This window comes from Gymnodraco acuticeps, unplaced genomic scaffold (assembly GCF_902827175.1).
Source record: "Gymnodraco acuticeps unplaced genomic scaffold, fGymAcu1.1, whole genome shotgun sequence".
NCBI lineage: Eukaryota > Metazoa > Chordata > Actinopteri > Perciformes > Bathydraconidae > Gymnodraco > Gymnodraco acuticeps.
The window spans coordinates 411,667-530,748 of record NW_022991632.1 but is presented as its reverse complement, the minus strand read 5'-3'; the positions used below and the strand labels follow the sequence as shown (position 1 = coordinate 530,748).

Here is a 119,082-nt window from a genome sequence, read left to right as displayed (position 1 = left end):
TACACACACATATATATTACATATAAATATATATATTACATATAATATATATATATATATATATATATATATATATTACAAGTAACCTTGTAATGGATTTAAACATTTCGACCATTTTTTAATTCTCTTCTTCTTTATACAATATGTTTCTATGTAGCTTTTCCCAAAGGCAACCATTCTGAATTAGAGGCTTATCATGGTTTTAATACTTCTATGGATCTTTATTCAACACCTAAACTCACAGTTAATAATGTATGATGCAACTCGTGCACAATACTACAAGCTTATCTTCCATCACACTTAAGCTTTGATTCACTGATAAGCTCACTTTAGCATTTGAGAGTCACTGGCATCCTGATTATTTAGGCACTAAAAGAGGGAGGGGTGACGGTCATATGAAACTTTGCTTGAATGGAGTCTGTTAAAAAGAGATACTTCACACACAACATGACTTTTCTATATCATAACTCATAATTGAAGTAAAGTTGGCCGGATATAATAACAGCAAAACTATTTTAAAAAACATTAGCTCACCAACTGTCACATAACTCGGCGCAGGCTTTTAATCCTGTCGTATGCTCACTACTTCCCAAACACATTGATTAACATGCATTTTCAGTAAATTCATACTTTTAAAAAAACCTCCACATAACAGATGTTTATAATTTTGCTGTTGTTAAATGCGGCCCCCATTCACTACAATTCATCAAACACTTTCTCAGTTTTTCTGAAGTATTAAAGTTAACACAGGGTGTGAAATTGATTTACAAATGATTATTTTGTGGATAAAGTTTTTCTTTTACATCAAAGGGGGTTAACACAACAGTTTTCAATATGCAGCACTACAGCAGGTTTTTAAATGACTCTTCTTTAGACTTTGTCAGACAATAACGGTCCTCCATTTAAGCCATTCAAATTGGATTTTACAATGCAAGGCTAATTTTTAGATTTGAAAAAAATCCCCATTGACAGGCTTGGTTGTACAATCTTTCAACTCTGGACTTTACAGAACCAAGAATCAACTAGGACGTAACAAATGAAGAGTATGGTAATACATGATGCTAAAACTGTGACACGTTAGACAGGAATCAGCTCACACAATTTGAAGGCTAACGGCTGATTAAGAGGCCGTTATCAGTGGTTATCGCTACCGTTCTCATGCGTGCAAATTTAAAACAACGACAACAACACAAACAAAATAGTTGTTTAGGTTTATCCAACCAAACTGCTTTGTTATAGCTAGGAGAAAAAATGTGTTTGTGTTAAAGTGACTATGCTTGTGAAGCGAAAACTGACATAATAAGATGTAAACAAAAAGACAAAACAAATTGTGAACTTAGATGGGGCGCCAACACCAGTTCCCTGTTCACATCCCCCACCCCTAATGGAGTTTCTCGTGACATCGCCTGCCTTTGATTTTGTCATATTTGCTAAAGTCACTAGAGGTAGGTGTCATCTTCTTGTTTTCCTTCTTCTGGTGATCAAACGTGTGATAAAACCTATAGTGGGTGTAGCAGGCCCCGTCCGACACACTATGGGGCTGATAACCACTGAAATTAACCCATTTAAAATCAGCTGATAATAATCAAATTGGGTACATTTAGGGCTGGATATCATTTGGTGATTTTTGGTACATATAGTTGCTTTAACATAACTTTTTTGAGAACTATTTGACAATTGTTATTAAATAGTTAGATGCAAAAATCCAAAGAATCAAACAGCTACAGAGACGGTTCAGAGGAATGAGACAATGGAGGATGTTGAGGTAGACGGAGTGAAAATAATAACACTACACTAGGAGGTAATCAAGGTAAACAGAGATCAGAGTGCGGGATGCAGCTAGCATTTGTACATGTCTTAGAGAACAAGCCAAATAATCAGGCAAAAAAAGGATGTAACTGTTATAGGTATACAGTTAGGTCTGTTAATACTTATTGGAAACAATGGTAAGAAACAACAAATCTTTCAACAAATCGGTTGCATATCTTTCTGCTTCTCACATGCAGGAAAATATAACATTTACAAAATACTAATAATAATAGTCTAAAATCATCCTGTCTAAATCCTTTAACCTTCACTGATCTCCATCATCCTCCTTATGACGTCCAAAGTTATGTGAAGCACAGAGACTGTGGGAAATGTCTTCATAAAGATGGGGTGAAAATACAAACTGAGGTGCTTGTTTTTCAAAAGTCTGATCAAATGTTATAAAAAGCTGGTGCACTTTCTGTAGATCTCCACTTGGAGTCAGGGACATTTGTTAATAACGTTTCTGTTCATATTATTCGTTAGGTCTGTGAACAGAAAAGTTATTACAAAAATATCCCTGACAAAAGTGAAGAAGACAGTGTGGAGTGTTTCTTTTGAGATTTCATTTTACAAAAAATTGGGTTTAACGTCAATGGAGAATTTATGTTATGAACCATTTCTGTCAAAGTATGTCGCTTACAAGCAGAGGTGATCATAGTTGTTGCCTTTAAGGATTGTAACAATTATTAATTTGCCAAATGATGCCGATATATTTCCTTATCAAGCATTAAACACTGCCCTTAATTGTGCTGGTGCATTATAAATTGAGTTTGTTGAGTACCTAAGTAGCACCACATTCCGATACCCAGCCCTACACAAAATCAACATGCTACATGATCTACACAAGTCTTGGTTGTGTACAGGGCTCAGTGTTTCCAAGAGGAATGCTGGTGGTTATTGTCCTGTTCGGCACTACGAGTCGTATTCAGAGTGCTCCTCTATCAACATGGCAGGTGGATTGCTTACCCTGCTGCCAAAGTCCAGGCAGGAAACCCCCAGGGCAACCAAGCAGTGCCAGGCCTGCAGACAAAACACAGGGGGGGGGAGAAGTCAAGACACAACAGGGTGTGCGAGAAATATGTTGTTTCACTTAAACATTCCTAAAACAGAACATTTAAATACATTAGACAGTTTTCAAAACAAAAATGTATTTCATCATAACCCTAACCCTGAACAATACATCACAAATAAATCAAACTGTTCTTTTTTTTTTACCATCTGTAAGTAAGTAACTATTTGTATACCTAGTAAACTAAATTGGTCATGCTACCGATTTCAGATTAGCAGCACCTTAAATGTTGGATTACTGGATCCTGGTTGAGTTTGATTGTGATTGTGATTAACCTTAATTGCTTCAGTTGTCTGCACTTCACTGTGTTTGTTCTCACAATTAGAAATGTAAGAATGAAGAGAAGACATATATTGATTGTTAGATAAGTTTAATTACTACAATGGATTTATTAATTTTGGTGATTGTAACTATTGGTTAATATGGGGAAAAGAAAACTAGGTTGGCAGCACTGTAGTATAACCACATATTTTCTGTAGCAAGATCAAGAGCAAAAGGTTTATCCTACTGTGCTCGTCACTGATTCATTGTCTGCATTAAAAAAAAAAGTTTACCAAATGTCAAAGTACTAAAACCAAATAATGAGAAGTAATCCGACTCACCAGGTAGCCCACAAAGCACAGATAGGCCAAGGAGAGCAGAGCAGCGAGGACATAGAGCAGCACACTGTGCAGCGCCGTGACGTACACCACCACAAAGTACATGTTGATGGCACAAACCACCAGGATGACGACGCCTCCTGAAATCTTCCACACCCTGAACAAACAGACAGTTCATTAGACCATTGAGAAATAAAGGGTTTTTAACAGCTTCCTGGAAAGTGTTCCATCTAACCACTAAGTAAATTCCTAGTTTGCATAATCCAATATTGGCCTGTCAGAATACAACATTGGATGAGTATCATCCTACAGTATATGTTGTTAAAGAGAGGAACATTCAGTTTCAAATAAAACTGTCTAGAACAGAATGACTCACATGACCTTGAGCAAAGAAGTTGCATGATTTCTCAATGAATAAGTAAACACAGACCCCCATCACAACACATTTAACAAAAAAGGCTGTCAAAGAAAGATTTCCTCCCTTCCATTTTCTGGTTTATAAGTTAAATTAACTTTGATACTAAAACATCCTGAATAGTCAGGTATTAATGATAAAAATAAATCACATTACTCACATTCCGTTTGCAAAGTCGTTCATAATGGATTTCATACTGGTGAAGGTCAGAATTGGGATCAAAGCAAAAGGAAGCTGTTGAACAGAAAGAAAGGTCAATGAATATGTTTACAGTTTCGTACGACAGAATAGGACAGAGTAGCAGTGGGTTAAAGTCACACATTTTCCCTCATAAGGGCTTTCACAAATTATTCTTCCTGACCTGCATGCTTTGAAGAACGTTCAGGAAGTCATTCATCCCCGTCAGATGCTTAACATCCTGAAAAATGGCGACCAGCAGTGTAGGAGTGATGGCGATGGAGCGGGTCAGCAGAACCCGCGCAAAACGGGACCAACGAAGGTTCAGGAATCCCTTCAAAAACACAAAAGAAAAACCTGAGCACTTATGTTTGTTTTTTTATAAACATTTCAAGGTACCAAAACACACTCCTACCTCCATGACAAACTGCCCAGAGTAAGTGCCTGTCATGGTGGAGCTCTGTCCCGCTGCCAGGATTCCTATGGCCCAGATGTAGAGGGCTGCAGGTCCAAAGATACAGCCCAGCACAATTCCCTAAGCAAACAAACAGATACGGAAATAAGTTATCAATCTATTCATCAAAATGCAGGTTCGTACACTATTGTATATTAACTGCAAAAAAACGCCACGTATATATATACATAATAAGTATGTACAGTCGTAGGGAACCCACACAGAATTGAGACACATCTCAAATATCATGAAAAGATCTGCGATGCGTTCTTATCCTCTCGAATACATCATGAAAAAATATAGATTTTGTTCTATGCACCAATACTGTAAGTATATCTGGTTTTTATTTATAGGAAGTGACGTTATATGTCAAGACACAATTATATATTACTGTTGGGAGGACGTACCCCTTTGTAGATGTCCACCTGCAGTGTCTCGTTGTTACGAGGGAAGAGATCTTTTGGCAGGAGGCCGGTTTCATTGCACTTTTGATTCTGAAACCAGGAACACAAACACATGCTAAGACACAACTCTTGGCTCTGCACAATGTTGGTCAACCGTACTTAACAGAAAATATGTTTTTGGTTTTAGTATGAAGAACAGCAGTAAAGAGGGCAGGATTCTCACCATGTCATTATTGGTTTTGCCGTAGAAGGCCTCGGCAAAGACCGCTACGACAAAGACGTTGATCAGGAAGGAGATGAACAGAGCGACGGTTGCCTCGATGAAGTAGTACTTGTTGGCTTCCTTTACTTCATTCTTATTTTTCCGATCAATATCCCGAGACTTGTATAAAAGGAATTAAACAGAATAACACAACCATCAAACAACCAACATCTGCTTTAAGAATCTTTAAAAATGGCATTTATAATGCTGAGCTTTTCAATTACTATTTTATATTGTATAGGACAAATGGGACTGCTTCACAGTTTACAAAAAATGTGTATGAATTAGGGCTGCTCGATTATGGCAAAAATCATAATCTCGATTATTTGGGTCAATAATTGCGATTCTTAAATGCGATTATTCATTGATTTGAAAACATCCATTTATTGTACTTTAAAACAAATACAAATAATAATTTTAACTGTTGAATTATATGTTCAGGGTAATCAACTGAAAAACCAATACAAAATAAAATAAAATAAATGATACATTCATATCTACATTTAAATAAATAATATCAAAATAATAAATGTTGCAGTGCACTGTCACAACCTGAAAACTCCTTAACATATAGCCAATATTTTGGTAAAACATATTCAACATATTCCACTAAGTTAAACATTAAAGGCTGGCCCACCGTCATGGTCCAGATGTAACAGGAAATAAATGTTGAACTACAATTTAAGACCAAATAAAAATGTTTTGGCCACCATGGCAAATGCTGGTAGGGCTGCTCATGTCATCTCTTAAAGATGTTTTGCAAGAAACTAGCGCTGCTCGATTATGGCAAAAATCATAATCTCGATTATTTGGGTCAATAATTGATATCACGATTATTAAAAACGATTATCCATTTACTTTGAAAACATCAATTTATTGGAGAACATTTTTTTTAACAGTATGTTTTTAACAGTTGATTACCCTGAACTTTAAGTATAACTCAACTGAAAAACCAATACAAAAAAAAATTAAGAAAACATTTATAATAATAATACAAAAATAATCGTTATATTTCGATTACGTTGTTTTCGTAATCGTTGCAAGCCATAATCGTAATTGCGATTAAAATACGATTAATTGAGCAGCCCTAGTATGAATATTACAAATTACGGTGGCCCTGAAGTGCAAGACACCACAGCATTTCACAAGACACCACAGCATTTCAGAAAACACCACAGCATTTCAGAAAACACCACAGCATTTCTCATTGGGACGGAAAGGGTATTCCTTAGGGAGAACACTTCTTGTTTTTGATTGGACAGAGCCAGCCAGAAAAGCACTGCTGTGATTGGTTATTTTTGCTGCCAGTCAAGAAATGACGCTTCGTGATTGGCCCAACACATCAGCCGTTAGCACACACTCAGAGTTCACAGCTCCTCATATCTGTTCAGAAACTGGACAAAAGTTAAACATCTACAAAACACAGACTGTCTGTGTCATGGCGAATACAGTCGCTGCTTTATTTATGTCTGTATGACGTTGTTGTGAGTGTGGACGGAGCAGCTACAGGTTAGTTTAGCATGATCGATCCGATTCCGATAGGATTTACATGGAGATACGGCCCGCCCCCTTTCCAGCGTCTTGTTTGAATGACAGGCGTAAACACAGAATTAATGCTTTATTAATTCATGGTTTTTAAGGGGCTTATCTCCATGTAAATACTATGGGAGACTACCCAATATTCGCATCGCTCTAATCGCTCGAGTTTCACAGCGGCTGTCAGCTGTGTTTGCTCCTGTCATTCAAACAAGAGGCGCTGGAGAGGGGGCAGGGGCGTATCTCCATGTAAATCCGATGGGAGATACCAACTACAACAAAATGAACATATTTGACCGTGATTTAATCATACACGTTTCAAAGTGATGCCGAAGTAACTACATACTGATAACGGTTAGTAAAAACCATGAATTAACGCTTTGACAAGTCTGCAGATAAGACGGCAGGCGAAAAGCTTTTAAAATGCGTGTTTTCTGAATGGAATCGGATCCATCAGGCTAAGCTAACCTGTAGCTGCTCCGTCCACACTCACAACAACGTCATACAGACATAAATAAAGCAGCGACTGTATTCGCCATGACACAGACAGTCTGAGGTTTGTACTTGTTTAACTTTTGTCCAGTTTCTGAACAGATATGAGGAGCTGTGAGCTCTGAGTGTGTGCTAACGGCTGATGTGTTGGGACGGTTGGGAACGGTTGGGACATATTGCGCTGTCGGGCGTTGACCAATCACGAAGCGTCATTTCTTGACTGGCAGCAAAAACAACCAATCACAGCAGTGCTTCTCTGGCTGGCTCTGTCCAATCATAAACAAGAAGTGTTCTCCCTAAAGGAATACCCTTTCCGTCCAATGTGAAATGCTGTGGTGTTTTGTGAAATGCTGTGGTGTCTTGCACTTCAGGGCCACCGTAACAAATAGCTATAGTATTAATAATAAACGTTTATTTAGAAATAAACAGCAAGTGAAGTGAAGAACAATTGACCCAGAGGTAATACAAAAATGTGTACTTTTAAATTTGTTAGCCAATACAATAAAGTTGACCTCAAACAATGATGTTCTGCATTGTCAAAATAAAAACTGTGCAAACAATTTGGTAAGAAAAACAAAACTAGTTTTTCTGAATAAAAACAAATGTGCTACTAACCTTGACCAGTGCTGAGTGCAGGTAGATGTTGTGGGGCATGATGACGGCGCCTACAATTCCCACGGCCTGCTCCAGCTGCACAGACCCACAGCCGGCGCAGTAAGGGATGAACATCCCCTTCAAAAGCTCCGTTTGGTCTGGTGCTGCCACCACATACTACGCACAGGCAAAAGAGAGTCACATCTGTCAAAATCTGACAGCTGTCAATAAACACTTGAACTATCCAGGACATTGTAAGGGTCTTTTACCTCATAACCAAAGCTCAGAGCCATTACGGTGATGAGGAATCCAAAGAAGGCTTCAAGTTTCCTCAAGCCTACAAGGAGGTACAAACTGTATCAACACCTGGAAGCACAGCTTTCATAACACATTGAATGTTAAAGGTGGGGTAGGTAAGTTTCAGAAACCGGCTCGAGTGCACTAAAATGTGAAAGTACACAGCCGAAAAGAATCCGCCCCTTCCTTCAGAGCACCTCCTCCAACACACATGAACGCGCACATGACGTCAGCAGACTGGTGAAAGTGGCCGCCTGTTGCTGGCGAGTCATTGAAGTACTGCTGCAATGCACGCCCAATGACGGCACGCCCAATGAGGGCACGAGATACATTTGTGCGTGCACGAGATGGAAGGCTGACAGACAGGGCGGCAATCCAATCTGTTTAGCCGGCTCGGCTAAACAGATTGGTTGTACTTTTTACAGTATTACGGCTTCCACAGATGACATTTTTTAATGGATTTTTTGTCAAAGCACTTAAGATATTCATTGCTATCGGGATATTAAGAGCATTCCATGGAATATAACAAAAAGTGTATCTCGAGCCGGTTTCTCAAACTTACCTACCCCACCTTAAGTAAGTGAATCCCTACCGTATTTGTCTAGAAAGAGGAACACAAATGTGTCTGTGATGGTGATGAGGACTCCTGCCCACAGTGGTATCCTGCAGGGGAAAGAGAAGAACTACAGTAACTCCTCACCATTACAGAAATATACACTTTGTAAATATTTACAGGCGCTTCTAATAGTACCTGCCCACTGAGAGAAGGTTGAGAGCGATGGCACAGCCAATGACCTCCTGCATGTCCGAGCCAATAATCGCCAGCTCCACCATCACCCAAAGCATGACCCGAGGAACCTGAAACAGAAATAAAAGAACGGATATAATCAGAGAGTGGAAGATGATGTCATTTAGCAGCGTTTAATACTCTTAAAACAGGATATTAAAAATGTAGGGCTGTTGCGGTTGATGTTTTATATTAAAAGCTTCTATTGAGTTTTACCAAAAAGGCTTTAATGACTGTCATCATATTTTTTGTTCTGACCCTACGAAAAATGTTAAATAAAGTGATTGATTGGATTAACTGATTTTTCATCAAATCAAATGTCACTTGTCCATCAGGCATCCCTTTGTATGACAAGCAGGGGAGGGCAAACTGTTCTTTGACAGCAGTGAAAACTTTGTTTTTGGAAAACTAAAAACCAACAAACATGAATTAAAGTAGAATATTTGATTAGGAAAATAAACATTTTGGATAGGCTCTGGAGGTATTGGAGATGTTTGGATCAGAGACATTGAAACACAGCGACCCTTGTAATCTAACTATTCAAATAGTAGAATACTGATTTTGATCAGTGACATGCAAAAAAATAATAATAATTAATTAATTAATTAAGGTTTAAAACTTTACTCCATTTGGTACAGCAAAAATGGAACACTCATTTTGACACTCTTAACTCACTCACACATTCAGTCTCATTCATGAAAAGTTAATGTACAACAAGAAAGGGGAAGTTAATATGCGTTATGAGTGCTGATTGCTCACTGTGGAATACTGGCGGTTGCAGACTTCAGCCAGGTGCATCCCTGTGACGACCCCGAGGCGCGCAGCCAGCCTCTGCAGCAGCAGCCCGATGATGGTGGCTCCGAGGAGGATCCACAGGAGCTGAGACACAAAGACAAATAAATCAGTACAATCACTTTCCCTAAATGTAAGTCATTGCACCTATGATGAAGTTGATGCCTTTTCTTAGAGAAATACTGTATGTTGATGCAACCTATTTTGTGTGACAATTGAGCAAGAGACAGACAACACATGACTAGAGGCCATTTTGCCTTCAAAATAAAAGAATACTGATACTAAAATGTCACCTTATAGCCGGCTTTAGCTCCGGACTGCAGGTCGGACTCGATGTTCCCTGGATCCAAGTAAGCAATGCTCATCAAAAACCCCGGTCCAGTGAAGGCCCAGAGTTTACGGAAGCTGAACATCTGAATGGGGGAAAAGTCACATTTCGGCATTACTGATAACATGTAATTTGATTGATATGGAGTTGTATACATTCCAAAATAAAGTGTGTTAAGCTTCCCAAAATCTAAAAAAATAATATAACTCCAATAAGTTTAAAACATTATACTTGACCTTTGAAACTGATGATGATACATGATTACATACGTACCCACACTTAAGCGTGTGTTTTGCTGCTTGTTTGACATGAAACAGTGGTATATAAGGATCTTACCTGGCTGACATTGTCAGGAATGGCCACCTTGTCCTCAAAGTATGTGGAGAAGGGTTCATCCTGGGCTACTGGTGAGGAAGGAGGAGAGACGGAGCTGTACTGGTTTGTCTCAGCTCCATTCTCCTGAGGGGAGTCCTCTGATAGAAACAGAGAAGAAAGGTGCCATTATGACAAATATCTTTTTAAACATGGATTTCACTTTTGTAGTTCTGAAAGTCCTTTCTAATGTTTAATGATAAACTCTCTACTGACACATTTCATTGCTACAACAGTGTTGCAGTAGGCCATGCTACATGATTTTAGTATTGACAGCTAGGTGGGAGAAAAGTACCTAGTAGTAAAAAGGGTTCAAGATTTGCCCCATAAATTATTTTTGGTTTAATGTAAATAGAAAATAATTGTTGTGATACTAGACTAATACTTTAGCAACAGCACTTGATGCTTTTCAACATAGCCAAACTCTCAAACCTCTGTTCACCTAACCGTAACCAAAATTGTACAGCAAGGTTAGCATGAGCAAAGTGAAATTGGTTCTGACTAAACCGTTTTTTTTTTACTTTCTAAAGAGCTGAAGTCTTATGAGTTAGCAGACATACAGCAGATACCCAAGGAACAACAACAGCTCTGCCATTAAAATATAAACTAAAACAGATATTTCAAGGTGAACAGAAGACAAAACACAGCTTCCGTCTTAGACTTGTCTGAACAGCAGCTTACTGCATGGACTTAAAGATTGAGCCACAGTTTTAATGACCAGAAGCGACATATTCTCAATATATTCTCATATTGTCTTTACACAATAATGTTAAGACCTGTAATTATGACCCATTATTCAACTCCTAAGCCCAATGTACCAACAAACATGTTTTATGAGAACACAATGAAAGGAAAATAATTACAGTCAATATTTACAAGAGTAAAATCGCAGAAAAAGCTCTTCTAACTCTTGTGTTTACCATTTCTGGCAAATGATATACCAGAAAACATTGTGTACTACTCACTGAGTTTGGACCTTTCATTATTTCCTTCCTTCATTTCCAACTGACGGCAGCTCCCACAGTCCGCTGCTCCTAACAATGACTCTGCTTATAAGTGAATGACTTTGCCTTGATCATCACTTTTGTTGTCATTCGTCGCTTAAAGACATTCTTACATCCTGTTTCTAAAAACGAGCCCCAAAAGACAGAGAAGTAAAGTACGCACGCCAAGGCACACATCTGCTCTTTTTTTCCATAGAGGAAAACCGAACCATATTGCAAATAGTAATAGTAATAGCAGTGTGACCTGCCCTCTCTGTTTGCCCTTTAATGATTAAACCATTTGCCAGATAAGATCAAGCAAGCCACAGCTTAGTCTGTCTATTAAAAACACACCTTTTGTAATGTGCTTTGACTTAGTCTATTACATGTTATGTATGTCTGATGTTTGTTTAATGTTTTAACAAATTATCATACACCTTATGTCTAATTTTAATAGTTTTAAAATATTATCATATACCTTATCCTCATTTATTCTTCCATGATGTTCTCATCTAATACTTTATTTTTTCATTGTATTGGATTTTTTTATGCTGCGTTGTAAAGCACTGTGATATATGTGTTTTTAAAGTGTTACACAATATACATTCAGATACTTCAATTATTCCAAGGAAGAAAGAAAACAAATATTATTTTTTATAAATATGAGTTTGAGTTTTCAAAAGTCAAGCCATGGCTCTGGGGCAACATGTATATAAAAAAGTGTTCAGTATTCTTCAGTAAAATATTGTTTTAAGCCTCTCTGTCAGACGCACGCTGACACAGAAAGAGGATTGCAGCCCTAACCCAATGGCCAGAGTGTGTAATGCTGGAGAACACACAAGGTGTGTCTGTAATGTGATGGTCGTGTTTCTGTTGTCTTAAGCTTTACCTTCCAGGAGGTCTTCGTCTTGCTCGGCCTTCATCAGGGCAGGCTGAGGGATCCCTGGGAACTGGAGGGATGAATATCAGCCTCCCTGGAATACAACAACAGATACATCATCTTGAGGAGCATGAAAGACATGACTGTTGAAGGTAAAACAGTAATTATCACATAAGTGATGATTTGCACTCAAACAACCATTGAGCTAAAATGACTGGATTCCCAAAGAGACTTACTTCAGGTTTTCTCAATAACAGTAAATGCAAATGTGAATGTATATCATGAAACATTTGCAAAATGGTCTTGCCCTTTCCCCTTTTTATTAAAACAATATTGATTCGATTTATTTAACAAATATGCCGTTTCATTGATTGGTCTATAAAATTGTGAAAAATGTCTGTCCCAGATTCAAAACCCAAGCTGATGTCTTTGAATGTCTACTACTTTCAGTCCAAAGCAAACTAAATTAAAGAGTATAAAACAAAGAAGCCAGAAATATACATATTTTCTAGGCTGAAAAAAGCGTTCCAAGCCATTTTAGCTTAATAAATGACTTTGTATTAATTGATTCATCGAATTTGCCGTTGATCAACTAACTTTTCTCAGCTGTTCAAAGCTCTGATTTCTTTTAGACAAAAGAGGCCATATCAGTAAATGATAATAAATACAACATAAGAACAACAACACAGAGATATCATAGCAGTTTGCAAGTCCACAGTGATGAAAACAAAGTAACATTTCTTTCCAAAGAACAAGAGAAATACCTTGTGACATTTATGTGTGGGCTCAGTTACGGCCATTTTGGTTGCAGAATTAAAGTCAGGAACATTTCTAGTCACACGCTTATGACTTGCAATTATCTTGGGAGCTGAATGCATCATTAAATGTCACCTAATGTACTTTTTCATTAAAATGTCTAAGTCATAAAAATGACTCTGCAACATTAAGAGCATGTGAGAGGTCACTTCCTTAATGAGAACCTTTAAGAGTAAACCTTGAGTTGACCACCGGAACCAGTTTCACTTCCACCACATGCATCCTTCCTCTCACACTTGGCTCCACAGTCAAATTAATACTTCTTTATTAACACCCCGAACATTTTATGAAAAAACCTTCAGTCCACACAGAGACAACCGTTTTATATAACGGCAAGTTATTTGAGACAGAGAGTGTAGCTCCTTTAAAAAGCATGTGACTATGGGATCATACGAGGCAGCAGACAGAGCTGCTTTAAAGGTCAACGGTTTCATCTGAGTGTCACTTTCTTTGGTTCACAACTCAACATGTGCTCTGTATTGTAGTATTTGGCTTTATAAAAAGTGATTTAAAAAGATTACATTTTGAGAAATGATATTAGTTTACAACAAATGTGTTTCTTGAAATATAAACCCCTAATACTCGACAAAACATCATGTGGACATAAATCAACCAGCTTGTTTTCAAAAAGGAAGGTCTAAGCCACAGGATGGTTCAGTTTTCTGCATCTCAAGACCCTTAACTGTTGTGTGTTCTCATGTGGCTGCAGCCAGCAGTCAGAGTGAATGAACTAGGAAGAGTACAAAATGAGGTTTGAAATGCGGTATTATTTTGAAACTAAGATTTCTTTGCTCATAAAAAACATAAACGATACCAAACCAGCTAAACTAGTAAAAATGATCCTATAATTGAATACCATTGACAATGTATGCAGACACACATGATGATGCTATTTTCTCCAATCATTTTCTCCAATGATTTTTCCCAACGTCAATCAAATCAAAACAACTCCACTAAATCTCTAAACGAATGTGTCTCTCACTCTACTAAATGACTGCCTCATCTTATTATATACTACCTGTAACGGAAACTTCTGTGTAGCTATGCAGTGGGAGTCACCGACTCAGGAAGGAGACACGGGAAGAGCAGTAGCTTTGATGTCAAACACATGATGGTTTATTTGGAGTTAACGGCCGGAGGATTCACATCACAAGTCCAAGAGTCAGAGGTTCTGACTTCACGGTAGAGTTGCCACGTCAATTCTGGAGAGCCTCTCTCTTGCCAGCCCATCTAACTGGTTTCGCAGAGAGTAAACAACATATTTGAGGAGATAGCCTAAACAGTGTGGGAACACAGAGCTACTTGCCTCGGACACTTATGACCTCGAAGATTTTACCTTGGAGTCCACAAATACAGAGAAGGAAGTGTCCCAGTGTACCCACAACACAGACCATCTGTATCCCAGTATTGACCGGTCACAGAATGGGAACAATAACATTATTGGCTAAGCCGCCTGTGTCCTTAAAGAAGGTAAACAGACATCGAGGTTTGTCCTGTATGTTACTAATTGGCGTCTTATGATAATTATTTCCACAACACTACCTATGTTTAAATAAATGTTTTTATGTCATGTTATTTTTACACATTTACTTTAATTTCTAATGGTCATTTATATATTTGTATTGTATTTTTTTTTAATATATATATATTTTGTATTATTCTAAAATGGAGAAACTGTGACAAAACCCAACTCCCCCGGGTTAAGACATTATTCTGACTGATAATGTTAATAATAAAAACATTATTTTGCAGAGGATCATGTTGATCAAGTAATGTCTCACAGTAAGTTTTCCTGATGAAGATCAAAACAGGACTGTTAACTAAGACTAGAAAAGGAGATTTTAGTGTGCAGGTATTTACTTGTTTTAAGTCAACTGCCTTTGTCTTATCACCTGGTTAAATAATATATCAGCTTAGTTCTGTTCAGCTTTTGATCAACCTACAGCAGGTGTATTAAAAATACATTTTATTGCAGAACCTTGTGACTTGGTTTTGGACTTTCACACATCGTCAGGTTATTTTTGTACACTGTGCTATCTGACATGGTTGTACTGGTCCCAGACCCAGTGTGACCCGAATTCCACTCTTGAAGTTGTACAACTGCCTTTAAAATGTGTCAGGACTTATCTTTTCAAACTCCATGGACAATCACGTGTAGGTGGTAATAAAAGAGATTAAGACTCCGACTAGGTTTCCCAGAGGCAAAGAATGTGGTAGAACTTAATCCATATATTAGACTCAACATTATTCACCAGCTTCAGGAAATACAACTTATGCCATCACCTACATGAGTCAAAAAGTTGGAATTGACTATTTTAAATTAGGAGATATTCCTTTATTGCCACACAGCTAGGCTTGTGGAAATAATTTCAGTACGGGCAAGTTTGGAAATAATATAACATTTGAAAGTGGTAAGCTTAGTAACAAATCTCATCACTTAGTCACAAACTCATCTGACTTCCCCAAAAAGCCTTGGCCTCAAAAAACATCATAGGAGCCTAATCTGCATCGAACAGCTTTTACAATCATTAAATCTACGACAACTCCCAAACTGACAAATATTCTCTAATGTTACACCCCCTAAAAGGATGGCTGTAGCAGGCGGTTATACCACAAGAAAAAACGAATCTCAACACAGTAATGCCAAAGCAAACATCTAAGAAAACTTATTTTTAATGTTAGGCAAATATTGCAGGAAAAAAAGTAAATCAAGAACCCTGCACACACATTATGTCACAAACATACAAAGACCCCCTTCCCCCAGCAACAAACGGTTGTGTCTGCTGCCGTCTGGCAGGCTGTACCCAGCATCAGGACAAAGATCACCAGACTTAGGGACAGTTTTATCCAACAGGCCAAAAGACTGCTAAACTTGCACCATTTGTATTGTTTTTTTGTATTCGTTTTATGTCTTTTTTATATTTATGTTGCTATAGAGAACCGCAGTGACGCGTCCTAAAACCCGGAAGTAAGTTAGCATTTTTACCACGTCCGGTTCCTTCGATAAAAAGCAATGCAATTTCTCCATAGGATTTTGGAAAATAGCTCCAAATAAGGTCTGTGTTTGACACAAATTGAAGAGACAGATCACGTTTTGTTCTACGACATTAAATCCATCAGCAGTGATCCCGCTGGTGATTTTTGAAAAGTTTACGTGTCTGAAAAACGATGGTTGTTAACAAGTGGCTGAATAGGACTACAGAAGTTGTCCAGGTCGTTTTACGTCATTATACCGAACACGTAAAACACTCCCGCTAAGTTTGTTTGCCCTGTTCTGCTTGAAAGCAAGTGCCTGCCTCCTGCAAACTGTTCAAACACTTCAACTTGTTCCATTTACAATCTGTGTGTTTGAATATGGATCTTAAGTTGGCGTGACGTTGAAGCCGCGACCCTGCTAGTTCCTTTATAGCATAACGTTAGCATTTTGCGACTAGATTTATGCTTCGAAAATTATAAAAGTAGGATAGACATGTGGATATTATCCGGCTGAACAAAACGTGATCCGTCTTTTAAATGTGTCTCAACCACAGACCTTATTTCGAGCTATTTTCAAAAATCCTATGGACAAATTGCATTGCGTTTTTGACGAAGGAACCGGAAGGAGTTTATATCCGGGTTTTAGGACGCGTCACTGCGGTTCTCTATGTTGGAGGAACCTGTGACCCAAGGTTTTCATTGCACAACTACACTGTAGCTGTGTATATGACATTACAACCTTTGAACCTTTTGAACATAAAGTACTACTAAATTTTAGTAGGGACTCTAAGTTATCCCTACCTCTGTTCACATAAAGCCATGAGCTTGCTGTGTTGCGATGTCCAGGGACTACAGATGAAAAATAGCCTCCTGACTAGCATTTATAAAAATGTCCATTAATGTGCACTTTACCTGTTAAAATCAACTAATACACTTTAATAATGTATCAAGGTCTAGTCAATTACGGTTAATAACAAAATACACGTTAAATGTGAGACGGTGAAACTCAGTTGTACATGTTGAATCTGAATACATGTAATGATGACGATGATATAACCATGACATATGGGTCAAAGTGTATCCTAATGACTTCATCAACTCAGTATGATGCTGATTTCCAGCGTTGTCACGTGAGTCAACCCACCGATTGTAGTGCTCACAATAACATGATGTAAAAAGTAATCTCTTTAAATTGCTGCATTTTGCCTTTAAGTACAACATATGTGTATTTTTAGAATTAAGTAAACGGGTCATTCATATACTGCTGCAATCGTTTTTAATTAATTTGACAAACCCCCAAAGTAACATTAGTAAGGAGCTAACCAGAACTTCACCGTTTGGCCCCTGGTCTTGATAACTTTAACTACATGGTGATGTGGCTGCAGTCAAACCAACTAGCTACAAAACCCTTTATATATTATGTAAACTTAAACCCTTCTAACAAACATGCTTATAAAAACTGTAAACACCAACACTGTCGCTTTACTGTAACTATATTATTGTGATCGAGCTAGTTTCCATGGTACCCGTTAGCCGTCAGGTGGGATCTGCTAACCTACCTTTATCAAAGTATGAAAACGCTCTTACCTGTGTTCACTTTATGGGAGGGTACAACAGCAGGTTGTGTTTTGACGATTAAAGCGGCTTTTAAACTGACATCATCTGTGTAAATCTCCAGGTGGCTAGCTAAGTAGCACGTTATCAAGCTAAATTCTGGCAAAGTCGTATATTTCCATGTCAAATGTAAGTTGAAGACTTAGTGCGCATGTGCAGTCATTTAACTCTTCTGATTGGTCGAGGAGTAAGCTTTGTGGGCCCTGGGTTTAGCCTGTCAGGCCGTCTATTCTTATAATCATCTCAACCAGCTTCAACAGCAGTGGAATAAGTACCCAGATACTTTATTTAAGTAAAAGTAGTAATATTACAGTATATGAATAATACAGTATTCGTATACTAGTAAGCAATACTTTGGCTTTACACATAGGTTTGAAGTCAAAGTATTGCTTTCCAAATCTTACTTGATGCAAATTATTGACATAAAAATATACTTCAAGTACCAAGGGTGAAAGTACTGATTATTCATAAAATATAATTATTGATGCATTAAATCTGTCAAGGTGGGGCTAATTAGTTTATACACTATTGTATACAATATAATCAATTTTAATTAATTTTTTTATAACGTATTATTTAAAAGAACATTTGTAAAGAAATGAAAAGTAAATTATGTTAAAAGCAAATAAGCAGTTTGTAAACCAACATTCAGCAGGTCAAAGACCAGTGTGTACAAAGGAAAATGAAATGAAATAGAAAAATAAATACATTTAAAACGTTTTAAAATGTAAGGTGAACAATATAATAATAATATAATATAATAATTAATCAGTGACCACAGAAAGTTAATACTATAAACTATAGTATATTTACTATATGCTTTTTAAATATAAATTAGTACGTACAGTTTATGTTATAAGGGTGTATGTGTCTATGTATAATTTGAATTTAACAACAAACAATGAAGTTTGTTACAAGGACAGATCATGGATGTATAATGGGAGAGATGCCTTGCATGTTCTGACCAGCTGGTTCTGACGTGCCATTAAAGTGCTTCTAGATCACGTTTCTTTAATTCTTCTCGCGATATTCCGGCTACTGTGGGGTAACTAACGTTACACATCACATATCCCAGCAGCTAACTTAGCTAAAGCTAGGCTAACTAGCTGCTACAGAGTGACATGTAGTCAACTTTACAACCAGTCTCAATGAAGGAGCTTCCACAGTGATTTGGACATGGAGATAAGAAATATCAAAGACCAGGTAGTAAATAAAGCTTAATGTTAGATAACTAACAGTGCCGTTACTTCTCACAAACAGTGCAGCTAGTCATGTTAGCAACATGTCGAGCAAAGTTTGCTACGAGGCTAGTAAATGATACAACATCTTTGCAATGCAGACCAAGACTAAGTTTTAATTTGATGTTCGAAATTACCTTTTTTTTAATGCAACCAGACCACATATTGAGGTCATTGGGCTCACTGGTACACGAAGTACAAACCCTTCCAAACAAACATTGTAATCTTTAAATGGAATCACATTTCTCACTTGTATGATACGATTGCTAAACGTTATATGTGGAAGATAAATCTAGGCAAGTCATTGCTATATATAATAGTTGCAAAAAGTTGTAGGAGTTTTGCATGATTGAAACAACTCAAGTATTTCACTTCAGTCAGTAAATCCCAATGCAATAAAAAAGCTTTGAGTTGAACGTGATGTGCTAATCTTTACAGGAAAAGCATTATTACTAATACAATATTGTTTCTCGAGACAATGACATTTCCCCAGGAAATGCACAGAGAGCAGCTTGTTACTTACTCTTTACTCCGACATGTAACAGTTTTATTACAACTCAGCAAAACCATGAATGTATCTTTGAGTGAGATTCAATAAGTGTGCTGAAGAACTGCACCTAATTTGCATGTGATGTCAAAAGTATCCTGGTGTTTTTGGTCTGTTTATCATGTCACATCTCTCTTCCAGTCTCCATTGGTCCAGGCTATTTTTAGCCGAAACACAGAAGAAGTGACATTTTTATTGGACCATAATGAAGATGTCAATTCTTTGGTAATATTGTCCCACATTTACTCTGCTATAACGTTGTTGTTGTGTGAAAGTAGAATATATCATATTTTGGGTCAATTGTTAATGGCAGGCTATATTAAATGATGACACATTGTTCTGCTGTAGTCTAGTGGCCTTTGTGGCTGCCATCATAGCTTTTCTTTAATTTAAATTCAAGCTTATATATGTTTCTGTTATTGCCGAGTTTGAAAAACAACTATTACTGAAACATTTGATGCAAAATGTAACTTTGATTAAAAATATATATGGAAAGAGTTTAATAAGAAAATAACTATGATAACCTTTTCAGAATATACCAAGAAAGACATATAATACAAGTATAACCTAAAAAACTTTTTTTTAAAAACGTTTGTTTTTCTTTTTTCTCAGGACCAAGAACAAAGCTCACCCCTTCATGCTGCCGCCTATTCGGGGGATGTCCAAACTATGGACCTACTTATTACTTCTGGTACAAAAACCTTATCTTAATTTGAAAAAGATCACAGTAAATGGAATCTACATACACTTGCGTATTTTTGTATTGCCCTTTTCTAGTAAACTACAGAGGATCTGAAATGTTGTCAAAATGTATATCTAATTTTGCTTTTGTGTCTGTTACAGGTGCAAAAGTCAACGCTAAGGACCGGGGTTTGCTGACTCCCTTACATAGAGCAGCAGCCTCTAGAAATGAAGTATGTCCCCATTTTTATTATTTCAAAATACAGAGGATAGAAGGGGCTTGACCACAAGATATTTTGGTTTGACAAAATGTTATCTTTGTGTTGCAACTCAGAAAGCTGTTGAACTGTTACTGAAGCACGGAGCAAAGGTCAACCCTCAGGACAAGTACTGGCATACACCTTTACACATGGCAGCTGCAAAGTGGGCCACAGGCTGTGCCGAAGCTCTGATACCACACATGTGCAGCATGGATGTTGCTGACAGGTCAGGGAGGACGCCACTACATCACGCAGCGCACAGCGGTCATGAAGAGGTGAAGTTGTTTGTCTTCCTCCTGACTTCTTTCCATGTCCCAAGTCACTATCTATCCTCTATTATCATAATGGCTGCAAACAAGGACTTTGGATAGATATTCTGTCAACTGATTAATTGATTGGGACTAGTTGTTGCAACTGTAGTAACCATTTTATTATGTTTCTGCAGATGGTGAACTTGCTCCTTAAAAAAGGTGCCACTGTGAGTGCCAAAGATAAGAAGGAAAGGCAGGCAATTCACTGGGCTGCACACCTCGGTAAGTGGTGACATTGGACAGAAAGACACACATTTATTTGCATGTAAGTCTCGTAAGCCAAGTCTGCAAACAGGCCAATAGGAAAGATGGTGTGTTGTGTATGTGCATTGTAGAGACTTGTGGTTAATGTTAAGCTTTTCTTTCAGGACATGTGGATGTTGTGAAGCTTCTTGTGTCAAACGGTGCGGATGTGACGTGCAAGGACAAACGCGGTTACACTCCGCTCCATGCTGCAGCTGCCAGTGGACAGTTAGACATGGTCAAATACCTGTTGAGACTGGTGGTGGAGGTAAAGTATCTCAGTCATATCAGTACTGTATGCTCTGTAAAGAACCATATCTTCAAATGTGCTTAACACTGCTGCATAGGGGAGAAGTGCATTTATATAAATGTGAATTTTTAAACAAACCAACTCTTTCAAATCAGACTTATTTTTTCCTCCTTTTACAGATTCCTCCAGGCCTTTCTTGGTCCCTTGACTTTACACTGATAATACACTTCAGTGTTTCATAGTCTCGTGCTTTCAAATCACCAGCGTTTTTTCTTCTAATCAACTAATCAATTGTTTTCCTCCTCTATCTCTCAGACTGATGAACCTAACACCTTTGGGAGCACAGCGCTGCACATGGCCTGTCACACGGGGCAGGACGCTGTGGCCTCTGAGCTGGTCAACTGTGGTGCCAACATCAATCTGCCCAACCACCATGGCAGCACGCCACTACACCTGTCTGCCGCCTCTTCCAGCGGGGTGCTGTGTCTCGAGCTGCTAATTAACAATGGTGCTGATGTCAACGTGCAGGTAGTGAGACCACTTCTATCTTCTATAGGGATTTACAAAGCATATTAAATGCTTCTTGTTTACGATAATACGATAACATTGGTCAGATCAAGTCTGAAATGTGACTTGCATCACAGCAGCTCATTTTGTAACATCAACATGGACAAATATCAAGACACAATACATGAAAAAGAAAGACCCTTTAGCGTGCATTTGATCTGGGATGTAGCTCTGTATTTACTGTGAGGATTGACTGGTGCACAAAGGAGTGCTTCAGTCTGACTTTATTGAATCGAGGGACCACTTACACTTATAAACATACTTTCTTATATACTAACAGTCATAAAACATTATAGATGAGGCTTATAATTAATTATCATTATAAGCATTACAAATAATAAAAACTGCATCATGACGTGCATCACTTAAGATGCTTAATAGATTATTTAATACAATTAATTGCATCACAATTCATTTACTACATCAATCAAAAAAATTAAGATGACACATGCATTATATCAAGATGTACTGCACTTTACTTTTCAATGACAACTTACCATAATGGATGGAATATTAAAGCACACAGAGTCCTGCTGCAGTTGATTGTTGAGGACTGTACATGTTAGTAAATGTGGGCTTCAAAGAAAGTGTTAAGTGATACTGGATTGTAGTCAATGTTTAAACTTTAGAGGATTCAAAGAACATGTACTGATTGTAAGTATATATGCCATTTTTTTAACTAAACATGTTTTCTTATTCTCTGTTGACAGAATAAAGAAGGGAAAAGCCCTCTGCATATGGCCGCAATGCACGGGCGCTTCACAGGCTCTCAGATTCTGATCCAAAATGGTAACAAAGCCCAGCATCACAGTTCTCTCTCACAATCCACTCCAACTTGAATGATCATCAACGTCTTCAAATGAAACCCATGACATACTCACATCTTCCTCTGCACACAGGTGGGGAGATCGACTGCACTGATATGTTTGGAAACACCCCTCTTCATGTTGCTGCCAGATATGGTCAGGAGCTGCTGATCAGCACTCTGCTGACCAACGGTGCTGATAAGACCAAGTAAGGCCAAACCTGAGAGTCTTCCATGTTTGTCTTTGGTTTTGTTTATGATAAACATTATTACACAACTTGATACACATGATTTTGTATTTTTGGAGAGAACTGATTAAGCTGCACATTCACTGTTAATGCTCCAAACTAACAAATACAAAATGTAATACTAAATCATCTTTGTAATGATCTTCAAAGACAGGGTATTCATGGGATGCTTCCACTGCATTTGGCAGCGCTCTACGGATATCCAGACTGCTGTCGAAAGTTATTGTCCAATGGTGAGAATCTCTTTGAGTCTATAAACTCCTTAATTTATCATCTCCTTTTAAAAAAGATGTTTACTAACACGACTCAATATGTTTCCACTTAACAAAGTCTTATTGTTGGTTGTGTATCACTCAGGCCAGTTTTACATCATGCCGTCTCAAGTGCCGTCAGCAGGGGATGATATTAACGTCTTAGACGACCATGGAAGGACCTGCCTGCATGCAGCTGCCTCTGGAGGGTGAGCCAACACACACACACACACATTAGGGGTGTATTCAAATATCAATACACTTGAGTATTGGGAGATTATATATTATTCTCAAACACTATACATTTACTAATTAACAGTTAACATGCCAGGATTTGTGGCAGACAGAGGCTTAGTTTGCACAAAGAATACCGCTATGATAAATCGAATTGTTTTGAAACTTTTACATTAGTTTAGACCAGGGGTGTCAAACTCAAGGCCCGGGGGCCAAATCCGGGCCGTGACTTCATTTTCTGTGGCCCCACAAGAGCTTGCAAAGAATATGATATGTTTATTATACGGTTACATGATGATTTACAGAAGCACGTTGCCCATAAACTACATGTCCCACACTGCATCTCAAATTAGACTATTTTCTCAGAATTTTACTTTTGTTCTTTTAAAATGTTACTTTTTTTTTTAAATGTTACTTTTTTTGTAAATGTCACTTCCTTTTTAAAAAAAGGTCACTTCTGTTTTTTGATTGTGACTTGTTTTCCAGAATGTGGATTTTCTGTTTAAATCCTTTTGTGACATGCACACTGAAGAGACTTGCAATTATTTGCCCCAGACTTCTGCTTTCAGACGTAGTTAATTATGAAGTTATTACCCTATCCAATAATAATCTAATGCAGTGGCAATAATGTAATATACTACATTATTTTACATATATTTATATATGTATTTTTATATAGTCTTAAAGTTACAACCGGCCCTTTGAGTGCAGCCATAATGCTGATGTGGCATTTGACACCCCTGGTTTAGACCTTGTGCATGTAGTGTTGTGTTCTTTATAATATGGGATAGTTTTTCTTAAAAAAAACATCAATATATTACATGCTCACATTATCACAATATAATAAAGCCTATCCCCTGTGTGGCTTGGAAAACCCTGGTAAAAAACCATGTGCCTACTAGTGCTCTGGCTCCCACCTCCACCTGTCTCCAATATATAAAATTACACCAGGTGCTCTAATCACCCAGTGCCCAAACCTGCCTTCAAAATAAAAGCATATAAACCACTTTAACTTATGACACTAACTAAGAATACATTTACAATAAACACTATAAACAGCAAGTAAATAAATGTTAAACTATTAAATAATATAAAGCGATATATAGCTCCAACATTCCGGCCCCTAATTGTGACCTGTGTAAACGCACAATTACTTAAATATATATATAAATGGAGCTATACTCTATTTTTATCCTATCCATACAACATACAAATAATCATAGTTTTCAGGCAACAGCTTCCTGGAAATGAAGTGGAGAAAAAAAAGGAAAGGCTTAAGGAAAAGAGATATATGAAACCTGTTCATTGTTTTTTGTTTTTGGAATAAAATGCACAAATGGAGGTTCTTGTTTGGACTTGGATGATCATTGCCCTGCGTAAGATCCGCTAACTAGTGCCTCAGCGGCTGTTTTAGTTCTATAGGATTTTGGCCACTACATCTGTCTTTTCCAACATTATATGTATATTTTTGGCTATTAGCTTTGCTTAAATTGACATGTATTTGCTTGAAACACTACTGACTACTCTTTCCTCTTGCAACAGAAATGTAGACTGTCTGAACTTGCTGTTGAATAGTGCCAATGCCGATCTGGATGCAAAGGATCATTTGGGGCGGTAAGAATAGCTGAATATCTGTTGTTAAAACTTTAAATCTGTTTTGGTGTTACCTGATATCACAGCTGTCTGTCTCCCTGTTGCTCCGTGCAGATCCCCTCTGCACTACACTGCAGCTAACGGGAACAGCCAGTGCACCATCTCCATGGTGAGAGCCGGCGCTGCCGTCAATGAGCTGGACCTGACGGGCTGCAGCCCCCTGCACTACGCCGCCGCTTCACACACCTTTTGTGGGTGAGGGACCTTTACTGCCATTTCAATGTTTTACTCACTTTGCTCAGAGGGGCAAGTACAACATCATGTGGAGAGTTCTTCATTGTTAATCCTCAATTCATCTAGGTGCGTTGTTAAATGATCCATCTTTTCCTTCAACAGGGGAGAGACGAGCTCTGAGTCTGAACACAGTGAGGGAAAGGAACACGAAGCCTCTCTGTAAGTCATCATTTATATCCTATCACACATATTGGTAATCATAAAGTAAAAGAACACATTATATATCATTGTTATTGCATCTAGAATTATGTTAACATTTGTGTTGACATGTTGTAACCGAGCAAACCTTAGTTTTCATTATTTCAAAACAAATTAAGAATAACATCAGAGTTAAAAATGTGTATTATGATTACTATATCGTTTTTTACATTTGTCTTTGTCTGCCTGCCTTAGCACCTTTCTTAATCTTGTGCTCTGTGTGTTTAGGTGTTTAGATTTCTTGCTTGACAGCGGGGCAAACCCAACTCTGAAGAACAGTAAGGGTTACAGCGCCGTCCACTATGCAGCAGCTTATGGGAACAAACAGCACCTGGAACTGGTCAGTGGTATCTTTGATTTAGATCATTTTTGAAATGTTTGTTAAGTGCTTGCAGGCTCAACCAACAGTAGTTTAAGTGTGAGATGTTTCTTCTTGTCCCCTTCATGCAGCTCCTGGAGATTTCATTCAACTGTCTAGAAGAGGTTGAGAGTAATATTCCAGTCAGTCCTCTGCACTTAGCTGTGAGTAGCACTCAGATCAGTTATTACTTTTAAACTTTACGTTTACAAGCCTCTAACAATACTGTTTTATGCATTCTGCTGTCACAGGCGTATTATGGTCACTGTGATGCACTGCGTTTGCTTTGTGAGACCCTTGTGAATCTGGATGTGCGGGACATTGAAGGCAGGACGGCCCTCCACCTGGCCGCTCAGAGAGGCTTTGCCCCGTGTGTGGAGGTGCTGCTGAAGCACCAAGCCTCTTTCTCCCTGAAGGAGCAGAAGCGCAAGTGGACGGCGCTCCATGCTGCAGGTGTGTGTAACGAGAGTGAAAAGTAATGTTTTATAGTTAAGAAATAATGATTTACATTTCTATGTTTTAACGTCTACCCTCTATGTGATGAATCTTTGTGAATCTGATTTGTTATGTTACTGTTTCCTCCTGTGTAGCTGCTGAAGGCCACATGGACTGTTTGCTGTTATTGGTCAATGAAGAACAAAGTGCTGAAGTCATCGACAGTCCTGATACACAGGGAAAGTGAGTCACTTCAGATGTATTGCTTTAATATGTCATCGTTGGATAGTTAGATAAACACCTGACATATACAGTGTTTATATACATTATGATTCTTTTACAAGCCTGTGTAAACACCAGATTTGGTTTGCATACAGAACAGACAGCTAGTGGTCTGTGACGAGGTATTCTCTGAATTTGACAAACTGTGTTGAATTAGAATTGCTGACTGCAACGTTAACAAAGTATTTCTAATTGAAAGCTGCACACTAATAATGCAATCTGGTTATTCCAATCAATGTTCACTTTTCTGACACAATCAAAAAAACTGTTATTATTATTATATTAACAGTTTGAAGCGCAGGCATCTCTCTTTCCATCCCCAATGTTTAAAAGCACCGCCTTAGAGTCTGTATTTCCTTGTTCATGTCCACCATACAGTTATTTAGTTTATCCTTAAATGTAATTACTTTTTCCTTGTTTATGCTATAGTTGTAATGTGTAAAATAATTGAAGAGACAACAATAATATACATTGAACCACATTCCCCTGGGATTTCCTTTTCCAACGTCCTCACAGCAGACAATAATGATTATTTTTGTCATATGCAGGACGGCTCTCATGCTTGCAGCTCTGGGATGTCACACCGACTGTGTCCACATCCTGTTGGAGAAAGGAGCAAAGGCTGACTCTGCGGACAAGAAGGGCTTCACTGCATTACACAGAGCTGTAGGTGTACTTGCTGTGCTACTGTACATGTCCTATCATTTTATTATGGCAATTAATAACAAAAACAAGTGCCATGCCCCTTTGGAGAGTCGTTTGTCTTCTTCTCCCCTCATATCTTGTGTCTTCCCGCTGCAGGCGATGCTAGGCAGTGAGGACTGTGCCTCTGCTCTGTTGGAGCACGGGGCCTCTGCGCTGTGTAGAGACTCTCAGGGAAGTACCCCGCTGCACCTCGTAGCGTCCCGCGGCCACACAGAGCTGCTCCGGACTCTGCTGAAGGCTGCTGTGAAAGCTGACCCTCTGGACTCCATACTGGACTTCAGAGGCTACACGCCCACACACTGGGCTGCTCACTACGGTGAGACATCAGAGCAAACGCTCAAACAACTCATGCAATATAATCAAAGTCTCATTTTTGCCGTTTAGTGGTCACTACAACTCATGTAAAAAAACGTTCTATCTAAAAAGACCATCGCAAAAAACATAACTATTTCTGTATTAGCGTTGTTTTTTCCGATTTGAATATGGATGATTTATATATTTGTTTCCTTTGTCTATAGGGCATGAAGGATGTTTACACATTTTACTTGAAAACAAGCTTTTTAGCAACCAGGAGGGACATTTCTTCACTGCATTGCACTGTGCTCTGTGAGTACTGTATTTCAAATAAATGCTCATACATGTTTTTTATAAATAAATAAATTGAATGTGTTTTTTTCAAAATGTAACACCTCTGTTCTTCCCACACAGAGTAAATGGACATGACGTTGCTGCTGGACTGATAGTGAAGACTGTTGGCCCTCAAATAGTTAAAGTTAGCGATGCCAAAGGAAGGTGGGTTCTGCTCTGAGTTGAGCTCTACTAATCATAATGCAGCACTGCCCTTATGGATCAGTCTACGATGATTGTCAATGTTTATTTTCAATTCAGGCATGCATTTTGCAAACAACGGTTTGCAACTAAATCGTGAGGGCTGTACTCTAATACTCTGTATGCTCTCCATTTGGTCTGTGTTTGGTTGGTTAAGAGAAACTTGTCTTGATGATTCAGATTTCGTATTTTGCCTGAATCAGAATATGTTAGAAAGTGCTTTTTTCAGCCTCTTTTATATCATATTAAACTGAAAGTCTTTTGACTGACAGCAAAACATTTGAAGACATTCTCTTGACATTGAAACTGAGATGGACACTTTTTTAGTTAATAAGTTAATTTATAAAATAATTGGAGATGTATTGATCATGTTATTTAAATGCAGGACCCCATTGCATGCGGCTGCTCATTCAGGAAACGTTGCCGGGCTCCAGCTGGTCCTGTTACAGGGAGCAGACATCAACGCTGTGGATCTCTGTGGATGCTCTGCAGTGATGGTTGCTGCTGACTGTGGACAGACTCAGGCTGTTGGTATGTGATTGAAATGAGTGTGGTCTTAATGTGCATCATAAACCTCAAAACACACCAGGGCCATTTTCAGCTCACGGAGAGGACAAAACGACACAATGTTTTCTACAAGAGATACTCAAGGTCCCTCTTTCATCCATGGTCCCTCTACTGTCATTTATTTTCAAGCACTTGATTGCACAAAGACAAAGGTATTGTTACATTTCCTTTTAGCATGTGTGAACTGTTTTGACCCTCACAGTCCTCACTGCTGGGAACCTTTTTAAAACACTATATAAATGTGTTCTCCAGTTGCACTGATTGTAAGTTGCTATATGTTTGAAAGGTCTGTGCTTGTTGTGAAAGGTTTCTTATTTTCTGCATTTCAGAGTTCTTGCTGCACAAAGCGAAGCCAGACCTGACGCTGGTGGATGTCAATAGTAACACTGCCCTTCACTTAGCCTGCAGCAAGGTCACATACACACACATAAAGATGCACTGCATGCTTGAAATGGCACAACAATTCATTTTGCATGTGTGTTTAAAATGTAATCAAATGTCTTTTCAAAAATCTCTTGATTGATATTTCTTTATTTAGTACAATTGAATGTACCCTTCAGTTGCTTATAGTGTTGTTATGCTATAACATTGAATGGTGTGAAACTTAGTAATGAATGCAAATTAAATATCGTAATTTACAGCATTGACAACCTATAACATTCCAGGCAGTTTGTTCTAAGTGATATATGCACTTTAATAATATTGTACAATGTGTTTCATTCTGCAGGGTCATGAGATGTGTGCCCTGTTGATCCTCGGAGAGATCAACGACTCTTCCCTCATAAATGCAGCAAACAACACTCTCCAAATGTGAGTCGTCCCGAAGTGCTATACGTTATTTTCAAATTGGAAAACAATTACCTTTTTTTAAATGTGTGAAAAAGGATATCATCCAGTATAAATTCAGAAGTCAAGTATAACGTACGTAATACAGTGTTTTGTGGAAAACATCATTGGAAAAATAAATGTTTGAGACTTAATTATACATTAATTCTGATAATGTACTAAAGGTTACCCTAATAAAAGCTGCAAGCAAAGGCACCCTGATATCATCAAAGGAAATGTGTCCATGATTTTAATGTTGACTCGCCTGCCATTGACCCCCGTTGCACTGCATGTGCTATTCTTTTTCAAATATGAAATACTTGTCTTTTATTCTCATGCAGGCCTCTTCACATAGCAGCAAGGAAAGGCCTGACCACTGTAGTGCAGGTGTTATTGGGCAGAGGAGCAGCGGTGATGGCTGTCGATCAGGAAGGTAAGCAGGAATATTTATATAATCCAATACCAAAGCAGTCCTTGTTTCTGAAGTACTGAATGATCATTCTTTCCCCATTGTCCCTCTTCAGGCCACACACCGGCTCTTGCTTGCGCCCCAAACAAGAACGTGGCGGACTGTCTCGCCCTGATCCTCTCCACCATGAAGCCTTTCCCCCCCAGAGAGGCCAGCGCTGGTACAGCCTCTCATTTCAGCCCCATCCTGAAGAACTGCGGCATCGCTGCCAGCTGTGGGTCCAGCGGTAACCTCTGTCACGCCTAATACAGCAGCCGCATGTCCTGTAGGCGTGTCACCATAATTACTGCTGCTTTACAAGATATCACTGATATAATTGTCATTTTAAGACCATTTCATACCACTTATATAATATCACGATATTAAAGCATAATAATGCAAGTATCCCATTTTAAAGAGCAATGGAGTAAATTGAGAATTAAGAATTCAAACATAAATTAATTAAAACCACACAACCCAAAAAAAAAATGAAATTGACTCTCGGGCTCAGCATACAAAATTGCACTTAAATTAATATAGAACATTTGACACGGGGTGTAGAGAATAATTCATTCCTTAGCTTAAACCCACTATGTTCCCACACCAGAGCTTTATAGTGCAACTTTGAAACCAAGTCTATTTGGATCTTTCGTCTTATTCTTTCAAACCTTTTTGTCTGGTCAGGAAAAACACCAACAAGCCTCGAAGTGTGTGTGTGTGTGTGTGTGTGTGTGTGTGTGTGTGTGTGTGTGTGTGTGTGTGTGTGTGTGTGTGTGTGTGTGTGTGTGTGTGTGTGTGTGTGTGTGTGTGTTGTGTGTGTGTGTGTGTGTGTGTGTGTGTGTGTGTGTGTGTGTGTGGTGTGTGTGTGTGTGTGTGTGTGTGTGTGTGTGTGTGTGTGTGTGTGTGTGTGTGTGTGTGTGTGTGTGTGTGTGTGTGTGTGTGTGTGTGTGTGTGGTGTGTGTGTGTGTGTGTGTGTGTGTGTGTGTGTGTGTGTGTGTGTGTGTGTGTGTGTGGGTGGGTGGGTGGGTGGGTGTGTCAGAATTGGGGCTGTGAACTCTGTTGGCATCATGTTAGCTAAAATGTCCATCTTGTGTTAGCAAATATGCATGTTAACACAAGCGGCAAAGTCGGCAAGAATGATCAAAGACATGTCCATATATCATACGATAAGCTTCTAATGTAATTACGCAAGAGGCCTTAGTGGGCTGTGGGCTGGGACAGGTGTACAACGGAGTGAAATTTCACTCTGGTGTAACACAAAGTCTATACACACACACACACACACATCATGCCTCGCTTCTTCTCTAGCACGTGATGACAGCTGCCTGCACATTATGTGCTTATGCACTAGCAGCATCGATTGCTTCTCTAAAATCTAGTCTTACACATTACTAATATTAGCAGACCTCTTAGATTATATATCTGCCACGTGAGTTGAGTTTAGCACACACGTATGTTATTTTAATGAAGTACTAACCATTTGAATGAGAGCGAGTTTTCACATGAGCACACGACACATCCTCTCCACTTGAACCCCGTCCGCTGTCAGTATTGGGGCAAAGTCTCGTTAACCAGCAAAGCCTGAAATCTGCATGTTTGTCTTCAGATGATACACCTGCAAGAGTACCTGGATGGTTGTGTGTTAGTGTTGCGTGTGTGTGTTTGTCAGTAAGAGCTATTTTGCATATTAGACATTGCTTCCTAATATACTTGTTTAAAAAAATAAATAGGTGCTTTAAACCTTTTATGCAATTAATAGGACTATTTTTCTATCCTATCGTGAGTGTAGCAGGCAGTAAGCTGATATGAAAAACCTTATTATTCTAATATTATCATGATTTATACAAGTTACATTTCAGTTTAGTAAAGTCACAAGCATGTCTATAGTAGTAGTTATATAGTTTACAGAGTCTAGTGTATATATAGTTCTTAAAATTACGTTTAAATGAAGTTAACCTTTCTAATTGTGTTATCCTGAAAATCCCAAATTATTGAGAATTAACCTCAGGTCTGCGTACTGTACTGTGAGTGCAATACAAAGCATATTTGAGCTATATGTTGCATAACAAATGTATGACGGGAGTATCACGTAAGCCAGATATGAAAAATGTCTATATGAACCTTTGAAAGCACAGGAAAAAAAAACATTTCAGTCTGAGCTTAACAATCTTTAGCAAATGTGTCATTTCATTTTCTTTTTCAATGTCTTTAACTAGAGATTCATTTCATTATTGATTTAGTTTTGAATAGTTTATTTTTTTCATGATTAAGTTTTAAGAACCCAAGTTGACACCTTTTGAAATCAATGTTTTCTTCGTCAGCAGTCTAAAACCCAAAGATATTTAATTTCCATGGATTTCAAAATAACAAGAGCAGCAAATCCAACATCTTTAAGAAACTGTAACCAGAACATTTTGTTTGGCAAATTACTAAAAAAATGTATAATCAAATTGCCAATTAAATATTTAGTAGGTCAACCTGTCAATTGAATGTTTCAGCAGTTTTTTGTAAATCTATTGTCATTATAATAATGTCAGTGTGCAGTTAACTTTGGGAAAATAAACCACTTGCATCTAAGGACTCTAACAATCACTGTGAAACACGAAGAAATATAAAAGTATATTATTGAATACATAACAGCATTTAACAGTTATCGTTTATTTATTAATAGTTTTTCACCTTTTAAATAAATCAGCAATAAATTGAGGTTTGCTTTCAATATTTGTTTCCTTTTATAATTTGACAGTTGTGCACACACAGACTTAGATATTTGCTAAATTGTATTTTTCCCTAGTAAAATATGCTATGTTATCTAAAGATGGCTTTAAACTATTTGCACTCCGACATTAAAGTTTACATAGTGTCCTTAGGTTTATGCAAATATACAACATTTAAAAGTGCATTTTACAACGTTACCTTTCATGAGACACTAAATCAGTTGGGGCTTTTTTTTGTTTCATTTGAATGGAATTACTGTGAGAAAATGGTTTGACATTTCTAAATGCAAGCACAGTGAAATGATTAATGTTTGTCTTGAGCAAGTGCTCTTTCCCAAACTGTGTGTCTTCTGTACTTTTTACTGAGATTTCAGGGTGTATCTCCCAGCTTGAATACTCTGTGATCTAGTTGTGGATGGCATTGATATGAGAGAACATAAATAAATCACTACCACAAGATGGGTTGTTGCAGAATTTTCTTTCCATTTTCCCTTTTAAGCTCCATGACTGTGTATACACACACAGCTGATCTACAGATACACCCAACAACAAGCTGGTTCTGCATTTGTATGATCGAAAAAGTGAAACACCTTATATGCTCGTTTTTTACATATAATATATGATAATTGAGTTTGTCTGATTGAGGCAGGTTCTAATAGTGTTTAGCATAACGTTTTGCTGCAGGCTGAACAGATTAGTGGCTTACACATGGGTCATTTTATATCAATACGATGTAAATATTTCCTAAAAACCCACATTCCTCTGAATGCACGCCCAGTTTTACATATGACTATGGCTAAGATCAAACTAATAGAGTAGATTCTAAATTCATCTGGTAAACAAAACTGGTTTAGTTCTTAACTTGCTATAAAAATGAATAATACATGAAAACATCAAATTCTTTACAGCGGAACGTAGTCCTGCAAAAATTAAGTTTGTGCTTTGGACCTTTGCAAGTTTCTTCACAATGAAGTTTGATAGTGCACACAGCTCCTGAACTTTTAATTCAACTTTTAATACTGTTCATATTAATGTATCCTTTTTTATTGTATTTTCTTTTGTTATGTTAATCTTTGGGAAATTATATTTCTTGCTTGAATCCATTATTTGTCATTGTTATTCCATTTTTAAATGATCTTACTTTGTTTATGTTATCAGAATCGGAATTCCTTCATTCGTCCCACAAAAGGGACATTTACGTTGTAACAGCAAAGTATAGAGACCAAGAAAATAAAACACTATATTAAAAAAAAAAGGCATGCACATAGTATTTTTTAAATACAAAATGATCACAATTTACAGAAGTACACATTCAGGTAGTAATGCACCAATACACTGAATCAAATTCCATGTAGGCTATGTGAGAAACTAGTTGGCAATAAACCTGATTCTGATTCTGTAGAGGGGTTTTGCTTCGTTTATATCTTGATGTAGTTGCTTCTTGTTGCCGGTAGAGGTAGATAAAGATTGCAGAAACGCTCAGCCTCGATAAATGAAACTGTCCTCTCCCGGCCGCCGTCACCGGCCCGCTGCACAGTGAACGAACGGCAGTTGGTCTTCTTTACCCTTAGCTGTCTCCTAAAGATGGCGAACGTGGTGCTGGAGTTTAAGGCTTCAGCCGGGGACTCCGAGCCCCAGAGCCGCCCGGTGCTCATCATCGGACAGCAGAGCAACCTGCAGAAGGTCTCCTGGAGCCAAATCAAAGGGAAACTGCAGCCGGTCGTTAGCAAAGAGGTATCAATGAAGATGATTGGTTTGGTGACAGCTAATGTTAGCGCTATGCTAATCTAGTTTAATGAATGTAACGTGAACAACACGCTAGGGTTAACTAGTCCCAGGAATATAACGCGAGTGAACTAGGTATTTAGACAATTAGATATAACAACAAGCAGTGGTGGAAGAAGAATTAAGACATTTTACTTTTAAAAGTACCAATTAAATTACTACATTTAAATGCATACACACTCTGCAAAAGTGGAAGGATCAAAAATGTATTTGGAGAACCGAAAGTAAGTAGGCTACTTATTATCTTGTAAATCTGGTTTCAGATTGTTATATTATTCGAGTTAAGTTTATTTCAGATTTATATTATATATAATATTACTGAATTCAAATTCGTGTTGCACATTTTTTGCACACATTTTATGTGCACAGTCTCCTACATTTTCTTCACCATAGGTACATATGGGGCCAATTTTAATTACTTTGTATACTGCTTGGTAGCCTAACATTAATGCCTAATGATGCATTTAGTTGTTTTGTAGTTTGTATAAATAATCACAATTTACCAAGAAACTTGTAAACAGGTATAAAATCATTTAAATTAATTAATATTGGCATCTAAAACATAGTGGCGTATAAGTAAAAAGTAGCATTACATGTTAAGAAATGTACTCGGGTAAAGAACAACTACATCAATAAATGTACAATGAGTGAAAGCTTGTTTTGGGTGGCACTGACAGGTCTGTGCAAAGTCCTCCAAAGGTAATTGTTCAAAGGTGACAGCCAGTCTATGACAATGATTCACCAACATTATAGTTCTGCTTTTTGGTTGTCCAGGGTGGTAAAAGTGCTATGCCATACTTAAGCTGGCCATTGTGACACAGGCTGGACTCTTTGAAGCCTGTCGGTTTTAAAACTCTCATCTTCTTTTATTATTATTATGTTTTTGATCAAATTAACCGTTGGTCACTAATATTGAAGTGATGAGTCTTCAGACCCTCCAAGCTGCACATACACACACTTCGACACACTGATTATGACCACAGCCTCACATGGTTTATAACGAATGGTACCTGACTTTCTTATCCTTAACATTAATATACAGAAAGATGGTACAACTTAACATTCAAATGGATAGAGCCAACTGGTATTATTTTTAAATATAAATCAATATGCCAGTTATTTTTAGATACACTGTTTATTACACAAAAATGGTTTAATTGCCCCAAACAATTGTCCAAAGCCAAAAGAAAGCCATGAATGACTAATACAATGTTCTACTTATCTCTTTCTTTTCTATATTAGTGGTCCATATTTGCCTTTTCAAGTTTAAGTGGACTCTGAAACAATCCTTTAGTCAACTAATGTATTTCTGCTCCACCGTCTCTTTTCTCAGATCTGGCAGGCGGCTCTCAGTGGTTTGACCCCGAACCCCACGGACAGCTGCCCTCTGTACCTGAACCATGCTGCGGTGGCTGCCCTGCCTCCACGTGTCAGCAGGCACAACAGCCAGTCCTCTGCCAACTTTGTGTCCCACCTGGTTCGCTCCAGCCTGCCTGGAGGAAACAACCGCTGTATTGTGGTCAGTATCTAAGGAATTGTATTTGTTCTTGCCTGTAACCTTATAGGATGAGGGTTTGTTTTCCTTTTCTCAGCTCACCCAAGACGTCAAGGAGGACTTTAGGCTGGATCAACTGGGTACTAGGCCTGTCACGATAATTAATTTTGTTGGACGATACATTTTCCCGGAAATTATTGCGATAAACGATAATATTGTCGGCACCGTTGTAAGACCATTTTAGACCACTGACATAATGATAATATATAATAATAATTCAAGTACATCCTTTCAAACAGAACTTTGTATTGAACATTCAACTTTGCAAATGAAATGTGATTTAATATTCAAATATATAAATTATATAAAATAAATACATTTAATTATAACAAATTAATTAAAATCACACACAACCAAAACAATCAATTAAATAGACTCAGGCTGGAAAACAGAGCTCTCTCATATATATATATATATATATATATATATATATATATATATATATATATATATATATATATAAATAAATATGAGCACACATTGTCTCATAAGCAAAAAAAAACCTCCTTAAAACAACAGTCAAGTGTACAGTCCACTGTCCATACAAAGACCCAGATGCCTCAACAGGCCATATCCAAATCTGTACAGTATTTCAAAGATTTCGAGCAAGGAATACCAACATGTTTACATTGTCGGGCAAATGCATCTTTGAAACTGTAGGGAAGGTGGGGGCTCTCGAGCTGCCGTGTTTGCTCCCAGGTGGGAACACGGAATGGGTAGGTTGTGTTTCAGGTGCAGTTTAAGGTTGGTCGTATTGCTAGCTTTTGTTGCTACCTTTTTTAAAACAAATGCAACACACCGCCCGGCTCATTCAAGTCCGTAGGTTCGCCTCGTTGATTTGGCTTAAATCCAAAATATTCCCACACCGGAGATGTGTTTATTAGGTTTTGCAACCACTTCCATTTAACTTAAAATTCCCCTCGAGTAAGTCACACGTTGTCTCCTGCTTGTCTCTATATTATTCATTTGGCTGCTACACTGCTGCACGCGGAGTGTCCTGACCTGGCTGTGTGTCAGGACAGCAGCCACAGCGCTCCTGGCTAAAATGCTGGTCACATCCTTATGTAAACAAACACGCATGTAAACGGCAATTTATCGAGCTCAGAAAAGTTATCGAGTCAATTTTTATTTATCGTACGATAAGTCAATTTAATGATTATCTCGACAGGCCTACGGGTACCATCCTTTTTTATAGCCGTTTTCTCATATGCATTCCGGAGAAACAGGTCCACATTGGCCCCACGCACACATAGTCACCATAAACAACCAGGTCTCATGAGGCTCCTTAAATGTGTCTGACAAAATGCTTAACCCTTACTGAGACAAGTTTCCGAATCTCTTTGTTTGTTAGACATTCCAGTTTCCATCCATTCTTCTTGGCTTTACGCCATCCATGATAGAAAGGTCATCAACCTGCCCACTCCCTCATGATGAATGCCCAGAGTACACGTGGCTCTATTTTCTTTTCCGTACATTACACAGACAGATTATGTTTTGATGATTGATTGCATACAGTTTTTCCCTTGTTTTGACAATTTCAGGATTGCAGTGCATTTGTGAAGGGGCCTAAAACTCCCTCACCTGAATCCGTCTCATCCAGTGTAAGGGCAGCTTGTGTGACTTGTGTCTGATATGAGTGTCACTTCCCTCTCCAGATGGTGTGTGAGCGTTCAGATGTGTTTGCGTCCTCCTGTGCAATTGCCAGGGCCTTCCCCATTTTCTCTCGCCGCACCACTTCTTCACGCAGGGCTGAGAAGAAACACGTCACCGTGGAGATTATGATGGTCGGGGAGGATAACAGTGCTCTGGATGTCGGACAACTTGAGGTACTTCTTGATGATGGTCCTTTTTTTTTTAACACAATCTTTTGAAGTCCTTAAAATGTGACTACTACTGTATACTTAGAAATAGCATGTTTTTGAACTGCAGCCTGCCATAGCTTAAGACTTATTTTTTCTCTTCAGTGTCTCGCTAACGCTGCTCATGGAGTGCGGATGGCAGCTCGTATTGTGGACACACCATGCAATGAGATGAATACAGATCACTTCTTGGATGTAAGTAAACTGCATCTCTTTTGGAAATGTTGACCCTTGAACAAGAACATGGTTATTTTTATTTTGCTTCAGCTGCCCCCGCTACAAACATTCATTTCTGTTTCAGGAGATCAAAGCTGTGGGAGCTGAGCTTGGAATAACTCCAGTGATCATTCGTGGAGAAGAGCTGAAACACAGAGGATTTGGAGGTACATTGTCTGTGATCATCTTATAACATGACATCTGACCTGTTGGAAAATCTGATTTACTGTATCTGGCCTTTTTATCTCAATGTTTTTTGTTGTAAATATACATTTTGATTTATCTGTTTTCTTTCTCTCTACCTTGTAGGTATCTATGGAGTGGGAAAGGCAGCAGAGCATCCTCCTGCACTGGCGGTCCTGAGCCACACTCCAGTAGGTGCGACCCAAACCATTGCATGGGTGGGCAAGGGCATCGTGTACGACACCGGAGGACTCAGCATCAAGGGAAAGGTAATCCTGTTTTTCATCTGGAGAAGTGATAAAAACCTCAGACACTGTGAAACGCCAATGTGTTCAGCTTTTATTCTTGTATCAGTTATCTGTTTGCACATAGTTGCTCTGGCATACACCAGTTTATGTAGTGCCTTATGCAAATAGAACACTTGAGCTTACTTAATTGGCAGGGATATGGTTTTCTGGCTCTGCTGGGTCCTTTTCTGGTCAATAAATGCTAGAAGTGCAGCCTTTTAAAATCCAAAATTAAATTCCCTTTTCCTCATAAATAAATGTTTTTCTTGTAGACCTCAATGCCAGGAATGAAGAGAGACTGTGGTGGAGCGGCTGCCATTTTGGGAGCTTACAGAGCTACTATCAAACAGGTGAGCTTTCGGATCATCTGTCCCAGCTGTTCTGTCGCTCTGCAGCTCTTGAGTTGTTTTATTCAGAATATCCTCTCTTTGATCCAGGGCTTTAAAGACAACCTCCATGCAGTGTTTTGCCTCGCAGAGAATGCAGTTGGACCTACAGCCACACGGCCTGATGATATCCATACTCTCTACTCTGGAAAGTGAGACTCTCTTTAATACTAATGTATCAAATGACATGATTTGATTTGAAAGTGCTGTCACGGTATGACTGCACCAGAGCTGATCGGTCTTGTGACTCATCAGTCTTTTACACCATGATGGATATTATTTTACAAGCTATAACAAATCATCAGGAATAAATATGGGCTCTGGTATTCAAAAATACTGTTTTTATTTTCAAGGACAGTGGAGATCAATAACACTGATGCAGAGGGCAGGCTGGTGCTGGCTGATGGAGTGGTGTATGCCAGAAAAGACCTCTCTGCTGATATTATTCTGGACATGGCCACACTGACTGGGGCACAGGTGGGTGATAGTTTTGTTCAACCTTACATGGCAAGTATGAACTGGCGATTCATCCCCTATAACAGGAGAATAGATATCAAACATGTTAACCAACACAGCTCCTGAAAAGACGAAAACCATCAAATGAACTTGACCTCCTAATAAGCTTTGTTGTTTGTTTTTACCTGCAGGGGGTCTCCACAGGGAAGTACCATGCTGCGGTGATGACTAACAGTGAGAAGTGGGAGGTTGCATGCGTGCGCGCCGGCCGCAGCAGCGGAGATTTGGCCCACCCTCTGGTCTACTGCCCCGAGCTACACTTCAGCGAGTTCACCTCTGCCATGGCTGACATGAAAAACTCTGTGGCAGTAAGTGACAACATACTTTTTCCAAGGTTTTTGAAGCTCTTTTGCCAAGTTTTGTTAACCCTCTCTACCGGCTTTCGCTGCTTGTTTAGTACAAATAAAGCCTACAACAATGTTTTTCTGTGGCCATATCAGAGCCATTCTGGAATATTTTGTGGTGGAAACTCTACTTTAAGGGCAACAAAAAAAACCTTCAAACCTAAATTCATCTTGCAGGTCTTTGGAAATGTTCCATTAGAATGGTTCAGTGTAGATTATTATAGCAGGAAAAATAGCTATTTTTGAATTATTCCATATTTAGTAGCTGAAAACAGTATTGTCCGCCATTATGGTATGAAAACTTAATGTATGGTTTAATCGATTATCAAAATGGTTTCCTAACTATAAGTGGACTAATTATTGCGTCTCTAATTTCTAGTTGCATAAATTCATTTGATGTTATCATGTATTGATGATCTTCCTTTTCTTGTTTTGTCAGGACCGGGAGAACGCCCAGAGCTCCTGTGCCGGACTCTTCATCGGCTCCCACCTGGGCTTTGATTGGCCAGGTGTCTGGGTCCATGTGGACATCGCCTCCCCCGTCCATGCTGTGAGTAACCATGCTTTGGTGTGCTGGGCTGACATTGGGCCATTAGTTAGGGATTTATTTATTTTGTACCTTGTTTGCATGCTTGTTCTCTGCTGCCTTCAACTGGCCTGACAAGATATGTCTTAAGCTGAATCATGCACCGCAGCAGAACAGGAGTGACAAACCGATTTACATGTTGCTCTGTAACTTTGGAGTCTGTAAATATTGTTCAAACGTTGTCTGACTTGAGCTGCTGGTATTCTGTGCCAGATGTTGATGTGCACATAGACCTACAGGGCAGAGTCCTGCACGGGTCTGATTTTCAAGACCCTGCGACGTCCAATATCGAACCCGCCCCGCTACCCGCACATATTGCCAATTAGTTCTGCAACCCGACCAGTCGGCACAAGATCCGCAACCCAACCCGAACCCGCATATATATATATATATATATATATATATATATATATATATATATATATATATATAGCAGTGAAAACGTGCAATTATTAACACACACAGTTGCATATTTGTCTCAAAAAGCGTGGGATGTTGGTTATTTTCTCCATCCAGGATGACACCAAAAGCCTCCCAGATGTTGGATTTCGCTCTTGAGGAAGTGTTATTGAAAATGCTGTATTCTCCGCTAGAGCTTCACCTCAGCCATTTCGAATGTGGCGCGCTCAGCAGCAGATTGATGCGCTGCAGAGGTTATGATTATGTGCGGTCCCGAGGGGGAGAGGTCTGAAAAAAGTGTTTGACAAAATACCACCCGCGAATCACTTTTTTTGCGGGTCACCGCGGGTACCCGACCCGATGCAGGACTCTGCTACAGGGTCACGTTTACCCAACTTTTGATATAAAACCTCTAGCCAATGTGCGAGGTCCTTAACAAAAGTCAGTGTAGTCTACTATATATATATATATATATATATATATATATATATATATATATATATATATATATATATATTAGGGCTGTCAAACGATTAAAAATTGTAATCAGATTAATCACAGCTTAAAAATTCGAAGTCTCCCTCCGTAGCCGGTTGGCGTAGTTTTGGCACAATTCCGTTGTACAGACCGACGTTAACAGCAGCCCTGTCTGTGCACACGGAGACCGACTCTGTCGTCCGGTGATCTAACCGCCTTCTGGAAAAGCTTCACAAGTACGTCGGTACGCAAATGCGCTTTGTGACACAAGTGACGGTACGCATTTCAGAGCGATTACGCACATAACCTGCGTACCAGTTATGTGCACGGCCTGTACTACAGCAAAAGTATTCTCCGTCGGGACTTCCTGCAACAACACCACGCCGTTATCAAAGATGTTCTATTGAGAAGACGATCACTACGTGACAAAAGTTTTCAAAACCGTGGCTACTGAAATCAATCTTACTAACTGCTGTCTGTGCAATTTACTCCGCGAGTTGGCAGACTTTATTTTGCTTCCTTTAACATCATTTTTCATGGTGGGTCTAAGCCATTTCTTGGTATGGGTGTAGCCTACCCCAGCCATACCCTGGCGCTGCCACTGGTGGCACGTAAGGGCCAGCCATTCTGCACATGCGTTAAATGCGTTAAATATTTTAACGCAATTAATTCAAAAAATTAATTACCGCCGTTAACGCGATAATTTTGACAGCACTAATATATATATACTATAATATTACTTTTTCATGGCCTTTCTAAAAGCTTCTGGGACATTTGTGACATACTATGCTGACTTTATCTGGGATATACTACTGACCTCTTCCGACCTACAATTCCATTTCTTTTTATGACCCGAGTGTAACCAAAGCAAAACATAATGCATGTAATGTAATGGGTTCTTCTTTGGACTGTGCCAGTTGTTTTACTAGCATGGGCCAAGATGTTTTACCTGTAATCCTGCTGACAGGCAAACCTCCTTGAAGGTTGTAATAGTTATAAAAAATGATCCAACGCTGTCCTGGTCTTGTGATTTAGCTTGTAAAACAATAAGACTCATAATCACATGTACTGTAGTTAAGCCTGCAGTATATGTTCTTATCAGCAGTTCATTGTTTTTGTTAAATGTAACAAGGTCGGATGTCTCAGTTACATTAACCCATTAAGAAGATAACTTCAGGGTAAGTTTACAGTAAAGACGCTGAAACCTGAACCATGATTTGTCTGTATGTTGTCTCTGCAGGGGGAGCGTGCAACAGGATTTGGCGTTGCTTTGCTGATGGCCCTGTTTGGTCAGGCTTCAGATGACTCCATGCTGAACCAAGTGTCTCCTCTGGGTGCAGCCACCAACACGTCTGAAGACAAGATGGAGCGTGACTGCAAGAGGCGAAGACTGGTGTAGAACAAACAGCGGCAAACTCCACCAACCCTGATCATGACACACCCAATATCATACAGTTAGAGTTAAATCATTTAAAACTGATTCAACTTCCTTTGTTTGACAATTCACTGAAAAGTTTGCTAAACCATCAGTACATTGGGTGTGTGTAATACATGATAAAAAGCAGGCCTTTACTGGTATTTGTCCTCATTACTTAGCACTTGCTGCACTGATCAGCTCTATAGCTTTTTGATTTTTCAACTGCTCTTGATGAAATTGCATTGATTATAAAATCTTCATGAAAGAATAAATAAGAAATCTTAACTGTTTTTCAGCAGAGTATTTTGTAAATGTCCATCTTTTACTGTAAAGTTTTACCTTGTAAAACATACACCTTGTTTTTGCTATCCACCTCATCAGTAGGCATTGGTGTTATTGATACTTTATGCAATCAAGAATTAAAGGTTTACATGTTCTTGTGAAAGATTGCTCGGTTTCTCTTTTTTGGTAACCACTGAAATTCATATCCACCCTGCTGATAATTGGGTTGTGTAATGTCGACCAATTGGAGGAGTGAGTGTTTACTGTGTTGGATGAGTTATTCACATGTGCTTTGTCAGCACAAAATGCAAAAACAAGAAGTTAACTTTAAGTAATTATTCAACAAACTCAAGCAAAAGTAGGTTTTTCCACCCTTGTGACAATCAAGCAACCTTCAATAAAGGCAGTGCCAACTGACCTCTGCTTGTGAAGTAAAACTCACCAAAATGCTGACTCATATCTTGTGCATACAAGCTTTTAGGAAAACTTATTTTGCTGAGAGATTACATTTAAAGCACTCCTCACCTCAAGTTTATTCTTCAAAATAACTTGTCAGTTTCCTTTCAGTTTTGCTGAAATCCTATTTTTATTAGGCCATCTGTCAGTCCATTTTGTTTGCAATTTGTTTTTAAATAACAAAGTTGATGCCAATTGGTTGTTTTGGAGTCACCAAAACAACCAATTGGCATCAACTTTATGTGCAAGTCTTAGTTCTGAGAGTTTTTTGCCGGTATTTTTGTGATGACTGGTTTGAAGACCTCAACATCTTACAGTTGGGGATACAAATCTTTATAATGGTGAATTTCAAAGAACGGGCATAAAAGTGGTTGACTCAAACTGCTGCATAAAGTTTGCAATCAACTGAATGTCTACAATATTTTACATAACATTAGAAGTATATTTTTGCCTTGTAAATGTAAGAATAAGGGTTTTGCCTTTCAGCAATTTCTTTGTCTTGATTTGATTTAAATAGTTGCCATAGCATGTGACCTAATGACTCCATATAACATTGCGGAATTGTTGACAACTACACTGGACAAATAGGACACACACCTTTTGTGTGTTTTATTGCTTTTATACTTTATATGAAAATGTTATATACAAAATATTTGTATTGAAATATATTATATATATATATATATATATATATTAAATTGTTTCAATGTCACGTGACCCAGTGCATCGAACTGGACCAAAATAAGGATACCAAATAAATGCAGCAAGTAGGATGCAACTCTTTTATTGGATTTAATTGATTTTATATTTTTTGATGAAAGGCAATTCTGCATTTTTTTATTGAAACAACTATTTGTGGTTAAATTACTTCCATGTCACCAAGCGACTCACACTCTTCTTCATCAACATATAATTCTGCCCTAATTTTCTAGTGCTTATTGTTTATGTACAATTGTTTTGTAGCAGTATCTTTATATGAATTCCCTGTCTTGTAACCAGCTTGTAATGTTCAAGATCCTTCTGCAACAAAAAAACCTAACTTCCTCATAAAGCATATGGGATGTGATTTATGGTCACATGAGTCATGACTGCAGTCTCGGTAGCGGTTTATCACATGGTTTATCAGCAGAGTTCCTCCACAGACTCACTCACCGGCTTCGGTCTCTACCGTCTCTACTAGCGACATCTGAAAGCCTCCTCTCCCCGGTAACGGAAGCTTAACGACCGCTGCTCGGTGTAAAGATGGCTCTGACCGGTTTAGTCCTACTGTTTTCGGTCGTTCTGTCCTGTGTGAGCGCCGGAGTGTTTTTCAACCAGAAGCAGCCGTGTTATGTCCGCTCCCCGAGGAAACACGACTTCGGGCAAAAGTGAGTTCAAACTATCTGAGACATGTTTATAACAAGTTAGTTAGGGGCTATGGAGGAGTGTTACACGGTAATGTATGTAGCTGGCTAGCTAACATTTGCAAAAAATAGCTGTTAGTTGCTTCATAAAGGTAAGGGAACTTCATGTCAACAAGCCTCTGCAGAGGGACTCTTTATACAACGTTATGTCATGCAAATACTTAGGTGTAGGGAAATAAACAAAAGTAGCTGGAGAGTTATTTCGATTCAAATGGGTAGTTGTTTACTATCATTCTTGTTTTTCAGTATCATGTTTTTCAGTATCATTACTTGCAAGTACAATTAAACAATGATTGTAAGTGACTTTCATTTTCTGCAAATCACGAGTTGTACTGAATCACAGGTTGAGGAAGTTAGCAGTTCAACCAAAGCAGTATCATTCTCAATCGTAAAGAGGACATGCAAGGTGGAATGGCACAAATATACGGAAGAGGATTAGGGTCACATGAGAAATTATTTTGGATGTGACCAAAAGTAAAACAAAATTATTTCTGTATTCAAGCTCAGAATTCTGACTGTTTTCAGAACTGACATTTTTTTAAAACAACTTTTGGTTAAATCCTAAAAATAAATCATGTGGTCCTAGTCCTCTTCCAATCAGTTCCATTATTCCAGAAATCATTTTATGTCAATATGCTCCAGGAAATAGCCAAAGTAAAAAAAAAAAAAATCCCAAAATGCCAGATTTAAAATGACATCACCTTGGACATTAAGCAACTGTTTTGGAATATCATCCACCAAATAATTAATTGTGATAATAATTTGTAGATTAATACAAATATTAATCTTATTTGCAGTCCTAAATGTGTGTTGCTGCTACAGATCTAATGTATATAACCACCTTTCCATTCACAGGACTGCTCCTCGTCCTCATGAGTATTTAAACATTTCTGAACTGCCCAAATCCTGGGACTGGAGGAACATCAATGGCACCAACTTTGTGAGCACGACCCGCAACCAGCACATCCCCCAGTACTGCGGCTCCTGCTGGGCCCATGGCAGCACCAGCGCCATGGCAGGTACGAATCAAATAGCTTTTCGGATCAGGGGCTCAATTATTTTGGGTCGTAGCACTAGCAGGTGTAAAATACCAGCTCCTCACATGACTCTTCAGACACATTTGAATATAGCATCGAAGTGCCACTTCCTCTTTGCACAGAAATGATTAACAGAAACTGCTCTGGTTTTCAGTAATTCTAATTTCTCTGTGTTTGCTGTGTCACCAGATCGTATCAACATCAAGAGGAAAGGAGCGTGGCCCTCTGCTTATCTCTCGGTCCAGAATGTGGTGGACTGTGGGGACGCCGGCAGCTGCCATGGAGGAGACCATAGCGGAGTGTGGGAGTACGCTAACTCACATGGCATCCCAGATGAGACCTGCAACAACTACCAAGCTAAAGACCAGAGTAAATAACTTTATATTTTAATAGATTAGACACTTTCTCTTAAAATGTAAGTATTCACAGTCAATATGAATATTACCAGATCATTATGTCTAAAAGCAACCGATTACATTAGTAATTCCCTATTAAGACACTTTCTGGGCCAATGAGGGTGATTCTGAATTGTCTTTTGGTGCACAGAGTAATGTTGACAACACTAACCTCCAAAGTCTGAGCTGTAACATGTTCTGTGTTTCTTTCTATAGAGTGCAAACCCTTCAATGAGTGTGGCACCTGCACCACCTTTGGAGTGTGCAACATTGTGAAGAACTACACCCTGTGGAAAGTGGACGATTTTGGAGAGGTCAGCGGGAGGGAGAAGATGATGGCCGAGATCTACGCCAGAGGACCCGTCAGGTTTGAAACGTTTTATTTTGTGTTACGCCCAGAATGTACAAGAAAAAAAGATAGCAATGCTTACCCGACACGACGAAAAGAACGGAAGGACGAGCCCCCAATTATGTTACGCCCAGGCCTAGGGGAACCTAGGCGCAGCACAAAGTTGCACTCTCCCCACTCCCAAGAACATGGACACCAAGGCAGAGAAAGTGTTTGGTCATTTAATTACCAAATCAGAATCCAAAAACACTTTCACAAAAACATGCTGAAAGTCTTTTTACAAATATAGCAAACAGGAGTAACAAAACGAACTAACCTTTAACACAAATATCTTACCTAACAAATGAGAAAAATAAACGTACAGGCTTCTTATCTACTCTAACATAAAACAAATAATCCAAAAGAAAAAGGGTTTTGCAATAAAAAAAAACAAAGACCGGTTTAGCAGCTTTTCTTCCTACAGTCTCACAGCAGAAGAGAAGGACCGGTATACGGTAACATGTAGGTGCACAGCACAACAGCACAACAGCACAACAGCACAACAGCACAACAGCACAACAGCACAACAGCACAACAGCACAACAGCACAACAGCACAACAGCACAATGATCTCAACACGGCAGAGTCAGGAGTAGGAGAAGTTGAGTCAGAGAGAGCGACAGAGGAACTGCATGGCTGCAGCTTAAATGCTCCCCTCTTCTTCAGGTGGACCAATCAGCAGGTTGAAGGTAGCTAATCAGCTAACGGGCACCACCTGCTTGCTCACTCACTCACACACACACACACACACACACACACACACACACACACACACACACACACAGGAGAAGGGAAACATATCTACACACAAATGACATAACGACCCAGAGTCGTAACATTTGGTAAACATTATGGCGTTGGCTTCATCCTTTTTTGTTGTTGCCTGGTTTCGTTGTGCAGTATTTCAACATCTTTCTGTTTTTATATTAATCTGCCCTGTTTGTTTCCCCCAGCTGTGGGATAATGGCCACAGACACTTTGGATGCATACACCGGAGGTCTGTACATGGAATATCAGGAGAATCCTTCTATCAACCACATCGTGTCAGTGGCAGGGTGGGGAGTGGAGAACGGTGTGGAATACTGGATTGTACGCAACTCCTGGGGAGAGCCATGGGTAAGTGTTGATCTAATGAAGAACTTCATACAGTGCAATAGGATGTCACTTAAAATCATGAAAATCTTGTCAATTCAAGAACAAATATCATAGGTTTTATTTATTAACAGGAAGCGCAGTTTATCAGCTACATTGAGACTGTGTGGATGTGGTTTAATCAAGTGTGACTAACAGTGGCCTGACCCTGGGCTTCCTTTAGCTAAACTCTGACGGCTGTTTTGTCCATAAAATGTTAAGAAAATACAAATTGGCCTTTTTGTAGTGTACTTTTCCAAATTTGTGTTGACATCTTTAAATTCATTGCTGTTCAACTAACAAAATCAATATTTATTAAAGATATATCATTTGTAAAAACTCAACTGGCCCCACACTAGGTCACCAAACTCTCTCTTTTGTTATTGACTGAGACCCGCAGTGGCAGACAATTACATATTGTTTGTTAAAGTTACTACCACTAACCAGCACAGCCTCACAATTGACAAGCAAAAACTCTTAAGCATTTTTACTTGAAAAAGTATAATGATGATTGATCAATAATCCCCCCCCCCCCCCCTCTCTCCACAGGGGGAGAAGGGCTGGCTCAGGATCGTGACCAGCGCCTACAAGGGAGGAAGTGGAAGCTCCTACAACCTGGCGCTGGAGGAGGACTGCATGTACGGAGACCCAGTGGTCCCCAAGTGGTATCTGTAGATGAACCAGCGTCACTTCACACGTCTTCGTGTCTCTGTTAGAGGGAAGGCTTTTATGTGTAAAAGTTGAAAAGGGAATATGTTCAGATTTTTTTCACAAGGTCTATTTTCTACACTTGTTATCAGGGGATCAGTTCAGTGCCATGGTCTTCCAGCTGGATCTCAGACCTGCTTGAATCAACGTACCACAGACAGTGATTACAAATATACATTTATCAGAAGGGCTGAAACACATCATTGCTAATTTCTGCTAACTTCATGCTCAGCCAGCTGAAAAGCCATATTAGAGAGGGGAAAGATGCAAGACATTCTTCGGTTTACATCAAGAAGACTTGCTGTGTTTTTTTTTTAGATAAGATAATGCAAGCTGACTCAGCCAAAGAACACAGCTTATTTGTCCTGCACTGCTCCAACACTGAATGTTTTTAGTGTGTGGTGTTTAAAGTGTGCCTTACATGCAGTTAAGAATACGTTGATATCATTTTCTTTTCACACAATCTAAACATCAAGAAAAAGGAAACGTTTTTAGTTTTTTTTAAACTGCCAATAAACACAACTTTTAAACTGATGTTCCTCTGTTTACCCGATTCAAACATGTCTGTAAAATATGTCCTGTGGTGACGTTATTACAGTTTACTGCATAGATGTCATTAACTGTCTTTATTTGTCCTCTTAACGTGTGGGGCCATAATCCATACTTGAGAATTTTTTTGACTGCTGTGCAACTTGTCTGTCTTCAGCTCTACTTACGTGTTTCCCAATGTTACGTTAATTATAAGACTGAAGAAAAAAGTAATGAAAGAAAGTACATATTTAAGATTTTATTTTAAAACTACTTGAGGCAACATAAAATATAGAAAAATCAAATATACAGGTGAAAAAGAAAATGTTTAGCTGCATCTTCAGAGGCTTCTCCTTCGACCGGTCTGTTCTCCATCAGCTCAGTGCCATTTTCCTGGTTGTTGCCCCGATAAAAACTAAATCGTTCTCCTGGAAACACTGAACAGTCAGTCTCTGAGCTTTGTGCTTCAACCTCCAGCAGAGCATTAGGTGAGAACAGATCGTCTCCCGGTTTGGTCTTTCAGCTCCAGTGTCCTCTCCACATCAGTTTATCATGATGAAGTTTGATTTGCAATGAGCTGAAAAACAGGGAGTTTACATTATATTCATGCACATATCTTTGCTTATGCAGTAAGTTAACACATTTAAAAACAGACGTTATTTTCCCAGTCTTTACTGTTTGTGTGAAAACCACCACCTTATTTTTGAGTATTTATCCTCGAGTTAAAATGTTAGCAGGTCACTTACATATGAACTCTGCCACGGGGTCGTGCTCCCCCTCGATGCGGATTGTCCCCGCGATGCTGTCGTTCTCCAGGATGGGCAGGAAGAGCTGAACGAAGTCTGACGTGTAGGGAGGCGCGATCACATCCAGCACCTGCAGAGAGAAACATTTCAGTACCATCCGTTGCTTTGTTTGAACGCAAAGATCCTTTAAAATGGTGCAAACGTTTCATTTAAAGACGCTAATGGAGATCAGAAGCAGTCGTTACCTCAGTGACAAAATATCTAATGAGGGAGATGTCCGTGTTGAGTTTCTCCAGACATTTGCGGATGTAACCCACAACAGGCAGCACGTAGCCACGACTCAGCAGGTGAACCATTCGGTCCAGCAGCGTCTTCTTCAACTCCAGCTGGGGGGGGGGGGGGGCACATTCACAGTTACAACATACTGCAGTATTAAGCACCGACAACCCCAAAACAAAATAGAGATTAATAGTGAAGAGATTGCAGCATCTCTTGTAAAGTGTTTGGATTACTGTGATTTATAGTCATTTACCAGAAAGTCATGCTGTCTCCTATTTTCTGTTGTGATATAGCATATAGACACAATAAGGGAAGTTTCGCTTGGTTTAGTTTTGGTTAGCTTCATCACCGTTGCAGTAACACTAACTGACCTGCTCCATGACGTCCAGCTGAGAGTGCTCCGTCTCAAAGAGCTTGATGAGCAGCTGGAGGACCTGCGGGTGCAGCAGCTGGTGACACGTGCAGATCTGTGTGGAGGAAGCATTCATTTAGATTTAGCTGCTTACTGAAAGATAACATGTTTAGGTGTGTGTATGGTAGTGATGCTGTACCTCGTCCAGTAAGGCTAAATGCACTGGAGTGTGGTCTGTCTGCAGCTGGAAGTAGCGCGGCTCGGACACCGTCCAGTCCACCCATTTCAAAACCCCCATAGCAACCACTGGAAACCTGAACACATAAACAAGAAGTGAGAATGCCGATATATATTAATACTTTTTATACAAATGAAAACACTTCTGTAGTGATGAGCATCTAGCAGCTGTGGTAAAAGCTGTCACTGAATGCTTGATCTTAGTTTCCTGATTTAAATCATACTGCTTTTGTTTTTTTTAGGCGAAGTTCCTGCACAGCACAAACTGGTTTTACAAGTAACATGTTTATACTCAAAGTATTTAAATAGAGGCAGTTTTGGAAATGGGACCAAAACTCATATCAGATTTTTTTGTTATTATACTAAGCCTGTTGCGATGAGGAACCAAGTCCTTTCATTATATCTGGAGGATTATCGAAAACATCTTACAATTTTTCTCATTCAGTCCCTCATGAGCTTCAATCTTTCATTTATTTACCCAACTACTGAAATTCTCCTTTTATAAATATTTCTTCCCCCAAAGCGATCATTAGAAGCGTGTTTCGTCACGAAAGACCCCTCCCTCCCTCTTCTACAATAATAACACGTTGCAGGGTTTCCGTGGTCTTCTCACCGGATGCACTGGTACAGCGTGCCCAGTTCAGCCACCAGCTCCGTGGCTCCTTTGTTCTCGTTGCAGCACAGGTTGTGCACGGTCTCGATGGCTTTAGAAGACGACTTCAGCTCATCTTTATTGATGTTCACTCGCTTGTTCTGCAGTCAGACAGAATGTTCAAAAAGAAAATAGATGAGCATTTTGAAAGGAAATAAGTAACTTAAGAAAGCAGGTTGTTTCTCTGTTGACAATTTTTTTCAAATGTGACCAATATCAGATTCCACTGTAAAGCTGTCACAGCCCTGAACTGAGCAGCATGTTCAAAAAAAGTCTAGAGAACATGCATGTTTATGTCCGTTTATCTCCAAGATAAACATGGAGACCACTTTGCTTTTTTATACTACGTGTCAGTTCCTCTCCACAAGACTCCCACAAGTGCATCATTGAAACTGACGTGGATCCAGAATGATGTGAAAGTTGCATGCTCAAACTGAGGTCGCATTGCAAAAAAAGAAAACCTGGATCTTATTATTAGGAACTCATATAAACGTGAAAAGATCAGATTGAATTTGTTATCAATAGATGACATGATAGAACAGATCTGATTTAATTATACAAAAACCCCATTTGGGCCACTTTAGCCTTCAGTCTGAACCTAGTTCAACAAGCTCTAACAACACAGACACATCAGCAGCTGTTCTCTGTACCTTTTTCCACGTTTCCACCACACTGGCAGCGTAGGCCAGGATGTGGATGTATTTGTGTTTGTGGTCTTGGTTGATCTTTGATCCGGGTTTAAACAGTGACTGCATGAACAGGTCCAGAAAGGCAGGCACTCTGATCTATAGACGAGGAAGAATAAACATGTCAGCCCCTTAAAGAGCATGTAGAGGAAACAGTTAGGGTAAAAACAAACTCCGTCCTCACCAGCTCCACAGGAGGCGGGTCCATGCTGCTGAACATCTTGAACAGAACGGTGATATCTGCAGGGTTCAGGGCTCCTTTAGACAGCATGGCCCCCAGCGCCTGGCAGGCCCGAGGGTAGGCTGCCGCTGTGCCGAGCGCGAGGGTTATCTGACTGGCATCGTGACCTCTGTAACATAAACACAAACTTAGAATTAGTATCCAGATTTGGGAGGATTCTTGGTTGTATTCCGCAAAATCATTCCAAATAACTATAACTGATACACCGTGAAACAATAGAAAACAGTTGAAGTTACCGCTCATGTGCCGACTTCTGCACCTCCTGTCCGATCCTACGAATAGCTGACCCGCCCTGCTCCTCCTGAGAGAGGATGGACATCATGGCCTGGGCGAACAGGTAGGTGTGCTCGCCGTGACAAACCATCTTCTGCAGGAGAGGAGGAAGAAACTCAGCAAAGACCATCACATGCAGCAAACAGAGGATTAGGAGATTAGGCTTAGCAGCCTCACAGCAAATTCTGGCAGGTTCTTCTCCAGGTTTTCTTCTCCTCCGTCCATCAGCGTGGCCAAAGACGTCCTCAACACCCGGGAGAAAACCTCCAGCTGCTGGCAGGCTGTGGACACACTGGTGATCTCACCCTGATAGCCTGCGTCTGAGATGAGCTAAACACAAACACATGATGCTTCTGAAAAGTGTTTTCAGGCATAAGAATGCAAAAAATAACAAAACAAACAATGGTCCAACATTAATAAGAGGCAACGACACAGTGACTTTAGCAGCTGAACATATTGAGTCTTTATAGCGTTGAACTATCAAGTCATTGTATTTATTCATTCAACTATAGTTTAATCTGCAAAAGGACAACATCATTTACCAAAATTCATCTAAAGCTGCCAGCATACAAATCTTCCATTTGTATATTTTTCAAAGAGTAAAACATTTATGGTGATAATATATGTATATAATATATATATATAATATATATATATATATATATATATAATATATATATAGAGGGTAACAGGTTGCAGAGAAGGCCTAGCCCGGCCGGGGAGTGTGGAACGTAGCCACAGACCTACTCCTTACCTCTAACCAATTCAGGTTCCAGTGGGGACCTCTCTCCCTGTGTGCCTCTCCACCTCTGTTTCCTACTTCTTACTTGCTACCCCTTTCCCTCAACCTATCCTAAGGGAGTGCATGTATGTAGACCCGTTAGTTTAGCTGCTATAGGCTTGGACTGTTGGGGGGGGGCTCCTTACTCTGTCTTTCTGGCTGTTTGTACCTGTGTACTCTCATGTTCCGATTAACCCAGTTTCCCCCAAATCTCTTTTTTGTGTCCATATATACGCCGGGATCCTGAGTCGAGGCTAATCCTGTTGCTGTGGTCGTGTGTCCTGGATCCTCTATCCTGAGTCCTGATCTGAGTCCTGGACTTCGAGTCGTGGCTGAACCTGTCTCTGCGGTCCTGCCAGACTCTCACTTCCCTGATGGCTCCCACAAGATTGCTGACATCCTCGTGGATTCATCTTCTTATTACAGACACATGCATTTCCAAACATTTGGACTACCTATGCTGTAAAATGTATTATCTTTTCGATTTACACACGACATCTATTGCACGTCTGTCCGTCCTGGGAGAGGGATCCCTCCTCTGTTGCTCTCCCTGAGGTTTCTCCCATTTTTCCCTTTAAACTGTGGGTTTTCTCCGGAAGTTTTTCCTTGTACGATGTGAGGGTCTAAGGACAGAGGGTGTCGTTTTTCTCATACTGATATTCTGTACAAACTGTGAAGACCACTGAGACAAATGTAACATTTGTGATATTGGGCTATATAAATAAACATTGATTGATTGATTGAATATCTTTAGATTAAGCATAATTCTGGAAGATTGAATTAAAATGATACATACATTTTTGGCACCAAACATTAATTCCCATTTATCTGATGAGGAAAGTCAACAAAAGCAACAGGGCCAGAAACTGCTTCACTGATACTCAAAGTATTACCCCTCATATGATCGTACCTTGACAGTGAAGTTAAGCATCAGGCAGTCTGGGTGAGCCTCTGCCAGCTTATAGAACAGATCTCTCCACGTGGTGTGAGCTATCATCTGCTCCAGCCAAGCAGGGGTCTGAAACACAAGACAGTGGATTGGTTTGGTTCATTAAAGCTGAACTTATATGTACTGTTTATCTATGTGTTAGCAACAGAGCGTGTTAATTACTAACTGTATAAAAATACCAGATGTAAACATGTCGGAGTTTGCAAAAAATGCTTATTTACAACCTAGATGTTAAGATGTGATAAATACAGGAAAGAAAAAAACCCAGAACTGATCATTACAAGTGACAATATTCTGATGCAAATACACAAGAACAAATTAGGAAACACTTTGTACACAACATCTTCAGGATGTGTGATCACTTGAGAAATCTCACCTCTCCCTCGACTGTGAAAATAGAATCAGCTTTCTGGGGGTCAAAGTGTTTTATCAGGAGACTCTTGAGGTGATTTTCTACTCGCTCTTGGACCTGAGCTGGCTCTACACCTGCAGTCAAAATAAAGAAATGACATATTAATGAATGGCAATCATTGACAAAGAAAGTAACAATCAGAGGAGGAAGAGGAAGTTATTTCCCAGAAGATTCTGCATGACCATGTAGCCTGACACCTACCCATCTGGATGAGCCACTCTGCCAGCAGGTTGACGGTCTGAGCCACAGCAGAGTAGTTTTCAGAGAGAAGCGCGATGACGTGTTCTGGAGAGCCTCCGGACTGGAAATATCTGAAAAGAATATGATTTCAATCGTTATACTCTCAGTGGGTCTTTAGGGTTGTCGTTTGAGCTTACATTGGCCAACACAGAAGTACTCCTGTGCAGTGCCAGTGTTCAGTTATTTTGGGTTCTCATTCTCAGTTTAAACGGTGTTGTGTGTTTTTAGGTAGGTTAGAATCTGGTGTATAGCCAGGAAGCCTCAGTGTTTTGGAGCTTTAAATAAAAAAAGAATTGATTTAAAGCATTAAAAAAAATCAAGAATCAAAATTGATAGAAGAACAACACTATAGAATATGTGCAAAGGTGCTTACGTTTTGAGCGTGTTGAAGACGGCAGGCTCCATGATGTAATCCCTACTGGAGAATTTCTGCAGGCAATCTTCCTGGATTTTCCCATCATTTTCCCCTTCCACATATTCCTTCACAAATTAAAATCGATACATGAGTTTATGCTTCAATATTGGCTCTTGTGCTTACAGAAACATTTAAATTGGTAACAACATTGAGATGTCAGAGGAAGATTGACTAGTGCTGCATACAAAAACGTTATACTTTATGTATTGACAGGGTGAATGTTTACTTAACGTCCACAAACAAAAAGGGACTTGTCAACAATGATGGGGTGCTTCATGTTGGTCTTTATCTTTTACTGTTCAATGTGCAGGTGCAACATTAAACAGAGGCAGCAACTGAAAAATATGTTCATTATCGATGAATCTGACAAGGACTTACTTTATAAATCGTTTGCACTCTAAAACATCAGAAAATAGTGAAAAATCTCCATCCCAGTATCTCATACTCCAAGGGGATGTATTTATATATTCAGCTTTATGTTGTATTAAAAAGATAAAAGCAGTAAATATTGGAGGAAAATCAGGATGAAAACTGCCTTTTCTGACTTTTTGAATGAAAAATAACGAATAACAGATCAAAATAGTAGGTGATTATTCTAATGATAATATATAATTGATGCAGCTTAAATTAAACATTAATTAATTAATTAATTAAACATAACAAATTCTAACTGTGAATTTGTAAATGTTTGCACAATTACAAATTGCTATGTTTAATGTAGAGCTGCAACAATTAGATTTGAATTAAGCTTTTACCGCAGGCTTTCAAATGTGAATCTGTACAACCCTAATACTATTTAAGGTTACGCACAATAGTATACATGTAGTAAGGAACATGGTAAATGATCTGTGCAACAATTAACGTGCAACTTTAGATGCCATTTTTAAAAGTTAGTTAGCCTGTAGCCGGCTCAAAAAATGGAGAACATCTAATGAGTGCATCTGTGTTGTCATATCTTTTTACACATCACTTGTGTGTTAGCTGACGGGTAATGTGGCGTTGTCACAACAAACCAGTAGCTTGTGCAGCTACAGAGAAGCTAATGCTGCTAAGCTAATGTTAGCTTAGTAACTGTGCTCTCTGGTCAGCAACAAGTCTCACCATGGGAGCCTCCCCCGTGCCCTCCCAGTCTCGGCCGCCACCGCTGTAGTATTCCTCGTCCATGCTGGCGGGGGAGAAGTAGCGTTTAACTAGCTACAATAACCCAGCTGTAAATTATTCCAGACTTTATTTTACCGTGGATGATGCTAGCTTGTTTAGCTAGCAAGCTAACAACAACAGGAGGAAAATGGCGAGTGAGTGAGCAACAGGCCACGCCCCCTGCTGTACACTGTTTAATTCCCTGAGTTCAGTCTGTAAGGCACCTCAGGCTAAACGCTTTTGTTTATATAAAACAATTTCACATGAACTATCCACAACTTGTTAGGGCAAACCTTTAAATCAGGATCAAAACAAAAACAGAAGAATACAACCATACATTATTAAAGCCAAAAGTGTACAGTTTAGACATTAAACAGTGTATTAGGACTAGGCATAAAAGTAAGTAAAGTAAAGTAGGAGGATTATATTTTTTGCATAGGGTCGAGGCATTTTCTTCAATGTGAAGTGCTGTGTTTCTTTTTCCATTTACAGGTACCAGTAGTATGTATACAATTACAAAACAACACACACAATATGTACAATACACCTTGATAACGCCTACAATGTAGACATATTTTTGTCTGTTTAAGAAAACTGCACATGGTGTCTTTAAAAGTGAGTTTTACTGGTTTTATGCGATGGAAAGCATAACAATAAATATATTGTATTTGTATCTATATAAACACCTTATAGAATGCATTGTTTTATATTTTATTATGAGTATGTTTTGTCAAAAATGTGTTTGTTTTTTTAAATCATGTGTTTTTCCCAATGGTATTAACTGATAAAGACAACATGTATTTCCTCATACACACAAGTTACAGACACAGTTGTTTCCTGCTTTTGTTTTAAGGTCCTGAAGTAAAGCATTTTCCATTTTAAAAAGATACTGTGAGTTTCTCAGAGGTATTAAAAATCAAATCACAAAGATCTCCGGCAGGCAAAACATTTTACATTCACATTTGAAGACATTCAAGGCGATGAACGAGTCCAGGCATATGGGAACAAATATTTTTTTAATTTTATAATGCAAACTGCAACATATTAATTATATTATTTACCGAAAGGAGCAGAAAAAGGTCATATACCCGTGGCAATTAATCACACAGTGTGTTAAATCTAAGTCAACACAATATTTTCATCTAAACCATAAAAGGGAAAATCCACCCTAAAACAAAATGTACATTCCTTTGATGTCGGACAGTTCATTATTATTTTGTGAACATAATCGCAGGCTCACCCGGCGACAAGACTCTTGTTTCCCTCTGCAGACAGCGCAATAGGGAACCAGACTTTATGGTGAAGTCAATGATTTGTTAAGGGATATGGGCAAATATTAGGTGCTTACTTTTGAAAGTATTATATAAACAATCTCAGACAAACAGATGCTCTGGTTTCTGATACAAGTTCTGTTCACACATTTAAAATTGAACTGTGTAATATCATAGGATTCATAAAGTGAATTCTTCAGGGTTTTTGCTTCAAGAAGGCATTCTCTCAAAGAATTTCTGAGCACAAATATACCTCTGGTGAAAACTGAACCTCAATTCATCAGTTCAGTTATTGCTTGGATAAATAATATTTACTCTACAAGAGAAAGATAAGTTTCACATTGTTCAGATGTATGTAAAATAAAAAAAGCAGTTCTAAAATGTGACGTCAAATTGTCATTTTGTTTTTGGTTGAAAAATCCCTGCGCTGTTGAAACATTTTGCTGTTTTGTACATCTGCATCGAGTCTTGGAAAGTTGCAGAAAGGATTAGTTGATTGGCTGAAAAATCAGCCATGTGAAGAAAAACAGTGACAGAAGTCTTTTGTAACTCTGGAGGAAATAAAAACAGTAAATAGCACCAGGTTCACTAAGTTCATTAAAGGGCAAGCCAGAAGGTAAAGGGGGAGAAGCAACAGGAGCACACAGAGTTCAGGTGTGCACGTTAAGTGCTGCGGCTTGCAACAAAAGCTGCTGATCCTTCAAAGTCACTTTTTGGTCTTCATTTCCCTCTGTCGAACTCTGGCTGTGTGCAGCTTATGCAAACATAGTCCTCTTTCTCTGCTCGGTCAGCAGAAACTCCAACACAAACCTGGTGGAACCACTGATTGCAGTTGCCGTCACACTGGACCCAGTTCACCTAAAAGCAAAATAATGAGAAAAAAACATCAACAAAACAACAACATAAATCAGTTAAAGACACCGACCATTAATGTGGTAGTAGTATGTATGTAGGCCGGTCACAATAGATACAGTTGTTGTACAATATATTGTCAGACACATCATTGAGATAAACAACATTGTCACTTTTAGAAGATTTTATGCCAAAAACGCAATGTCCGCGCAATGCCCAAGTCATATCATGGAAGGAAAACCCTGCTCTTTATACGGCATCATGTTGGCCTAAATAATGACTCATATGTAAGAAAACACACATGTTACCACAACAGGCAATATTAAGGTCAGCAAAAATGATCACGGTCATGTTTATATATTGTACAATAAGTCAATACCATAAACTTGTGACAGGTCTACGTGCTTGTAGTATATGTAGCTGACTGAAATAAAACAAACCTCGTCTCCCTCTGGCTCTCTGCACCACGGTGCAGCGCACAGCGAGAAGTCCTCATCCGAGTCTGAAGCACCGTGGTCGGACACCGTGTGTGACGGAGAACACGTTCGCTTGGTTTCTTCGCTCCTCTCGTCGCTCCTCTCTACACTCCTCTCTTCACTCCTCTCGTCGCTCTTCTCTTCGCTCCTTTCTTTGATCTTCTTGGATTTCTTTTTACGGAACTTCTTGGCCTTCTCGCTGTGCTGCGAGTCGGAGCTCTCCTTACGTCGCTTGGTCCTTTTGTTCTGACCGTTCAACAGCTCCTTTTTTACACTAGAAACTCCATTCTGTGTGAAAACATAAAAATGATGAGACTCTGAACAACACTAAGGCCTGCATTTAAACACAATGCATTTAAACACAATGCATGCAGTTGTTTGTTTTTATAATTTGTAGAGCAACACACATAGGTAAGGGGCCAACAGAACACATCTTCTGCCTTTTTAATACAGTGGGGGGGGGGGGTCTATTTAATGAAGAAAGATATATCGTTTCTGTTCTTAGTAGAGATGTTCTTATTTATTATTATTATTATTTATTTAAATTGTTGAGTCTTTACTATGTTATATATGCTAAAGTGTATTTTAGCCATGTGATTTGCGGCAGACAGTGGGTTTTGGTCTTTCTCTTTTTCCAGTAATAATAACTATTAACCATAGTCCTCTTTAGGGAACTGAGCACTGAGTAACGCGGTCAGGATTTTGAAGAAGAGCGAGATACTGAGCTGTCAGATTTTCCTTTAACGAGAACAATTTAATTAGAAATATATAGGGAAATAAAAAATATATATATAACTAATCAAATCAAAATATAAAAAAACCTTTTTTAATCCAGGTCTCAGCCGGATAAATATCACAAAAACTACCGTGTGATTCAGAACAACTAATTCTGCTGTGTTTGGTCATTACCTTGTTGTGTTGGGGGCTCCCTCTCTGAGGCGGTTGGTCCGGTTCTGTGTTGGTCCCACAGGGGGAGCTGTGTGAGGGCGGGGGGGCCAGTTTGTACAGCAGGTATCTGTACAGCTGCTCGGTTTCAGGCAGAGTGACCTGCAGCAGGAATCCCTCCACCATCAGCTCCTCCAGCTCCGGACCAAGACCTGTGACAAAGGTCGGAGAGTTTAGAGGTGAAATTAACAAAATAATTTAAGTATACAAAGATGGAAAAGGCTTGAAGCTTCAACACTGACCCTGGAGTGGGACAGACTGGTGATCCGTGTGGAGAAATGAACCGTTTATTTCCTGAGTCAGATGTGAAGATAGTGCAGGTCCAACTCTCCCCTGAAACACAAAACAATCATCTTTAGTATGCCGACAGTGAGGTGTGACCGGTGTGTCTGCATGGTGATGTCATTAATAAATCAAACAGACCCTCTGAAGAAGAGGTGGGGGAAAATCAATATAACATAGTTTGGCAATATTGTAACATTAAACGAACGCCAAGTATATATTTTATTATGTGAAGGATATGGTTTGCAAATACAAATGAATCTCTTTAATTATAATTGCTTTTTTTAGTCAACTAGGTGCTAGTCTTTTCAGATGAGGTCAGCTGGATAGGCAGGAAGTCAAAACAAAGATGGAGACCACAGAAACTAATCCGAAACGCAACAAAAACAATATCTTATTAAAAAAGCAGACGTTGACAAACTGCACATTTGGCGGTTGAACATTGAATGAATCTCCATGTTATTACAATATTCAGCATATTGCAAAATGTATACACCCCAAAAATATCATAAAGTTTCCACTTCTACTCTGATGCTGAATTATATAATCAACAACAATCAAGACATTCTTCTATTCAAATATAAGAGTACTGACCGTCTTAGACACTTTCTCCAGCGCCCCCTCGGTGCAGGCCTGCTGAACTCGGTGCTGCCATCGCACCGTCCTCTCGATGAGGAAGCGCAGGGCGTCCCCTTCTGGCAGCCGGACCCGGATCCTCTGCAGCGAGGACAGCAGCGGCAGCACTTTGTCCAGCGGGGGTTTCCTCGACCGCTGGCAGAGCGGGCAGAGCCAGGCCTGGCCGTACTCGAGGTCGGGGGGTGTTGTGACGCAGCCGCAGTGGAAAACTTCTCGACAAAGCTCACACTGCATCATGGCACCTGAAGGGGCCTTTTGGCAGATGCAAACACTAAGTGCACTACAGTTTTCAGCAGGAACGAACTTGAACTCATTGGAAGTACGCAGAGACAACAAGATCTCCATCTCCCTCTGGCGAACATCAGCAAGAGTGGCCATCTGTCAAGAAAGCCAAGGCAACTCATTAAAACAAATCACTTATGTCACATTACACTCTCATGACTAGACCACAACCAACAATATCATTCATCAACGATTGATTTTCAAGTTATCTTTAAGATTATTCGCATAAAAAGGCCATAAAATAGTAAAAAAATCTCCATCCCATTTACTCAAAGACTATACATATCTTTAAATATCTTGTTGGCAAGTCTCCAACCCAAAGATATTCAGTGTAATAAAATATGAAACTGAGAAAATAAGGAAAGGCTCTCAAGGTTATATCACCACACTGTGTTGGATTAGTTTCAATTATTTAAAATAAAAACAATCATGTTTAACTGCTCACTTCTGAGGAATCCCTCCCTCCTGCCCTTCGTTGCTATGTGGTGGGCATAATGGTAACAAAAAGTGACTGCTCGCCCCTTAGGCTGTTTGGTCGTTTTTGGGGGCAGTAGATGTTGTCTGACCGGCAGCAAAACAGGACAGTTTTGTCACTACTTTCTCAGTCTTTTTTTTTTATTACTATAAATATTAGACTCAAATCTTATCTTCACAGCTTGAATTGAATAGTACTAGAGAGAGAGGAGGGGGAAGGGATTGAACCGGTAACATTAAGCTTTAAACTCTCTACCCCAGAGAGAAATATCCCATATAAGGTCATTTAGGGTCATTTTGGATTAATACAATCATTTAAGCCGCTGTATTAAGTGTGAAAGTCTAACTGAAGTGTGGTAGGCTTTTCAATGAGCAGACTCTAGGTCACCTGAACTTCTTGCAGTTCAAGTCACCTTTTATCAGCATAATAGAGTACGAATTTTAAGATGGTAAGGTTTCTTGCAAATTTAGAACACTTTTAACACAAAAGGGTATAGTTAGTATCATAATGCAGTTGCATTTATTATGAGAAATCTTAATATTCAGTTAATCTAACAGTCACACAGCTGTACTGAGAACAACGACAGCTCCACTCACAGCAGAGGCGGAGTCCTTGCTCTCACAGAGCGCTCTCTCCACGTCACAAAGGGACTCCAGTTTTGTTGAAGATTTTTTACTGATCGGTGTAGCTTCTTTTGCTACTTTTTTTGTCCTCGACTTTGGATGTACAGTTCCTACATCACACCTCGGACAAAGCACCTGGAAACATAAAAGCATACAATATTAATTAGTCCTGTTAGAATTGGGACACAGATTTGAAATGAGAAAAAATATTAATATCTGTTTATACCTCAAGGAGAGAGAAAGGCGAGTTCTTCAGTAGGAATGTCTTGGCTGCGCTCTCCTTCCAGGTCTGAACGTCAGTGACGAGGGCCTCCAGCCGACTCAGCGGGTTGAGCCTCGCTGGGATGCCCTCCGCTCGGAGGAGCAGCTCAGAGAGGCTGTCCACCACAGGAATACGACCCCCGAGCTGTTAGCGTGCACACATAAGATTTATGATCCAAACTCAACCATCTCAGGCCAAGTTCTGAGTACATTCAGCACTGATCAAGTTCAACGGGCATCCAAAGGCACATTTGTAAATTATCTTATAATACTGCTATAATTTATATTTTGTTTAACATGGGTTTGCTTCCAAAGTTCTCTACTCTACCTTTTCAGTTTGGCCTCACCACCCATTTATGAGTGAAGGGTATTTTGAAGTATATTTTACCTGAAGTGCTTCGGCTTCATTGAGCCATTTCCTGGCCTTGGTGACGACGTCCTTCAGCTGCAGACAGTTGGGCAGATACGCAGGGATGTTTTCTACTTCTTGTAGGGCATCCTCGAGCGTTTCTAAGCTGTGACATGGTCTGTGAAGAGACATGAGCACATGTTCAGGTTCTTTACAATATCTAATGTTCGAGTGTCACATCATTTCTCTTCTGTGTTGCAGTTTTGATTCTTAGTTAAAAAAAGGGCATCTTTTAAGGGTTTGTATACAGATCAAGTAACAGATCATATGAGTTGCTTTCTTGCTATGCCCGAGTCTGGTTCCATACAAAATGTCTGTGTGGGTCAAGCACTGTCACAACCATGATGCTCTTTAATTCACCGCATTAAAGCTTACTTCATGTTTCACTTGAGGTCTGATGCCATTATTTTAAAGTGGGCCTATTATGCTACATTGGAAACATATATTGTAGGGCCATACCTATACAAAACATGTCTGTGAAGTTTTTTGCTTAAAATACCAAACAGTTCACCCATTGTAGCCATGCCTCATACTGCTCTCATACCCCTCTTTTGCAGCCCTGTTAGAGAAACGCGGATTTTGGGTCCTTAGCTTGAGAAAAAAAAAGGAGGCGGAGCTAATGCCTGATCAGAATTCTACCAGAGATAAAGTTAAATTCTGCTGTGATAAAAGGCCATCCTGTTCTAAACCACATCAAAGATTATTTCTGAAACAGTATGGAGCTCAAATGCTTTTTCACTTGCGGGTTTATCACAAGGTGAGTTCCTTTTTTTATTTCCTGCTTTTTAAAAACACATGTGCTCTCCAGTACAGGTTAGCTCTGAGTGTTAGCGATGCTTGCTAATGTAAACAAAGACAAGATTACGTCCAAAACACGTCAGGCATTGTTTCTGATAGCAACTTTCTGTGGGTCCGCTGCCGATTTGACGTCAGATCGGCAGCAAATCTGTATCTGCTCGTTGTACCCCTGTTTTTAAAAGATTTGGGTACGGAGGAAAAGAGAGAGGGTTTTATTTTCTGACGCTGCGTGAGTTCCCCGACGCACCGGGGACACATATTTATGTATAAAAGACATCACAAAGTGCATTTTGCATGATAGGTCCCCTTTAAGTCAATCGGAAACAACATTTAGCAACTCCAAGTTCCTCTTATTGTCACTTAATAACCAATATAAGTGTGTGAAAATGTTTGAATCGGTGCTGGTTTTAATTTGTCTTATTTTGCTATTTTCACAACGTTTATGGGCTTCACCCGGTCCCCCTCTTTGTTCTCACCTGGCTTCCATGAGGCCGAGCACCCGCTCCTCCCACTGCTCCGACACGGTCAGCAGCTCCTGCAGACGAGCCATGGCTCTCTCCACGGAGCTGTGAGGGGCCAGGCCCACCCCCTGGTCTATCAGCCTCCTCATGGTGTCCAGGCAGAGGCTTTCTGTCCGGCTGCTGGCTGTCTGCACGGCCTCCAGCCAGCGGGCCTGCTCCAGCCTCTCCCTGAGGAGGGGCAGCTGGGGCAGCTCCACGTCCAGGCCCAGGCTCACGTCCAGCAGGTCCTGCAGCTCCGCCGGGCTGGGAGCCTCATCAGAGAGGAGACCCTCGCTGCGCTGCTGGAAGTCATCCACCCGGGTCAACAGGTCCTGGAAGTCACATTCAAGAGGCATCAGAGACGGATATATGACTGCTTAGACTAGCCTCAATTCAACATCATTGATATTTAAGATTCAGGCAGCCATGTAAACACAATCCAAGTTTACTCACCTTCAGTAAAGGAGCCTGTCGGATGTTGCAGGGCAGGCTTTCGAACTGTCGGACAAAAGACCTCAGCTCCTCAACAGTCAACTCGTTTTGGCTTTGAGACTTTCCTCCTCCTGAACGATACCTGACATAAAAAAAGAAAAAAAGTTCAACAAATCTATAAAACCATCATCAAAATGACATGATTATCTTCAACATAACATAGGATTTCATAAAGTATTTTTAAAATAGTTTATACATTATTCAAATATAGGAATATAGGATTACTTAAAATATAGTACCTTATATTTCATATTTTTTCCCTTTAGACCCTTGCGGTTAATTCTAAAAAACCCTTACCCTTACCCACCCCCCATTTTCCCTCTGCTGGTCTATGGCCTTGTAGAGGGTAACGAGGTACAGAGTCGCTTAGATACGCGGAGGAGTGCATCTGACGAAGAGATAGGTTGTTGTGCTCCCTATCTCTGTTTCTTATCCTATATCTAATAGAACTGCTCGGGTCTTGATAGATTGAGTGGGGAAGTTCATGAGATCTTTCTAGAGGGTTATCAAGAATAACTTTTATCCAATGACCTTTTCCCTCTCTGTCTGTGTCTGTGTATTCTCTTGTTCCGATTAACCCAGCCAAATATTTGTTCTTGTTTTGCATCTATATCTACGCCGGGATCCGGAGTCGAGGCTGATCCTCTTGCTGTAGTCCTGTGTCCTGGATCCTCTATCCTGAGTTCTGGATTAAGTCGTGGACTTCGGGTCGTGGCTGAACCTGTCTCTGCGGTCCTGCCTTGGGTCTCGTCATGCTGCTTCCCTGATGGCTTCCACAGGATTGTAGCTGACATCCTCGTGGATTCATCTTCTTATTACAGACACATACATTTCCTAACATTCGGTCTATATGCTGTAAAATGTATTATCTCTTCGATTTACACACGGCATCTATTGCACGTCTGTCCGTCCTGGGAGAGGGATCCCTCCTCTGTTGCTCTCCCTGAGGTTTCTCCCATTTTTTCCCCTTAAACTGTGGGTTTTCTCTGGAAGTTTTTCCTTGTACGATGTGAGGGTCTAAGGACAGAGGGTGTCATATTGTCATACTGATATTCCGAACAATCTGTGCTGTTGTATTTGCTGTAAAGTGTCTCTACTGTAGGCTATTTTTATTTTATGTACAGCACTTTGGCTCGACCAAAAATCGTTTATAAATGTGCTATATAAATAAAACTTGATTTGATTTGATTTGAACAGCTGAAACATAATATCCTCAAACTACAATGGTGGAACCTTAAAATACAGTAAAATAACACCGAAAACCTCATACAATGATTGGATAGAGTATTTACAATTATAAAGTCATTTAAAAACACAAAGACAGAGAAGTATCTTAACTTAAAAAGATCACTCTACTGGTTCATCAATATTCGATTAAACAATGTGGATGTGATGCATTATGAAAAGAATGTCAAGCCTCTCAATGTGGCACCTTGTCTGTCTCTTTCCATTGAGAAGCTGTTGGGCCATCGCAGCAACTTTATCAGCTTCTGAGGCGATGACACGCAGCTGATCCACGAGGCTGATCTGTGGGAACGCCTTCGTCTCTGCCTGCTCCACCAGGCCGTGAAGCTCTTCCAAACCTAACCAGAAAGCAATACAAACTTTTAAATAATATAAAATATAAGGTGCAGTCATATAATACAGCGTGGCTGGCTCACAGTAGGTTTAATACAATGGTGTGAAGCATTTGAGATCATTTTAATACACAATTCTACAAATATATATAATATAGGTCATGTAGTTTTTAGACATTTTGAATTGGAAATGTAGACAATAATACCTTTAAAATTAGATGGATATACTCGGGATAACTGAGTTTTGTATAACGGAATATTTAATACTTTGTCTTACCTCTTTTCTTGTCTCCTTTGTTCTCCAGGATGTCCTGCACACTACAGAGCCACTCTTTATAGGACTCTGCGCGCTGCGTCACTGATGCCATCATAGAGTACAGCTCATCCATTTTGAACTTGTAACTGCACGGAAAGACAAAACATGATTTAGAAAACACAATTTGTACTGTAAGAGCTATCGGGATAAGGTTGTTTTAAATCTTATATTTAGATTAAAGTGTAATAAAAATGCCCATTTGGTTTCATGGAACAATTGTTTTCTCTTTAATCAGTGATAGAATAATTGACATTGCAGACAAACATTCAAAGTCTGGCTAGTTTTTGCTGATACATAGTAAGTGCCTCAGTTTAAAGTTACATTATTTGACCCTTTAACAACACCATCTCAGCAAAGCTGCCCATTTCAAGTTGGATTTTCTTAATATTGTTGAGGTTGATGATTTATTTAAGAACAATTGTCAGAAATATAAAGCAACTGTTATTCGGTTCGATTGTTTTTCCTGAATTAATTCATTTAAATGTACAGAAAAGAACAAAACAAAAGTTACTTTAAGGAATACATTTGGAAATAACCTGAAACAAGTAGCATTTAGCATTCAAGACTTAGCTTTAATTGATGCAGATAATTCATAAAAGTAGTAATAACACACACAAGATAAATTCAGCAGCGGTGTGTTTAGTTGTTGTGGTTACTGGAGACTCACTGGAGTATCATGTTGCTATGAGGACAGCCGCAGAGGTGCCGGGCGTGGTGCAGACAGACCATCTTGCCAGGACTGCAGGCACAGGTGATGCCAGACAGGTAGCAGGTGGTCCGACACTTGCAGCACTGCCGCTCCTCGTCTGGGAGCACTTCATAATCCACCTGTTGAGATTGCACCACACCCTGGGGAAAACAGATCACAGTCATTAGAGCTGCAGAGCACACAGAGGAACTACATGAGACAGCTGTGCAGACTAAAGGAAATCTCCTTCAGAAGTGTAAGGCTTTCTCGAATGGATCCTTTTGAATATCTATTTTCAACTGTAAGAATGGGTGGACATAGAAATAAACTTCTTACCATCTTGTCAATCTTCCCTCTGAGTTGTTCTTCCTCTCGGACCATCACGGTCATCTCCTTCTGCACCGCTGACGCCAGCTCCACATCCATCGTGTCTGCTTTGCACGCCATGTTACAAACCATCTCGTCATGCGAGAAGACGCAGTACCTGCTCAGGTCGCGATAGTGAGACACACACTCGCGGCCGATGGGCATCTGTCAGGACATATAGAGACCAGTGAGTTTAGTCTGAACTTCAAAATCTGATGGTTATCCAATATGATCTGTGTTTATAAAATAGTTTGTAATACTGTTATTTCAAGCCCTTTAGGCTGCATCTTGACCAGTGTTGGGACTAACGCGTTACAAGTAACGCGTTACTGTAACGCCGTTATTTTTGGCAGTAACTAGTACTCTAACGCATTACTTTTTAAATTCAGTAACTCAGTTGCCGTTACTACATGGTGCGTTACTCCGTTAGTTTTTTTATATAGTCAACAGCCAGGCGAACAGAGATGAGAACTGTACTTAAGTACTTGAGTAAATGTACTTAGATACTTCCTGTGTCACATGCGGAGACGGGCTGTGGGCGTGTTTGTGTTGTTTACTAACAAGACTATCATGGCGGCGGCGGAGCTCAAGTCTAGTTTCTCCACCTGGAGATATTCTCACTATTTCACTTTTGTCGAGCACAAAGAAAAGAACGTTTTAGTTAAATGTAAGTTGTGTCTTGGCGGGTCAAAGATCCTATCTACTGCCCAAACCAGTAATTCAAATATCTTAAAACAAATGCAAAAACAACATGCTGGGACGAAGCTAGTAGCTAAGACCACAGAGACTCAGCCGACGCCACTCCACCTCCACCTAAACAACAGCGGCTGGATTTTAACCGAGGGACTGCTGGCCAGGGAAAAGTCGATAAAGCCATTGCACGGTATGTTGTAGAACACATGCAGGCTATTGCTACAGTGGAGTCACCCGCTTTCAGGGAGCTAGTTAGCATGATAGCATGTCCGGGCGGCACACGGTATATGGGACGGAAAACTTTTTCCAACTACCTGGAGAAAGAATATATAAAAATGGAAAGCCAGCTAATATCGATGCAATCCAGATTGCATATAATGCATGTCAAGTTGATCAACAGATTGTATTATTCTCCAATGCAATAACAGTACTGAAATGAAGGCTATAAGGGCATTAATGGGAGACATTTTTTGCAAGTAACGAAAACATTACTTTTCACAGTAACGCATTACTTTTGGGTGTAAGTAACTAGTAAAGTAACTGAGTTACTTTTGACATGAAGTAACTAGTAATGGTAACTAGTTACTGAAAACCAGTAACTAGCACAACACTGATCTTGACAGAGAAGGTGCTACACAAATAAAATCAACAATTTACAGCTTTTTCACCACTTTGGTTTTCAATCCGACATATTTCTTTAAAAAAAAACTAAAAGCATTCAATATTAATTAACTATTATTATTAATCAATTGCAGAAGTATAAACAAAATATCTGATATTGTGAAAACAGAGAAATCTTTTTCCAGTGAGTTTTTTTACCCAGTCATTGGTGCAGAAGTTAACAGCTTCAGCGAAGTTGAAGCCCTGGTTGAACCCACTGTGGTAAGCTCTGGGGAAAGTGATGACAAACTCTCCTGCACATTGGTTTGTGCGATAGATCTAGTAATGGGAACAGCAAGAAAAGAAAAGACGTAAGGGTTTGACAGTCCACGTGTTTCAATTATCCTTAGTATTTAGGATGAAACAGAGACCACGTTGAATCCTATAACCTCTATACGGTAGTTTGATTTGATAATGTATTAATATAAGATTTTAATAACAAGTGGTAAGACATTGCAACATATTTACATTGTTGATACAAGAGGAGCATTATATTTGGTTTATAGTAACCGTCAATACACTTAGTAGGTAAAGATCTTGCTTTGTTTCAGACAGTTAAATGCTATGAATAATAAACGAGTGAGAGTGAGAGCAGGTTACCGGGACGCCGTTGTTCATCAGCGTGTTGGGGTTCATGATGGTGACCAGCTGGTGAAGGAGGTCGGGCTGCGACTCAAACAGCTCCGGTGCCAGGTTCTTCATGACAGACTCCAGGTGCTCTGCGGCGTAACCTGGAGCCCCATACCACGTCTTCGGCTCCCCCCTGCAAATACGGTCAAAACATTCAGTAAAAACAGTTCAAAAGCATAGACACACACATTTATTGGAAGAATTATTAAATCTACACAACTGAATTTATTGTTAAAGTATCAAATTACTCCCCAAGAGAGAACTTCTACGTTAAAATGACAATAGAGTGCACTCTACCAGTGGAGGTAGTTGATTGAGTAGCTCCAGTGGTCCTCGATGTGCCAGCAGAAGGAGGAGAAGCACATGCCCACATACAGCCAGGGCAACTTCATGCCACAGATGTCGGCTGTAATGTGAGTCAGCACGGAGGAATCCAGCACCGGCATGTTGTTCAGGTTCCAGCCGCTGCTCAGGTAATGCTGCAGGTCACACACAGGTCTCAATATCCACTTCAATTCTTATTTAAATAAAGCTTTCTCCAGCGGGCATTAGAGTGATTACACTGGTAAAACTGGTCATATTGTTGTTACGTTTCCCAGCAACCAGACAAGAAAAACCCAACAACATTCCAATGTTATTTTTGCCTTGATTATCAATATTTGTGTAGGCAGTGTTGGAGAAATATTCCAATCATTGTCTTCCATTCAAAAATACTCAATCAGAAGTTTAAGTAGTCCATTTCAAAACTTACTAAAGTAAAAGTACAAAAGGTATTAGAACCAAATATAGTTAAAGTACCAAAAGAAGCTTAACCTATATAAATATATCATAATTTTATTATTATTAATTTACAAATGTTACAGTTACAGTCAACCATTGATCGGGGATAGGCATGTCTATTTTATACAAACGTTCCCCTTTATAACCCAATAACGATGTTCATAATGATATGTTTTTCATTTCCAGTAATGTTCAATGAATTTAGTTAAAGACACCAAAATATGAACCGTTAATATTTTCTGACCTAAAAACACTTAGTATACATTATGCCTATAGCAGCAGACAGATTGTACCTTATCCTCAGGAGAGACTTCGAAATGGCTGGTGGTCAAAGGGAAACCACTCCCAAACTCCTTGGAGGCGATGTCTGCTCCGTACTCCACAGTCACATCGTCCTCGATGGTGCTGACTAGACGCCAGAACTCCTTCTCCACCAGCTCAGTGGGAACCATCTGAAACACACCGGGAGACATGGTGTGGTAGTGAGAACTAGTCCAGAAACCAGAGCTCATCACAAGATCAGAGACATCAAGAGAAGTGTTCCTGTGTTATCGCTGCAATACATCTGATGGGGCTCATGACAAGAATGTCATCTTTTTCACCAAGCAGTCTGAATGTTTTTCATCTTATGTTGAACTTTAAGAGTTTGGTGTTGTATTCAGGAGTTTGGCTGGAAAAATAATCGACTTAAACTTGTTGCTCACTGACTTATCTCCCCTAGGGTTAGGTTAGGGTTGTTCACAGGGTGTGTGTGTGTGTGTGTGTGTGTGTGTGTGTGTGTGTGTGTGTGTGTGTGTGTGTGTGTGTGTTTGAGAGAGAAGGGGGAGCAACATCAGATAAGACAAACAGGACTCTCTGTCTTATCAAAGCATTCTTGTGTAAGATAAAAAAAAAGTCATAAAAACAGAAGAAACAGAGAATTGAGGACTTTTTTCCCTCAAAGACCTCCCGCAATCTGCCTTATAAATTACTAGAAGAATTTAAATCAATTGGATATGAATTAACCAGTGATGCAAACTCACATGAACTGGCATGTTGAAATAATCCGACTTGAAGGAATCTGCCATGTCTCCAAAAGACTGGAGGGTGTAGCTCCTGCTGGCCTGCTCGAAGCCAAAAGCGACAGCAGGCTTGCCACATTCCTGAAAAAGAAAAGAAGAAGAAGAAGAAGATGAAAAATAAAGTTAAACTATAACTACTGCATTATGGTGGTATGCCTTCGCCAAACAGTCAGTTCACATCCTTGTCTTTTCAAAATGTCATCACAGTTAGTCATTTATTTTAAATTGTCACAATATGAACAAATGAGTTATGGCCACAATTGTATTATGTGAGATCACTAATGTGCGCGGACATTTATCCACTAAAGTCTAATCAGTTCTTCCTTGAGCCCAAATATGAGAGAAATCCCTCCAGATGTTCCTGCGATATCACCTTCACAAGAACAGGGCTTACAGACAACTGGAAAACATAAAAACACTCGAGAGTTGTGTACAATTCAGGAAGAACTCGCAGATGATTATTCTCTTGGTTCCAATTAGGAGCATCTCTGCCAGGATTGAGCTCCCCCTGCGCTGCAGCTCACCTGAGCCAAGCACTTGGGGCATCGCCAGTCTCCTTTGGGAACGTCGTGGAGGGGGGGGATCAGACAGAAGATGTGATAGCTGTCATCGCAGCCGTCACACAGCAGCAGCCGGTCCTCAGCAGTATCGTTGCCACAAACCATGCACATGTACTGGTCCACCTGAGGAGACCGCACAATTGAGATCAAAGCTTTAATTGTGTGATGTGCAATTGCATTTGATGCGTTTGCTTTACAGCAGAGTGCAACACATTTGTCAGAGTGTAAGCTAACACTTAAATGCAAAACGATGCACTTACTTTACTGGAAGGAGGTTTCTGGTCTAATACAGTTTCTCCATAAACTGTTGGATCCTCATATTTAATGGGCTCCCGTTTCACCTCAGGGACTGTCATCCGCACTGAAACACAGAGGACGGATTAATGAAGGCTTTAAGATTCTCCCACACAGTCTGTCAGAAATAACCTCTTTTCCTCTATACACCGAGCATTACAGCTTGCTTTGTTCTCACCAGGTTCATGTTTGCCAGCATATGTTCCCATCCTCCTCCTGAGATTTGGACGATTCTCACAAACTTCCCCTGGTTCGGTTTTCACACAGCCTCTCTGTCGGAGTCACAGTGAGAGTCAGAGAGAAACACAGACAGAGAGAACAACATTTGCACTGATTACAGGATCCTTAAAATATGAGGGATACTATTTTAGACTATACAACTGGTGTGAAAACAAGAGGTTTGACTATTAAAGTTCAAAACAGATGGTTGTCTGTCAAAGCCTACCCGTGTGTAGGTTGCATTTGAATATGAAATTTGCCTAAACATCTAGATGTACACACATTTGCATATCATACACATACTATTATATGCACGGCATAAGTTACAGTGTCAGAGAGAGATGGGACTCACTTCTGATTTCATGCGTTTGGCTCTGCGAGCGATGCTGCAGGTCTCCTGGGGCTGCACCGACTGCCGCTGCGGCAGGTCGTGAGGGGTGTACTCCTTATCCTTAGTGTCGTTGGTCAGGGTGGCTCTCTGCAAGGAGGAAAAGGTTGATGTGAAACTTCTTTCAACCTGCTGTTAAGGTCAACGAAAAAACAAATTGCACACTGAGAAACATATAATAGGTATCAATATGATATCCTCCCACCATTTCCTTAAATACACCTCATTAAGCAAGAAATGTGGAAGTGTAGAGCATCTTTGTGAAACAGTGTTGTAAAAACTATGACCAAATATATTTGTGATATTTCTTATTTTCCATGACTAAGATAAGACAACTATTTTAAAATATCAATGTTAATGAAATAAAACAAGAATAACATGTAGTTTAAAAAATTTAAAACAACTACAATATTTTCCCCCATAGCTGTGCTTTGGGTGCACAATCTTGTTGATGTTTCGGCTAGTCTAGATTGATTGAAATGTTGTATAATTATGTCGACTTTACCAATACTGAGTGTATTGAGCTGGTAGAGAAAGAGTTAGGAATGAATAGTTAGAGATATGGGACGTACAGGCTGATTGTCTCCAGTCTGGAACAGGTTGTATGGGTAGAGGATCCTCTCATAGTGGGCCCGCAGGTGAGAGCCGATAGCCTTCCCCGGAGCAAAGCCCATCTTGACGGATATCTTAGTCCAGCGCCGCTCTCTGCACACGGCATCGAAGCCTCCCTCCTCATTTACCAGCTATGAAAAAAAGAGAAATGACCCATTTAGTCTCCATGCGGGAGAGGTGGTTTTATATCCACATGTAAACACACACTTCATTGTGATTGCATACACAAATACACCTTTATAGAGTCCTGATTTCAAAGCCAGCTCAACTTTTCACGCACCCTATTCAGCTGGTAAAGATCCAAAATCTTTCTCTCCACATGAGGGATTTTCAGGGTGCATCCTTGAAGCTCCCAGAACTTCGCTATTTGATCCAGGAAGTTGAGCTTTACTCTGGTCTGAGCCTAAAAGCAGAGAAAAAGAAAAGTTAAGATTGCGTATTGAACATGTTCTTATTTAGTTCTCAACAAGGACAACACACAATCTATACAGCATAACAAATATTTACAAGATATGTATAAGCTGTATATTGTTTGTACATTCCCAAACAAGGTAAATGTAATACAACGAGTGAAACATTGTTGAAATGACAGAATTGTTTTATTCACTCCAAATTCAATTGTTTGCATTTTGTGGATATCATTTATTATTAAAAAAAACGAATTTACCTCCAATTCATTAAGTCTTTGTATCCGTGGTGTGAATTTCAGTCTGTCAACATCACAGGCAAATGGTGGCTGCCATTGCTGGGAGAAAACAAAAAGGTAAACAACATTTTATTAAGCAAAAAGATGACATCAAATCTTTAAACAGAATTCTTTGTAATTTCATTTGTTCATCAACAGTATATCATGTGATACAAGGCCCCAAGGAGATGATGAGTAGTTTAAATAAAATCACTCAAAACAAACCTACTTCAGAGATAAGGCTGGTATTATTATAGTTATTTGTTTTTATTAAACAATCCCATGAAAACACCTTTCCTTAAATAAAACTATTCAGAGAACTAGGCTTTTCTTTTTATTTAGAAAAATATATTTGAGCTGTTGCTTCCATTTTATATTTGTAAAAATTAGGGCTGTCAAACATACTTGCCAACCCTCCCGATTTTCGAGCCCTCTCCCGGAGTCATATTTCTCCCGCATTTCTCCCGATTTCTGACAAAATCAGATTTACTCAGGACTGTTTCCACTCGGACTTTAATACAGCTACACCATTGTTATGTTTCCATGGTAGCACGTCTCTTTAGTAGCGCGTGCAACTGAAAGTCTGAGAGTGTGAGGAAGATATATCACAGAAAACAGAACAAGAATCGACAACTCTACCCTCTGCTCACTCCTTTCCAGCCCACACATATGCTCCATCAAGGATGGTGCTTCAGGCCGCAAGGCAGTGCACTTACAACTACAATAAGCATGTTAATCTAATACAGCTCTGGCGATTCACTAGCACAGCCCCCCCCGCGGTGGTTTTGAAATTATCCTGATTTCTGAGGCCTCAAGGTTGGCAAGTATGCTGTCAAACGATTAACATTTTTAATCAGATTAATCACAGCTTAAAAATTAATTAATCATGATTAATCACCATTCGAACTATGTCCAAAATATACCATTTATTTATGTATATTGTTGTGGGAATGGAAAGATAAATTAAAGAAGGCGGATATATCCATTTAACATACAGTATCTATGTTTATTATAACATTTTTCTGCGTGTCAAAATGAAAGACAGCCCACACACCTATCAATCATCAAACCGTGGGGTCTTAATTCATCACGTGTTGATTTCTATCAACGGGGGAGTACTTCAGGAAAGTCGACGGGGGGTGGCTAGTGGAGTACTTCGTGACCAGAGAGTGTGAACGTTGTGATCAGCTGTTTTAGCGCAGTTCTCCAGTGAAGGAAGGGGGGGGGGGGGAAAGTCTCCCTCCGCAGCCGGTTGGCGTAGTTTCGGCACAATTCCGTTCAGACCGACGTTAACAGCAGCCCTGTCTGTGCACACGGAGATCGACTCGGTTGTCCGGTGATCTAACCGCCTTCTGGAAAAGCTTCACAAGTACGTCGGTATGCAAATGCACTTTGTGACACAAGTGACGTACGCATTTCAGATTACGCACATAACCTGCGTACCAGTTATGTGCACCCCTGTACTACACAAGCCCCCAGGAACTGCGCCGGACTCAGATGAAAATATTCGTGCTGGCCAAACGGCAGTACTACACTTCCGTTTGGTTGCCAGGCCCGGAAACACTTTTTCCCATTGACTTACATGGGGAAAGAGTGGTCTGTAACTCGTTGGATATTTTTTTTTAAACTAAATAAACTACAAAGTATGAACACTTGTATAGCCCTTATTAAAAACATTCGTTCCTCAAGTTGTAAAAATGTGCTAATAACGTTATTCTGAGAGTTATTTCCCTCTGCATTATGAACGCGCATCTAACCCACGGGACCGCGCCGCCCGGCACGTTCATGTTACGTGTCCCGACCAATCAGAGCACACTGTGCTCACAGGGAGGGTGGGGCTGGAGCTATTGGAGCTACAACGAGCCGTTAAAGGCAGAGTGAAATTCAGTGAATACACGTAGTTTACAGAGATGCTGTATGAGAAACCAATGTGAGTTGTGTTTATCTTTACCCATGGATAAGAACGGATCCATATCGTCTTACTGCCATCCCACGGAGCTGTAATAACGGATATATTGCACATGTTTGCTGTAATTCATTATCATACTACATGGGCTGTATGATTAAATCTTGTACCTTAAATGTTGTATTAAATAAAGTTAATATTACCGACATTATTAACGTCCCTGTAGCTTCGTATTGCACTAAGAAGCTTATTGCACTGTATATAAATAGGCTATATATATATATATATATATATATATATATATATATACAGTGCAATAATTATTTCATGCTAAATGAAGCTCTGTTGGATATCACTAGATCCTGTTACAGCGTAATATAAGTACATAACGATTGATGTGTACATTAGCATCATTACTAGCTAGCCGCTAGCTGCCGCCTCGTTCATATCAAATCCATGATAACAACATCCATTACCATGCCGTCATGAACGCGCGGTGCTGTTACGTGTACGCAAATTGACGTGCTTGATGTGAACGAGCATTTTGGTTCAAGTTGCGCATGCTCTATGAGTGCACATACGGGTACTTCTCAGGCATGCTGGGTAATCTGTGACGTTTCACTCTCTCAAAAGTTGGGCCATTTTATCATCATGAGCTAATGAGCAGCTCTCATAGGAATGAATGAGGCCCCGCCTCCCACGCTGTATCCAGTTCTTATTATACATCCATGGTACTACAGCAAAAGTATTCTCCGTCGGGACTTCCTGCAACAACACCACGCCGTTATCTTGATTCTGATTGGCCAGAAGACATTATCAAAGATGTTCTATTGAGAAGACGATCACTACGTGACAAAAGTTTTCAAAACCGTTTCTGGTCTTCGGTATTTCCAGACAAGTGGCTGCTGAAATCAATCTTACTAACTGCTGTCTGTGCAATTTACTCCACGCGAGTTGGCAGACTTTATTTTGCTTACTTTAACATCATTTTTCATGGTGGGTCTAAGCCATTTCTTGGTATGGGTGTAGCCTACCCCAGCCATACCCTGGCGCTGCCACTGGTGGGATGTATGGGGCGGGCCATTCTGCACATGCGTTAAATGCGTTAAATATTTTAACGCAATTCATTAAAAAAAATAATTACCGCCGTTAACGCGATCCTTTTGACAGCATTAGTAAAAAAATCTAATACTTAACAGACGATAGCCACAGTGCACATCCAAGAGAGTGCAGTTAGCTAGTAAACCAACAGACTCTTATTAAAGGCAGACGTACAGGAAGTCGTAGCGTGTCGTCTGTGCAAACACGCTGTGCACAGGGAACCATGCTGCGCAACATGGATCATCTAATAATGGTTGATTAAATATTGACAATTAGATTGCACACATAAAACTAGAGGCAAAACTGGAGCATTTCAATGAAACTGTCCTATTTATCAATACATAGACATTGTCAACAGAATGCAATTCCATGAAACATATAATAATATATATTCTTTTGTTGCCGACTGTCTTATGAAAAGGAGCTAACTACACCAACGTAACCCCGTCATCTGTCGTACTGACAGACTAAACAGCAACAGGTCCGATGTTAAAATGCTTGCACAATATATCAAAACAAACCAACTCACACTAGACTCCACAACTTCCTGCGACACTAGTGAGCATGGGGGCCCCGAGAGGCCGCAAGATCATCTCAGTTTTACATCATAGAATGTGAGATACCACATTCCTGCTGATGGGTCACCAGAGAGAGTATTTACAGAAGAATTCAAAACAACTTGAGAAGATGTGTCCTTGTCAGGAAGTTGAAAATGGTATATGGTGACCTAGTTATTTCCTTTGGTAGCTAAAGAGTTGTTATTTGTATTAACACAACTCTAATCATGTTAAATCTGAATAATCCAGCTATTTCTTCAAAGATCTCCAACATCACACAGTCGTTTCTGACACTGTGGCACACACAGAAATGTTAATCTCCGAGATAAGTTTCAGGTTTCGGATTCGCCCTTCAAACAGCATGTAAGAATCATTCTCAGCTGACGGTGCATTCGCCAGTTTCACACCGTTTCAGATGTTTTCAAAAACACCAAAGTCTAAATAGGCTAAATGGCCTTCCACTGGATGTTTGGTTATTTAATGGCTTAGATTCTGGGCTCAGGAAGGTGTATTTAAAAAACCGGGCCGCATCGTAAATACCAATCCAAATAAGATTACCTGAAGTGGCTCGTATCCGCAATGTTGGCAAGGTCCATATTTTCTATTAGATTATTTCTCAAAAGCAATGACTAAAACCTTTATCTACAATGTTTATTAGAAATAACTTGTATTATATTACATTTTAAAGCTTTCATTTACTCTTAGTTCAGTGTCATTTAAGGGGATTCATTAACGTGTTATTACATGTGTATAGTAACTGAGTAATGTTATTAAGTTTTCATTCAAATCACAAAGCTCACATCTTAGAGCCAGACTCCAACTGACATTACATTGTGTTGAAAAGTGAATGAGCCAAATTGGATGTTTCAACTGATCATGTGACTGAGGTGGCCTCAAAATCAGGGGGCTACAGCTCTGAATCTCACTCAGACTTTAACCATCACAGTACATCTTAATGGGAACAGAGGCATATAGTTATTTTTGTTTAAACTCAACATGTTCTTATAACTGACCATCTGCTGCATGCCAAGTTACTGTGGGATTAGCAGCCTAACATGTTGCACACAAGATTTACTGGGCTGGTCTGGTCAGGCTCTTTTTCTTACGATGGAAACGCTGGTCAGAGTAGGAGCAACAATGGCCGCATTAACACAACCTTATCGTCTGTTGACAAAGCTGGATTAGAACCACAAATGCCCTGGCACAAAAGAAAAACAATCACTTTAAAACATGTGGAAATGTTTTCTTTTTTTACTGTTCTTCAAATATAAGCATAACTACACTAGTTAAAAGTGTAATTGCAATTTTGTTGTTGGTGTGTAGAGAACCACAAACAGCTCTAAGATAAAAAAAAAACATGTGCATATGTGCTACTAACATCTACAGTCAAAATGTGAGCCGTGCAAACCGTGGAGGAAATACTGTGCACTTTCTGAGTGTGCAGAAATCACTGATAGAAGACAGGTTGTGGTGTAATGGCTTCTTCCCTTTAAAAAAACAAACTATTTTTGTTTATGCTCAAGACAAAGGAAACAAAGAAAATGAGATCTCAGGCTAGATCAATTCTAAAACACAGAGGATGTTATATTTACACTGTGTGAACTTTTCCGTACAAGCCTCGAGCGTCCTCTTTATAAAAACACAAAACAAACTCAAAACACCTAAAAATGTGCTTTAGTAGAAATACACTCTCATGCGCCCAGATGCACATTGCTGAAGGATTTAAGATTGTTTATTGGTTTTGTTTTGCCCACACACCACCCTGCAGCCAAATGTTGGTCTGGATGTTCAGTAGAAAATGCTGGTGCATGACATGGTAGACAATGGTGCTTACACAGTGTGGGACAAATGGTGGAGTTAGGTTTTAAATTGTGATTTTCTTTTCTCTTCTTTTGATACAAGATGTTTTCTTAATACCAGTATAAACACTCAAGAAGAAGGAGAAGCAGCAGGCCTCTTGTTTGAACTTTTGGGCCATGCTGCTTTTTTACCATATGGTATTAAGTTTAAAAACCTTCATTTTAAAACCCCTCATAAAGATGCCATTGAACACAAACGGCTTGCCGTGATGGCTTTAAAGCTGTTCAGGCTAGAGTAGTAGGCTATAACTCCGCCACTCAAATACCTCTTCATGATAATCAGAATCAGAGTACCTTTATTCGTCCCACAGAGGAGATATGTACATTTGATACAGCAAGAAAAGAGCCAAATACAGCTTAATATTACCCAAGAAGCATGTATTTAAAAGTATTAAAGATACACAATTAAAAAAGGAAAATTGCACAATTAAAAAAATGCATTTATAAAGACATTTTGCACTAGCCAAACAGTGCCGTAAATAGGAAAGCACACCCCCCCCCCCCCCCCCCATGTGAAGCGCCTATCAGCTCCAATCTTTGCTCAAAGCCTTCTTTTGTTTACATTAGCTACACACTTTCAACCATGCATAAATGCAAGTTTTCCTTTTGGACAAGCAAACACCAAGCAGTCCCCTCATCTATCCTTTTGTGGGTTGTATTTCAGTTTAACTCTGCAAAATGAGTTTTACAGCTACTTCATTATATAAAGATGAGCCTAATGTTATCTGATGGCAGACTACATACAAACGGGACCCTCATGTTTTTAAACTGAAACATTACCAGCCAATATGATATCAGTCATGGCAATTACATTGTGCTCATTTAAAATAATTGTGTATTGTATTTTCATGTACATTTATTTTTACTAGATATGCATGTTTAATATTTTAAAGGACAGACTTTGTACAATCAAACCAAAGACTAAATTAAACAATAAGGTATGATGTGTTATAATTGAATTCAGTATAATTTGCCCTTTATCTAATTTGCGTGGAAGCTTGGACACACCCTTGAATAAGCATCTTCCCTGTTCCATCAATATCAGAAATAAGGAGATCATTTAAATTCTATCCATTGTGGAAATTACTTTATCTGTCCTGGAAAAAATTACACTCGTTTAAGGGAGATGTGGCAAAAATAATTCTTCAATTTGGAGAAAAAATATATACATATAATAAGTCCGGGAGTTGTTTCATCATATGAGGTTATTCGGAAAGTTATCTACCAAAACAACGTTGTCAATAGTGTAAAATAACCGTATTTAAGTGTGTTTCTGACGGGATAAAGCTAAAAGAACCAGAGTGTCCGTGGAGCCCAACGCGTCTCTCCATACACAGAGGGTCACCGTGCACGTACGTGACGTTAGACAACTGCAGCTTTATAAGAGGCCTGATTAACGATCGCTAGGTCACCTCATACTGGCTAAATCCATTAAATCCTGTTGGTAAAGTTGTGCTTTACATTCAACAAACTGTTCAAAAGCAGTGGATACGTTATTAGTTTGAATCTTGGTGAGCCGATTTCCGTGCGCCCAGTCCAGGAAGCGTTTGATACTAACGTAAACACTTTCCATTATATTTACATACAGCCAAACTTCAGCGTTTTTATTTATTTTTGACAAATAGTGCCCAAAAAGACGGCTGTTTTACTAAACACATGTCTGTCTTCTCGTGGGTTAAAAACTTCATCCAAATTATTAGTATGAGAGTGCCTCACTATGGTTGTCTCAAACACAACAGTCCGAGCTCCGGCTAGCTGTTAACTCGGAGCCGCAATCCGCCATGTTGAAAGCTGTCTAAAAACACAACTTTGCCTTCTAAATTATCCACCGCAGCTGAGAGCAAAACACAAAGCCAGAAAAAGTGTAATAACTGTCAACATGTGTAAACACTCACCGGTGGCGGGCGCACTTTGCAGATGCCAGTTTTCTCTGCAATGGGTCGTATTTTGTTGATGTACGCAAAAGGGTCGGCAAATTCCTCCCAGCTGGGCTCAAAAACAGGGCACTCCGGAGGGGGAATGAACTCATTCAGCTGTGGTTGAGTCATCGTTGCATCTTTGTTATGACTGTAAGCTGAAATGTTTTCAAAAAGCGCCTGATGTATACTCGCTATTAATTTCTAGTCTTTCAGTTCATGTCCACTCATTCAACTCAAAGACGAATTATCTAGTTGGAGACGAGAGGTGACAGCCGGAGACTGTGTTCATCCGCTCAAAAAAGTAGACACACACATTCTACTGTCATTGTACACCCAGTGTATGGTTTTATCGCACGCAAAGATAGTGTTTATACACCATTACTAATGCTAATGCTGATTAGGTGCATATTTGTTTTACTACCCAAATAAAGCTCGTGGATATCTGTTTGAACCAGTTAAATGCATGTAGGTCATATACTATTGAGAACACACATTGAACGTAATTTAAATGTACTTATATGTCATCCTAAATACAGTTAGGTAGAGTTAGCTCTCTAACAGTAGACACTTTGTGGGCACAATACTTAAAATACGGATTATTGTAGTGTATTGGTTCCGTGGTCTCCTATCAGATGATTGCCCTCCTTTGGGTGAGTTTGATTCGTTCACCCTGCTGGCACGCAGGTGTACTGTGTTGAGTTTCACAAAAGAAGGGATTATACGTATTCGGCCCTTCCCTACCCCGCCCGGCTAAACCGAAATAATAAACGTATCAGACGGTACATTGGGTTCCCTAATCAAACACACCCACTAGATCGATGCGCGCTGACCGGAACTTCGTTTTTAAATGGTCTAGAGGAGCACGTTGATTGGTAGAGAAGACAGTCATATGTTAATACTTCAGCTGTTTATGTTTTAAACATAAACATTTTAATTAATTCAGTTACACTTCCCAGATTGTTTTTATTTGAGCAGCAGTTGTTTCTTCTGCTCTACCACAGATTTGAATGTCCCTGTTCTCTGTTTCGTCTGAACTTCCTCTTGGTTGATTTTGGACTGCCTATAATGGGCACATATGACAGGTGTCTTTCAAGGTCAAGTGTACATATTTAAAGGTAATTAGGATCACACAAAAAAAATTATATTACAAGGGCTGTAATATAAATATATTTTAAACTTAGCTTTAAGTTTGTCCGATTGAGATCAAACGTCTTTTTTACAACGGAGAAATTGCCAAGAATAAGCAGCAATACAGTGCTTCAACAATTAACATAATAGATTTGAAATACATAAAAAACTAGGCAATAACTATTATTTGCTTACTGGCATCCTGAACTCAATTGTTTCAACCACCTTTACACACATTCAGGGTATTTTAGTTTGCAATGCCCAGTACAGTATTCGAAACATATACTCGACAACCATAATGTTTATGTATGTAGGTGTGCATCACACACTAAACAACAATCACAACATCATAGATCCGCTGGGTGCCATGAAATATTACATACGACATCTAGTGGCAAACTGCAGAACTACACTTTAAAGGTAGGGTAGGTAAAAATGGAGAAACCAGGGTTGCGTTCCGATAATCCAAAAATCAGCTCCTAAATTCTAACCCTATCTCCTATTCCTTGACCTCTGAGTGAAACGTCACGGGGTTAAGGGATAGTGGATAGGAGAATTCAAAAGGATTTAGGAGAAGAGACCGCGGTACTTTAGAGAATCCGAATGCACTTTCACTATCTGACGTGTTTATGATGCGCCAGCGGACGTCATGAATGTGCGTCTGCTGCTGTGGGGAAACTACAGTTTTCTATACAGCGGACTACAACATGGATGTTCAATAAGAACGAGGGACTACCTGTAAACTCATCTAGAGACTCTGCACCGTGCTCTGATGCTGTTGCTTTATGCTTTATGAACGTGGACAACAGAGAAACATATTCTTCATGACCAAAGTTGGAATTGAAATAAAAAAGGAAAGTGAAACTTATGCTCGCACCCTCTCCCTCCGGTCCACATTAATACAAATGATCCCAATACGTATGATTGTATGAACTATGAACATATCTTAAAATCAATACAAATGTATTTATTATAAACGTTAGTCCTTAACATCTATCACTGTGTATATCACCATTCAAACATCTTTTAAAAGTTGAACAAACTCCACACAGCTCAGTAAAGACTGTGAGATGTTGACTTTATTTGATCATTTCAGTAAAAACTAACGTTCATATTTCTCTTTTTGATTATAATACTGACGAACATTCAGAGCACTTTGGCAACTTACCACATACGTTTTAAAATGCTTAATAAGCACCGTAACGTTCATGATATAATTTCTCGGTCATAATCGGTTGTTTCCGTGAACGGCCGACTGTTGAGTGACAGCAAATGCTGCGGCTGCAATGCATTGTGGGGCAGCATTTTCTCCTCTCCTTTCGTCAAGGGAGGTCCAGTGGTTCCTAAGCTAAAGGAGGTTATAAAGGAAGTTTGAAACCTCCTTTCCTTTCATTTGGAGAATTGGAACGGCACTTAACATGGATGCCACTGACGTACTTCCGGGTCATTTCACTTGGTTAGGAAGGTTCCTAAGCTAAATTACGGTGGCCCTGAAGTGCAAGACACCACAGCATTTCACAAAACACTACAGCATTTCAGAAAACGCCGCAGTATTTCAGAAAACGCCACAGCATTTCACAAAACGCCACAGCATTTCAGAAAACACCACAGCATTTCACATTGGACGGAAAGGGTATTCCTTTAGGGAGAACACTTCTTGTTTGTGATTGGACAGAGCCAGCCAGAGAAGCACTGCTGTGATTGGTTGTTTTTGCTGCCAGTCAAGAAATGACGCTTCGTGATTGGTCAACACCCGACAGCGAAATATGTCCCAACACATCAGCCGTTAGCACACACTCAGAGCTCACAGCTCCTCATATCTGTTCAGAAACTGGACACAAGTTAAACAAGTACAAACCAGTAGCGTGACGTGGGGAAAAATGTAGGGGAAGCCCATTTTTTGGGTGGGGGTGGTCAATAACGTAACCAGATGAGTGATTACAGCGCCCGGTATCATTTTACACACATTTGTATCACACAGATGCAGGACTTGCACACGCCTGTTATCTAACCGAAAGGTCCGCACGCACTCTCCAGCTGAAACTCTCTCTCGCTCGACTCGAGTGCGCTAGACTTTGAAAGTACGCAGCCGAAAAAAAACTGCCCCTTCCTTCAGACTTTCTTACAGAGCCCCTCCTCCAACACACACGAACGCGCACATGACCAATGAGGGCACGAGATACATTTGTGCACGAGATGGAAGGCTGACAGGCAGGTAGGCCATCCAGTTATTTTAGCCGGGCCGGCTATAGTCGTGCTTTTTACAGCGCCACGGCTTCAACAGATTCATTTTTTAAAATGTATTTATTGTCAAATCATTTAATGTATTCATTGCTATCGGGATGTTAAGAGCATTCCATGGAATATAACAAAAAGTGTTTCTGAAGTAAATTACCTACCCCACCTTTAAAGTAATGGAGGTTTAATAAGGTCAATGTAACACAATGTGTAAACTGTTAACTAGTTATTCAGTGCAGGTTACTGACTGTAAAGTTAACCATCATAAGGTTGCAGCTCTTTATACACCAGTGCCAAATGTTTAATATTTAATTGAGTGCAATCTTTAAAGAATTGTTCAGTTTTTTTCTTTGGATTAAATAATATATCGAAAAGGATTGAATGTATTTTAAATGTAGAAAGAATGGAGAAAGTTCCCATCACAGGTTTACAGAGCCCCACATCTTCAAACCTGTGTTTGGAAGGGATTTTAATCTCATAAATTAAACTGGAACTGAGATTTCTTTGATTGAAAGACACTGAAAGGACAATATATCACGTTATCCAAGAAACTACTGCAGGATGGGATTCAATAACAGCTTCCCCAAAACATCTTTATTAGAACAAGATAATCACACTGTCAGTGTGATTGAGAAGAAAGATAGTGTCACCGTCAGTAATCATAAACAATGTACACATGTATATAAGTGTGTGTGTAATGGATTAAATCCATGAAAGATGCATAGCTTGCCAGCACATTTTTAAAGTTCATGTAGTTCAGACTATACATTATTAACCCTTTCCAATGCAACGTAGAAACTTTTCTTGTCATCCAAAGAGTGCCAGCCGATTGGTCCAATCTCACAATCTGCACAGATGAGATACTTGATTCTCCCCACGTCCTTAGTGAAACCCACATTCTCAAAAGTGTACATGTCGTCCACAAACCAGTGGGCGGTCAGAGTGTCCCCGTCCGCTGAGCCCTCTGTGGTGCTGAGGCCGCTCTTTTTCCGCATGGATGGGAGGAACAGCTGTTGGGGGGAAAACAAGGCCTCAGTTGACATCAAAACACTAACAAAGGAACAGAGTTTTGGAATTGGTATTTACATGAAAAGACTGCCATGTATTCTTCTTTTATTTAGAGTTACCCCTAGTTTGAACAAAGAGATATCACCTTTATCTGTCATTTTTGCATGAACAACGATCTCAACGAATACCAAAAAGGTTTGCTATTGTTATTTTATCAACTGAGCAATTCTTGCAGCTGCCCTGGCTACCTGTTGCTTTTCAAGATCCTCTTCCTGGCTTACAAAGATATAAAGACTTCCTAGTACCTAAAGCTCTAAAGGCCTCTGGTTATATTGTGCTCTCAGTGTATAAACCCTGCAGTTCTCTAATTTCACAAGCCACCTATGTCCTTTTTATTCCTTTAAAGTTCCTAAAGGCAGGTGTGAGTGCTATAATTTATTAAGTAACGGAATGGTCTGCCAGTTGAATTGCATATATATTATTGATATGTAGTTACAATTGGTTATTTGCGGTGAGTGTTTTTGTATTGTTTCATGATTTTACAACACGTGTATGGATGACATCAGTATTAATGGTTGATGTTTTTTAATTATCTTGTATTTATTCGATATCCAGGACAATGGTTAAATGGCATTGTCTTAGTAGGCTGTATGGGCCCTATTCTCCAGTCTCAGAAGGTTTCTCAGGGTGTGTTATTTCACTCCATTATGTATTATGTATGACAGTATTTTAACTGAAACTGTACTGAAAATAGAAATGCTCAGCTCAAGGTGTGTACCTAACAAGTGAACCTATGTACAGATTTAACACCCAAAAAGCAATATATGAGCCCAAGGATGTGATCAGTCGCCTCATTTCAGACAGCTTACCTCCTTCTCTGCAAACACAGCCATCCCGGGGCACAGCACCTTGGATCCGCACCGCTGACACACCACAGTCTTGATGTTCTTGCCGTCCTCAGAAACCAGGTCGGACCGGTCCGTGCTTTCTTTGGACTCTTGATTGTTCTCCATCTCTGACCGTAAAAACAAACAGCAGATTCACGTTGATGTACATGCACTAAAGGCCTGGGACACAGTATCTCCAACCGGACTGTCCAAAATAACAGTAACTGTAATTAACCGTGATTGGTTAATGTTAAATTAGAGTGCCTATGAAAAAAAGATGGGGCTTACACCCGGTGGACCGGAACTACAAATACTCGGAACCTCAGTAGTGCGGAAGTCCGTGACAAGAAACCCTCTAATATTTACATTTTTCATCATGCAATAATATTTTTGTAGCAGTCAAAACGCTGAACCCCAGTCTAATATGTGTGTTAAAAGGCCATTTGGATATTCGCTTGTTTGATAAATGACCAAATAAACGTTAACTGAAAACCCCACCCCTGGCATTTATGCTAACATCCATGCTAACACTGAATTCAACAGACTTAGAATAAATAACCACATTATATATCTATATAAAAGACACACTCTTTAATAAAGTGAAACAGCCCTTACCTCAATATTGAAGTAAATAAAGTGTTAAGTATTACAATAAAATCGTAAAAGAAGACAGGTTAGCTTAAACTAGGCTAGCATTCTAGCTGGTCCTGAAGTGTACCAGCCACTAAATGCTCCCGTTCAGAAACACAAGTTTGTTCTTTGGTTCCTCATTAAACAACCTTCGTGATATATCCTGCTATTTCTGATATGTTTTAAAACTTTAAAATTACGAGAGAATGTGTCTACTTCCGTTCATAATAATGTGTCGACGTTTGTAAATAAGTGAAATAGTGAAATTGAGGGTAGCATGGTTAATTGTAACTGTCCTAAGACAAGAAGAAGTAAGCACTGACTCAAAAGATACATTGAAAAGAGTGAAATGGATAATAAAATACGTAAATAAAACAATGTAAGTCAATAAGTAAGTATTGTTACAATTTCAATGCAATACTTTTCTGTAAACAGCTTTTAATTGAATTATAGTTGAAGAATAAATGTAAAAGGTACATGATATGCCTATTAATTAGTCAAGTAGAAGTATGAAATAGCAAAACATGAACAAATCCTGGCTGCCAGTTTGAGGAGTCTGTGTTGTTTCATACATTGCTCTCCTACACTGATGCTGTAGCCACATACACTCAACCTGAATGTGTTTACAGCCATTTCGGGAGTTTGAGCGAGGTGAATGCTTGTTCGGCTATATAAAAAACCTAAATGAGCCACAACAACTCTCAACTGTGACACTACAGTACAGTGAGAGGCTGAACAATTATCCATCAACAGAGCATGGGAGATGAGTGCAATACAAGATGCAAACACATACTTTGTCCGTGCATTAAGCACTGTTGTATAAAGCTCCTATAATATGCATAAAGCCCAGTAAGAACATTTTCCCCCCCTATTTTAAAATGAAAATATTGAAATTGTGACGCCTTGAGGGAGGCATGCATGATCTCTCGATTTCAAATAATGTTTGATTATTAGTCCCGATAGTGTGGCATTATTTATAATCAAATTCAATAATGGATCTATTTATTAAACCAAAAAGGAAAGCATGTGCTGGTGATGGACATTACAGCTGCGATCACATCCCACACATCTCTCTGCTCTAATTGATCTCCAACCAGCAGCGGATCCCAAGAAATCAAACAAGAAGCAGTTTTTTTAACAACGGTTTATGTGATTAAAACATGGTTACTCTTGATCTCTATAATTGAGGAAAATTGTTAAGAGAAAGCAGTATTTTAGATACTCTGATGTACACACTGTGTGTGGTATCCAGACATGTACTGAGCGTTAGACCATGAATCCTGTTGTCTTCACAGTTGACTTACTGCGGATATAACATTTGCAAATGTCACAGGACTACTTTGTGAGAAACAAATGACAATAGAACACCATGTTTTTTTTACATGTGGAAAATAATTTATTACAATAATTTTCCAAGATTACCATTAATAAATATTTATGTTTACATTTCAGTGAAATGTATGATTTATCACTTTCTACACAGGACATTACACAAAGTCAAGAATACACATTGTTTTAGTCGTTGTAATAAAGCTCGAATAAGTTGATCTAGAAAAAGGAGTCTTAAACAGCAGTTGATACAACCTATCCATGGAGTTGTAAGTTCAATAATGATTCGATTGTATATATGGCAAGGAAAACAAGAAAAGTCAACATCTGGAAATCCTTGAAGCTCCTTTGACTGTTAAGATAGGCCGTTTTATTTAAAAACATTTCCGTTGGCCTAAGGCACAGGAATACTAAAAGTTTATATCAATCATACATAACACATTTTAAATCCCATATGGTGATTTAAAGTTTTGAATTTAATAGTATACACTAAGGTGCATTAGATATTTACACCTCTCATTGCATTTGAATCTAGCACAAAAGAAATATCTTTAGCAGACAAAAACACAATTTGACCGATCCAGATCTGTACATTGTGCGTCGCACAGGAACTATTACTTGAGAAATTAGTAATTGTATTGTCTGACTGATGGCAGGGAAGTTCTTTCGACTTCTACATTTTAAGCATTTTAGTCTAAATACAAGTGCGCAGATAGATGTTTGCAAAATTGCAGCTTATCATGCTATGCTACCATTTGAAAAAGCATTTGCTTGGGTCTTAAGTCAATTATAACAATGCAGAGAATATCAGTGAAAATCTCAGTTTTTAACATCGTAATTTCTTTCCTTTCGGCAATAATTTTGATGAGCATCAAACCTAGTGTTAGACACATCTAGACATCATGTTTTTAGGATTTTGCTTCTATGTTCCTTTCTAAATAATGTCATTTTTTATTTATTTATAAAATGTAAGATTGACTGGGCCTTAAGAGTACAGTTTTTTTTATTGCAGAATGGGCATGGGTGGGTTTGTAGCACTCCTCCGAGATTTGACACACCGCCGCACAATCAGTGTCAGCACAGTAAGAAAACATCTGGTGGCATCCATACACATTATGTGTATACTTTTATCCTCCTAGTACAAATGTGTGTGCAGACCCTCAAGCACATAAATGGGCCTGGACTGCTCCACACCTCACTCCTGGTGGACAGTATATTCATCCTCTGGCCTGCATGGAAACTGGGAGGGAGGATAGGAATGGTTTACAGTATGTGCCCTCTGCTACAGCACAAATCATACTCTCTGTGCCCTCTGTGCAATCGTAACGGATTATGAAAAGGCTGGGGTACTAGTGAGCTTCTAAGAAATGACCATCAGTTACAGGAATATATATATATGATTTTGGTTAAAATCCCATTTTGACCTTACTTGAAAATGTAGACTTCAAGTTTCATAATTATTGAAGAAGTAGTGCCCGTTGAAGATTCCCTCCGTAGTTCAATGGCTAGGTAATGCTACTTTATTGGAGCAAAAAAGAGCCAAACAGAAAGAAGACCACCAAAACCCAAACAAGATGTTAGCAAATCAGAAGTACAGAAGGAGCAACAAGTGAGACTATATTGAATTCCAGCAGCATTTTAAGTGATTGTGTGTGTTTTTGTGTGTGTGTGCATGTGAGTGTGTGGGACTATAAAGAAAAGTATGAGGAAGTCACAGTCAGGCCTCTCAGAGTAGAGTGTCATCTGTGCATCCTCCCTCGAGGCCGTAGCGAAACTCCTGCAGGTTGGAAACCCCGTAGAAATGGACAAAGGCCGCGGCCACGACCAGAACGTGAAAGATCTGATGAGAGTGGAACTAGAAGGAGAGGAAGAAATGTTTTTAACGGTTTCATTTATAATCAAACACCTGTGTTTGATCAAAGAAAAAGAAAAATACCTCTTTTGACCACAGTTGGGACTGAAACAGCCACTTGGCCTGTGGGCAGAAATGTCTAGCAGTGCAAACTAACAAGGTGTAAGTACTCTACTAATGTTAGGGTACTTGTACTTTAGGACGTCCAATTATTGTACTTTATACTTCTTTACACTAACACTTTTTTTTTTACATGCAAACTATATGATTAACTAATGAAAAATGATGCTTTCTTATAAATTAAAGGCCTCACAGACCTTCATAGATGTTTTCATTTATGTAGCGGATAAGATTTACTCAGGGATGTACTGGCAGTTTTTGTGAGGTCATTATGTACTTTTAAAATGATAAAGTTGTAGATTTCACTCTAAAAAACAGAGCATCTGAGCATCTATTTTTGGACCTTCCAGACATAGGTAACACTCTGAAATGGGCCTGTTTGCATAGTTAGTGCTTTATATTTAACGTACACTTTGCTAGCAATACTTGAGTACATTTATTTAAGTAGAATCTTAATTGCAGGAAACTAGAATGTATTTTACACTGTGGTATTGTCAAATTCTTTATTTTAAGCAAAGGGAATGTGTAAACATTGCAGATTTCCACCACGTTAAGGTGAATGAAGTATAATATCATTTTAGTTAGTTGGCAGGAAACTAAAATATTTGTGCAACTTTTAAAGTTCTGTAATATAATGTAATAACATCAAATACTAACCCAGATGTCACACTTCCCAGGGAAGTAGCGTTCAGGGATCCTGGCTGCATACAGGCCGGCCCCAGTGATGTACATGGCGCCCATCAGGTAGAACCAGCCCATCTGGCCCACTGTGGTGGCCTTCACAAAGCCCTCCTCGATGGTGAAGTGCATGGTGGGGACAATGCCGCTTAATCCAAGACCCATGAACACACCTAATAGAAGCATGAAATCCAGTTACCTACAATAAAAACTCCACAAAAACATTGCAGAGAAAAAGCTCATTAATACAAATGTACAATATCTTTAAGTGGTTGTCACCTGCTCTTGTAGGTCTGTGGCGAGGTGTAGAGAAGCGTTCCCACTGGGCCACTATGATGGCGGCGATGCCGAGGACACAAACAATGGTGAGGTAGATAAGTCGAGGCTGAGGGGAACAATAGAAGGAGTAATACAGCCAGGGCACGAAGGAGCCCATGATCAGGAGGGCGATGCCCGAGTAGTCAAGCCTGAAGAGAGGGGAGACAAAGAGACAACAGCTGATGATTCTCATGTTTCTAAACACATGTTTATTTCTTTAAAACTCTGCTGTGGAGTTTTTGTTTTTAAGGGAGGGACATCAATATGGTCTTTATTGTAAAGGTACATATCTCAGTGTTCGTTGAGAACGATGCATTGACATAAACGCCTACAAAAAAAGTATGTTTTTTAACGATTAAACATATTGTATTATTTGTATTACTCTAGGATTCCTAATCCGACTAAAAGGACGGCCAATGGGAAAACTAGCCTTAAGCTAACTCGGGTACATTTACAGTTCTATCATGTTGATTAAGGTACATTAGTGTCCTTTGTCCTTCATATTGATTTTGACAAAATTATGGACCATTTAAACTCAAATAATAGTGGTGGGTGTGCCCCTTTGTTGGCAAGACCTGTAGGTCTAGTATGAAGAAACATACGGATGTCTGACATTCCAAACCTGTTTACTCCAAGAGCAGTGTGTCTAAAACAGTAAAACACTTTGACAGTTACAAATGATTCCCTTAAGACATGCAAGGTGAGAATGTGAGAAGCCGTGTAAGGAGGTGCGAGGTCTTACTTGGAGAAGGTGCGGGACACTTTCTCAGAGTGGCAGTAAACGGTATGAAAAAGCCAGGAGAAGCTGAGGCAGAGCACAGCTCCCAGGAAGAACATCCCCAACACCACTTTCTCTTGCAGAGGGGCCATAAAATACACGTTGGGCCGCAGCATGGTTAACGTGCCCAGACAAATGAATAAGATCAGCCCTGAGGGAAAAAAAGAGGCCAATTTGACATAGAGAAGAAACCACACTTTTAGTAATGTTATCAGCGTGTTTTAAACGTACCTAACAGGTGAGTCCAGATGTTTCCTGTCTCAGTGTGAATTCTAAAGATGCTTCCAAAACACGCCCGGAAGGAGGGCATCGGGGGACGATGTCCATGCAGGAGGTAATCGTTGTCCTTTAGCCACTCTGGCAGCACATGGAAAGGGATGACCCTCCAGCGCCCCTCCCAAACCTGAATAGTTAGAAAAGGTGTCACTCGGAGACATATTCATTCACTATGAGGCTCTCACAATTGGGGATACTGCAGTGACTACAATTTGCAAGAGATCATTACTTTAAATGTAGTTTATTTATATATATATATATATAGTTTATATCTCACTGAAGCCAGCATCTATTCTGTCTTCATCAAACAGGTTAGTCAGATCTTTTTGATCAGTGTTCTTATCGATGTGTTGTGACGGTATTTCATGGACCAATATGTTGTTTGTTGTAAGCTGACACTGGTCTCCCACGGAGATATGTATGAGTCTTATACAACACACAACATGTGTCTGACGTTGAATAATAACCCCCCCCACACACACACACTAATGACTCACTACACAGCAGTTATACCTTAATCCCTGGTTGTTGCTGTTCACCCAGATCGGCAACCGTGTGCCCATGAACCTCTGCTGAACTAGTCATATTTCTACAAGTGCTTTAGAGCAGCCTTTCCCAAACTCAGGGTCCCGTTTTGATTGGGTCGCCAGTTAATCACACACACACACACACACACACACACACACACACACACACACACACACACACACACACACACACACACACACACACACACACACACACACACACACACACACACACACACACACACACACACACACACACACACACACACACACACACACACACACACACACACACACACACACACACCACACACACACACACACACACACACACACACACACACACACACACACACACACACACACACACACACACACACACACACACACACACACACACACACACACACACACACACACACACACACACACACACACACACACACACACACACACACACACACACCGTCAGAGCTGATGGCTGCGTTGCAAATACATAGCATTGTATATTGAATGATTTAATTTTCTAAATACAAATAAACTAAAAATAAAAGATTGTATTTGTATCAGCTCTGACGCGTCCCCCGCGAAAGTTTTCGCGCCGTCTGTTTATTGTCTGTTGATTAATCCCGATCGTACATGATGGCAAAAAGACGATACAAAGAGGAGTTTTTAAACGTTGGCTTCACAAAAGCTGTTAGAAATGGAGAGGAGCGGCCTCAGTGTGTTTTATGTGGAGAGGTGCTCAGTAACGAAAGCTTGAAAATGAATAAATTGGACCGACATCTCCAAACAAAACATCCTCTGCATCGGGACAAATCGAAGGATTTTTTCATCTGCAAAGAAGAGTCTTTCAAGAAGCAGTGTTTTGACGGCGGAAAAGTAAGTCATTTATTTTAATCATTTGTTTTGTGTGTTTGTGAGTTTGTCAGGGTTTGTTGTGAAATTGTTTCGTTAATGCAAAGTTGGATGAAATGCAGACTGAGCCCCGAAGCGGACCGCCAGCTGCGCGCTCTCGTGCGTCCTCTACTCGCTCCCGCGAGTCCACTACATTCTGCAGCGGCATAGAGCGGTGTTTCAACTTTTACTTGCCCGAAATGTTTTTAAAACGGCCGGGAGATTAGAGGGAAAGTGACAGGCAGTATGAGAAGGAAAGCGAGAGAAAGTATCAGCCGCACGGACGTGACTGCTGCAGTGTGATGCACATGGGAATACATGGGGGTTATTCCCCATCTTTATTCAAGAGCGTGGTCTTTAAATTTGAGAGCATACTTTATTGATTTCACGTTCAGAATATGTATTTATTTCCCTCAAACCCTGTCCTCGCACTCAAATAGTGCCTGCTTGCGCTTAGATCTGCTCTGCTTCTGCTCAAACTGTACGCTTGCACTCAGATATATTGCTGCTTACAGATTTCCTGTGTTCCAGCTTAAAACCTTCTCCTCGCACTCAGGCTGTTTCTGTGCGCTCGTGAAATGTCTGCTCTCAGATTTATTCTGTGCGCGCTTGGATCTTTTGTGCAACAACCCTGTCAAAATCCCTCTGTGGGGATTCCACACAGTATTGAGTATGTAAGTCGCTTTGGATAAAAGCGTCTAACAAGTAACTAATGTAATGCGCTATAAATGAGGTTGCCAGGTCCACATTGGGTATACGTACGCCGGCTGGTGTTAAAAATCACCCAATAACCCAGCAATGATAATGATAATATCTTCTCTGTTATTTTCAGGCATTCAAAGGGAACAGACGGCACTGAGGACATCCTACCAAGTCAGTCTCCACAAAAAAAAGTGAATCAGTTGCCAAGTGTTGGAGTTTCTTTGTCTCTCAGAGTGTTTTACAACAGCTCTGTTCATTTAAAAGTGTTTAAAAAATGTGTGTACATAGTTTTTGAGCTAGTGACAAACTTAATATTGCATTTTTAATAATTGTATAATTTAAATTTGTTCTGTATATACTGGACTGCACTTCCCATGTTTCGTCTTTCTGCTTTGATCCTTATTTTTTCTGGGCAAGCTCAAAGGGAAGGTTGTTATGGTAAGAAACCTAATTGCGGCGATGCACTTTTATAATTAAATAAATATTTTCATTTTAAATTCATGGTGTGTTGCATTCTTTGTTTATAACTGTAGATATTATGGAAAATCATGACATTTTTTTAGCTTGGGTCCCTTAGGACCACAACATTTCTGTTTTGGGTCTCATGCTGAAAAAGTTTGGGAACCCCTGCTTTAGAGGGACAAACTAATAATTATATTTTTCAATATATTAAAAATAAGAATTGAATAAAACATTTAAACTGCATTTGAACAACAATAAAACATGACCAAAGTAAAGAAAGGAGTAGTAAGAATTAAGAAAGGAGTTGTATTTTGAAAAAGTAAAAGCATGCAAATAAATAGCAACACACTAAAACAAATGATGTAGTTTTTGGAAAGCTGCAGTTAACATTAATGTCTTAATCCCTGGTTTTATGACAGTTTCAGGGGGCCTCAGGTATTCAGGAAGATTGTTCAACACCTGGTATACAGCTCTGAGATGAACTGCGTGTTGAGTTTCAGCTCCTTTTAAATTGCTGTTGCAATATTAATGTGGGGAGACATATTGCGTAATGTCATGAGATATTTAATTAGCCTTATTATGCCACATAGGAACGTTTAACAAACAATATTTAACAATCATGTGTTTCCCATTGAGCTGAATCTATTGTTGAAACCAGAGGTAACTTATATATTTATAACAGTAACACTTGTTGGTTTACAGTGCATGACATTAAGGCCCTGTGGGCCATCTAAGCTAATTTACAGATAGATTACAAATAGAGATTGCCCTGAAAAATGCGCGCGGACGAAATTACGCACAAAGGGTTTGGGGGAGCCTTCCCCTAGAAAATTTAGATTTTTGCAGGTCTTAGATGCTGTCTGGTGCATTCTCTAGAGTCTAGACTGCATTATAAGATGAACCACCACAATATGGTATTGTACAATTTCAATTTTATTCTTCATTTCACTTGTTTGTTTGTGTTTTCTCATTTGCATGCCCTGCATAGCTATAAGAAATACTTAAGTTGTTGGTCAAGACACTTTCCATCTGATGAAGGCAAATGCCTTCCCATATGTAAAAAAGTAGAAAACATTACATTCAGTTATAACTGCCAAAACAAACATTATTTACACTATTATGGCCCCTGTTAAAAATGTTTGTAATGTTTTCTACTGTAAGTTGGTCAAACGAATGCCCCCTTGTCCGGAAGCTGACCAAGCAGACCCGAGCAGCAGTCGAGAGGAGCCGAGCGCATCCGCGAAGCACACAAAATGGCGACGTCAGAGTTCCCGTTTGCCAGCAAATCTAAATCTCTTCGGTCAAAACTATTTCCCTTTAGCGCAATACCGCTTCAGTTGCGCCACTTATGTGACAGACAAGAAGAGTATGTGACAGACATGAATAGTCAATTCTAATGTCTAACACTTAATGTGGAGAAAGAGATGTCCTGTGTGGGTTGATTGTGCGTTGATCTGTTGGTAATGCCTCGGGGTTCCGGTGGGCATGTAAACAAATGCATAATGCTGCGCTATACTTTGTGGCCTCACCCGGTTGCATAGCGACACTTATTGTTTAGGTGTCTTTTAATAAGCAGGTAGTCATATCATTAGCTAGAACTAGCTGGATCTGATCGATATGGACATAAACGCGAGTGAAGTCTAATCTGACGGGAGAGAGAGATCAGCTGCTGCTGACGAGTCGACACGTAGCTCTGCATGATCAGCGGTGAGCGGACAAAACACACACTTCAGGTTAGAATATCACACGTAGCTATTTTACTTACCTCTCAAACTACCTAAACTAGTTATAGATAAGTTTAGTTTTACTGTCGGGTCACTCATTACTGGATCCGCGAGCTGCATGATACTGGCATAATAGATTGCCCGATCGGGCAACCAGCAGGTGAGGCTTCATTGCCCGAGCTAAATACTAGATGGCCCCGGGCCATCGGGCAGTCGTTAATGTCGAGCCCTGGTTTATTTCCAAGCTTTAAAATCAAAGGTGCTTGATTTGATCTGTGCAATTTATTCCAAAGATAAAACATCCAACTGACTTTGTTCTGACCTAATAGGCAAACCCTTCCTAAGTGTCAAACATTAGTATAAACCTTCGACTGGAAGTGTGGTTTGATGAGATCTTGATGGATTGGTGCCCTAACCTGAATCGGTACCCATTGAATATTGTTTATTAAATAAAGAATACATCATACCTTATGTACAAACTCCTCCATCTTCTCCATGGCATGGTGGGCCTGAAGTGGTAAGGTCAGGACTTCTTCGACCTCATCATCCTCCTCTTCCTCGTCAGCAAGCATTGTGGCTCCCTTTAATGAAATAACAGGAGAATACTGAAGCAATTGAGCCATAACAACTATTCTCTGGGGAACTTTGTGGAACAGCCTTACCTCTGAGTGGACGCCATTCGATGCTGCAGGCCGCCCCCCTCCCTCCTCCAACAGTGGCCCGAGCTCCATCAGCTCCACATCTGGGACATGGCAGTCCTCAGAGATCCGACAGTCTGCATCACTTGCAGACCCGTTTCGGCCTGACATAGGGAGACTGCCTGATGACCCACTCACAGCCTCTGTATTCTGCTTCAGAAGGTGCACTTCAGTTTCCTCCTGAGCAACAATAACCAAAATCAGCTTTACTGGCTACTGTTGACATATAAAAGACATATACAAGAAGAGATATGAGTCAAAACTATTCAAATAAAAACATGGAGCTATACATAAAAAATAAACAAAACTACATAAAAATAAGCCAACATAATCACAATTACACACAGGCACAATTAGAATGAATGGCCAAGTAAGTATATGCAAATACAAGGAATTGTATGTGAGTTGTGCTCTGAATGTTCACAGAAACAGTTATACAACTAACTATATATATATGTTTTGTATATATACAGAATGTGTCCTTAAGTGCATTTAACAGGTATTATATAGATAATACGTAGATATGCATGTTATAAATGTGGCCTATACTTAATTGGCCCATAATTAAGAAATATCCATCCATCCATCAACCTTTTTGAAATTGTACCAAGCTGCAGAGAAGGGATTTCACCATCAGTGTAGGTAAGGGGAAAAAATTGTATTTTTGTAGGCCAACCTATAGCCTATAAATGCTTATCAGTAAGAATATACGGTCTGACCTGTATTAGTCTATGTTTTCAAGAAAGTAAATTGTAGGGGTTTGGGTCGTGCGAGTTTACAATCCCTTCTTTGGAAGGCAATATAGCATAGCAATCCAAATGTTTGTCCTTATCTTATCTTATTTGTAATTGCAAGATGAATCTTATATCACGGCTTATGTTTTGGCCTCGGCCTCAATAAACGGGTTGGTCCGGAAATCACTTATTGGAGCATTACTAAATGAGTCTGTATACAGTGAGGGGTCTGTGAGCATATATTGATGCATTCAGTACAGCACATACAACACTGACACGGTGTTACGTACTCACGATGTTGTTTTATGTAAATGACAAAGTATTATAAAGCAGTAAGGTTATTTAGTATTATAGCATACTGCAGATCCCTAACTTACATAAACATGTATCTAAATCCTGAAATAAAATGGCTGATATTTAATCTGGGTCGCATGTGAAATCCGTGTTACATCGATCAGACAACGGCAGAACAAAGGACCGGATGAACTTATTCAGATCAATGTCAACAAGAACACATTTCGCTCGACGGACGTAGTAGTGACAATACTGCATATATAATACAGAAAACTGACATTTGATACACGGTTGTCAATAGAAACAAAGCGTTTAGCATAGCCTGGCAGACGGCTGGTGATTAGCGGCGTCAGACGGAAAATGGAGTACAACATGTAAACAACCGCAACACACCGACCAACATACGTGGATCCATTATAATTATACGGTTGTGAACACTTTAAAGCATGGAGCAGAACGACATTTTAATAAACTACCTGATACGCGAATAAGGTATCAGATCATGGGTCGCTTATATCGTGTTGCTAACGTTACCTTTAAGCTAGCGCCGAGCGGATGCTAACCAGTCGAGCAGGCGACACTGGTTTGAGAATAAACGTGAACCAGCGGCGAGGTAAAAGTCCTCACGACGACACAACATATACCCTGATCTAGATAGACTACTGTACTAACATCCGTTATTGCAATTGAATTCAATGTACACAAGTTACCTGACAAGGTAATGTTCAAACCAGGAAGGTGAATTATTTATCGATATGCGAAAACACAATCCTTTCCGGAAGTTGAAATCTCTTCCGTAAAACCAACCGCAGCCCTCTCCGTTTTTTTCCAAAATAAAAGCCCCGAAGAAGAAGTAGAACAACCAGAAAAACTAATATATTTTCAAACTTTGCAAACCAGTCACTCTAGTTGAGGACATAATGTTAAAAATATGTATTTATTATATAAAATGCATTAAGGATATTATAATCAGCAGAGAGGGGGATGTGGCCTGTGTTCTTCCATTTTTTATATTCATGCACTTTTAAATATTAAAGTATAAGTATAAAGTATTTTAAAAAGAAGTGCTAAACTATGCCAACATTCACTGATTAATACATAATAATAATTATGAGAGCATGTATTTTTTAAATCGTGCTTACAAATTATATATGTTTCCCTGCATGACACCTTCTGGGCTCTGTGGATGATAAAGGAATCAATAGAGACATATCACTTAAGTTACATGTTATTGGTCTCATTCTACTGCCGTTGTGTGCTCTTCCCAGGGCACAGATGCAGGCTCCTGTTTGCAAGCAATACATAATTCTTATGAATATGAGAAAACGACAGATATTGTTTAGATATTTCTTTTCTTTTCACCAAACGCAATGTAATGCAAGTTTAGTTTGAGATGGATATCTAACTGCTTAATCAATTAGGTATAAAAAAATGCTAAATGCAGCTTTTCTGTATTATTAAACTGTATGCTTTGACTGACACTTTTTTTTAAAGACATACACTTGGACATTGAGAAAGTGGGATGAAGATTAGTTTGACTATTTCTCTATTTTTATAGGCAATACTTAACAGAAAATATTGGACAGACTAATACATAATTTAAATAATTGCAATTTAAGCTTGAATAAATACTTACCACTCTCAGGTTTGCACACATTTGGACCAGGTGGATATGCCAACATTGGAGCTGAGAATGAACAATAGTCCCTATACACAGTGAAGGAAATAAGTATTTGAACCCTTGTAGATTTAGTAAGTTTACCGACTATAATTTTAATGGTAGGTTTATTTTACTAATGAGAGACAGAATATAAAAAAGATGATCCAGAAATGTACATCATGTAAGAGATATAAATTGATTTGCATTTAATTGTTGGAAATAAGTATTTGAGCCCCTTGCAACCAACAACGATTCTGGCTCGCACAGACTGGTTACATAAGTCCTCTTCCTTAAGAAAGTACTCATAATATAAGAAAAAGGTTTTTATTAGTAAGAATATTAGCACAAAATATAATTTAGTATTCAAAAATCTTCCTTATTTACACCTGTGCTTTTCTAATATGACATGTCAACATTTCTACTTTGGAAAAAGCAAGATAAAAGAGGAAATGATTCTCAACACTATGCAAACATTATTTTTTATTTTCTTCCACAGGGTAAACACTTCACAGATTTATCATCAGCAACGTAACACATTATTATTAGGTTCACTTAAACTACTTTAACTGATAAATTAAAAAAAAAATACAGTAAAAAAGAGGCACACAAGGTTACATGATTGTGTTCTGTTTTTTTCTATATACACATCTCAAAACAGTCTTTACTGCTGCTGTATTTTGCAAACTCAGGTCCATGTCTTTTTCTATTTCAAGTCTGACTTTCCATAAGTCAAATGGTGCATATCACAATAAATAAACACATAGATCACTATGAGGGACCGGTCAGTGTGAAGCTGTAGTTGAATTAGCAGAAGGTTGCTTTCATTTGAACCGTTGAAAGCGTGTTTGATCGTGAGACATGATTGTGAATCACACATTGTCAGTGGTTTGAGAGCAGATCTTAAACACACTGACAAATATCTGTTAAAGTTTGGGATATTTCAATTTGATTCGAACACTTTAATAGCTGCCAAACATCAAGACTGTTTGTTAAATTTGCTGCCTTTCAGCTCATGTGAGTAAATTAATATTTAGTTTCAACTACTTTATTAAGTCTATAAGTAATTCAAGTTAACTGGCAGACCCACAGACACAATAAGTAGAAAAACAAGATGCATTTTCCTCTAAAAGTACATGATTATGAAGAAACAACTGGGATCTTAAATTTAAGCAGCTTCATTAACATGATGAAAAAAAAATCATGGAAAATTATACACAAAATGTAGCTAAAAAAGGACATGTTACTGATTTACATTATTTTACAATTCATTGATTTCATTCGAACAGCTAGAAATTGAGCACCCCATCTACCACACAGCAAAAAGTAAACTTCTCTGTCTTGAACACTTCCTCAATTGAAGTTGCATAATTTCACTACAGATTGCAACATCTAATGCAGCACTCTGTTGTATAACTAAGTAGTTATAGACATGTACATGATTAATTGATGTTAGTTCTTGTGAGATTACCTTCAACAGGGACCTTAATGTAACTAGTTAAATGTTACTTTTTAAAAACATACATTTTTCACAATCTGACAACAATGTTAAACTGTGTTGGGCATTTCCCTGTTAGAGCTTCCAAACTATTGGCTGACGATTTCCGTTTCGTTATGTCATATCATAGTCAATTCGCATATCAAAATAACCCTGTATTTAAAGAAGCAGAAACTCTGTGGTCTTGTTTGATAAACTTAAATATGAGTTTTGAACTGTGGCAGGTTCAAACAGCTCTCAGTAACATTTAACAAGCATTGAATTCATATAGAGTGGACAAAAATAAGCAACCGGGGTTATCTTTACAGTCACTTTAGTAGCCATATCATTTTTGTATCATATTGTAGTGTAAGATGCATTCGTTATTATGCCTTAATGCAGGCAGAAAGATAAACAAGAATCATGAAAAAACACGTTTTTTAGGGGCTTAAAAAGTAAATTTGACTTGATTTTCTTAAGACTCCACTTTGGTTATTTGGTAATAAATGCAGTCGCCTCTCAGTTTGCGGTCCAAGGTGTCCTTGGTTTAAACTTGACTCATAAAGTGAGAACCGTCATCTACCACCCAGCGAGTCTCCTCTCTCTGAAGAGCCCTTCTCTGGATAACCTGAGTTAGCAACAAGAAAAATAGAAACAATATAAGTAAATTATTGAAACCATGTTATTTTACAACATGAGTTCACCCACAGGTTTCTGATCAAACAGGCACATTTACCAAAATGCCTCTTAAGTCAGAATTTCTTATCTTAGTGATTAGGTGAATAAAAACAATTTCCTGTCATGAAGAACTTATTAAATTATTCATTATTTGGTTAATACTACTTGTTTCAGTATGTCTGTTTCTATGTTGACAGATTGTAAGATGTGTGTCAAAATATTTTTGTCTGCTTACCTGCTCATGGTACTTCTGGTTTTGGTGAAAGGCGGTCTCCCGAGCAGAAATGTTTTTAACTCTGACAGCCCCCTGTCTGTCCAGAGAGCAGGACCTGGGGGACTTCAGCTGACTGCGGCGGTGCCACGAGGTCAGCTGATCGTTCACTACTTGTTTTGGAAGGCCATTGGAGCGGTACTGCGGATGCTCCCACTGAGCCGGGGAGGGGGAGAGTCTGATATCAGGAGGTAGAGGCCTCTGTGCTCTCTGGTGGAGCACAGCAGGGTCTTTATAGTAATACTCATATCTGTTGGGAGGACAGGGAGCCTGCTGGGTGTAATAGCCCTGTGCCAAGTCCAGTTCAGGTCGGTAGGCTGTTTCTTCAGTGTAATAGGCTTTAGGAAACCCGGGGCTGGACTGTTGCCGGGGGTTATGGTAAAAGCCAGTGCTCTGGAAGCCTTGAGGGCCACAGCTGCCCCCGGGGCCAGAGTGCACAAATGCAGACTGATACTGTTTGGGTGAATCACAGGGCAGCTCCTGACACGGTGAGCTGTTGTAAGATGAAAACGAGTGTTCAGAGTTGCTATCCTCAGAGTTGACGTAGTTTGCGTAGTTCACAGCAGGAAGAGGAGCATCCGGTAAAGTTATTGCAAATTCTGTCAGTCGCCTCCTTGCACTTCTTGTGCGACCTCGCTCCCTTTCAAATGGAGACTCAGGGTTGGGTATTCTGTGAAAGGAGCAAGTGCATTAATATGGCTACCCAGGAAAACGTTTTTTTTCTTCAAAAATGCACATCTCAGTCACTGTTTCAAATAATAATAAATGTAATGTGCAAAACAAGGTAAATAATAACATTTGCAGTAAATCACAGCTTTAGCTTAGGCAGTGGTGGATAGTGGGCATTACATAAGTCGAGTCGTTTATTTTTTATTTTACTTCTAAGAGGTAGTTGTTTTTTGCAGAATACTTTGTACCCTTACTTAAGTAAATTAGTAACAACATGTTTCTACTTCTACGTTATAACATTGGGCTACACACGTCTTGCTACTTTTACCATCCAGCTGAACTCACACGCCCGACAGGGAATGTCCAACAGCAAGAGACAAAAGCAGCCCACACAAAAACACACCCAAAAACGGTGTCCAAGCTTTGTTATTACCTGTTGGAACAAGCCTGATCGTATAATTGATGTAATAAATTGCATGTAATTAAGTTACTCAATACGTGAGCAGTTTTTTTACCAGATACTTTTTTACACTTATTAAGAAGAGTACTTCTTCTATCCGAGTCAATACAATTATTATAGTTACAGTAATTTTACCGTTTTAGTTTTTAGTTTACAGCCAGCACTGAATATAGTTGCGCTGCAGACATACAGTACTGTGGAGGTGAATGAGGGGGGGGGCTACCTGAGGGAGAGCTGTCTGTGGACTCTCATCTCTGGTGTGGAGGGCATGCTGTTGGACTGGCTGTGGCCCAGCTTCAGGTGGGAAGCAAAAACAGCCTCCAGCGGGGGTAACAACTCCGTTTTGAATGGACTGTTGAACACACAAGAAACACATTATATTAAGTTTCTTTGTTTATCAAAAAATATTTTTCATAATGACATCAACATTAGAAATCCCAAAGATAAAGAAAAGAAAGCTAATGGATGAAGTGGAGTCTTGTAGTATTACAGCTGTTCTGCCTCAGCCGGAGAAGGACTACAGTTATCATAATATGGAGTTTTTAATACAGGAATTTACTAGTGGACAATAAAGCCAGGGTTCTTCCTCTTTGTCAATGTGTCATTTTGAAACCGGATGTACAGAAATGAGTTTCTCCCTTTGGCTGCTTTTGCACCAGAGCAAAAGCAGATGGCAGTGTTGCTCATATATGAACCACTGTCATTTACTCTGCTATAAAAGAACAAATGAGTTTGCACAAGATATTCAATTTCTAAATGAGCTTTTGTCCAGCATTGTTGAAAAGAAAAGACAAGTGTATTCTTGCTGCTGGATATTGTCCTCATGCACGAACACTAGCAACAAGGGAGTAACCAATCAGGGTGCCCTCATAGCCTTGAGGTTAGGCGTGGGGCGAAATGAAATACTTACATCCTGATTATTCAGGCCATTGTAATTGCACTTCAAGTTATTATCTTTAATCCAGATAATCATCAACCTTTTTCTAAAGAAACAGATATTTTCATTGCTTCAAATGTAGTACACATCTTTTTGAGTGAATAATCTATCGCTTTTAAATCAGGTTCAAAATCATACATTATAAGATTCCACTGTATTAATAAATAAACAAACTGTATTTTTCAACTTTACGACAATGACAGAAAGCTAGGGAGCTTTTTTATGCCCCATATTCACAAATATATCTATAATAGAAATTTACCACAATTAATTTATTGTGAATGTTTTTTGTTTACTGGATTAGCAATATAATCCTATATCAGCCCATCCCTGTTTGAGGTAAAACAGACTTCTTCAGTTGATGCACAAGGATTTGTTTCTTTTTCATTTTCATCAACTTTGGTTTTTCCCTAGAGTTTCCAAAGAATCCAACCAAAGTCGCCTCACTCACAAGCTTGCTAATGCAACTAGCAACCACAAAATCTGCATTTCACACAGTTTACCAAGTAAAACAAACCACACTTTGCTTTCCCCAATTCTAAAAAGTTGATAAACAGGAATGGAGTCATGATGGATGGTTGGTGTTACCTCGATTTGTTGGAGGAGCGCGACTTCCTGTTCTTCTGGTAAGGTTGGTCCAGACTAGACTCTGTCCACGGGGAGTGTTGGATGGGAGGAAGGTCACTTGCAGGGCTTGAGCTGAAACTGGGCGTAGACGTGAGGCTGGGATGGGGAGACTGGCTTGGAGTCTGCGGCAGGTTTTGTGGAGCCGCAGCTGGAGACATGTAGGAGCCCTTTGAGAAGGATTGTGAGGACACAGAGGGAAGCCGGGGCGGGTCTGTCTCTCCTGGATCAGGGAGTCCTGAAGACAGCTGTGATGACTGACTTGTCACTTCTAGGAAGAAACAAAGAAAAATATGTAGTGTATTATAGCTGCAGAAAACTATTAAGTGTTAATACAAATATATTTCCTCCATAGATTCTTTATGTATGCTTTGAAAAACATATTTTATTAAGATGCACCATGAGGACTGCAGTATTTGAGAAAATGTTTAGTGGACTCTGCTCACAATTGTATGTTTTATAGGTAATGGATAAGCAGTGGCTACCAGCTTTTAAACCACAACAAAGTTTGTTTTGCTCTAATTCTCATTGACAGATTTTAAAATGCTGTTTTCAGACTTCTAAATATAGAGATTTCCTGCTACCCTGTTTTATTTCATACTAAACTAAAGATGACTGGGGTTTGGACGGACAAAAAAAGAAATTAAAAAACATCCTCTTGGACTTTAAAAAACCGGGATGGACTTCTTTTTTTTACTATATTCGAACATTCTAAAATAGGGAAACAACTGATTGATTAATCTAAAAGATCTAAGATTCCTCAAAAGTTAAAATAATTGTTAGTTGCAGCACTAAAGGTAAATCTTACCTTCATCTTGCACCACAGAATCAGACAGAGAGCTGTCATCAGATGTACCCAGATCTGAAAAACAGAAATAAATGCATTGATTCACATGTGAACATAATACATTTCTACAAATCTATGAAAATCCAGAGCTCTTTAAATTATTCATATTCAAATAACTCCCTGCTTAGGTGTAGTGAAATGGATTTTGACAAAAAACCATCTTCTAGTCTGTGTTCTCACCGTGTTGTGCAATATTAAAAGCAGGAAGTGGTGATGAACGGCCGTGCTCCAGGCGAAGCTGAAAGGCTGTCTCTTGCAGGCGTTTGAGTTTTTTCTCTTCTCTCTTGCACTGCTGTAAGCGGCTCTTCTTAACAGCCTTACTCGGGTGAACCTCCTCGCAGAGCTTGCGTGCTGCCTCGTATATCTTCATCTGAAGCGCCAACTCAGCATCAACAAAACTCAGTTCTGACTCCTGTGAAATGAGGGAATGACGAGAGAGACAACAAGTGTGAATTGAACAATTGAACATTGTATGTCCTTGATGTTTACGTATTCTTTGAAATGACATTATTTAGTATTGCGTTTTATAAATGCTGATTTTACCTCTGCTCCTCGAGGGAAGCTTTGTTCATCAAATTTGAACGCAGCTCCAATACGTCTGCGGATCTGCGGAGGCTTCTCTCCTGGCAGCAGAGGGTAATCATCTGACAGCCGGCCTGTCAACTCCTAAACCACACAAAATATTACAAATCCAAATGTCCACAAAGATGCATTTGAATAAAACGAAAACTTGAATGATGACAGATCGTCTGGCTTGGTTTATCAAAATAAAGACATATTTTTTTGAATGCTATTAAATCCTTTCAGTTGAGTTGTCCAAATAAAGTATAATTATCAATAAGTGTTTTTAATGATACCAATCAATGCTTTTTATACTTTCGGTTAAGTTGTTTAAATAAAGATAAACCATCTCTTGAGAGTCCATTGAACCATGTCTTTGGCACTTTTGAAACAATGTATCACATTCAGTTCTCTTTACATGTTGAGGCACATATAGTTTCAAGGAATCTGTTGCACAATTCATCTCTGCATTTGCAGAGATTTCCTTTCACAAGACATTCTTCAGGTCTCACTTTCTCACTGTATCGAGTGTCTGTGCCCAACCAACCACAGAGCACGACTTTGCACCATTACTGATTTCATTAACGAAGAGTCACAGAAATGGTTACTTTGAGTCACTCCTAACCAGCCACCTTTGCAGACAGACAAACACGTAAGCCTGTTCTTTTGTCACTAAAAGAAGGGAGAGGCATCATGGCTCCCATTAGTTCACCTGAGCATGTCCCGACAGGAGTGCCCAGCCCGAGTGTCAACAGGAAAGAATGATCTGTTCTGGGATTTTACCCCACAGCACTGACATATGGCAGAGAAACTTTCAAAGGAATATGTGTCCCGTTTCGAAACGACTGGATGTGGCAATTGATATTCTTATTTGGATATTTTCCAATGCAGAAAGAGAAAGAGAAGCAGAAATATTGAAAATGGAGAGGTGACAAGAGCAATATTTCATGCTGGATTTAAATCCAAGCTGTCATGAGAACATTGAAATAGCTTTGGCCAACTTAACCACCAGAATACCTCTTCAAAGGCTGTGATACATTTAAAAAAAATCTCACTGCAGCCGCATGGCATTGTCTGAAAGGAAAAGGATAATGTTTGCATTCTGCTCAGTGGTAAGAGCCAGACTAATAATGTCATAAAGGAGGACGGATAAAAAGACCTTGTGTTCCCTCTCATTAGACCATGACTGTGACATTGGGAAGCTGAGGCAGATACATTTAAAAGATGTATCAAATTGTCGGACATCAAAGTCAGTGTTTTTAAACCACTAACATTTTTGGCTTGAAAAGAACAAGACCTTATAGCATCAGAAGTGTGGACACACAACTTTCTGACCCAAACAGCATTTCTAATAGATCCACATTAGTGGGGACATGGCTGAACACATCTCAGAAATGTCTTCTCTTGCAGGTTACTTTGTTCACCTGCAATAAAATGCGTCATCTAACATCCTGTACTAAAACTACCCCACCTACTAAATCCTTCATTAAAAGGACCGCTTGCCTCATTACGTAACAATTGTCTTGAATTTGAATTAGTTTAGCTGTACTAGAAATATTTTTAAACCAAATTGAATGAGCTTAGAAGTTCAGGGTTATACGAGACATTTATTCTGCGACATGTTTTCAACATAGTTCTTTCTGCAGCCTCATTAGTTTTGAAACAGTTTAAACCTTCTGATGTTAGGGGTAGGAATCACCAGAGGCCCCACAGTACAATATAATCACAATATTATAGCAATCTGTTTTCTCCAATAGAATAAAAGATTTGACCACTTTCTTCCAATCCCGTTGACTTATTCAGATATACAGTATAAGCTGTATACAAAAATCTCTCCCCCACCCCCAGTTCATTTGCAGATAACTTGTACTTACAGCTTCTCGCATGCAGACTTTCTTCAGCTCCAGTAGGCAGATCTCCAGTCGTTCTTGGAGAGCCTGGTGTTTGAGCTTCATGGCCCGTGTATGTGTGGTCACATCCTTCATGTGTGTCATTGGGCTATCAGAGCCTGTGAAATGAAGGAAGCGCTTTTATATATCTCAGATAATGAGACTGTTACACATTTTGTTAGAGCCATTTTACTTTCATCATTATGGTTTGAATGTTTGGCTTAATAATATAAGGATTTAGAATAAACTTTTAACTATTGATTTTTGTGAGTCACACTACCCTTTAAAAGATGTTAATTGAAGTCTCACTTATTTGCTGTCAAATGTGCGCTGTCAAGGTATGACATGCGTGTCTATATGCCTATATATGGCATGACAATGGAACACAGCTCAGTGTGTGATTGGACGGGAAGCGGTATAGTCTTTTGACCATGTTCTTTTTGTTCTATTTTTGATACGGAGAACTTTTAGTTACTTTGAAGCGAGGACGTTTTTCTTCATGTTTGTATGCCGCCTTGATCAAAGAATACATCTGATGTGATTCAACGCGACAACGATCTCTGCAAAGTTTGTTTGGAAGCAAAGAGAGGCGCGTCATAACCAACAACCCGATAGAGAAAAGTGGCTATTGAATGTAGAAACGGATTAAAACGCCATGACACATTTGTTATGCAATACAAAGCAAAGCCAAAACACAAAATGTGTGAGAACAAATGAGTTTTTTTTAGCCACAATGAAATTAAAGGAAGAAATGTGCAGGGGAAAAAGAACATAATACATCTATTTAAAAATCACGAGCTGAGTGATATCTCAGCTACAACAGCATTTGTTAATGTATCAGCCGTCTGTTCCATTTTATTTGTCATATATAGCAATACAATTCCTTAAAAGTTAAAAGATTAAGTCATCAAATGTTGATTTAATTTCCAATATTCCATGTCTTTCATGTTCATATACATAGCCTGTTCTATTTGAATGCATCTATATACTTGACTTGTTTTTCTGTTGCCTTGTAAGTATTCTGGCCTGCTTGTAGTATGCTACCATCAATGTTATTTTACAGCTTCAAATTAAATCTGGATGCCACAGATGACACCGTGGTTTCATTCAACAGAACGTACATTTTGTTATTATCGTTGTTTTCTTTATTGGCATGTAGAATGGCTGGTTGGATCTTTGTAACTATAAACAACGTCTGAGTGTTCGACTGGTGTTGTCTGTAGCCTCGGTGACTAATGACATTAAGATTAGTTTCAGGGCTGTGGGAGTGGCTTCAGGCCAAAGGCATTGAGTGCTGCATACCTACAGAGATTATTAACAGGATCCCTGCAGGTACTGACAAACATCAGAGCTGCGACAGGAAAGAAGTGACAGCACTACAATAGGGCAAATAATTTCTCTTCCTATAGTGACAATCCCCCCATTCTTTGTAGGTTGACCCTTTTTCATTGTATAGGGTAGACATCACGTGGCTCAATTAAGCCGCAAGGAATGTCAGAAAGGCCATTACTAATCGGTAGACACTGCTGGGCGTAGAAAAAACAAGATTGTCAAAGTTTGCTGTTAATTCTTTGTTATTGTTACCTTATAGGACTGAGGAAACTATTTGGATGACTTCCTTATTGACTGCTGCAACCTAAAAATACGATTTAACTTTGGAAATACAAAGAGCAACACCTTGAGCTGCACCTGTTAAATTGATTTGTCCTGTAACTTTCCAAAACACAAAGATATTCAATTTAATGAGAATAAAACAAAACACAAACATTTCTCATGATTGAGAAGCTGGAGCTAAAGAATTTTTGTAATTTTTGCTTGAAATAAATGAGGGAGTTGCATGAAATCTGATTTGAGGCAGCTTCAGTTGGATGTGACGAATGAAACTTCTGTAACCTGCTCTTCACTTCAGGCTACATTAGCTCAAGTTGCACAGTGGGCAATCTAGGCTTCAGGTTTTCCAAAAATAAAGAAGAATGGATAGAATAAAAAATACGATTTTTTTTCAAATAAATGATCCATATATATATATAGACAATGTAACAGGGCAATTTTTTTATTTGAAGTTTAATGTGGATCACTTACGATGCTTGTTGTGCAGACACTAATCTGATATAAACTCACAATGTACCGCATGCGTTTTAGAGCCTGCTCGAGTTTTCACATGACAACTTGTTTTCTTGAACAACACAGACGCACTTGTTTTTACACTTGCTGGAATTACCCCAAATACACATCTGCTGTTTGCTAAAGTGTGGAGTTGATTTAAGAATATTTATTAAATTTGATTGAATTCAAAAGTGAGTCTTCTACCAAGAAAACCATAGCGTTAGTTGTTAACTCCTTGAAATCTGCTATGTGTTATTCTCTGAAAGGATGTCATGTTGCTTAATATTTGGTGAAGCACAAGACTGACAAATCCAATAATGACCTAGCAATAAAAAAGGTGACCTGGTGTGTCGGGAGAATATTTATGTTACTAACGAGTCTCAATTTAACAGCAGGGAAGTAGAGCATAACAAGTTTGAAGTAAAGTGTTTCTTTGGCAGAAAGCTATCAGCATGAAAGTTATTTGACATTTTTCATGTATCTTTAGGTCATTTAAAAGCAGGTGCAGCGATAAGATTACCAAGGGATGAACTAAGGTGTGTCTTAGTTTCTACATTTGTTTGCCTCTAGCAAAGGGTCTTCTGGCTGAAAGAGATTGATTCTTTGCTTTATAAATCAATTTGTAATTTAAATCAATCAAGTCTTTCACCATTTTACAGAGTATACCTTTCACGATTGAATAGTCTAAAAAAACTGCATAACGTGTATTCGTTCATTTACTGAAAATATGCTTGTGATTTAGACTTTTGTGTTAATGTGTGATTCCCAATTACAACAAACAAAAGACAAGATGTTTTACCTGAGTGAAGGATGATGCCGCTGTCAGTGTCACTGATCTCTCCGTTGCCCTCCATGTCAGTGGATCCACTTACTGTTGCTATTCTTCACTGGGTAATGTCGACCCTCACCATTTCCTGGGAAGTAATATTTCAGCTTTAGCATCCATCACAATTTTCAAGGTTTTAGGTGTAACTTACATTTAATAGAAAATAGGGATAATTTGTGTCAGTGTTCAAACATTAGAACGGAAAATCTGAAATTTGACTGAACAAACAACGTGTAACATTTCACATTGTATTTCTGGTTTTATTGTCTTTTGTAAAAATCAAAAGACAAAATCAGAACACATTCAAACTGTGACAATTCAGCCAAAAAATCAGCGCAGCGTTTAAGCCAAACTTCTGGGAGACCATAAGGGGAAAATACAACTTATTATATAAAATAAAATGACTACAAGCGATTAGGCTACAAGCACTAGATGAGTCAAAATGTAAACCCATGTCTAAGCCAAACAGCCTTAACAGAGGCTTTCCAAAGACTCATTACTTAATACTATGACCTGTTGATTGAGTGATTCAGGTGTGACTGGCCTTCTTGACCCTATACAGTCAGGTGTAGTCATAGTCTCCCACAGCATGAGTACACACGCATGTTGCCAAGTTTAGGCAGTTTCGTGCGACTGCCTGTTTGTTAGTCTGTGATGTCATATGGTCGCCATTATCTCACTCCCTTAGATAAGACTCAGGACGCATGAGCCATAAATTCGGCTGGTGTAAAAAAAACAACCTATGAAACTTGTGGGTTTGATTATTAACTAAGAAAATATATGGTGGGTGCATACCAACACACAGGGGAGGTTTGTCACAGCTTGGGGGGGTAAGCTTCCCAGCAGGCATTGAGTTGTGGAAGGAATAGATATGGTGAAGTCATGACAACATGCAAGAGTTATTTCTAATATATTTTATGTCCATCCTCAAGGTGACGTTCAACAATCCATAGAATATATATCCCCTTATAATCCTATACGTGACATAAACATGAGACAGCCTCTAAACAGCTCACATGACTGTGACTAGTCTTCGCTCCTCCAAAGAACCAACAATTGGCTGCTGTGTATGCTGAATTAAGGTGGAACAGCTTAAAACAGGACACTTAAATCACAACACGACCTACAGCGCTGTTTCAAAAATAGATGTAAACATGCTAATTTTAGCCGAAATGTTCTCCACAATATACAAGATTGCAAACAATGAATATATACATAACTACTCGCAGCAGTTTGAAACCCGAAAAAACAAATAGAGAAATAAACCCACAAGGGATGAAACTACTGATCTTTTTCCCCATGGTAGATTTTGTTCTCACCTACAGTCCAAAATCTGACGATTTACATTTTTGCTTGATTTCAATTATCAAGATACCTTTAAGGGTTTTTCAGTCATGAAGGAGATTGAATGTACCGATCAATTAAGTAATTGTTTCCAAGAAAAGACAAAAAGAAGTTCAAATCTGGGGACGTCCAGTCATCTGTCTTTAAATGTTTTACATTTTCAGATTCCATATCACTAGTTAAGGTGTGCCAACTAAAGAAATTCCCTGAAACACCATCAGAATCTCATCCCAAAATCGCATAAAGAAGGAACTAAAACTACTGAAGCACTTTGATGCTCTGTAGATATGCAGTGTAGTACTGAACTACAAAACTCTAGCTGAAGGCAATGTTCCTCATTATTTTAAGTCAAGAGTCAGTGTACGTTTTAAAGAAAAAACAATTACAACATACTGACAGCATCAATGGCACATATAGAAATATCAACTCCACAATAGTTAGGAGGAGAAGAACAGCTATGTCACATTAATCCAAATAACAGCCCCAAGAGGACAATAGATGAATTCAGTACAGGAAAACTGGACAACATATTAAAAATCCACTTACTTTATGAAAAACTTTTAAAAAACTGTCAAAATCCAAAGAGTGAAAACCTTCCCTCAGTATTCCCGACTTCAATGGAAATGCAGAAAACCTGAGCTGAGTGGAGTCCGGTCAGGAATGAGAGACTCGCCCACTAAGAAAGCGCTGCCTGCTGAAGAGGAGTGGCCACATACAGAGGGCTGAACACTTGAGTCAGTATCATATAACTTAGTCAGTGCTCCCGTCTCAGCTTGAAACTGTGTCAAAAACAATGACAGAGATAAAGAGAAATTACACTTTGCTTTACCCTCTTATCAGCGTCTAATGAAGGTGGTGCAACCTGACATGTGTCCCAGTACAAAAGCACCATTACTATACAAAAGTAGACGGGACATCAAAGGGCTCAAGATAAAATAAATCTACCAACAACACTCAACAAGCACTTAAGTATAGCATCAGTTTAAGAGCTGAAGCGATTTGTCAATTAATGAATTAGTTGATTTTCAACAAAATAACAACTTTTGTGATTTTTCAGCAAACATGCCAAAACACTAGCTGGTTTCAGCTTCTCTTTATGATGGATGATAGAACATTTGGTTGTAAACTTCACCTTCCAAGCATTTTGTATTTGACAGATTAATTAATACAAATATTCATAGGCTTGCAGCCTTAGTCAGTTTATCCTCATGATGTTCGTAAACACATGCTGTCAAAGGGCTTGTTTAGCTGTTTTACCTCCGTGAATCTCTGGGTTCAGGTTTGTTGGACAACATGCATGCGTCTAAAGCCAGATATCACGCTTTCATCACCGGCAAAAAGTGGCTTTATGACTTGATAATTAACTGTTGATGACTCTTGACCTCGTCTCTTTTATTCAGAATAAACTGTTACAGTTCAGCTCTGCATGTACAAACAATATCTGGTCAGTGCATTTCTACTGCCATCTCCTGGAGGTTTAAAGGGGTCAGTAAAAATGGATAACAAATTATGAACTTACAAATGAACTAGCTTATATTTACAAATAGCTTTCAAACCTTCACCACTCATCTTCTTACTTCCGGGCTACCAATACAGAAGCCCTTTTGTGGCCTGACATTTTTGCCATCACTTAAAAAAGAGGGAAACACATGGTGGTGGGATAGTCTGCATGATTTACAGAGACACCTGCTCGCTTTCTGCATGGCTGACATTCATATGAATCTCAATATTCATTTTGGCTTTCCAGGAATGTTGGTGCTCAGACCCGCTGAGAAAAGGTCCAGCAATTCCCAGACACTGAAGAATCAGTTCTCAAATGACATGGCACCGGGGAAAGCAGAAGATATTTGGTTTGGTAACTTCTACATTTAGGTTTCATAGTGTGAACTCAAGCAGGGGGAATTCACACATGCCTTCACGTTTGCTTTGACAATGTAGTGAAATATGAGACTGGCCTATCACAGATCAATGACAAGTTGACAACATTTTTGTAGGCACCAGCAGCTTATAACTAAATATTTGTAAATATTTGTTCTAGAAAGCTTTGACTCTAGATCGGCCAGGTTGGATTTATATATATTAAATGAAATTGAATTACAAAAATGAACAGTGAAACCAATCTATAGTTTCTCCATCAAGAGAAGGGAAAATGAGAGATTAACTGAATGCAGTTGATCACTAGTTCTGATTTTGAAGTCTGATCTATATTAATTGTTTTCTCTATAAAACTATAATCAACAGCATTTTTTTAAATGTTCTTTCATGGAATTAAAAGGACTCTGTATGTTGATAATACAACTTTAACTCGTAAATAACTTTAATACCAATAAATGCGCCTGGTTAAACCCAACTTCTTTGTTAAGAACGTTGTCGTTGGCCTATAGATTATTATTGAAAATGTTAATCTTCAACTGTTAATGTCCTGCCCAGTGCATTTCTTGGTTCAACGATCATGAAAGTATAATTGCTACAAACTACCAGCGCATGTATGGTTAATATAATGAAAGAACAGCAGCAGCGTCTTGTGTAAACAGGCAGCATACCAAGCAGTTTGATAACCTAAAATCAGATATAAAGGAAGTGATGTCATAGAGAAGAAAAACAATCTCCTCTGTTCATGGGAAACTACAGATAAGAGGTTATAGCAACACTTCTGGCATTGTAAATAAGGAAGGCATGAAAAATGGATGTTATTGTTTCTCCCAATATAAAACACTCACAATAAGTATATCATGGTGAATTATCTTTATCTGGATAGTCAACAATATCCACTATTGTTGTAGAGATGTGAAAAAAAGCCTTGTTATATTGTTATATTAAAAAAACGACTCACCCAATGTTGCGTTTTTTTATCTATGTTGTATCATTGTTTATTTATGCAGGGGACTTCTTTTTTTTTAAAGGAAGTTCACTAAAGCAACTATAGGTGTCGTATCGTCGTTATAAATATTATTTTCTTTACAAAATGTAATCTAAAGGGATTCCAATATGTTTAATTTTAGGGATAATATCCTGAATTGCAATTTTTTGACTAGAATTATTGTGACACCAAGTGATCATATCTTCCCATTCCTAAAAGTGACACTTAAGAGTTGTAAGGAATTCAGCTGTATCACAATTTATTTTCTTAAATAATGCATTAACAACAGCTGTGCAGTTAAGTCCATCATGCTGGATGTGAAGACGAGTTAACAACTCCCCTCACACTGCTGTACATCACAGACATTCGTCCTGTGAAGAAGTTGCCAGTTGGTGGATGTCATGGGTAGTTTATATAAACCAGGGATCCCCAAGAGACACCGAGAGAGAGCTTTGTGTAGGCAACACAGCAGCTGGCCAAACAAATTCTTTAAATATTTTTGAGTCCTTTTATAAGAGTACGGCTAGACCACCGTTGCCAGTGTGTGGAGCCATCAGCTGCCAGGGATTTCCCATTTTCCCCTCAATATATTGCAGTTTCGCTATTTCCCCAGGTGCAAACAGGTCATCTTGCTATAATGAAGCTCAAATCAAGGTAGTGTCATAAAATCACCACAAACCTTTAAACTTGAAAAAAGGCAAACAAAGTTACTCTTAGAGCTGCTGGGTTCCCTCCTGCCTCTTCCTGCCTGCAGCCAGCTTCAAGTTTTATGTTGCCTAAAGGCTCTAATTGACTGTAATAAAGATGTGAACAAATACCACGCGTATCTCAAATGAGGAAGCCTGCAGATAGGGTGTGCCTTTTGTGGATAGCTGAATTAGAAGTTTGTTCACCACAATGCAAATCAAGGTCTATTCTAAATGTTGGCCAAGCCCTACACTGTGAGAGTGAACAAGCCTAAACACATCAAAAGCATGACACAGAGACAGACATTTATACATAAAGCTCCCATTAAGTGGCTATTATATTTAGTACTTAACTGTGAATTTATACTGTTTACATTTTCCATATCAGCCAGTTCAAGCTCTTTGTTGAAGCACAATTATGTTTACACAAAGTGAAATATTATAACCCAAAAGCCAATATGTTTACTATGGCTGTGTTACATTTAATTAACATATTCTAGATAACTTGTGATGCTACTTTCCTCTATATTTTATCTGACCTATTCGGTTTATTATGAAACTAAATGTGCTTCAGATGCTAAAAAATTATTTATTTTTTTACAAAATGTTGGCAGCACAGCTAGAGTTTGTAATGACTGTCCCACCGGCAGGTCACTGAGGTTCCAGGGGTTAAGCCACTTTGTCCTCTCGCGCCGGGCCAATGCTCAGGAATGTGTAGGCAGCAGAAATGTTTCAATGCACAGAAATCACAACACTAACAAATGGGACTGCTCAAAAGATGAAAAACACCTTTATAGAAGATTTAAACAAAAAAATATTATTACATTTCCATTTATACCCTAGCAATAATTTTCATTGTTCCTCCCAGACATGTATTCTTTAAAATGATGTGAGTTTCTGTTAAAAGAGGATGTTGCATAACTTCTCTGCTGGTCAGTCAAGTCAGGTTTATGGTGTCATGTTGGTTCTCTTTTACACAAAATACCTGGGACTGACTGTCCATACAATACAGGCTTATACTAAGAAGAATGTATTCAATTATATAAATTAACTCACAAAATTGCATAACTAGAAATTACAATAATGTTTGAGAGGTTTACTTTCATATTCGAGCTAAAACTACTGGGAAAATAATAATTATAATAATGACATAATAAATATGTAAAGACAATCTGAACACAACACAGTATAAATGGAGGAAGATTTACACAATAACGTCAAATTGTACAAATAAGCTTGAGTTAAGTCTGGACATCTTAAGGGTTTAAATGAGGTCAGGTAACGTTATAGGAAACGATATGTAGAAAGGATAAATAAATAAAGATATGTTGTTTTTCCATCTGCTAACTCACCTTAAAAAAGCTGCAGGGCCTCAGCTGCAGAGAGTTTCTCAAAAGTTTCCAACGACGCTTTAGTTGTGAGCATTTCTCAAACATTTTACTCACATAAATTGTTACTTTTCAAAGAAACAATTAGTTCGTTAGCCTTGACAAATAATACATTTCGTACATGCATGCAAACAATGTACAAAAAAACGTCTAACTTCATCGCTTTTTTGCTCTTACCTTAGTAGCTAGTTAGTTAGCCTAGCATCGTGCCTCATCTGTATCCATACAAACTGCGCTCCATCGGCTCCCAGTATCCCAGATTTGAGCTGGAAGTTTATCTCCTATTTACAATAGAAAGGAACTGAGGGGAACAACATGGAGCCCTAAAATGTACGTCTTTCTATACTAAACGAGTCGATGCATTACAGTAGAAACGATCAATTAAAGTTGTACTCCCTAAACTAAACTTTTGTTGGAGAGGCTACTTCTACAGACCAGAGAAGTAAAGCATAGCTGTGCTGCCTTCAGGTGCCGTCGAAAACACGAGTGAAGCAACAACACACTGTATTTACCATGGTAACCCGCTTTTTCGATAAAAAACAAGGTAGCTTACAAACGGAATTCAAATCAAGTGACCAAACTACGATAATTTACATCATGAAGAAAGGTCTCAAAACAACTCAATATGGCGAATTCATTATTACTTTAAGCCGTTATTTAAGGTTACTGTCATTGTTTTGTTCATCCACTCTACCGTTTTGTCCCTTGATTGCTAATATGAATGAATAGCCACAATATAGAATAATATTTCGTCTGGACATATTGGTTTATTTTTCATTAAGTGGACATTGAAAGGGCTCCAAGTTATACTTACAATTTAAGTCTTGAATTCACCAGCTAAAAAATGGGCTTGTGAACTCCTCATGGATCATCCTCTGTGGGCGGTTTACTTTTCATGGGAATGTAATGTTATTCCGGAGATTTTGACGTCACCCGCATAGGTATGTAGCTGGCATGACTAATTCATCCGGTATAACAAAAAATTGTTGTGTATAACCGAGGAGAACATTATATTATTTTTTTGAATGCACTAAAATTGACGATTAAGCATATCAATTGTGCTAATT

The 119,082-nt window shown here is 39.1% G+C and overlaps 9 protein-coding genes across 16 annotated transcripts in view; 3 read left to right on the top strand and 6 right to left on the bottom strand.

The window, feature by feature from the left end:
• Positions 1-17,794, bottom strand: part of LOC117534258 (natural resistance-associated macrophage protein 2-like) — a 22,748-nt gene extending 4,954 nt beyond the window's left edge. Inside the window, exons 1-17 of one of the 4 annotated variants that reach the window (XM_034198452.1) lie at positions 17,630-17,794; positions 12,260-12,344; positions 11,353-11,421; positions 10,352-10,488; positions 9,981-10,100; positions 9,655-9,774; positions 8,860-8,966; positions 8,701-8,771; positions 8,081-8,148; positions 7,833-7,988; positions 5,151-5,309; positions 4,931-5,017; positions 4,485-4,604; positions 4,254-4,403; positions 4,053-4,126; positions 3,481-3,634; positions 2,776-2,829 (exon numbers count right to left, since the gene is read on the bottom strand). In XM_034198452.1, coding sequence (XP_034054343.1) covers positions 2,776-2,829; positions 3,481-3,634; positions 4,053-4,126; positions 4,254-4,403; positions 4,485-4,604; positions 4,931-5,017; positions 5,151-5,309; positions 7,833-7,988; positions 8,081-8,148; positions 8,701-8,771; positions 8,860-8,966; positions 9,655-9,774; positions 9,981-10,100; positions 10,352-10,488; positions 11,353-11,421; positions 12,260-12,293 — 1,680 coding nt within the window. In that variant the 5' untranslated portion in view covers positions 12,294-12,344; positions 17,630-17,794. Of the gene's footprint in view, positions 1-196; positions 2,830-3,480; positions 3,635-4,052; positions 4,127-4,253; positions 4,404-4,484; positions 4,605-4,930; positions 5,018-5,150; positions 5,310-7,832; positions 7,989-8,080; positions 8,149-8,700; positions 8,772-8,859; positions 8,967-9,654; positions 9,775-9,980; positions 10,101-10,351; positions 10,489-11,352; positions 11,422-12,259; positions 12,345-17,629 lie in introns of those variants that run through there. The other 3 variants (XM_034198453.1, XM_034198454.1, XM_034198455.1) reach the window with 3 other exon arrangements.
• Positions 17,795-18,693: 899 nt separating this feature from the next.
• On the top strand, positions 18,694-30,258 carry LOC117534235 (serine/threonine-protein phosphatase 6 regulatory ankyrin repeat subunit C-like). Its single transcript, XM_034198412.1, has 28 exons — positions 18,694-18,859; positions 19,583-19,666; positions 20,054-20,132; positions 20,285-20,355; positions 20,457-20,657; positions 20,828-20,915; positions 21,062-21,204; positions 21,502-21,714; positions 22,464-22,542; positions 22,653-22,767; positions 22,957-23,039; positions 23,164-23,266; positions 24,834-24,905; positions 24,999-25,139; positions 25,281-25,337; positions 25,605-25,716; positions 25,827-25,898; positions 25,986-26,187; positions 26,325-26,412; positions 27,000-27,117; positions 27,253-27,472; positions 27,675-27,762; positions 27,865-27,948; positions 28,370-28,515; positions 28,881-28,963; positions 29,279-29,361; positions 29,718-29,809; positions 29,901-30,258. Exons 1-28 carry the CDS (start codon positions 18,833-18,835, stop codon positions 30,089-30,091), a joined length of 3,135 nt encoding a protein of 1,044 aa, XP_034054303.1. The 5' UTR covers positions 18,694-18,832; the 3' UTR covers positions 30,092-30,258.
• A 3,780-nt stretch (positions 30,259-34,038) lies between these two features.
• On the top strand, positions 34,039-42,996 carry npepl1 (aminopeptidase like 1). Its single transcript, XM_034198186.1, has 12 exons — positions 34,039-34,275; positions 35,660-35,845; positions 37,537-37,707; positions 37,846-37,935; positions 38,042-38,123; positions 38,266-38,408; positions 38,699-38,776; positions 38,864-38,964; positions 39,166-39,289; positions 39,460-39,636; positions 40,112-40,222; positions 42,375-42,996. The coding sequence occupies exons 1-12, from the start codon at positions 34,126-34,128 to the stop codon at positions 42,531-42,533; spliced, it is 1,572 nt and encodes a 523-aa protein (XP_034054077.1). The 5' UTR covers positions 34,039-34,125; the 3' UTR covers positions 42,534-42,996.
• Positions 42,997-44,356: 1,360 nt separating this feature from the next.
• ctsz (cathepsin Z) lies at positions 44,357-48,885 on the top strand. The gene is made up of 6 exons (XM_034198287.1): positions 44,357-44,656; positions 45,548-45,711; positions 45,919-46,098; positions 46,341-46,491; positions 47,466-47,628; positions 48,193-48,885. The coding sequence occupies exons 1-6, from the start codon at positions 44,532-44,534 to the stop codon at positions 48,316-48,318; spliced, it is 909 nt and encodes a 302-aa protein (XP_034054178.1). The 5' UTR covers positions 44,357-44,531; the 3' UTR covers positions 48,319-48,885.
• Positions 48,886-49,118: 233 nt separating this feature from the next.
• Positions 49,119-56,472, bottom strand: nelfcd (negative elongation factor complex member C/D). The gene is made up of 15 exons (XM_034198286.1): positions 56,244-56,472; positions 55,101-55,207; positions 54,689-54,798; positions 54,452-54,561; positions 54,037-54,144; positions 52,523-52,675; positions 52,309-52,439; positions 52,016-52,181; positions 51,796-51,930; positions 51,107-51,246; positions 50,456-50,570; positions 50,276-50,371; positions 49,871-50,011; positions 49,626-49,755; positions 49,119-49,456 (listed from the first exon to the last, which is right to left on the bottom strand). Exons 1-15 carry the CDS (start codon positions 56,304-56,306, stop codon positions 49,422-49,424), a joined length of 1,740 nt encoding a protein of 579 aa, XP_034054177.1. The 5' UTR covers positions 56,307-56,472; the 3' UTR covers positions 49,119-49,421.
• An 807-nt stretch (positions 56,473-57,279) lies between these two features.
• On the bottom strand, positions 57,280-81,733 carry kdm5ba (lysine (K)-specific demethylase 5Ba). Of its 2 annotated transcripts, none has more exons than XM_034198284.1 (27): positions 81,432-81,733; positions 74,096-74,173; positions 73,709-73,831; positions 73,389-73,559; positions 72,781-72,948; positions 72,388-72,481; positions 72,176-72,276; positions 71,880-72,038; positions 71,317-71,436; positions 70,588-70,746; positions 69,812-69,993; positions 69,485-69,647; positions 69,044-69,163; positions 67,502-67,696; positions 67,145-67,326; positions 66,439-66,563; positions 66,017-66,167; positions 64,546-64,666; positions 64,069-64,424; positions 62,774-62,912; positions 62,351-62,530; positions 62,098-62,259; positions 60,703-61,122; positions 60,069-60,159; positions 59,791-59,978; positions 58,846-59,169; positions 57,280-58,411 (listed from the first exon to the last, which is right to left on the bottom strand). In XM_034198284.1, exons 1-27 carry the CDS (start codon positions 81,582-81,584, stop codon positions 58,274-58,276), a joined length of 4,563 nt encoding a protein of 1,520 aa, XP_034054175.1. In that variant the 5' UTR covers positions 81,585-81,733; the 3' UTR covers positions 57,280-58,273. The 2 variants fall into 2 exon arrangements, with proteins under 2 accessions (XP_034054175.1, XP_034054176.1); XM_034198285.1 differs by having other exon boundaries at positions 72,781-72,906.
• A 3,650-nt stretch (positions 81,734-85,383) lies between these two features.
• On the bottom strand, positions 85,384-87,483 carry rabif (RAB interacting factor). Of its 2 annotated transcripts, XM_034198377.1 has the most exons (3): positions 87,332-87,483; positions 86,699-86,844; positions 85,384-85,831 (listed from the first exon to the last, which is right to left on the bottom strand). In XM_034198377.1, the coding sequence occupies exons 2-3, from the start codon at positions 86,840-86,842 to the stop codon at positions 85,583-85,585; spliced, it is 393 nt and encodes a 130-aa protein (XP_034054268.1). In that variant the 5' UTR covers positions 86,843-86,844; positions 87,332-87,483; the 3' UTR covers positions 85,384-85,582. The 2 variants fall into 2 exon arrangements, with proteins under 2 accessions (XP_034054268.1, XP_034054269.1); XM_034198378.1 differs by lacking the exon at positions 87,332-87,483 and having other exon boundaries at positions 86,699-87,034.
• A 992-nt stretch (positions 87,484-88,475) lies between these two features.
• adipor1a (adiponectin receptor 1a) lies at positions 88,476-99,562 on the bottom strand. Its single transcript, XM_034198346.1, has 8 exons — positions 99,446-99,562; positions 97,672-97,923; positions 97,477-97,590; positions 92,653-92,824; positions 92,386-92,572; positions 91,605-91,792; positions 91,305-91,498; positions 88,476-90,530 (listed from the first exon to the last, which is right to left on the bottom strand). The coding sequence occupies exons 2-8, from the start codon at positions 97,816-97,818 to the stop codon at positions 90,402-90,404; spliced, it is 1,131 nt and encodes a 376-aa protein (XP_034054237.1). The 5' UTR covers positions 97,819-97,923; positions 99,446-99,562; the 3' UTR covers positions 88,476-90,401.
• A 1,289-nt stretch (positions 99,563-100,851) lies between these two features.
• Positions 100,852-118,481, bottom strand: inavab (innate immunity activator b). Of its 3 annotated transcripts, none has more exons than XM_034198384.1 (10): positions 118,193-118,481; positions 111,711-111,825; positions 108,791-108,924; positions 106,899-107,021; positions 106,536-106,767; positions 106,317-106,370; positions 105,473-105,779; positions 104,171-104,299; positions 102,783-103,488; positions 100,852-102,497 (listed from the first exon to the last, which is right to left on the bottom strand). In XM_034198384.1, the coding sequence occupies exons 2-10, from the start codon at positions 111,763-111,765 to the stop codon at positions 102,417-102,419; spliced, it is 1,821 nt and encodes a 606-aa protein (XP_034054275.1). In that variant the 5' UTR covers positions 111,766-111,825; positions 118,193-118,481; the 3' UTR covers positions 100,852-102,416. The 3 variants fall into 3 exon arrangements, with proteins under 3 accessions (XP_034054275.1, XP_034054277.1, XP_034054276.1); XM_034198386.1 differs by lacking the exon at positions 118,193-118,481 and adding an exon at positions 117,980-118,169; XM_034198385.1 differs by lacking the exon at positions 118,193-118,481 and adding an exon at positions 113,628-117,912.
• Between the last annotated feature and the right edge of the window lie 601 nt (positions 118,482-119,082).

Coding starts and splice junctions, on each gene's coding strand:
- LOC117534235 (XM_034198412.1), top strand. CDS start 18,833: ATGGAGATAAGAAATATCAAAGACCAG. Junction 20,658..20,827: donor CGCACAGCGGTCATGAAGAG/GTGAAGTTGTTT, acceptor ATGTTTCTGCAG/ATGGTGAACTTGCTCCTTAA. Junction 29,810..29,900: donor GATGGCTGTCGATCAGGAAG/GTAAGCAGGAAT, acceptor GTCCCTCTTCAG/GCCACACACCGGCTCTTGCT.
- inavab (XM_034198384.1), bottom strand. CDS start 111,765: ATGGAGGGCAACGGAGAGATCAGTGACACTGACAGCGGCATCATCCTT. Junction 108,925..111,710: donor CGGCATCATCCTTCACTCAG/GTAAAACATCTT, acceptor TTCATTTCACAG/GCTCTGATAGCCCAATGACA. Junction 106,768..106,898: donor GCTTCCCTCGAGGAGCAGAG/GTAAAATCAGCA, acceptor CTCATTTCACAG/GAGTCAGAACTGAGTTTTGT.
- rabif (XM_034198377.1), bottom strand. CDS start 86,842: ATGGAGAACAATCAAGAGTCCAAAGAAAGCACGGACCGGTCCGACCTG. Junction 85,832..86,698: donor CTGTGTTTGCAGAGAAGGAG/GTAAGCTGTCTG, acceptor TCCCCCCAACAG/CTGTTCCTCCCATCCATGCG.
- adipor1a (XM_034198346.1), bottom strand. CDS start 97,818: ATGTCAGGCCGAAACGGGTCTGCAAGTGATGCAGACTGTCGGATCTCT. Junction 92,825..97,476: donor TGGAGGAGTTTGTACATAAG/GTATGATGTATT, acceptor CTAACTATTCAG/GTTTGGGAGGGGCGCTGGAG. Junction 91,793..92,385: donor GTGTCCCGCACCTTCTCCAA/GTAAGACCTCGC, acceptor CCCTCTCTTCAG/GCTTGACTACTCGGGCATCG.
- kdm5ba (XM_034198284.1), bottom strand. CDS start 81,584: ATGACTCAACCACAGCTGAATGAGTTCATTCCCCCTCCGGAGTGCCCT. Junction 69,648..69,811: donor TCAATCAACTACCTCCACTG/GTAGAGTGCACT, acceptor CCGTATTTGCAG/GGGGGAGCCGAAGACGTGGT. Junction 69,164..69,484: donor TGATGAACAACGGCGTCCCG/GTAACCTGCTCT, acceptor TCCCATTACTAG/ATCTATCGCACAAACCAATG.
- nelfcd (XM_034198286.1), bottom strand. CDS start 56,306: ATGGACGAGGAATACTACAGCGGTGGCGGCCGAGACTGGGAGGGCACG. Junction 51,931..52,015: donor ACCCGCCTCCTGTGGAGCTG/GTGAGGACGGAG, acceptor CCTCGTCTATAG/ATCAGAGTGCCTGCCTTTCT. Junction 49,457..49,625: donor CCCCGTGGCAGAGTTCATAT/GTAAGTGACCTG, acceptor CCTGTTTTTCAG/CTCATTGCAAATCAAACTTC.
- ctsz (XM_034198287.1), top strand. CDS start 44,532: ATGGCTCTGACCGGTTTAGTCCTACTGTTTTCGGTCGTTCTGTCCTGT. Junction 44,657..45,547: donor AAACACGACTTCGGGCAAAA/GTGAGTTCAAAC, acceptor TTCCATTCACAG/GACTGCTCCTCGTCCTCATG. Junction 45,712..45,918: donor CAGCACCAGCGCCATGGCAG/GTACGAATCAAA, acceptor CTGTGTCACCAG/ATCGTATCAACATCAAGAGG.
- npepl1 (XM_034198186.1), top strand. CDS start 34,126: ATGGCGAACGTGGTGCTGGAGTTTAAGGCTTCAGCCGGGGACTCCGAG. Junction 35,846..37,536: donor GAAACAACCGCTGTATTGTG/GTCAGTATCTAA, acceptor TTCCCTCTCCAG/ATGGTGTGTGAGCGTTCAGA. Junction 39,290..39,459: donor CCACACTGACTGGGGCACAG/GTGGGTGATAGT, acceptor TTTTACCTGCAG/GGGGTCTCCACAGGGAAGTA.